This window comes from Gymnogyps californianus, chromosome 17 (genome assembly GCF_018139145.2).
Source record: "Gymnogyps californianus isolate 813 chromosome 17, ASM1813914v2, whole genome shotgun sequence".
Lineage (NCBI taxonomy): Eukaryota > Metazoa > Chordata > Aves > Accipitriformes > Cathartidae > Gymnogyps > Gymnogyps californianus.
In genome coordinates, this window is record NC_059487.1 from 17,399,312 (window position 1) to 17,521,207 (window position 121,896).

At 54.3% G+C, this 121,896-nt stretch overlaps 1 protein-coding gene across 4 annotated transcripts; it reads right to left on the reverse strand.

Annotated features, from left to right (window-relative positions):
• Positions 1-16,940: 16,940 nt before the first annotated feature.
• On the reverse strand, positions 16,941-106,872 carry CDH22 (cadherin 22). Of its 4 annotated transcripts, none has more exons than XM_050907195.1 (12): positions 98,938-98,996; positions 76,090-77,055; positions 70,767-71,061; positions 59,617-59,736; positions 49,582-49,749; positions 48,323-48,510; positions 47,224-47,477; positions 39,642-39,778; positions 31,309-31,430; positions 30,876-30,993; positions 21,571-21,822; positions 16,941-17,781 (listed from the first exon to the last, which is right to left on the reverse strand). In XM_050907195.1, the coding sequence occupies exons 2-12, from the start codon at positions 76,312-76,314 to the stop codon at positions 17,372-17,374; spliced, it is 2,289 nt and encodes a 762-aa protein (XP_050763152.1). In that variant the 5' UTR covers positions 76,315-77,055; positions 98,938-98,996; the 3' UTR covers positions 16,941-17,371. The 4 variants fall into 4 exon arrangements, with proteins under 4 accessions (XP_050763152.1, XP_050763150.1, XP_050763149.1 ...); XM_050907193.1 differs by lacking the exons at positions 16,941-17,781; positions 98,938-98,996 and adding exons at positions 19,554-20,132; positions 106,754-106,872; XM_050907192.1 differs by lacking the exon at positions 16,941-17,781 and adding an exon at positions 19,554-20,132.
• Positions 106,873-121,896: the final 15,024 nt, after the last annotated feature.

Consider the following 121,896-nt stretch of genomic DNA (forward strand, 5'->3'; position numbering starts at 1 on the left):
CAAGGAGTGATGAAGGCAGGGCGAGGAAATTCAAGCAGCTATGAGAGCAGAGGAAGGAGGGAGCCAGCACATCACTGTGTGCTGCACTACATGCGCACCTGTAGGTGTGGCCCGAAGAGGTGGCAGCAACCAAAATTAATTCCCCATCCCCTCCTGCTGCTGCTATGAAATTGCTCTAAGCACAGGCTAGAGCCAGAGCCAAGCTCAGCTCTTCCAGGAGAGTTTGGCCAGCAAGTTGCCCTCTGCTTGATGATCAGAGAAGTACCTAACGGAGGAAGAAGAGTTTGGCACTGGGCTGGGCTGCAGAGAACTGGCCCTGCTGGAAGCTGCTGCGATCACGCAGACCATGCAGAAGACAGGCGCAAGCTGTTGACAACAGACAACAGTAATGAAGAGGAGTCAGCTCTGCAAAGCTATGAGGTGCTGCAGACAGCCGGGGTGCGTTTGGGGTGCTCTGCGAACACGCTGGCTCCTGGGGAGTCATTGGTTTAGGCTGCAGCGCTGCTGCAGAGTACTTGCAAGGTTGGAGCTGGTGGGAAGGGCTGGTACCACTGGCTTTTACTTTACTTCAGCATTAATCATTGACTGTCTATCATGGTCCTGGCAGAGAAGAGGCAGCGGTAGGAAGGGGCTGCAGTTCTGCCCCTGGCAGCAGAGCCAGGTCCAGCAGGCTTGGCAGTGCGCTCCCCGTCCCGCCTCCCAACCCGAGATGCCCCCACGGGGTCTGGCTCTCCCCAGGCCAGGCTGGGGGAAGGCTGGCCAGGTTGTCAGCATTGCCTTGCCAGGGCAGGGTGCTGCACTGTGCAGGAGGTGACAGCCCTGCAAGATGGGGCAGTCCCTGCACAGCGCAGCCCACCCCAGGGGGCCACGTGGGCAGCCCAGCTGGCAGCTCTGCACGGCAAGGGTGCGCCCTGGCCTGTGCCGGGGAGGAGGCAGAGACTACTGCCCTCCTTCATCGGTCCGCAGCACGGGGGCTGCCCGCTCGGCGAGGTCTCCTTGTAGCATGCCATGAGCAGGGGCTGGTGGAGGTCAGCTGCCACAGTTACACAGAGAACGCAGCCAACCTCACGGGAAGGCTGCTCAGCACCAAGCAGCAGAAGAAGCTTGAACCCAGCCCGCTGAGGATGAGGACAGGTCTGTGTCCTGCCCAGACTGAGCTGGCACCCAGGCAAAGGCCAGCTGGGGCTGGCTAGGCTGTGTCACAGCCAGCACTGACCACGGTGGTGCAGACTCTCCTGTGCCCTGCGCCTGCCCTGCCAGCAAGTGCAGTCCTGCCTGGTTGGGGTCACTCGTTGCACCAGACTTTGGCGGCCGCACTGGTGGTGTGTGTCCCCCCTGGGGCTGCACGAGCCCCGTGCACCATTGTCCTGGTTTCGGCTAGGACAGAGTTAATTTTCTTCCTAGTAGCTGGTATAGTGCTGGGTTTTGGATTTAGTAGGAAAAGAATGTTGATAACACACCGATGTTTTTAGTTGTTGCTAAGTAGTGTTTATACTAAGTCAAGGATTTTTCAGCTTCTCGTGCCCAGCCAGCAAGAAGCTGGAGGGCACAAGAAGCTGGGAGGGGACACCATCAGGACAGCTGACCCAAACTGGCCAAAGAGCTATTCCATACCATATGACATCATGCCCAGTATATAAACTGGGGGAGTTAAGTGGGAGGGGGGATCGCGGCTCGGGAACTAACTGGGCATCGGTCAACGAGTGGTGAGCAATTGCATTGTGCACCACTTACTTTGTATAGTTTAATTCTTTTAGTATTGCTATTGTCATATTATTATTATTATCATTATCATTGTTTTTCATTCCTTTCTGTCCTATTAAACTGTCTTTATCTCAACTCACGAGTTTTTTTTCCTGATTCTCTCCCCCATCCCAGGGGTGGGGGGGCAGTGAGCAAGCGGCTGCGTGGTGCTTAGCTGTCGGCTGGGGTTAAACCACGACAACCATGGACCTGCCTGCAGCAGAGGAGGGCCGGGGAGAGCGTGCCACCCGCCCCTGCTCATCTCCCCCAGCCAGGCTGTGCCATGCAGGCACCTCTGTGCACAGGGTAGACGTGAGCACCGGAGGAGGACTCGCACCGTTAGCAAAGTTTGATGAGAATACGTGTGGTCGGCAGTGCCCTGCAGTCAGGGCCTCCACCTGATGAGCTGCAGCACGAGGACAACCGAGCCAATCAAGCCGGCATGAGCAAGAGCTCTCTGCTAGGCAGCAGGCACACAGGACGCAGAGTGAATAATACATCGCCTGCCCTCAAAGGCCAGCGTGTTCATTAGTGCATTGACCTCGCTGCCTCCCTCCTCTACTGGCATCTATAGCACAGCCATAGCCACGCATCTCCCCAGGGAGGGGAAGCCCCACATCCCTCGCATCAACCAGGGCCCACACTCTGTCCTGGCTCTTCTCCTCCTGCAACAGGAGACGTTTTCCCTGGCTTGTGTGTCCCTCTGCAGGGCTACGTCCTTCCCCGCACCCTGCAAGGACCCCAGCTGGACACAAAGCAGTCTTTGCACGACAGTGTGTGCTGCTGGGCTCTCCTAAGCTTGTGGGAGAAGTGGCTGGTGACTGCTCCCCCATAACCATCAGTGGAATCAGGGCTGCTGCCAGCAGCTCTGGAAAGAGAATGTCTCTTGACAGCCTGCTCCTCACTGCCCCTTGAGCAGCCCTGCCAACTGCTGCACAGCACCACGGTAGCGCCAGCTCCTGCCTTAATGCTGTGGCCACTGTGAATTTGCAGAGCATCTGTGTGTGCCCTGACAAGTCGCCAGGTTCCCTGTCCGGAGGCACATCTCTCTGGAGGGCGGCTCTGCCGGCTGCGCCATGCTGCATCTCTCTTCCCTGCTGACTGGGCTACTCTGCACGCCCAGCTGAGCCCACGGCTGGCTCTGCCCACACCCCCAGCACCGCTGGCCTCCCCGGGCCCCTCGTTCCTCTGGGCCCAGGAGCCTTGCTGGACCTCTCCTCGGGACACGGCTGCCACGGCCATCACCAAAGGGCTGGGGTGTGCCAACCCCCTGCGCGGAGCCGGCGAGAGCCCCCAGCGCCCTCGAGACACACCCAGGCCCGGCTGGTGCTCACAAAGTGCGGCAGCCACGGGAAGCACGGGTGCTGCACAGATGCTCCAGCCCCCAGGCTCGCAGGGAGCAGCCAGGGGCAGACCAGGCAAAACGCCGGCCTCATGCCTGCACAGCCACCAGGCCACCAGCAATGGGGAGCACAGAGAGGCCTGGCCAAGCGCGGTGCAGTCCCAGGCTGCACTGTCCCCAGCCACTGCCTCAAGGTGCCAGGGTTTGTCCTGCTGTGCTCCCCCTCCCAGGGGGCCAGGAGATCTTACCGAGATGTACAGAAATTCTGCCTACTGCCATGAGCTGTCACCTCCGATTCTGCTGAATATTTAAAAACCGCCTGAATCTGAAGTGACAAATCCATCATTGACCATCTGCCACTCTGCACGGTCACCCTGCAGCAGTCCCTGACATTTCCAGCTCTGCCCTGACACGAGCCAGTAACTCGGAGATGAAAGGCATCAGCCTCAGCAGGCTGACAGGCGCTGCCCCCCGCCAGCCCCAGGCCCCTCCGCATCCCACGCAGAAGGGACAGCCGGGGTACAGGAGCCCCTCCTGACCCTCCCCGGCACAGACTTGGTGACTGTCTGCTGACTGCTGCCGAGCACACGGCTCCATGCGTGCCGGCTCCACTGCTGGCACAATCTGTGGGACAGAACCCATGGGACACCCCGCTGAGGGCACAGCCGTCCCCAGAGCTGGCTGGGAGCAGCACCCCGGCCATCCCTGAGAGGGGTGCCGTCCCCAGGGACGGGGGCTGCCGCAAGCCCCGTGGGCAGTGCTGTGCCCTCCTGCACCTATGCCATGGGTTCCCCCCGGCACAGCAGAGTGCGGGGGGCTCCAGCGCAGGGTCCCCAGAAGCCTCCCCCTCCCCAGGGCTGCACAGGAACCCTGCCACATCCCCACCGTGGGACGGAGCACTCGGGCTGACGTGTTCTGCACAAGGATCTGGGTGGACGCCTGCTTGTGCACAAAGGACAACCCTCCCCGGGGCCCTCTCCCTGTCACCTGGCCGTGGCTGTCCTGTTTACTCCAGGCAGATCAGCATTGGCACCTTGCAGACCCACAGCTCCCTGGGATGGTGGCAGGGAACGGGCTCCTTTGAGGCAGGGTCATTCCCAGGAAAAGAGCAAGCGTTAATTGCCACTCGTCCCCTTGGCAGCAAAACACTCGCGCTGCTCTGCTCGGCTGTGGCAGCTCCTGCAAAGCGAGCCCACGCTCAGCCCCGTCGCTCCCTGCCTCCACAGGGAACAGGCAGAGGGGGTCCCCTCACTGCGAGGTGCTCTCCCCCCCAGCTGCTCCCCACACTGGGTGCAGGAGAGCGTTACAACTACCAGCTTCCCAGCAAGGCTGCCGCACCCCCAAACCTGGTTTGGGGCTCTGTGACAGAGGCAGTCGGTGGCACTACTCATCCCAGGCCCTGAGCCAGCAGCAGTCCTGGCGCCATGGGCCCTGCCCCAGCACCCTGGCAGGGAGCGGGGGCTGCCCAGGAGTGCTGTCCAGGGCCCAGGATGCTCCCGGGCAGGCAGCGTGGCTCCTGTCCCCCGGGAGCCCCAGGAAGGGCCGACAACGCCCGCCACAGTGGCTGCGCCAGGTTCCTGCGGAGCCGCTCCTGGCAGCCCCCCTCAGAGGAACTGCGCTGCAGCAAGCCCATGGGGCTCCTCACCACCTCTCCTGTGTCCACAGCAGCCCGACGAGGTGGGGGAGTGGGGCTGGGTGCCAGGAGACCCCACGGGGGATGCTGGGGGCCATAGCCCTACACCTCCAGCTTGGCTCAGGCCCCGAGCAGAGACAGCAGGGCTGCGGGAGAGCTCCTGCCTGCCGTTCGCTCTGTACTTGTAGCTGGCGCAGAGCTGCAATTTACAATCAACCTGCTGTTTGAGCTAATTGTGCTGTAATTGCTGAGCTGTGCTCCCTCCTGTTTCACCAGAGAACGGCGGTTCTTACACTCCTCTTGGCAAGCCGGCACATCCCGCGGTCAGCCCCATTGCTCAGCCCACTTGCTCCCACCCCAGCCGTGCCCCCGGCAGCGGCAGTTTTCCTTTCACTCCCTCTGCCAGCAAACACCATCTCCCATGCCTGGAAGCTGCTGGTCCCTCTAGAAGCCCCCACTGGAAGTGGTTGCCGGAGGGCACAGGGTGACCAGGCACCGCCACTACACGGATGTGTGGATGGGCGGGCACAGGGCACTTCTCCAAGAGACGCCTCTGCCTCCTTGAAAGGCAGCTTGCCAGTGTTCCATTTTGGTTAGATAAAATTTGTGCAAAGGGAGAAGCAGAGCAGACCGTGCCTGAGTCCGGGGGACTGGCAGGATGGGGCCTGGGGTGCCCGCTGTCCCACTGCAAGTTGATGAGCTAGTGAGCACTAAGGGAGGGAGATGCCAGGTTATCAACTGTAATTAAAGGACACTGTCACTGGAGGAGCTGGGCTGGTTCCCAGCAGCTCCCTGTCACTCCCCCGTGCTGACACTGCAAAACTTGTACATCCTCCATGCTATTTAAAAATCCCATCTTTAATAACTCAGAGACGTCAGGGACCTGCAGGACAGGCACAGGGGGACATCAGGCACAAAGGGGACAAGCACAAGGGGAAGCCGGTCCCTGGAGAGCGGGGGGGGGGGGGCTGCAGGCGGCCCGGGGGCTCAGTGCCCCCCGGGCTCGGTGCTCTCCGGGATTGGTGTCCCCCGGGCTCGGTGCCCCCCGCTGCGCCCTGGGGTCGCCCCCGGGGCCGGTGCTGGGCCGCGGCGGGGCAGAGCCGGCAGCACCGCAGGCAGCACCGCAGGCAGCGCCGGGCCCGCGGGCTCGGGGGGCGGGGGGGGCTCCCGCCGCTGCGGGGCGGCGGGGCGCGCAATCAGCACTAATCAGGTAGCTCACTAATTGCTGGGCCTCCTGCAGGGCGGTGATGGCTGGAGGGCGCCCGGCGGCGCTGCCGCAGCGGGCGGGCGGCTCCGGGGCGGCTCCGGCTCCGGCTGCGCCGCGGCTGCCGCCCTTCCCTGCGCCTCCCGGCCGCTTCTCGTCCAGGGCAGATGCCGTGTCTTCTGTCTACAAGCATTTACGAAGAATGAGCGTTAAAAACTCACGAGGACGCTGCAACTCTTTCAGGCGAAAATGGTTTTAAAAGGCAATTTTTCTGAGAAAACGGGCGCCTCTTCCACGTCCCAAGAGTTTTTCTCCGAGGGCCGCGTTTCCCGCAAAGTGTCGCTGCGCGGTTCCAGCGGTGAGCGTGCATGGGGCCGCATCCTCGCTGCCCGGTGTCCCCGCTGGATGCCTGGGGCGGGAGGCAGCGCAGGTCGGGCGGGTGCTGCCGGGCAGCTGCCCGCACTGAGAGGCAGCTGCCCGCACTGAGGGGCATCGCGCCACTGCGAGGAGCGTGCTGTCCTGGCAGAGGGTCCTGCCCCGCACACGCCGCTTGGCAGGACGTCCGCAGCCCGTCCTCAGCGTGAGCTTGTTCCTCCACACGCTTCTCCACCTGACAGGCTGGGCCCTATGTAAATTCCCACCATAATCACACAGAGAGCTATCAAACTATCTAATTTAATTTCTTTGTGAAAATAAATAGCTAAAGTGGCCCTAGGTACATGCATAAATACTTCAGCTTTATGTTGGGCCTGTTATTACTTCTCCCAGCTTGTGTAGTTGTAATGCACACTTAATAAGTACATATTTATTGCACGTCTCGTCCTGGTGGAATAGTGAGGATTTTTTTGCTGAATAAGCAGGAAAACAGCTTAGTGTGTAATAAAAAAGGGAGGGAGTTAAAAGAAAATATGCTGGGTAATTAATGATTGGGCTTTGAACAGCCATAATTTTTTATTAAGCAAGTATGCAAATATGGCGTAAGTGGCTGTGTTAGTATTCGACGGCTTTTTTTAAACATCGATGGCTGATCTCTGGTAAGACTATCTCTCTTTTTCTTTATGCCTGTGTGCACAGAGACATGATGGTGAGCAGACATGAGCATTTCTGCGTGTCCGTGCAGGTATTTGGGAGTGTGTACACACGCAGCACACATTGCTCGTGTGCAGCCCTGGCCAGCGAGTGCACATGTGGCTTCATACTGCTCCCCAGGTCTGCACAATAGACTGCCTTATCTTCCTCCTCGCTTGCTGTCATCCATTGTCTCTATCTTTCTGCTGCTTGCTTTGCCTCGCCTATACATTTGTTGCATGCTTCATTAATCCTGATAAATATGTGGATTAGTGCTACAAAGGGCTGGGGAGACTGGGCTGGGAGAAGAAGCTCCAGGAATGCTGCCACCACTGAGCTTCCAGTGCCCTGCTCCCGCTGGCCAGCGCTGGCAGCCGTCAGGCTGCCCGTCCACCAACTGCCCGACGGCGCTGCCAGGTCCCTGCTACAGCCCCTGGGGCAAGGTCTTGCTGCGTACCCCGCACTTGCGGCTGTAGAGAGGGGACAGCAGGCAGCCCTGGAGCACGGGACGGGCAGGGAGAGGGACAATGAGCCCCTGGGGTTGCTTCCAGAGCTCCATCCTTCCTGTGAAGACTACAGCAGCCCTGCAAAGCAGAATTTCCCATGCAGAGCTGCTCCACCCCTGAGCACCAGCACCACAGCCATGCAAGCCGGGACAGGCACGCAGGTGACAAAAAGTTACTGAGCCATGGCCAAACCAGCCAGGGCTATCACTCCTCTGGTTACCAGGGACCACTGTGCCCCGTGCAGACCCCGAGGCACGGTGGGGCAGTACGAGGCGCTGACACAGGCTGCACGAGCATTCAGCTGGCCCCTTCTCTGTGAGGAGGGTCCCAAGCGTGCGGCTGTCCTGGGGCTCCAGGGGCAGGAGGGACCATGCCAGCACCGCGGGTGTTCCAGCCACAGCATCTGATCAGGGCTCTTGGGGCTGTTGATGCTGCGATACAGGGGAGCCCTAGAGACCACGGGGGCTGTCCACAAACAGCACAAGGAGGCTTAACTCCCCGAATGAGTCCTGCTGCTCCATGGTCAGAGAAGATGGCTCAGTGGAGCAGTTTTTGACATGCCGAGCTGGAGCTCGCTCCCTGGGGAGCAGACCCCGCGTCCCCCTCCCCACTGGAGCAGCAAGGCAGGGAAAGGCACCAGGAAGCAAGTGCAGACAGGTTGCAGGAGTGACAGGGCCATGGCAAAGCACACAGCGACACTGGCAAACAGCAAGCTGATCTCCCCATTAGCCCTCATTAGCACGTGGCTGAAAGACAACACGAGTTTAAATTAAGAAGACATCACAATGGTCCCAACTGTGTTACCGCTGTGCTCAGAAAGAGCCCAACAGCTGCTATTTAATATACCTTCATGATCTGTCAGGGCATATGCATGCTGCACAGCGTAGCATCTGTGCCTCAGCACACACATGCTTCTGCATGGCTGCACGCCTCCACATGCAGACAACAGCACCTGCCTCTGCACGTGCCCGCCGCTGTGCAGGCATGACCGCTGTGCAGGCATGTGTGCGGGGCGGCGGGGAGGCAGGACAACCGTGCTCAGCCCTGCTTCCCGGTGCTGCCAGCCTGGCTCAGGACATGGTGGCACAGGTCTGCTGCTAGGGCAGAAGGGTGTTCCTCCATCACCAGAACACCTTGCTATGGCTCCGTGCGTGCCTTTGTGCTGGGCAATGGGGGTGTGCCCCATGCACGCCTCCGCGTGCGGCCATGACACAGCCCTCTCGCACGTGCGCTCACCTGAACCCCAGGGAGCCCTGAGACAGCTGGAAGAAGCCTGGCTGCAGGCTGGCAGAGCCGAGGGGTGGCAGGGCGTGGGCTGCTGGGGCGGAGACGGCGTCACTCCGGGATTACTGCTGCCAGCACCATGAAGCGGTGATATTTGCACTCGGTATTTATACTGCATGTTCCCAACGTGATGCTTGCTAATGACTCCCACTGACACGGGGGAGCTGGTGGCTGTCAGGAGAAGGGAGAAAAGAAGCAAGTTGCTCGTGGGCACAGAGGGAGCCAGCACCTGCATGATGGGAGGCGTGGGGATGCTGATGCTGAAGGCGTGAGCTCGCCCCTGTCACCAGAGGCAGGCCCCTGCTCGCAGGGGCTGAGCAGTCTGCAGGTGTCCCACGCTGGTGTCCCACGCTGCTGCCTTGCCTGCAAACTCATCTGCCAGCCCACGGTCCGGCCGAGCGCAGATGAAGGATGGCACTTGCCCTTTGTGCCAGGACATGCAGAAGGGCCGGGGCGGTCCGTCCCGTGAACGGGACGGGTGGCAGGCACTGCACTGTCCCACGGTGCCAGCAGCCTGGTGTGTCTTGCACAGAGATGGGATGCTCCCACCAGCCTTGGCCAGGCAAGGAAAGCTGTGCTCACAGACTGATTGCTTTGTATCAGGCACTGCCAAGGCCACAGCAGCGACAAACATTCTCAGCCATGGATTTCCCTGCCAGGCTTGTGAATTTCCCACATATTTAGTGACAGTATTGGAAATGCATCCGAGTGCCTTAAGGTATTTCAGATGGTATTTACTATGCACCAACACCAGTGCAGGTCACGCTTCGGTGCAGCGAGACTTGCAGGCGCTGCCCTGGGCAGCTCTGGGAACCCTGTGCAGATGCGGGAGCGGTGAGCATCAGCAGTCGGGAACCACAGGCTGTGACGGCGCAGGGGCTGGGGCTGGCAACCCCAGGAGGCCTGGGTCTCTGAGACCACCGGACCCCGCTGCCTGGGTGCCAGGCACTCCCCACCCATCCACACGTGGCAGTGCCCGGGGCAGGAGCCAGGCACCACTTACAGCTTTCTGCACCACCCTCCATGTGGCTGCCCTTAAGGGCAAGGTCTGGAGCCCGACCAGTCTGCACTCACCTCACTGCAGAGAGCACACCAGACCCCCAAGCCCTGGGAGCATCCTGCACGGCCTGGGGGATACAGCAGAGAAATGAGCGTGGGGACAAAGTGCCAGGCACCCCTTCATTTCAAAGATGGTAAATGGGAGAAGGAAAGGTCATCTTCCTGGGCCCCCTCACTGGAGGAGCAGAAAGCTGCAGCACAGAGCTTAGTGCAGACCTGCTGCCTCAATTATTTATAGGTACCATGGGTAGAACATGTTTTAATGACATTTGTGCTGGAGCTCAGCAGTGCGGATCTGCACCGAGCCAAAAGGAATATGTCAGAGGCTTTACGGATGGTAAAACCAGCATGTCAATCACAGTGGCATGCTCACCTTAGTCCCTATATCGTGCTCCTGCCCTGCGGAGAGCCCGCCCATAGCCCCTGTGATGGATTGATGGGCAAACCCACAGGCACACAGTCATAAGTCACCAGGCTTTTTTATGGGTAAATCACAAGTAATAAGCTTTCCCACTAGAATTAGAATGACATCCTGGAAAATTATGCTCTGGTTTTACAGCAGATGACAGAAAAGCAATGGACTCCTTGGAACGGGGTACCTGTCCTCCCGTCAGGCAGCCACGGCTCGAGGCTGGGCAGGACCTCAGCACCCCGTGTTGGGCAGCCTTGGGGAAGCTCTGCCCTGCTGGGGACATCTGCCCGTCCACCCAGCCGCCCGTCTGCCTCCCTGTCCGCCCTACGCCAGCCCTCCTTGGCCCTGGGGTGGTGCAGACCGGGAGCCGGTTGTGTGGGCATGTGCTAGCAGGCCGGGCAAGGATGGGGCAAACCCGGCAAATGCAAACCTAAGCAGGAGATGAAGGGGATAGGACAGACCTGGGGATCTGACCTGCAGCTGGGCTACATCGGCTCTGCACAGAGGGGCCCATCCTGGACCACAGCGGCCCCAGGGTGATGGGAGAGTGTTGCTGTGCAGAGGCAGTGCTGGGTCTGTGCAGCCCTGGACAGGACAGCCTGGCAGGGGAGCACGGCTGCCTCCGGGTCCCAGTAATGTCTGTTGCTGTGGTGGCAGGGAAGGGATGTGTCTCTGCCTAACCTTGTAATCCTGCAGCCACCTTCTCTCTGCAGCTGGCGGGCTGGGGGTCCACAGGCCAGGGTCCTGGCAGCCAGACCTGGAAGCAGCAGAGGCTCCTGACGAAGCCGGCTGGACATAACACACTCCAGCACCTCCAGCGGCTTCCTGGAGAGGAACCCAGGACAGTGAGCTGTGATGCTGCAGCATCTCCAGCTCGCCTGTGCACCCGACAGCATGCCTTGTTCTGGGATTTAAAGCTAATTGGTCCTAGTGTCTCTTTGCATTTCTGCTTGCAGAACGTCATTTTCTTCAGAAAATGCTCTTTTGCAATTACTGTGAATTACACATGAAAAGGAAGCGACCACATATTGATTGGAGCCCAGGAAAAGCACCAGAGCCATTTAGAGTAGATTAACTTTTTCTGGAAAATGGTTTCACAGTTATTTAAAGAGATTAATCAGTTCATTTCAGGTCATTTACCATTGTTTCTACGGCCTAGCCTCCCCCCAGCGCATGGCCTGGAATATCCCCCTCTCTGTTGCGGGAAGAGCTGAGGCCTTCCCGGGAGGAGGTGTGCCAGGAGGAGGGAAGGAGCCCGTGTCCCCATGGTGTGTGCACAGGGTGCTGCTCTCCTGGTCCCCGCCAGCAAAGCAGGCGCTGCACCACGGCTGCCCAGGGCGTGCACAGCGGACGCATCCTCAGCTAATGAAAGTACAAGTGCGCTTCGCACCAGGTGCAGCAAAGGAATTGGAGAGCAGCGTTTCTGGGAAGCAGCCCCTGCCGCAGGCCAGGGCTGGGCAGCAGCTCTGGGAGCTGAACCTCCAAAGCAAGCCGTGCCTGGACTTGATGCGCATGGACTGAGAGGCCTTGCAGAGCTGCACGGAAGGGCTCCGGAGAAAGCTGCAAGCAGCAGAGTGCAGCTTTCCGCCACCTGACAGCCGCCTCGGAACAGGGCCTGCCCTCTGTGCCGACAGCATGCGCCGGGGTCCCTCCTGCTCATGATCATCGCACCCCTGCCCCTCACCCTCCTCCTGCTCACCACGACGGCAGGGTGGCAAGGCCATCCAGCAGCCTGCAGGCAGAGCAGGCTCCCTCCCTGAAATATTTCAAAGCATTTTCTTCTTTGGGAAGAAAGTATTGAAGTCAAACGGCTCCTGTGGTAGAATACTTCCCAAATGTCAACACAATCTGTGCTGCATTACGGCTAAATGTGATAATCTTAACGCCTGGCTTCTTAATGTCAGTGGCACTGAAGTCTGATGGATTGACAGACAGCCAGAATGACATGCAGTCATAGCTGATAAGGGCTCTCTCCAGGGAAATCACAGCTTTTTAAAGATGTTGGCAGCTACTAGCAAGTACCTTTTTATTTAAAAGGATTACAAGCATTGATTGCACTTCCTGTTTTCTTTTTATCACATTTTTGCACCAAGTGAAGCTTGTGCTGTGAGCTGAGCCTTTCAGACAATTATTCTGGAATAATGAAGGCGTGTCATGTTGGCTGTAATGAGTATTTTCAATGCCTAATTTGCGTGCAATGTGAAGGGATTTCAACAGCTGCCTAGTTCCTGGCTAAAGGTGAGTGACTTCTGACCGCGGAGGAAGCTGCTGTAGGCTGACTCAGCTGGGGATAAGTCGGGGTGGATCGTTTCTGTTAGCAATGCGTGCTTCCCCCAGCAGAAGAGGGATTAAAACTTCTCCAATTACCGTGGTTAAAACACTAGCTAAGGGGATGCATTCTGCTTAGAAATGGCTGGTGTCTGCTCCTCTCAGCGAACAGCTGGACTAATTCATGCTCACCTGAGCAGCTCCTCTGCAGCAGCGATGGAGACAGATGAAAAATGTATGTCCATAAAACTGCAGTGTAGCTGGACAGGGCAGTTAACAATCCCCAAGCCACAAACACTCGCTGTCGCTGGCAATAGATGAGGGATGTCTAAGAACAACCGCTTGGCATCCTAACCACAAATGACTGGCAAACGCACTAGCAGAAGAGGCGGATGGGCAGCATGCCATGCTGCACAACCCAGGAGAGGCAAATGCTGAGGCATTCGGCTCTGGCTCCCATTTTTACCCTTCCTTGCTGCCCAGTGTCGTGACATTAAATGCCAGATGCTGACCCCCTGCACCTAGGTTCCAGCATCGGTGAGGGCAACGGCGAGGGCAGGCTGGACTGAGGCCCTTTGTAACGCTGGGGCTGTGCGATTACTGCGCAGGGGCCCCTGGTTTTGCTTTGCTGTGTTGGTACAACGGCTGCGTATCCCAACTGCTTCAGACTCTGCCCACCTGTGTTGGATCCAGCTTTGCAAAGCCCAAGGTCTTTCCCTAAGAATTTGAAGAACAGTCATTAAATCCACGCTCATCCGGAAAAGGATCACGAGGCCGGGAGAAAGCGCAGGCTGGGATGTGCGAGTAGCTGATAGCCAGCCTGGCCGCTGCGCACAGCACCGACATCCTCAGCGGGAAGCAGTCCTGGCAGGCAGCAGGAACGCCCATTCTCCACCGCACTGCCCTGGCGTGCTCAGCAAGACGAGGAGATTTCAGCCCCACTGACTGACTGCCCAGGAGCAAGGTTCCAAGGCCAAGTAAAATTCCGTGATTTTGTTTCTCTCTAACTTCTCTGGCTGTGGCAACACATAGCTGTGACAGCTGCCTGGAAACTCAGCTCCCGTCCCCACCAGTGAGTGGGGAGGAATACCTGCTGCTGCAGACCACAAGCCTAGGTCACCTCTGGGATGCTGGAAACACTCCTGGGATGGACTGGGAGGCAGTGGAGTCACAGCAGGGAGAGAGCACAAACTGGAGCACCGTGGCACAGCAAGAAACCCCTAACAAGACACAGCTGCTGTCTTTGCACTGAGCACAAAGAGCAGAGATGCAAAATTGAGATTATGCTGAGCAGCGAGAGTCTGATACCAACCCTAAAGGAAGCTCAAGGGTTTGGTAAATGAAAGGATGCAGGGAGCTGTGATATTAGCTGTGGCAGAGGTGGTTAAAGGAGTCAGCTTTTTGGTGACAGAGCAGCTTCCTCAGAGGATATGGGGGGAGAAGTGATCACCTTGAGCAGCGTATTACCAACGCGAGCGGGAGGTGGAGGCTTACACGGCCTTGCTTGCACTCAGTTACCAGAGATGTATTTTTCTCCTGGGGGTGCAGATATCACTGCCCTTTTTTCATTTCCCCTTAATGATCCCAGCGGATCACATCCATCTTTTGTAAATAACTCTCTGGAGGAGGCTTGGACACCTTGCCTTCTGGAGCTTGCCGTGGCTCGTGCGAAGGCGTTAGAGGTGACCGCTGCAGCGTCTCTGTGCTGGGGCTGGGAGCGGAGCTGCAGCATCCAGCTGCCGTCGTAGCACAGGAGCACCAGCCTCGTTCAGAACGTGATAGTGGCAAATGCCACTGTCCTCCGCCAGCAGACAGCCGCAGGCTGCATCCCATGTGGCGAGGGTCACGCCTCAGCCTCAGAGGGGGGTGGTGAGGGGATGACTCGCGCGCAGGTGCCAGGAGCCCTGTGGAAGGACGTGGAGCGCTGCGGGAGCCAGGGCACCCGGGGAGCAGCCACACTTTGGCAAAAATGCCGGACACAGCAGCACCACCGGAGCTGCTGCACTCTGCTCCTGCAAAGCAGCTGGCCACAGCAGACTTCCTTCAGGCAAAGAAACACCTGAAGCTGCAGGCATCGGCATGCAGGGCACAGCACAGCCAGGTTCCAGCTGCTGCCATCACCTACCAAACACGCAGCAGTCACCTCTGCACACACCTGCTTTGCTCCTACAGGAGCCCGCTCTGCCCAGCAACTGCCTATTCCATGCACCCACTGCCCCGCTCCACGCGGACAAATGCGGGTGTCGTTAATGAGCTGAGAGCCCTTGGCCCATGGTGCTGCGTGCTCCACACCCCCAGGGCTGCCTCTGATGTGAGAAAACTGACCTGGAAGAAGCATCTTCACTACACACTCGCCGGCAGAGCAGCCCCTGGCTTTGCCCAGCTGGCCAGCTCAGCCCCTGAATCTGAGACAGTCCTGTCACTGGACACCAGCGTGCAGAGCAGGACTGGCTTCCTCTCCTGCAGAAGCAAGGAGGAGCTCAACCTGCCCTTGCCCTGCCCTGCAAGGAGCCAGAGGCTGCTGTGCAACTGCTGAAGAGAGAGAAGTTGCTATAGAAAAATTTCCTCAAAAGGGGCTGTGTTGAAGGGGCATGGAGCTCTTAAAACATCTTCACAGATGCTTCGGCAATCAGAGCTCTCAATAATCCTCCTCTTTTGTAGTTAAGGGTCTGGTTCTGGCTGGCAATTTGTTGCTTTGAGCTCTCTCCATTCTGCCACGATATCAAGAAGCAAATCCTTCTGCATGGCCCAGGCTCATCACACTCAATGCTAGGCACTTTCTACCTCCTTTGTTAGGAGCACACAAACTGCAGGTGCCTCCTTTGTCAATGGGGAGTTCCTAGGACAATCCAGCCCACCTGATCCCCAGAGTCCCAAGATAACTAGGCTGCTTGTTTGGGTGCCTGAAGTTGGACAGCAGGATTCAAAGAAAGCACATCTCTCTGCTGGCTGCAGCTGGAACATGAGAGCTCTTGTTTCTAAGGACCTGGGCTGAAAACCCGGGGTGCAAACACACAGCAACCATCACTAGCTCTCTGCAAACAGCAACTGGCCGATGTGTCCAGAACTGCTGGAGCATATAGCTGTGAGTGCACTGCTGACACACTTGCTGTGTGTGGGCAATTAACAATGATGCTTGCCAAAAGGCCTCCTCAAGGCAGGCAGCTATAGAGGCACTCGCTGCAACCGTGAAAAGAAAAATAGTGTGTACATTGAGGTCTGGCAGCACACCTTGCGTGACTGAAAAACCCTCCGGCCTCAAGACTCCTCCCTTCTGTTAAAGCATCCCACTAACTGCTGTCGTCAAAGGTCACCAGATGCTTCTTCCATAACATTTAGTGAATAATCAAGGGAGCAGGATGGGAGTGGAGGCACGGGGATGGTGAAGGATACAGAAATGCTTAAAGACCTCAGGGATCAATAAGCCTGTTTTGGAGTGAAGACTGCAAGATGCTATTTGAATGACTGTCACTTTATGGAGAGGTTTAAATTCTGCCTGTGCTATCTGTTGACCTACATTGATGCCACCAGAGTTCAGCACGTCCCCCTCTCTCTGTGCCGGCCAGCTGCTGTGTGCCGCATCCAGCCCTCTGCAGCGTGCCGTCACCACCGACGGGTGCCGGAGCATTCGCAGCTGCGCACCTTGACGAGGCTTCCTGGGCCCAGGGAGGTTCATGCTTGTTTGCCATTAGCACGTTGATCATTCTCCAGTCCCTTGCCATCAAGAAAACCACCAGCAATTGATTTATCTGTGGTCAGGCTAGAGCGTCATTTATTTGCATCATTTCAGTATTGAAACTGACTATGAAGGAGATTTTTTTGCTGTAGCCAGTAACTGAGCACTGCCATAATACACGCCATTACCAACATGAGAACGGGTCATGGTAACAAAACCCGCTGACAATGCTCAGCTGTATTGAAGCTGGGAAGAAGTACATGACCAGGATCCGTGCTTGTGAGTGATCGGCTGGTCAGCTACAAGGCTGCCCATGACTTCAAGAGAACACTACACTTTTTAAAGAACATTAAGGAACTCTCTTGGCTGAGAAAGGAAGATCGTGAGGATGGCTCATCAGACTTTCTTTTGTCGCTTGGTGTGCAGTTTGCCTCATTTTTTTCATCGTTGCCTTCAAATTCAGACAGAAAAACTGACCCTTCTCTTGAAGAAGCTTTTTCTGATGAGCATTTCAATGAAAAACAGGAAGAAGCCAGAGAAGCAGCATCCTGCCAGTGGGAACATGCTGCAGGAGGCAGGCGGTTTGGCTGCCGGCTCACAGCAGGGAATGCGCCGGGCTGTGCTGCAGCCTGTCCTGCCGGCAGGGCAGCCAGCCTGGTCCCTCTGGGAAGGCGCTGATGGGACCATGTTGACAGTGCAACGCGAGGAAATGAAACAAGACAAAATAAGCAAATAAGACTCAGGCTAGACGACAAGGAAAGAATTTATTTCCAGGTCCTAGATAGACCTTGAAAAAATAACAAGGGTGAGGAAATCAACCTCCTAATTTCATTTGAATAGAGAAAGAAAACCAAAGTGACTCCGTCAGACATTGTGACAGCTGCCAGCTCCTCCTGCCGGGTGCGGGTGGGCAGGGAGTGCGGGGCAGCGCCGCACGGCATGGCCAGCTCGCTCGGCACTGCGCTCCTCCATATTTACATGTAGGATAGAAATTAAAACGCAAGCGTGCGTGCATGCGTGCTGGGGAGGACTGGCTGGTCGGGGATGGGGAACCCCGTGGGAGGGTTGCTAAACACGTACCCTGTCAGACCCCATCTCCTGCGGACAGAGCCCTGCTATTGCACAACACTTTTGCTAGAGGAAGGGCCAGGTCCGGAGGGGCTCGGGCACAGCTCTTCAGCCCGGAGGGAAAACGCGAACACGTTCCTGAGGAAAGAGAGGGCTTTCTCCATTCTCCTGCTCCGGGATGCCGGGCATCACCTGCCTGAGGCGGCATGGCCAGGGCCGGCACTCGAGGGCCAGTGTGAAGCAGCCCGTTGGCCCCGCTGCCTCCCCAGCATCATCACAGTGAATCAGCAGCACGCCAGGGCGCGGGTGCCAGCAGTGGGTGCCTGCTGCCTCCTTCGGAGGGGACCAGAGAGACCCTGAGAAGCGAGCAGCTCCTGGTCCCAGCGTGAAAGCCAAGCTGCGGCTCCCGTGTGGGCGGACGTGGCGGCAGCAGGCGGCAGCAGCCGGGGGCAGGAGCAGCCGAGGGCAGGCGCCGTGGCAAAGACGTGTCCTGCCCCTCTCCGCTGTCAGGTCTCGCGCTGCAGCCAAAGGACCAACACCAGCAGCCGGAAAGCAAAACACAGTAAAAAATGAACACGCATGTACATTTACAGTTAAACCTTCTCCAAGGAGAGAAAACACTGTCTGTGGCTAAACTAAAAGGACAAACCCAATGACAAGCCCAGGATGCGTCAGGCCTTGGGAGACCTTATCAGTTACCTATCAATGATATAATTGACTTTTTTTTCCAACATGAACAGATAAGGAGCTGCACTAGCCAGCATGGCCTGAGAAGCTGCCTGAGGGTGTTGCTCAATGTGCTGCTCAATTTACCCTGGGGGAAGTCAGCAGGCTGGAAAGGTGCAGGGCACTGAGCACTTTCCTCCAGCATCATCTGCAGCCTGAGGAGCAATGGCACATGCCACCAGCCTCCTCCTGACCTGCCTCCCGAAACCAGAGATTTTGCGCGAAGGTGGCCCCACTGCAGAAGCTCATGCTGGTTTCTTGCAGGGCACTGTGCTGGGGTGGGGACACCCCGGGTACCCCGAGGTGTCACAGACCCACTGCCCAGCCTGCAGCAACCAGCTCGGCCGCACAGCAGCACCAGCAGGATCTGGCCTTATGCACATGTCCTGGGGATGGCTTTTCTATCGCCAATGGTGATGCTTTGCTGTCAGCTGGGTGTAAGTAGGAATTATGCCTCCAAACCAGGGGGCTGGGGTTCTCTTGCGCCCTACAGCACGGTCCTCTAGTTGGGACACAGCTCTCCCCCACCACTGAAGGCCAGGGTGCACCAACGTCCTGCCTTCTGCCCTGCGCACCCCACGCCATTTGGTAGAAAGCTAGCGCTTGGCTGAGCGCCCTGCAGACCTGGGCCCAGCCTGCCCTGAGGGGCTGGCAGAGCCGACCCAGGGAGTGCCGCTCCGTGCCCCTCCGACGGCGCTCCCCAGCACCGTGGCTGCTCTGCGGCTCAGGCCACAGCACCGTGCCTCGGCGGCGGGCAGGACGTCCCTGTCTGTCACCAGGGCCGTGGGGCACATCAGGACCTCGCAGACAACCTCCGCTGTGCAGGGAGGGAGAGAGCCCCTTCAAATCACAAGCGTCTTTGATAACCACAAGAAAGGTCTAAGAACTGAGAGACGAAGCAATTGCAGCTTAGAGGCGAAGCGTTTTGAAGTGAACTCTACTGCAGCGGTTGCTCCATGCAGGACATGACCTTGGAGCCCGCATCCGGCACACGCATCCCCAGCACGGCACGCTCCCTCCGACGCCGCACCAGCAGCTGCTGAGGGGCCCATGCGCAGAGAGAAGGAAGACTCCACAAAGCGAGCGAACTTAAGGGGGAAAAAGCTGAACAGAAGTTAAAAGCTTGTTTCCCTGTGCAAGGAAAGCTCTTAAAGAAATCAAAGCACTTCAAATGCTCTGACTCAAGTGACAAAAACAATTTAGACAACAAAAGGCTCCCGGTTTGCTCTTCCTCTCCTGAACTGGGCTCACTGAACAGATCTATTTAAATGATAATTTGTGGGGGAGAAACCCCCTCCAAACTCTCTTGAATTAGATTTTCTCTTTCTTAAATTAATGAGTAGTGCTTTAATAGAGACTGGTATTAAGGAGATGACGACGGCCACAGCAGCTCCTTTGGGCACTCCAGCCTCGCCGTACAGGTGCAGAGGTGCCCTGAACAGGAGGCAGCTGCCGAGGAGCACGTCGCCCGGTGCTCCCCGGCCCTGCGGCACAGCCCCTCTCCGGCAGCTGCAGAGCCCGGCCGGAGGCGCACGCTGTCCCTGTGCGGCACGGAGCCCCGGGCCAGGAGGTGCCGGGAGCCTTGCGGGGGGTTGGCGGGACGGCTAGGAGTCCTCGCTGTCCTCCTCGCCCCTGCGCCCAGCATACAGCGCTGCCAGCTGCCGGAAACGCGGCCCCCAGCCCCCCAGGTAGGAGAAGTCCTGCTCCGAGCCACTGGACCAGGTGTTGATGGAGCTCAGGGAGGGCACGGGGGAGTCCGAGCCCTCGAAGGCGTACGTCTGGAACGAGTCGTAGGGTGGCACAGAGAGGTCCTCGTCCGCCTGCTCCACCTTCCTGCAGATATAGTCCCTGAACACGGAGAAGTCCAGGTCCGGGCTCTGCACCCACTGCGGGAGGGCATGGAGCTCGGAGGCCGGGTTTCCGCTCGGACCCCCCTCTCCTGGCCCCCCGCCTCCGTCGCCACCTTTGATCTCACTGAAGTCGTAGAGACTGCGCAGGGCTGACATGTCATAGGCCTCTGTGTCCTGCTCGCCACCCCCTTCGTCGTTGTATTTGATGACATTGTCCCTCATGTCCTCGTCATCCTCGGACGTCAGATGGCTTTTGTGGTGTCGCTTCAGCGTGAGGATCAGAAGGACCAGCACTGGGAAAGGAAGAGACGGTCAGACGGGCGCAGGGGCTTGTGCAAGCTGCGCTCCCATGGGGGCGAGGACGGCCCGTGCTCGGTGGCAGGGTGCAGAGGCACAGCACCCTCTGGCACGGGGAGCCCCGCAGCCGAGACCGCTGGCACGCCAGCCGGTTCCTATCAGCCAGGCTCATCAAGTAGCAGCTGTGCTGTCACTGCCTTGGAGAGAGGTTTGCCCAGGCTCCAGTGCAGACCGGGAGCTTCCTTTCCCATGCAGCGCGACCGCTGAGACAGGAGGGACAGATGGATGAACGCACGGCTGGACAGACAAACGGATGGATTCTGCAGAAGATGAGTAGGAAAAGGGGGTGCATGAATCACAGCAGCAGCCAAATGTTGGGAGGGTGGATGTGGAGCAGATGGCACAGAGCCTGAGCAATGAGCCGCAGCTGTGTCCTGGATCATCATCCATTCATCCCATCACCTTTAAAGCACCGATGTGCACTTTATTCGTTTGGGCAATTAGGCAGAAATTTGTTTGCGCTGCGTTGGAAAATGAAACCAGTGTAAAGTGCACCCTGTGGGAAAGGGTTTTCTAAACGGAGACACAGCAGGAGACGGGGAGCAGAGATGTGCCAAGGAGAGGAGACTTCACTGAACAACGTGCTGGTTCCTGCAGATGTCCGGACAGCCCTCAGGAGCCAGCACCGATGCTGGAAGGCTTTCAGCAGCAGCGTCCATCAACTGCCCTATGCTAAACCTGCAACACCCCTCTCTCAGAGCCCCTTCCCACAGGCACGCAAGCCCATGCTTCCCCTGCACCTTCACACCGTGCCGTGGCGGCCCAGCACAAGCTTGTGCCAGTCTGTCAGCGGCAGCCAGCAGCATTCCCACGGTGCAGGTCCCGACCCAGGCAACGCTCTGGTTTGCGTGCACCCCAGCTCCGCGTCCTGCCCACACGCTCATGCACGCTCTAACGCTGACCCTCCCAGCGCTCTGAGGTAAGAGCACAACCGCGCGCTCCACACGTGCCACTCTTGGCCACCACACTGGGACGCACACGTGCCCCATCTGCTGCAAGATGCCTGCTGTGGGCACAGCACGGCAGCTGGCGAGCAGCTCTCGGCTCCTGCCCATCAAGGCGGGGAGCAAGCCAGCAGCTCTCCAGCCTCTGCCGGGCAGCAGCATGCCTGCCTGTGACACAGGGAGCCCTGCTCTGGCTGCCCTGCTGAGCCCAGCGCGCAGGAGCTGGGGCAAACATGGGAGCTTCCCCGATGGTCCCCCACTGGCAGGGGCCGGGCTTCCTGCCCCCCACGCTGCAGCCACCCGCAAGGAGACAGGTGACAGAGGAGCCTGCACCATGCCCACAGCAACCGCCTGCGCTCGTCTGTGTGATGCTGGATGGAGAGGAGATGGGACAGGACAGGAGGAGGCCAGGGGACAGGCAGGCACTCACCAACCAGAATGAGGACGCACACCAGCAGCGCGATGAGGGCGCCGGGGCTCAGCGTAGCTGACACGACGTAGGCTGTGCTGTTGCAGGACTGGATGGCCCCGTTGCTGTCACAGCCGCAGACGCGGATGGTCAGAGTCCCCGTGCTGCTGAGGGCCGGGGGGCCGCTGTCCACCACCAAAATGGGGAGCAAGTACACATCCTGCTCCTGGCGATTGAAGCCCATTCTCTGTGTGTGCACCGCAGCCGTGTTGTCTGCAGGGAACAAGTAAACCCACAGCAAAGTCACTCCCATAGCACAGCCAGCAGGACTCACCATCAGCTCCTCCACGGTCAAGACGAACAGTGGTTGTGCGTGCACCAACTCCAGCAACCACCCAAAGAGGGGATGGGGCCTCCCTCCTCTCCATCATAGGGGAGCAGGGAGCCAGCTCACGGCTCCCCTGCACCACAGCCGCTCAGCAGCCCGAGCGCCTGGAGGTGGCCAGCTCTGCTCCAGCACATGCCCCTTCACTGGACACCTCGGGGACAGCCCAGCGTCTTACCCACCAGCGTGCCCAGGGCACGGCGAACCCGACACAGGAGCAACAGCATGCAGGTGTCCGAGCCGTGCTGACAAACAATGCAGCCGGAGCAGAGAGAAGCAAAAACCTACCAGAAGACCCTCCGAGAGTGGCACAGAGCAGGAATCAGGATAAAAATCAGTTGCTGACATGGAGACCAGAGTGGACAGGGGTCTGCAGGTGGCACTGAACCTGCCAGAGCAGTTACTGCTTCCAAACCCGAGAGCCATGGGTGAAGGGTGCTGCCTCAGCCAGAGGGTCAGATACCCCTAGGATCCTTTGTAACTTCTGAAGGAGCAGGCAGAGCTCCTTCCAAGCCTCCCAGCCAAACCAGCCGTCCTCCTCCCCATCTGCTCAAACCCTGCTGTTTCAGAGGCTCAGCCGGCACAGCATCACCCATTACGATCCCATTAACACGGCCACTTCATGGGACCCTCCAGGGCCCTGGTGCCAGAGATGAACCAAGCAGCAGCTGCACCCAGACAACCTGGAGCAGGGAGGGTAGGAACAGGGACTGAAAATCAGCTCGGCTCCCTGCTCACGTGTGCTACGTGCTACCAGCCAGCAGCAGAGCAGGCAGGCAGGGATTGAATAGTAGCTGAACAATTGCGGCCAGATGTCAGAAACCGCTGCCGACTGTCTGCAGTCTTTATCTAATAAAACGTAGATTGGCCTGCTCACAGCAAGGTGCTGCTGTCTACAGACTCTCTCCTCACTGTACCTGATTTATGCTGGACTGGCCCCTTTCTGTATCAATCAGCTCTTCGATCGGAAAAGACATCTATTCTAATTCTGGCTGTTGGGCTGCCTGCCACCACGGAAATTGCCATATGGATTGGGTGCTGCATGGGAGCACACGGGGCACGGCGGGGACAGGAGGCAAGCCAAGAGCAGAGCAGAGGGGGAGGCACACACCGAGCCACGGGACAGTGAAGATCCACCGGCCAGGCAGACAGCGGCGTGGATCCCAGAGGCGCCGCGCAGCAGCCGGGGCAGAGCAGAGCACAGAGCCCGTCTCCTCCCCGGCTGCTCAGGGCTGGGGGCAATGCAGTTTGGGCAGAGTCTGCCTGGATCCCAGTGCTGAGCCCTCACCCAGCTCTGCCAGTACAAACGGCAGAGGCACAGACGACTTGCCCACAGGACTGCTGCAATCAACCCCAGCAAAGGCCAAGCGAGGGCAAGGCTGGTCTCTGCTTCAGGGCAGTCTGGAAAAGGAGGAGCTGGGGCAGTCTGTACCCCCCTGTGCTGACATGCAGGTGCAGAGGCGAAGCCCACCCAGCGTGTGCTGGAGCCAAGCATGGCTAGGTGCAGAGAACGCGAGGAAGATGGGCTGTCTGTGCCCAGAGGGGAGGCAGCAGTGCACGGGCTTGTGCCCAGAACAGCGCTCAGCTGTCATGGTGCTAAATACCAGATTGCTGCTTCCTATCGTCAGGTTCCTGGACTCAGCCCACCAGAGTTTTCTGTGTTGCCAGAATACAGCCGTGTCGCTGGAGAAAGTGGAGACTTGGGCACCCTAGCTGGGGAGAGCTGGCATTCCAGCATAAAGGAGACAGGGAGAAAGTCATCTCTTCCAGTTCACCCGAGAATACAGCTCTGCCTTGAAGAGCTCCACGCGGGAAGGGCAAGGACACCAGAGAGAAGACCACACCAGCCAACTTTTGGAGGCTGCACTGAATGCCATAAGGGCAATATTCAAAACCAGATCTTATTCATGCACACAGAACTGTGCTGCAGGTCACTAGAAAAAACTCTTCCTTTGGATGTAGCATCTATTATCCATTAAGGGAATTTTCCAGGTAACTTCACTCATCCCTGCTCACAGCAGCAGACTTCAGGCAGGCAACATCCTCAGGAGCACAGAGCAGAAGACAGCAATAAGGCAAATGCTTGTACGAGTCAATCTGGGGACAGTTTGCCTCAGAAGGAAGAGACTGCATGCAATGTCAGCACTCTGCCTGCAAGGCTGCAGCGCCCAGCACCGACCCATGCTTCGAGTCAGACGTGATCCAAGTGCTGCAGCGTCACCAGCCCGTGGAGGGGATTGCCCACAGTGGAGAGCACGATCTTTCTGCACCACACATATTGCCTGGCTTCTCTGTACACAAGGCAGGGACCACTGACCCTCTGCCTGGGCAGCCACCTGGTCCTGCAGGACATCTGCCACTGCAGCTGAGACTCCTGGAGCAGCACGTGGCACCAGCACAGAGGCAACTCGGCAGAGCTGTCAGGAGGAGCAGGGGAGCACCAGCCTCCTGGGCGGCAGGGAAGCTGAAGCAAGTGTGGCAGCCTGCCGGCAGTGGAGTCTGCTGAGAAGCTGCCTATTGCCTACGAAGGATGAGCTAGGAAAAAAAATTATTGTTATGCTAATCATTTGCACAAAGGTAACAAGATCTCATTTGGTGCTGCTCCCTCAGCTTGCTGCAGCATTGCAGGGAGATATAAATAACGTTAATGGCACCATCTGAGCAAGAGGCCAGGACTAACTCCTAGCTAGCCCAGCTAAACATAAGCCTCGGGCATCTGGATCAGTGGAGATGAAGCCACAGGATAAATGGGACAGACCAACTTGCTGTGAGCGAGCAAGGCTCTGGCCCTCAGCCCAGGAAGGTCGCCTTTGCTGGCACCATCACACCAGTCAAGTAACCAGCCTGAGCTCATGGTCAGATCCTGGCTTGGAGGATCCCTGTGCACACAGCCCTGTACCTCCACGTGCTGCTCAGCCCATCTCTGGCCCAGGTCTGATGAAACACGGTGCTTGGGAGCTCTCCCAGCTGACCAGGTGAGCACCCCTTTAGACCTGCATAAATGCAGGCGTAGCACCAGCTCCTCACCTCTCTGGAAATGCAGCAGAAGGCTGGCAACTCCCCTTCTGTTTACAGCCAGCTCCAGCTCCTGTTAGGGACCCGACACAAGGCACACCGTATTTTTAGAAACAGTCTCTAGATATCAAGGGGAAATACATGTGCAAGTCGCAGAGAGGCAGCCACTAACCTCAGCTAAGCTGAGGCTGCTCAGACAGCGTGTTGCACTGCTGAGCCCCCTCACCTCCCAGTATGGGAAGGAGAAATATTTTCACTGCTGAACCCATAAAGTCAAAATAAAGCAGCCAGTACTTAAATACATCAGCAGCATGACAGACTGCTCTGCTTTGAGAAACCTCAGCTCAGGAAGGGGCTGAGGTCTTGCTCTGTAACCCAAAACTCGGTGCTAGGGAGAGAGACAAAAATCACAACTACAAAACGCTATTTCAAACATCATGAAACTACATTTTCCCTCTTGAACAGGGTGACATGAGCACTTTCTACAGGAGGGAGATCCACGGAAATTTCACTTCTACACCTATGACATTGCTCACCAAGGCTGGACAGCCAGACCCCAGTCTGGCAGAGACCAGCGCCCTCCAGGCACTGAGACGGCTCCAGCCGCCTCCCTGCTGCCCACCCGCTGCGCCCACGGCTCCCCAGGCACCCTGGACAACTGTTTTCTCCGTCGGGTGTTTATACCCCTGTTACCTGCTAACTTCTTCTGTGTTCCCTTCTGACATACTCCAGAAAAAGCAGTGCTTCTGCCATGCAATGTAGTCTATTTGACCACAGAAGTGAAGAAAATTTTGCCCAGATCTGGGAAAATGTATCCTGGAAAATGCATCCAAAGCAACCTCCTACAAAACAATGTAATTTCTCTCGGTACAGTTGTTTCCTTACACGCAGCTGACCCTAGGCAGTTGCTGCAGGATGTGTGTCTTGGCGCAGATTTGTTTGTATCGGCACAGCCCGAGTCATTGCAAAGAAAAGCCAGGCAGGCCTGGCCCTGCAGCCTCTCGTGTCTCTTCCTCTGTAGCAGCTTTCTGCTAAGTCCATTTCTGGGGTCATGAGGTTGAGGAGCAGTGTTTCCCAGGAGGTGGTACTGAAACTTGAGCAGACGTTAATCCACAGCTTTCCTGCACAGACAAGTTTGGATCTCCACACTTATGTTTTCCTGTCCGGTCCTCACAAGGTTGCACTTTGTGCTACGGTCACACCACTCTAAAGGTTGTGCCATGTGTTCTCCGAAGCCCCAAGCCAAAGCATTTACTATCACTGCTGTCTTGCTACACAAACTGACATTTCCTCCACAGGTTTCCTATGCCACCCCCTCCCTGACCACACTGTGATGTCACCCCGTGTCGCATCGTATCACCCTGTGCGACGGACAGGAGACGGCACCTCTGCCTGCTTGAGGAGCAAGTCACCAGACAAGGCAGAAACCAACATGAGTTGAGTCTGCAGGGACCCGTCAATACTGCTGTAAGAGGAAAGTTTAGGAACACAATATACTCTGGTGGTAGCGTAACATCACTAGGAATAATATAATAATTAAGTCTCTCAGATTCCCTCTCCAAAGAGGCTCTTGGCAGCTTCAAAGTCAGAACTAATAAATCCTTCTCATAACTCAATCTCAAACAGCGCTAGGAGAGCAGAAGGGAGCAAGCTACCTCCAGTCTGGATTTCGATATCCCTTCCCTCTCCCACACTCCCGGGGCCCCATGAGCGTCTGCTTTCCCCTTCTCCGGCAGCTGTTCTCCAGCTCCGGTGCCCAGGCACACCAGCTCCGGGGAGGTGCACACAGCTCCTGGCCAGGCCCGCGGCCACGCTGCTGCTGGAGCTGCCGAAAAGGAGCAGACAGCCTCCAGTCCCAGGCAGGTGCAGCTGGTAGGAGAAGAATCCGATTTTTCCCTTTTGCCTCTTCCTTTTCCCAAGTTCTCTGGGTGCCAGGCCACAGCACTGCTGCTGCTCGTTTGCCTTTTGCTCAGCCCCTGCAGAGATTTGATGCTCTTTTTCACCCCCCCGTCAGATCAGCATCTGCGCTGCTCATGCTGAGAACGGCATCCCTGCGGGGCTGGAGGAGGCTTCCTCTATCCTGAGGCAATCCTTGAATCCTAACATTTTGCTTTTGATTGTTATGATTTTCAGATCTTCTATCACCCATTACACGCTCTTAATGAGACCTGCAGAGAGTTCAGACATCTGCTTGCCTAGCCCTTGAGCTCTGGAGTCAGTAGCTCCATGTGTCACTCCATATTATCTAGCACCCCTTCCAGGTTGCTGGGCTTGGATGCTTGCTACCATCCCTTCCAACACAATTAGCATTTCTTGGAGAACATGATTTCAGGCTTTAATTGCCTTTGATCCTTCTGTAATCAATTTTCTCAGGCCAGAAAGACCCAGCAAAAGGCGAGTTAGGAGGCAGAGGATGGTGAATGCCTTTGGAATGGTACCAATTGGACCTGGCTGAGATCAACTTTTCCAATTCTATCTCTTCCTTTACGCCCTTCATTTGCTGGGCATCCTCCTTTTGGATCGCGGCCGTTGTTACCACACACGACATTTATTCCTTGTCTGATGAATTAGGAAGTGCTTGAGCACTCCCTTCAACAGAGCAAAAGCAGGGAAAGAGAGATGCCAGTAGGAAATGGCAGTTTCTAAAGCCTGATGCCTGCAAACCAGCTATAATTCAGCTAACGCAGTCTCCTGCAGGGTCACCTTTTGCTCTTGTATCTCTGACTCGGAGCATCAGAGCCAAGGCAGCTCTGCGTGCTGCTGGCAGCCGAGGAGCGGGGCTGCAGGTGTTAACTGCAGGCACTTTGCAAGGGCCATCCCCACTCCGTGCAGTTTTGGCTGCAGTGGGCCCTGACCCAGCAGGGTGTGGGCAAGCAGCAGTGTCGTGACTGTATCGTGACAGTATCAGGCTGCAGCAGAGCTGCCCTGTGACCACTGCCGTACGCCTACTTACTAGCAGTTACTCCACAAGCTCTTCATCTGATGGACAGGCTGCCCCATCAGTCACCCTGGGCTTTCCCTAAAACCCTTGCAGGTCCCCTCCACGCTGCCCACAAGGAGCCCTAGAAGAGCCCAGGCAGCGTTCAGAGTCCTCTCCTGCCCCCCTGCGCTACCCCACCTGGCTCTGCTCCCACCTCTGCGGCGGGGCTCTGCACTTTAACGTTTAACTGACTCACTTTCTCTGCTTCCCCAGCCTCCTGCAGGGTCAGTTTTGCCGGCGAGGGGCCTGCCTGCGCAGCCGCCCCCCGCACTCCCCCTGCCTGCTGGGGTGCACCCAGCAGCCCCCCCCGAGGGAGCCCCTCCACGCTGCAGCAGCCAGCACGGAGCCTTGGACACCTCTCCAGCAGCTCGCAGCTAACTTGCTGCTGGTGGTAGCCACCCAGGCTCCCTGCCTACCAGCCCTGCCGTGGCCGGGTGCTCTTGCCCTGCCTGATGAACTGTAACAGGAACGTTCCTGGGCAGATGCTGGTCCTTGCCGTGCTGAGGACAAGTCACGCTCCCGAGGTGGCTTTCTGCTGCCTTGCAGGAGCCGAGGGAAGTAGGTGCAAAGCAAAAGAGAGAAGGATTTAAGCAAGAGCTTAGCAAATCCATCTGTGCTGACATCCATCAGTGTCACTCCTTGGCTGCAAAAGCAATATTTATAAATCACGTTTCAAAACTGGCTACAAATTTGTACAAAGAAACAGATGGGCTGGTGGTAGCAGTTTGTCACCACTGATATTTATATGGAGGAGTAGAGACAAGTGCAAGAGGGGTGAACACATGAGAGGGAGGCAAGGGGGGGGGACAAAGGAGGATGCAGCAAGGGAACCCATGAGAGCAGGGGGCGAAGGTGAGCGCACCCAGGGCGCTCAATAGACTGGAGAAAGGGCAGGGGGGAGAAGTCAAAGGAAGGGAGATGGCACTAAAACACACACACGTTAGAAACGAGGGGTGCCTCCATCTGCACAGGCAGCCGCCTCCTCTTACTGTGGAAGACAGCATTGCTTGGCAATTGGGAGGGTCTCCAAACACCCTGGGAATAACCCTGCAGCAACAGCATTTGTTTTCCCGAGAGCAGAAGGCGGGAGGTGATGCCAGCTTTTACTCATTTTATGCAGTGTTGCACCACATGCAAAGTTTGTGGGATCGTTTAGCACAAAAGATTACCCCGTGCAACGAGAGCCTCATCCCACACAAGAGAGCAGCAGCTCTGGAGGAGACAGCGGCGCACGAGCCTGTGTCCTGCACCCTCTTGCAATGCCAGCTCTCGAGTCGCTGCTGGTGAACCCCAGCTGCACAAATGGGGGGCGATCCCCACACAGAGCCGGGCAGCGAAGCAGCCCCCGCTGAGCTCCAGCCAGCCCTGGCCAGGTCCCTCCTGCCAGACAGGCGGAGCAGCAGTGGTGGCTCTGGGATCGCAACCCAGCCACGGCAAACATCCCGGCTCAGAACAGGGAGTGGGGCCCCAGGCCTCTTGGAGCTTCCGGAGGGGTCTGGGTAGGGATGGACACCGGGGTGTAACTCAGCATGCTCAAGCACATTTTCATAAGGTCCTTCAGGGAAAGTGAAGGAAGTTAATCACTGGGCGTGGGGCAAAATCTTGCAGAGGATTAAAGCTTGCTTACATGATAAGAAGCAAAGGTCTTGTGAACAGCTGCCCCATGAGTGCAGGGATTCGGGTCAGGGACAGCTGCACTTTTTAGGACACAAAGCAATACCAGTCCTTCTGTGACTATGTCTGAAGCTTTTTGCTGCAAGTTCTATTTTGACTATCCCTAATAATGCTGAACCAAACTGAGCAAGCAGGATCTTACATCAGCAGAAGGCTCCTCTGATAAGCTCAGAACAAACTAAATCAGACTTTTGACAGATGAAGCTACAAAAAACAGAGAAAAATGGTTTAAAAAAAAAAAAAACAACAACGAAGCGTTTCAATGTGGTCTGCTGGCTTCCATCTGGGCTGGCCCCTTTGACAAGTAAGTGCACATCTGGCTGGAGAAGATCCCAGTATCTGCAAGGGTCCCTGCTGTACTTCACCGCTGTAATCAGCGCCTAAATTCACCCAAAACACCAGTGAAAAATAGGAAGCAGCCTGATAACTACCTTTCTGGATTGTTATCGTCCACACAAATGCAGCCTGACCTTGCAGTCCGCAAAACCAAATAGCAGCCAGGGCTCAGCCAGCAAAACCTGCGTTGTACCCCGTCAGCTACAGCAGCAGGCAAGGATCGAGTCATCGGGAGCCGCTTAGCCCAGACGTGCAAAGAACCCCAGAGCTTCCCAGAGGAACAGATGGGTCCTACCCGGCTGTGTTTCCCAAAGGACAGGATGAGCCTCAGGAAACGCAGAGGAACCGCGATCCTGAGCCACCACCTAACAGGGAATCCGGCTCTTCTGGCCGCATCCCAGATAACCTGCAACGGCCAAGGGCTGGCTGCTGCACAGCCCCTCTGCCTCCCAGGACTCCTGAGCTGCTCCCGTTTGTCAGGGGCACAGGGGCTGCCCACCCGCACGGCGGCGCCGGGATGACCCACGCTCCAGGATTTACCTTGGAGAGGGATAAATCATAATGCTCAAAACGGAAGCGTGCTCATCTGTAAATCCACATCATCTCCTTGCCTGCAGGCAGGTTGGAGACTTCCCATCAAGAAAGGGACCGAGAGCCCTGAAAACACTGAAGGCTAACCAGACAGCACAAGAGGAGCTTTGGACCTGCCTGCAGCAGAGAAGAAAGCTGGCAGAACCTCCTTGAGGAAATCCAAACTGCTAGCTGACCAGTCCCACCATTTCAGGTTGGCAAGGAGCCTTGCGGAGTGCCCAAAGCACCCTGAGCCCCATCCGGCACAGATGGACCATAAGCCCACAGCCCTGTCTCCCTCCCCACCGCCAGCTGTGCTGCTCAGCCTGGAGGCTGCAGGACTGGGAAGGGTGCAGCAGGGCTTACCCTTAATATCCAGCAGAGAAAAATGGTGGTTGTTGGTGGCTTCAGGTGCCAGCGTGAAGTAGAAACGATGGCCGCTCTGAGGCTCATCACGGTCCACAACACTTATTGTCTGGATCAGCTGCAGGGAGAAAGTAGAGGTGAGAAGCAGTGCTGCCTCCGCAGCCCCTCCCACGGGCACCGCTCGCAGGGTCCGGCCCAGCAGAGCATCACCGGCTTCTGCCACAGTGAGGGATGAGTCTTTGCCCCTGTAGATGGGCTTAGCTGTAGGACACCAGCAAAGTGGTTCCCAGTGTGACAGCAGCTGCACGGGAAGACGTTCAGGCAGAAGGGGAAGGACGGGCAGGCTGGCACTGGTCCAGAGTGCTGCTCGCAGCACAAGACCGCTGCAGGCGCTGATGGAGACCCGGGAGAAGGGCTGGGGGACACCCGCTACCTGGCCTGGCTTGGCATCCTCACACACAGCAGCTTCATAGGGGGTGGCGAGCTCGGGCGGATTGTCATTCACGTCCAGGATACGGATACGGAGAGAGGCTCTTGACACCTGTGAGTGATTATCTGAAACAAAAAAAGCAGCAGAGCTTCAGCAGGAGGTGCCATCTGCTGCTAGCAGGGAGCAAACCCTCCTCATCTCTGTCCGTCCAGAGGCTGCCACGGCCGCGCAGCTGCTGCCAGCGCAGAGGGTTGCACAGCACCGCACCTCTGCCCGCCCGTGGCACAGACTGTCTCTGTGGGCTGGCGGTGCCCACAGTGCATCGCTCAGCCTCACCATACCCTTTTTCCAGTAAAGAAACCCAACCACCGGGCTGCGTACCAAGGACTCCCGAAATGCTGCTGTTGGCCTGATCCACCCCTGGAAAAGCTGAGCAGCCCCGAGCAAGTCCCCACGATAAGGATCAGTCACCACTGACGAGTATCTGCACTGCAGCCAGACAGCACCAAGAGGGGACAAGCAAATTCAGATGTGAGAACATCACACCCTGGCTTGGATGCTGACCCTTACACCCCAGGGGCTAGCAGCAATGGATGAGAGGCGAGCGAGCAGAGCCGGGACATGAAACAGCTGGGATCAACTAAGAGCACAGGCAGTGATGAAATCTGCACCTCCGCTGCACCCGGGTGATCCGGGGTTGAACACTCCCTGTCAAGGCTCCTGCCCTGGGACCCGGGCCTTGCACACTGATATTGCATTGCCATGAGCAGCTTGAACTTGAACCTAGCACCATCTGCCAGCTGCCACAGGGGGGTCATGTGGTAAGATCTAGGGCAGTCCCTTCACCCCCGCACTCACCGGCCCGTGCCTCGCACAAGCAGCGGTCCTGGGGGGCTCGCAGCCTGCTCCCCCCCTCCCTTGGGGCACACAGAGCCGCTGGCTGGGCCAGGGTTGCACCCACTGGTGCTGCTCCGGGCTCGCTCCACACATGGACGGGATTACAGCTCCATTGCAGTGCTGCTCTGCTCCACACATGGGACGGGGATTACAGCTCCATTGCAGTGCTGCTCTACCCCATGCGCACACCGCAAAGGTACATTGAGCCCTCGCTATAAGATTATAAATCACTCTGGAGGGCTTAATGTTTTCTGAAGCACCTCATGCGCTTTCAGAAACGAGAACTCCCTCATACTCCATCTCCTTCGTTTTACCCAGAGGTTGCAACTGTGACAGACCCGATGCCTCTCTCCTCACTCGGGCAGGAGCTCTGCTGCTTGTTTGTCTATAAAATTAATGCTGGCCCCCACAGACCAGGTGGGGGAGGACCCAGGGGAGAGGAGATTTAGCACTGCTCCATAATTAGCCAGGAACCTAAGCCCCCTCCCCAAAGCTGCCTTCACCCTGTTCTCGCGTTATCACTCCCTCTCACCCAGACCAGCTGCTCTGGTGATTAGATGGTTGTTTTCAGGGGAGGGAGGCAGAAGTCGTGACTAAAAGCCTGGAACTGTGTGTTATTTTAAAAGGCATGTTGGTGCAGTGAAATAAACTGCAATTGCTTTCGGGGAGAGAGGAAGGGGGGAGGCGGAGGGGGCGGGAAGGGAGCCCGGGGGAGGCGGAGGGGTGTGCCTGATGCCCACCAAGGCCACAGATGAACAAGAGGAAAAAGGGTTCAATCCCTGCAAGAAGAAGGACGACAGCATCTCATCACCCGCTCCTCAGCCCACAGGAAGATGGATAACTGTCCCTGCTGTTCAGCTCTGAAGCAGGCTGGCATTGCCCTGGAGGCACTGCTGAGAGAAAGATGAGGAAAGGCAGCCCGGGAGGAGGAAGAGCCCAGGACCCCATCTCTTCCCCTTCCTAACTGTGACCCAGAGGCGTGGTTCCTCCCCCAACGCCCCACAGTGCCCGAGCCAGCTGCGAGCAGGAGCCGATCCCAGCGCTGCTGAACTCTCCCCTGGACCTCTCGGCACGGCGCGTGCCATGGAGGCTCTGCGGGGCCAGGTCAGGACACGTGGGTGAGCCTGAGCATGGCAGCTTCCCTTCGAGATCACCTCTCTCATCCTCATCAGGAGGGACACGATCAGCATATTTAGAGCTGGGCATAACCATAGGTCTGTCCTCTTCCACAGCATCAGCGAGCAGCTGCCAGGAGTGTTTTATGCCATGCACGTGAGTGGGGTCATCCATGCGCCACGGCACAGTGCCGAGGACCCACGCCAACCCCTCTGCCAGAGCCATAACTAACATCCCGCTCCCCTGAGCACAGCTCAAAGCACAGTTGTCCTTTCTAAATGCACCCTGTCATAAAAAAGCTCTCCTTTTGCCCCTTCCGAAATTGCTGAAGCCCGAGGCTCACGCTTACTCCTGGCTCAGTGACAGGGTTAAAATTTGACGTCTCCAGGAACATCAAGGTTAGAAATGCAACCATTGCATCGTTGTCTACTGTTCCAGTGAAGCACACATCGGCTTCTTTTTATTTTGACTGTACTGTGATCTATTTGAAGGTTCCTCAAACGCTTGCTTTATCAACCTCCCTCTTCCTTTGAGCCAGTACCTGGACTTATGGGTGGAAAATATGAAAAATGGTTGGATGTATTTGAAAAAAGTTATCTCTAAAACATCTCCGAAATATGTTTTCTGTAACTGTGCGGCATAAACTGAATTTATGATGGTCAGAAGTGCGATGAAGATTGTTGGAGTACATCTGTGATGAAAGGCATGATGTGCCTAACCAACGCAGACTTCATATCTGCAAGGCCAAAAGCTCTGACCTGCGCTTCCTCTACATGCACAGAAACGTATGCACGCACCCCTACACATGCTCCAGCACACAGAAGCAAATGCTCAGCAGGCACGTACCCCACCAGGAAGAACAGCAGCCTGGGTGGACGAGGGCTGCGGGAAGGCACAGACACATGCCCTTGAGGGCTCTGCCAAGCAGCACCTGGCCAGCAGACCGGGCGGAGGGCTGCACGTGCCAGCCTGAGTGCGACTGGAGAGGAAAAAAGTCATCTTCCATTGCAGTGTCTCTCCTCGGTATTCCAGCTCAGCTGACTGACATGCAAATTAGTTTAATTATTTCTTCTTCTAAAATAAATTATATTTTGCAGTGGCTGCAATATGTTGTGTCAGGCAAAATTACATTCAATATTTTTAAACTAATTGATGTCAGCCTTGAGAAAACCTGATTGACAGCAGCGAGGAAACTAGGCTGCTACCTAAACGCTTTCCTAAATTAAAATTAAACATGCCATTTTTCTGCATTTCCTTCAGGAGCTGGAATGCTATTAATCTGAAAAGACTGAGGAAAGAGACATGGAAAATACACAGAACAAGGGGGAGATGCTGGAAACACAGCAGTGCAGTACGGGAGCTCCAGGCTGATAACTGGCAGCTGCCTTTGCCAACACGGGCTGAATTATTTTGGAGCCACTGCAGCCTGCCGGGGGTCGGGGACAGAGTTCTGCCCATCGCTTCCACGCTGCGGTGTCTGCACTTTCCTCAATGCTACAAACAGCGCAGCTCAGGACGAGCAGCAAGTGCGGGCCGGACCCCCCGTGCTGAGCTGCTGCTCGGCAGGCAGCGCAGCGCAGGGATGGGCAGTGCCCTGGCTTTGGAGCAGGAGAAAGCCACAGTCCTAGTGCACGGCAACACTGAGGCCAAGACTCAAATGCTCCAGCTGAATCTTCAGCCACATCCCAAAGTATTTTTTCTTCATTTAATTAATCATGAAAGTAATCTGAACAGGACAATATTCTTGTCTTAAACATTCAGATGCAAAATGCCAACAACTTGCCCTCTCCCCGGGTTCCGGACAGCCGACTGCCTGCAGGACTGACGCCGAGCAGCTCTGGGCAACTGCTCTCAAAAGCTGGAAGCTTTGCAGCAGGTCACAGTGATGGGAAGGGATTGCAGAGATGCTCGGCCACCCCTGCTGCGGCAGGAAAGGAGGGGATCCGTGGTTACTGCTGCGCTGGGATCCAGTCCTTACCCCTCCAGCCTCTCACACAAACTCACAATAAAGGACTTTGCATTTTTACACCCAAACCTCTACTGTGAAGCTCCAAATCCAACCATTGCTGAAGCACACATATCATTTGCGCTCCTGCCTGCACACGTAGCCATGTAGCGATATCACACAGAGAAGGGCACTCTGCAGCTTTCCTGGGCTCTGAAGCACAGTTTGAGGAAAGCCCAGAGGACCATGGGCTGCTGTTTGTGGCTGCAGCACCTGGGGAAACAGCTCACAGATGCTGTTGGGCATGGGGTAGGACCCGCTCTCTTCTGTGTAAAGACCAAATTGGTACAATACTGAATTCAGAATTTTTACATTAGTAGGGAAGCCAGAAGAGGCAGTGGTGGAATTTATTCCTCGCTATCTCAGCAAATTGGGAGAACAAAATGCACAACAGAAGACCAGGATGGGCCACTCTGCTTTCCAGCACTCACGCCACGGCTGTGAAGCACAGGGTGGTTTTGTAGATGTCAGCGCAGCTGCCTGACTGCAAAGCGGAGGGCAAGGACAAAGCAGAGGCATGCCAGGGGTACGGTTCATCGGACACAGGCGGCTACGTCAGAGGCCGGAGCTGAAAACGTGGCTCCCAGCTGAGGGGAAGCAAAGCAGAAGCAGCAGTTAAGCCAAGTAACATATAAATGGCTCTCACCTCTCCTGAGTCCTGCCCAAACTCAGCAGCATGAGAGTCATTAAATCGCATCCAAACACAATGCTCTGATTAAAGCCAGTCTCCAGCAGCAAGATTTATCATCTCAATTACCAGCAGTGGACACAGCAGTCAAGGCCTCATCATTTTACATGAGCAAAGAGGAAAACAGGAAGAGAATCACTAATATTAGCCCAAGGAAGGTAAACAGCTTGCGAGTGAGATGAAGATTTATCTCTGGAAACGCTTGGCCTGGTCCCAGGCCAGACTTGCTGAACAGCCCCCATGCTTCCTGCTGGCTGCCACGTTGCAGGGCCAAATACTCTGCTGGTCACCAGTCGGCCGAGGCAGCTCACGCTGGGGAGTGCCTGTTCAGCGGGGGGAGACCTGCCCCTCCTCTCCTCCCGCCAGCAGCAGGCAGCCCAGCCAGCCTCACAGGTGCAGCCAGGCGCCTTCTGCAGCTTTGCCTACTGCTGCTCAGATGCAAATACACTCTCTTTGGTTATCTGTAGGTGGGGCACGCACCCCCGGACACAGTCTCTGCTGCAGCAGCACCGGGTCCCAGACAGGGCTCTCAAAGGTGGGGGGACAGCTCTTGTAGCGAGCTGCTCAAACCTAACAGACAGGCTGCCTGTGGGAACAAGTGCTGTCAGCGGGCAAGCTTTCCATCAGCTGCCGTTTGTTAAACCCTTCTCAGGACAGTCCTGCCAGCAGGCAGGGAGGGCAGCTCGAGGAGGCTGCAGGGAGGCAAGACCTTGGTGCCATGCGCTCCAGGCCGCGTGCCCGTGCGCCGTGGGAATTGAGCGGGCACGGTGCCATGGGAATCGAGCAGGCATGACTTCCCACCAGGCCCAACGAGCTGGAGTGCCAGGCACGAGCCCGGGCAGTAGGATGCCTGGTGAGCTTGCTCCTTTCGTTCTGCAAAGTTTACATCTCACTGAGGAAAGAGGAAGAATAATTTACCACTTGCCTCCGCCAGAGTTGATAATGTCCTACCTGGCTGTGCAGCAGACCCTGCGGCAGCCAGCTGCAACCTGCATGCCTGCAGCGAACACCGCGGGGCCCTGCCAGCTCCCCCCGGTCCCAGACACCTGCGTGCCGGGAACTGCCACGTGCTGGGAACTGCCGTGCCAGATGCGCCAACGCCAGCACAGAGGCTCCCAGCTTCCCCGTGCTCCGTGCTCACGCTGCCACGGCTGATGCCGCTGCGCTGGGCATGGCCGGACAGTTGCTGCATGGCCCCGCTCTGAAACCCCTCTATCACTTGGAAGGCTGTACTTTTACAACTGCCCTTTCCGCCAGAGGATTCAGACACAAATTGTACTTTAAATTCAATATCAGTCATTAATATTTCATGATTACAAAACGTTAAGGATAATGTCACTGGGAGGAATGTCTGGGCAGTTAAAACGGATGAGTCAGAGCTCACCACGGGAGAAGTCAGAATGCTGAAGAGTCTCCCCGGCTTTTGAAGCGATCCAGCCTGACAGGCTTTCCTGCCGGAGGGGAGCCGCAGCATTTACTGACTTGTTCTGAAATCCTAGCCGCTGCGTGTAAATATTGTCCTTCTGATTCTTGTCACCTCACGTTTTCTCTGGATGCTGAGTTGTGCTGCAACACTGCGATCCCCTCCTCCCCAGCTACTGCTGGCAGAGCCCCCAGGATGTGCCACGGCTCTGCAGCGGGCTACCCTCCCTCCCGTGTGGCCGGGCAGCGCCGGCACGCCTGCCCATCGCTGCCTGATGCTGGGCAGGGCTCATGACAGCACCGCAGCCAGACAGTGCGGAGGTCACCTCGGCCGGCAGGCACAAAGCATCAGCGCCGATTGGGGCTTGGGACATGCAGCAGAGCCAGAGACATCCTCCCGGGGCAGCGGGGGTCTGGCCAGGGCCACTGCCCCCTCCTCTCCTGGGGCAGGGGGGCCTGCGCCCTTGCCTGGCCAGAGCGGATGGCTGCCGCCGCAGCAGGGTGGCCCCGCAGCAGGAACCGATCCCTGGGGCCCAAGTCAGGCCCCAGCTCTGCTCTTGAATGTGAACGGCATCTTCCTGCTCAAGAACGAGCAAAGAAATGAGAACCAGAACTCCTGAGGGGGTCTCTGGGAGTAAAGCCTGGGGAATGGCTCCTGCCCACAGACTGACAGGTCTTGGCAAATGTCTGCAGATGTCAGAAGGTGCTTTGCAGCCAAAGCAGCTCCCTGGTACGAGCTGCCATGGGGTGGCAGAGTGCAGCAGGTCCCAGGCTGCCCTGGCAACTTGTGCATCCAAAATGTGGAAAACTTCGAAGAATACTGCAATGCTTTTCTGCTTCCCAGCATGGTGCCTGGGATTGAAGCCCCTTCTCCACCTTCAGGCTCGGAAAAAGGAGGAACACAGAGCACTCCCTGGGGCCCAGGGCGCCAGATCCACCATCGTGCACAGGACCTGCAAAGGCCATGAGCCAAGGCACTGTGCAAGCACGACGGAGGGCAGCAGGATGCCCAGGGCAGCTTCCTACCCGCAGCTGAACACCGGCGGGGAACGAAAGCCTGCCCTTTACTGCTTTTGTTTTCTTTTCATTCCTCAAGAGGAGTTTATTCAGAGCTCCTTTGAGCAGCAGGACCCAGGTTTGTTCTTTTCTTTCTTAACTGGAGAAGAAAAGACAAACAGAACTTCTGCTGGAAGCGTCCACGCCAGGCTCCACCGCCCCCATCAAGCAGAGGGAAGATAAGCTAACAAAACCTGCAGAGCCACTAAGCTGTTCCCTCCCGGCTCTCCCAGCTGGGTGTGAGCAGATTTGGCAGTTACTGTAAATACAGGCTAAAGGATAGCACAGCCATAAGGGAAGGAAGAGTCCATCACCACGGCTCTTGTGGGAGGATCAGAAGGGAGCTAATTGCAGAAGAGGACAAGAGAGCTTCACTTCATCCTCTGCCTGAGACTTTTCCTGGGGGGCTGCAGGGTGAGGCCAAGCACTGCGGCCAGAGCTGAAGCAGCCTGGCAGCACCAACCCTGGCAGCACCGCTGCTCCTCATCCCCAGCACGGCGGCTCAGGGACACACTGCCCCCGCAGCCCCTTCCCACTGCTGCAGTGCTGGGACCTCCCATCCACTCCTTGCTGTGCCTTGCCAAGCCTGCAGCCATACCAAGGGCAGGGAGACCAAGGAGTAAGGGCATGGGAGGCATCCAGAGCCACAAACCCATTGTGCAGGTACAGCCTGCAAATCCCAACCACGATGAGCCCCCAGCAGAAGCGAGTGCTGGCAGCCATCTGTGCCACAGGGCTCCAGTTGATGGGGCATCCACCCACAGCACATGGCTGAACCGGGGGGATGCAGGTGATGTGAACACAGCCCCCCTGGGAGCCCCCAGAGCTGCTCAGCAAGTGTGAATGCAGGGAGCAAGCTGCACAGGGATGACTGGCAGAGCTGGTGCATAGATAACACAAATTTGATTAGTGTTCATCAAATATACTATTCGACCATGCTCCCTTATTAATGCTCGAGTCAGGAAGAGTATTTTTAGGTTGTCTAGGGAGATGTCAGATTCAGTGCTGCTGCATTTTTTTTTTTTTTAACTTCAGTGTTAATTAACACTTGCATCTTGGTCACCTCTGCAGTGAACGCATCCATATTTCCCCCTCTGCCCCACTCCAGTCCAGCACAGACTGTCTGCTCCACACAGCACTCCTCCATCTCACCTGCTTCCATCGCCAGGACAGTGATGTTGTGCCACCCTGCCGCCTCCCGGTCCAGGACCTTTCCTGTCACAATGGCACCTGTGTTGGCATCGATGTCAAAGATCCTCTCTGCATCTGTGCTGCGGTCGATGGCGTACCTGAGACCAGGCAAAAGGGGAAACTGTGAACAGCTGGATGTGCCAAGCCCAACCTTGCCATCAGCCCCAGGAGTATAGCGATCTAACGCAACAGGCCGTGTATCACCGCTCTCACTTTTCCTCTGCTGCAGCATGGTACACAAAGGCCATGTTTCTACCAGGCTGCAAGCCCAGAGCCCTCAAGTAAAATTGAAGTGTGGCTTTCGGTGCATGAAGTGGAACTAAGCACAGACTGTGGACAAGGGGAAAAACCTGCTCTGATGGGAACCTTATGCTCAGGATAGACAGAGCAATATCAAAATCATGGGCTGTAACTCCGCTCATGACTCTGGGAAACTTCTGAGCTACAGGTTCAGGAAAAACACCAACCCAAACTGAAGGCAGGCATGCCTGCTCGAGGAGCCCACCTCACCTACCACCCCCTACTCTCCTGATCCTGCCACAGCACCCACCCAAGTGAGAGACCTGGAGGACAGCACAGCAGCACATGGGCAAACTGTGAGCTAGACCTGCAGATAACCTGAACTGCAGCTACAGGAGTTACAAATGGCAAGGTGTCCTCTGAATCCAGACTGAACCTGTGCAACTGGACCAAGAACCCTGGCAGCAAAGAGGTGGGCAACGGCCAGCATGCTCACAATCAACACAGCATATCATCCCCAGCAGCCCTGAGATTTGCCCTAGTTTGGGCTTCCCAGCTTCATAGGAGCAGGCTGAAGAGCTCCTCAAGCTCTGACCAGCTCCAGCTGCTCAGCAGAGACCCTTCACACACAGCTCTCATTCTTCTCCTTCAGCTGCTCCAGTGCTGCCCCGAACAGCCCCCTCCCTGGGCACCCTATCAACAGCCCACCCGTTCCCTGTGCCACCTCTGGAGAGCATGATTCCCACCTCTTCCCAAAGGACAACCCCACAGCTCACAAGAAGAGTGAGACACCTGGGGTTTAGCCCTGCACCTTAGCCATGATCCCACGAGCCCACGCAATCAGTCCCAGTGGCATGTCCTGCATTTCCAACCATTACACACATTACACACGGAATAAAGCAAGCTAACATTAAATCAGGGCACAATTAGATGCGTGCTCCCTGGGGAAGGAACTGGAAGGGAAGCCCGATCCAGCTGAGGCCCTCGAGCACAGCCGCAACACAAATAACAAACACCACAACTGCAATCAGAATTAGAAATCCAGAAGGCCTACGAATCATGAACAATACAGCATAATGTTATTGTGTACAGCATCTTTCATACACACTGCATCCCAGAGTGCTTTACAGAATTAAATAATACAAGACAGCAAAGAGTACAAAGGATAAATTACCAAAAGGAGGGCTGTGAATAAATTAAAGCCTTCAGTCACATGTCCAACAGCAGAAGGAAGATAAATGTAGGGACAAAGCAAGCTGGAAAGCTGACGAGACAGGACAGTACTGAGAGGCCATGTCAGACAAGAGGAGCAGAGCAGGACAGGCTCTAGGCTAGAAGCACGTTCAGGATGGTGGAGGCACTCCACACGCTGCGGGGCGGCTTTCCCAAGTGCTTGCGTCTCGCCTGGCACAGTCCAGCTGTGGTCCATGGGTCCATCATCCACATGGCTCACAGCCGAGGAACAGCAGCTCACCTCTGCACGCAAGGACAACCACTCTACACAGAGGCACTAATGGCCTCCACACCTTTGGGTCCCCTGCCCTGGGGGAGGGAACCAGCTGCAGATGAGAGTGCCTCCGGAGCGGCACCTATCCACACGGCCGGGCAGCTCTATCGCTGATGGAGGCGCGCACAAAGGCACATCTACGCTGTTTAAAGTGTTACGCAGTACCAGATTACGTTCCCTGGCTCCCTCCCTTTCAGACAGATAGGGGGATGAGAGAGAAAATACAACAGCACTTGCTCGTAGTTAAGGAAAAGTGTTCAAAAATCACTATCTAAATTGCATCTGCGCACATGCACAATCTAGCATGTTCTGCACCTGTGTGGCTGGCTTCCTCCCCCCTCCTTGCATCTAGAGGCGATGGGGATCCGCCACACAAAGCCAGGTACAAGCCTAGGCATCTCTGAACCAACTGCCAGGGACTTACTAGCCATCCTGCATTTTCTGCCCCAACTCCCAGCTGGAAACAGAGCCTCTACAGGCATGTAGCCAGCTCCAGAAGGGACAGTGACACTGTCTTGGCACGTACTGCAGCCTCTCATCCACTCTGTGCTTGCTCACTGCAAAGGGAAAGGAGAGGTCTGGCCACTCTGACTTGTACACATCAGTCCAATGTACTGCTGGAAGGAGGAACAGAAACCGGGATGACAACACCTAATATCTTTCCAATAGCAGAATTGGTGCATTTGCATAACTGCTTCCATTGTTCTCCCACATCACCTGACCTTGAACACATCCTGTCTTCCATTCCACTTTTTAATATTGTTAGAGTTCAAGATGGTACTTCACTCTCCATATGCCTTCCCTGCTTCTTGGGTAAGCACGTGCCTGTTTTGTTCACACTCATGTCATTGCTGCATAAACAGAGATGTCTGCAAAAAATAGCTACACAGAAAAACCCAGTTAGTGATAGGAGACAACACTGAGCCTGGAAACATCTGACACCGGCTGCCTGCATGGCCAGAGGGCAGGAGGCTGGTAGGGGAGTGCTCTGTGTCATGCCACTGGTAACCTTTCCTTATGCTTCTAATTGTTTTGCTGCTAAGGTTGTCTTCTGTCACTTCCAAATTGTCTGCTGAGGACTGACTGCCCATACCCTACGGCAGGACACAAACCAAACCAGAAATCTGATCCCTTTGTCACCACCGCTACTCAGAGAGCTGCCACCTTCTCAACACTGCGCCAGGGGAAGGAGACAGAGCTCTGAGCATTGCCTGCATTTGCCACGAAAGCAGGGCTGAGCCTGCTCCTACGCACTGTGATTTTGGAGGTGGCCAGTCCAGGTGGGTCTGCAGCTCTCCATCTGCGCAAAGTGCTGTGGAGGCTCTGGAGCACTAGGCTGGCATTGGAGCTGGGGACTGAGGGGGCACAGGGATGTCCATCCGCCTCCCCAAAGCCACAGCCATAACCTGCTCAGAGCTGCGGATCAGCCCGCTCCACACTGCTCTACACAGCGACAGACCTCCATTCCAAGAGCTTACTGCTAACCCTGTGCTAGAGCAGCTAGAACAAGAAGCTATCCGCTGCACTCAGTTTACATCATTTCGTGCAATACGACCTTTACCAACCAAAGCCTGTGCTGACCATCACAAGCCTCTCCACCTCTAGTAGTCCAGCTTCATGTTCATCCGTCCCGCTGAAGTCAAACGGCGCTTCTCACCTGGGAAGAGGCAGCAATTAATCCCTGGGTCCTCCAGGTACTCAGAGATAGAACATACACTCATTCCTCCTAGAGCTGGCTGGTGCTCCATATCTGGAACTGCAGTCCCCAGCTCTGATTGGGATGCGTACCCTGTAATCCATTTGCCTCTCTTCCTGCTGGCACTGCCTGTTGGTTTGGATGTTACAAGTGACTGTTTAATTTAGACAGCTTTCTTGGTGCTCATCTTTCTCGTGAATGCGTTTCTCAAGCAGTTTGTTTCACTTCTCCCCCTGAATGCAACAAGGAGCACATTTTATTCCATGTGTTTTGTTAATAGGGAGCTTTTCAAACACTGTGAAAAGCTTTTTGTTGTGTTTGTTTTTTCCTCCTCTCCCTTTTGTGTTGAAGCAGGTTGTCGTTCTTGCTGTGCTGTTGGAGTCTATAAAATGCCCATGTCCAACACGTGTCTCCAGATTTGGTGAATGCCAAACAAGAATATCTCTGAGAACCTTAAATCCCAAGCAACATCTCCCCAGTGCTGATAAAGCCTGGAATGCACACAATCAGAGCACAGGCTCCCACTGCAGAGAGAAAAACAAAAGGCTCCCATACAAACAGCCTCACATACACAGACAGTCTATCACTGTATTACCTCATACAATGGCTCAGCTGAGAAAAATTGCACTACACCCAGGAAATGTACAGCTAAAGCCAAAAAGCCAACTGGAAACTAAATTCTTTCTGAAAGAGCGGTTCTAGCTTTTGTTAGGCAACAGACAAGGATGGAATAAAATAAAAAGCACTGGTCCTTTAGAAAGACATTTCCTGCCTGTACCACGGTGGGTTTTCTTGTTCCCCCCGAGGATGCGCGCTGCCCCTCTGCCATGCTGAACTTCAGCGTGACTCCCTGCTTCACAGCATCGGCACCGGAGGGAGGGTGTCCCTCTGAGCAGCCACGAGCTGGGGCTACTCACCCAGAGAGATTGGGTGCTCTTCAGGCACCCTAAGCCCCAGCTTTCCTCCCACCCAGGCAAGTGGCTGCCAGGGGCTCTACATCCCTATGCAGCTGGGAGAGGGGCAGCGAGCAGTGCCTCAGGGACACCTCCCAAGAACAGGGGAGTCAGATGCCCCTTCAACCCTCATGTCTTCGTAACAGGTCACTTTGCAACCCAGCCCAGCTCGTCTGGAAGGGATTTGTTCTCACACCAAGTGGCCACATCCTTGTGGGACAAGCGGATCACCAGGAGGGCAGGGGAGCGCCAGGCTGAAATGTGCCTCCAGCAGCTGCTTCAGGCTGGATGGTGCAGCAGGAGCCACACAGCCCTGTTTGTGCTGGCCTGGGGATGAAAACAAAGAGCCAAGGGCACCTCCTTTCCCATTTGGCTAAAAATACTTCCAAACCTCGTTATTGGCAGCCTGGTGTCAGCAGGACCTGGAAACGCTGACAGAGCTGATTCTGGCTCTGCTGTCTCTGGCAATCCTTGTTCTTTCCTGCCTCAAGGGGAGAGTGCATCTCGTCATGACAGAAGGTTGTGGCTCTCCCCTATTTACAGGGCAGAGCCAACACACAGACCAGAGTCCAGGAGACAGCAGCCGCTGCGGAAACATAGCCACATCTTTGCTTCCACCTCTACCAGACAAGGATCAGGAAGTTAAAGGGATCCACAATGAACTGCAGCAACTTGAAAGGGTTCATACCAACTTCAAGGAGCTGAGGATCAAATCCTGGTCATGCTGTCAGGACCAGCTGCTCTCTAATGTATCAGAGGTGAAGCACAAGTGCTGGCTTCTTGTGACTGTACTTTGGAGTAGCACACTTGAAATGTGAGGTGACTTACTGCCGTCTCCTGCTGATGGGTTAGCATCACATCCTGGCAGGGTGCTGCAGGATGCTTGCATCAATGTTTGTGCACCATTTTGAAGCTATGAACAGCTGCCTATGTGGCAAAGTATTTTATTAAATTACCTGGCTAGCCAGAGGACAGGAAAGCAGGAGAGATCCAACAGCACCTTCCTCCTGCATTGGTGCCACGTCAGCATGACCAATATAAACCTGCATCTCCACTTGGTACATGTTAAAATGGCAAGGAAGGCTCACCTGCCCGCACTCCGCAGGCAAACACCAAGTGAGCATCACAAGGGTACGGAGCTGCCACTGCTCATGACAGCAGGCACTGCAAGAACAGAGGGGACTGAAGAGATGGATGGATAGAGACCAACTGCCACAGGGGAGCATGGGGGACGCAGGATGAGCTACCTGCCTGGGGATAGCTGGAGGGAGGACACACATTTGAATGCATCAAGCCTGACAAGGGAAAACACACTGCAGTTCCCAAGCTGCAGCAGATGCCTGGGAGTCCTGTTGGCTGGGCCCTCGTGCCTGAGCATGAGGCATTGCCTTGTCTGGCACTAAGCTCGCTATAAGAGAGACACTCGCATAGCAAAGTCTGGGCTCTAACCCTCTTGCTCCTGCAGAGTACTTGAATCTGCTTCTCTCTGCTCCAAGTCCCCATCACCTTCTGCACAGCAGTAGAAAGCCTCCTTCCACTGCTTTCTTTTGTTCTGTCTGCAAACAATGCAACAAGCTCCACAGGGAAGCAGCACAAAGAACAAGAAAAAACAAGAATAAGAATAGTTCTGTCCCCAAGGCCTCTTTCCTACAATTACAGATCAGAAAATAAAATCTATGTTTTGTAGCACTGCTAGAAACAGACAAGTGAAAAAGCAGATGCACACATGTACATACACACAGATGTGTAGAAAGACTGCACACATCTGAAGAGTGCAAGCTAACAGCCACGTGCTCAGGGCGGGCCACAAAGAAAGAAATCAGACGTGTAGCCTGAATGGAGAGGGTAGCCACATGACAAGGTGAGCAGGGGTACTTTGAGAACATGTCCAACAGACAGCATGGACTAGTGCAAGTGGTGCAACGCTCACATACATAGTTCCTGGCACACCAATGCTGATTTCATTCACATTCATCCCAAAGACAACTTTCAGCATCCAGCTTTGTGACACAATACTCTCTGCTAGCTGCCAGGCATCTGTAAATGGCAGCTTTCCATGTGTAAATTCTTTTCTGAGCTTTCTAAACATCTCAATCTTCATCTCCATGAAGATCAGGAGATATCCCTCACCCCACCTTGAACCAGTGCATTCCCCACGGCTGCACAGCACTGGAGCTCAGCACCCCAAGCAGGCAAGCGGGGACATCCATCAAATGGGATCAGTACTGTAACTGAGCCCTCCCTGGCCACGTCCTCCTCCATCCCGCGTCCCCGTCCCTGCTGCGTTCCAGTTTATCGCTGCCTGGGATGGGCTCCCTACAGAGCTCTCAAATGCAAAGCCACCGCTGCTCATTTGAAGCGAGCGACTGTGCACAAGGTGCCTGCAGCCCTGCCGTCACCTGGCACGAGAACACACATTTCAAGGAAATTTTCCACACATTGAGGATGTTTTCTGAACACCAGCTTTCCAACCCAACTGCTCGTGACTCAGGCCAGTTGGCAGAGCCAGAAGGCTGCTTTGTGCCTTAGGTAATAACAATTTAACAAGGTAACAATCTCTTTAGCCACAAATTAAATGGAAATGGGAAATGTCCTGTGCAGATAAGCTGTTGCCTGGATTATGTCCCCTGCTCAAATATAAACTCCTCTGATCTTTGATCCCTGTGCACACACGCACGCACACACAGCCAAGCTGTGGCTCTGCACCTCCCAAGCCTCACCTCGTTTGTCATCCTTCACCACTGCCCTCCTGTCATTTCTGGTCAGGCACCACTGCAGAAGCCTCACTGTCAGCAGCAGGGACATGCAAGCATCACCCAGCCACCTTCCCCGACACTCCCTTGCCACTCACGAACCCATCACTTGCCAGTGACTTATCTGTGACCTGTGAGATGGCTGCTCCTGCTTGCCTGTTGCTTGTGCACAGGCTGCCACTCACCTGCCAGCTGCCTGTCCCACAGCACACACTCACACGCTTGGCCACGTGTGCAGCACTTGCCACCTTCATCTGCACTGCCCCTCCTCCTCTGCATCACCTCGTCTCTGCCCCAGCCATGGCCACAAGTCCCCCCAGGCCACGTATGCCCCTTGCAGGGGACCCCACACCCACTGCTGGAAGGAAGATGCGAGATTAGGCAGCTGCTTTACCGGACAGGATGGTTCGCTGTGTCCGGGTCAAGGGCGGTGACCACCCCCACGACAGAGCCAACGTGTGCATCCTCCTGGACCTCCATCAGGTTGGAGGGGGGCCGGAACTCGGGGGGCTCGTCGACATCCAGCACTGAGACCCGCACGATGGTCTGGTCCCGGAAGGTGCCCAGGTCCACAAACCGCGGGTCCACGAACTTGTTGAGGGCCTCCACCACGACAGTGTGCACTTTTTTCGACTCGTAGTCAAGAGGCTGGGACAACAGGAGAGGGTTAGCCGTACCCAGCCCGAGGAGACCCTCTGCTGCCCCCTCCTTCACCAGAGACATCGGGGGCAGCACTAAAGCCACCTGCTCCCCAGGCAGTGCCTCCACGGGAGGCTGGGAGCTTGTGCTCTGCCCTCCCGCCGGCAGCACCCACACCAAGGGGGGCAGGAGGAAGGGGAAGCCTCCAGCCCGCTCCCCCCAGGGCCCCCAACAGGGCCCCCAGGCTGTGGGCAGCCAGGATTCACTGGGAAGACAGCATACTCTGTGCTGCAAGTGAGCGGGTTTTGATCATTAATCACCCTGCTGTTATTTCTACAGGGGAGGCGAGCTGAACGCAGTGGCCTTGGTGAACAATCATTGTTTCTTGCCTGCATCGAGTGTTTGCTTGATTGTTTTTGCCACCAAAACCAGACACAGTCAAAGTGCTGTTGGTCAGGTATAAGAATTAGGTGGGCATATTTCTCCCCTAACATGTGCTATCAATAACAGCTGTAAGCACTCATCTCCATAGCCCTGTGCATGGCTTCACCTATGCACGGCTCGCTGCTTCGCTGCCACCCAGGGAGCTGCCCTGTGCAGGCTCCAGCAAGCACTGTGCTGCTGCTCCTTTTCAGCCTTTCCTCCCAGACACAGGTCTGCGTTTTGCCATCCAGGCAGAACAGAGGCAGGTCTCTCCCTGCACCTGCAAGCACAAAAATGCAACTGCTACTGCTAGAGCAGCGCTCAGGAGAGCATTTATTTCAACTCAAATGCAGCAGCAGGACTCCCCAAAGGAAAGGGCCCTCCTAGAGATCTATGCCCTCCCTACCCAACCAGCTTTCCTCATCTCTCACCTTCTGTACTGTGATGACAGCCTCTTGGGTATTGCTGTCCGTGGTGACTTTGAACATCTCCACCCCTTCCTCATCCTTCACCTGATACATCATGTCCGTGTTCTCCCCGACGTCGGAGTCCTCTGCCTTCACCCTCCCGATGGCAGTGCCCACAGGGGCAGTTTCAACAATGCTGAACTGATACATCTCTGGAGGAGAAAAAACGTACTAAGGTCACTGCTTCTGCCTTTGAACCCCCTCCAGCCTGATATGGCCCTTCGCATACCTCCCTGGGGGGCACCCATGGACTATGAGGGCTGCCCAAACTCTACTAGTGTCTATAGTCCAGAATGCCCTACCAGGAGAAACATACCCCAGCCAAAAACAAGGGCTGAGGGAAGATAATTGGGGAGCACTGATGTTTCGAGGTGCCGGGTGAAGTAAGGGCTGATTTCTCTGTATGGACACTGCCCTGCAATCAGTGTTCTCCGATTATTTGCAAACTTTACCATTTCTAATTTCTAGGAGATGCAGCCAAAGAGCTGAGCCTCCTCCAGCTGCAGCACCTTTTCTGGTCTGCCAGCCACGTGCTGCCGGTCTCTGCAGCTGGTGTGCTCTGCAGAGATTGCACAGCCCACTCTTTGCAGCAGGATCACCCACCCTCCTCATTGGGGGAGAATCCCAGATTAGACACAAGCATGAGCCACAGGCCACTAGCAGTCACTTGGAAAACAGAGCTGTCCTGTGACAAGGCTGCCGTCTGTGAGCTGAGCAGTGTCACCGTGCCTCACGCTGGGGCAGAGCACGCCAAGCTCTGACGCAGCAGCCAGGAGGGGCCAGGCCAGCAGCTGACAGCTGAGTCCCTGCCCAAGCTCCCAGGAGACAGCAGCGTGACAGACCAGGCTGCCTTCTCCCCCAGCACTGCTCAGAGAGGGGGTCAGGAAAGGGCCAGCTCTGCTCTCCCCACCACACAGCCCTGCTCACTCCCAGGACTAGCACCAGGAGCAGGGGTCTCGTGCGAGGCCCTGGACAGGCTCAGCCAAGGCAGCTGCCCCTCCATCACACTGCCAGGCAGGGACGCATTCAGACCCAGGCAAGGAGCTGTGCGTGCTATGGCACCTCGGTGCTGCCACCCTGCAAGCAGCATGAGCAGCCGGGCTGGCTCACCCTGCAGACATGTGCCAGGCTGTGCTGGGAGCTGAGCTCCTGTCCCACCACCCGCAAGGGGCCAGGACCACGACAAGGGCCAGAGCTCACTTCCCACTGCTGTCAGGACTTACTCTGAGGGAAGCGTGGTGGGTTGTCATTGACATCGGTGACTACGATGGTGACTGTGGTGGATCCAGACAGGCCACCCAGCTGTCCTGCCATGTCCGTTGCGCGGATCACCACCTCATACCGGTCCTGCGTCTCACGGTCCAGGTCAGCCACGGCTGTCCGGATCACACCTGGAAACCAGCAGGACAGCGTGAGCACAGGCAGGTCACAGAGCATCCACAGAGTCACAGACGGGGTGAGACTGGAAGGGGCCGCTGGAGATTGTCTCTCCCAAGCCCCAGCTCTAAACAGGATCAGCTAGATCTCCCAGACTCTCTACATATGGCAGATGCTCCAATACTTCACCAATCTTTATGGTCCTTCCCCGGACTTGCTCCGGTATGCCCATGTCTCTCTCATATTTGGCAGCCCAGAACCAGACACAGCACTTACATCATCTCACCAGTGCTGAGCAGAAGGGACGGGTCACCTCCCTCGACTGCTGGTGATGCTCTTCCTAACACAGCCCTAGGTGCTGTTGGCCGCCTTTGCCATAGGAGCACGTTGCTGGCAACAACAAACATCTGCTGGGCCCCAGTGCAAAGGGGAGCAAACCCTTTTGCAGCCTTCACAGAGATCATGTCAGCAAAAGCTGACTGAGGGGACAAAAGGGCTCTGGAGACAAGAACAAGCCCACGGGGTTGTCAGCCAGGCAGAAACATCCTGAAAATCCCCCTGGAGCCCAGGAATGGCCACACACCCGACCTGATCCCAGCAAGTCTCTGCAGCTGATTCGCAGGCGTGTTGCACGAAAGGTTCCTCACTGCTGCTTCTACTGCGGGCTGCCAGTAGCTCTGACAGGGTTAAACTCCAGCTCGGAGGAGGTTTGTACTTCTCTCCAGGGAGGCCAGGAGCCGGGTGAAGGATTGGTGGGGGCCAGAGGCACAGGAGCGAGAGGACTCGCCCAGATGCGGGGGCTGCACTGGGGCCAGCCTCAAGGTTTGCACAGAAAGGCTTCGTAAAAGCCCAGGCTGAGTCATGAAACCCCTTTGGCAGAAATCTGCAACAGCCTACTTACCCTTATCTGCTCAAGCAGGAGCCAGGCTTGCCGCAGCATCCCTAACAGAACCTCGGAGCCCAAGCATGCCTGGAGGGCCCCCCTGTTCGATTTGGAGAACAAGGGGGAGCACTGTATTTCCAAAAGTCTGTCTGCACGAACCCCCTCTAAGTTAAGGAGACCAGAGATAATATACATGCTCTGTGTCAGGGGCTGAGAATGCACTAGACACCATAAAGCTTAACAAAATGTACGGCATGTTAGTACTTTTTATGAAATGAAAGTCTCTTAAAAAAAAGTGTTTATAGGTCTTCAGTAGTCACCTGGGCTTGGGGGAAATGACCAGGACTAAAATATAAAGGAATGTAAAACAAGAAACAAAGAGCAGTAAAACCCAGAAAACACTGTGAATGGCAGAAGTTATGACTTCCTATGTCACCCAGGAGTGCTTCATTTACATGGAAACAAAGCAGAGAAGAAATATTTTGAGAATGAAAGAAAGAAATTACTCTGCCCTGAGCTGGCACCAGGGCCACGCATGAGTGCATACATGGATACAAGGTCATTAGCGGCACATTCCCAGTCCCACTATACCAGCAACACCCCAGAACAGCTAGGAATCAGATGAAAACCCCTCCAGCTCAGTTTCTTAACATTCCCACAGATTTAGACATTGTTTTATGTTTTTGTAATTGCTCTCTCTTCCAGGCTTTTCTGTTTAACTATTAGCTTTACCTCCTCCTACTGTGAACTGCAAAATCCATCTTTGCTTTGTTTCACCAGTAATCCTGCCTGGTGTTTGGGAAGATGCTGGAGGGGGGTTGCCTGGCTGTGTGGTGTGGGTCTCCAGTGAGGGGGTCCGACCTGGAGGGAACAAGGAGCTCCTCCCTTGCCAAGCAAACAGCAGAGAATCATCCAGTTGCTCTCAGCAACTTGCAAGACATTTGCTGACATGCAACAAAGCGAGCAATGGCAGAGCATCACAGCCGTCCAAGCCACCTGACTTAAGGCAGACACTTCTGGGAAGCCTTCAGCACAACCTGAGCACAGTGGAGGGGAGAGCTGGGTGCCAGTAGGCTGCAAGGAGACAAGATGTGGCTTCAGGGACATACCCCAAGGCTTCCAGACATCAGCCCTCCACAGCCAGCGAGTTGCCACAGTATCCCCGTTCATGTGTCTGGTGTGACCTTGTGCACCTCCTGACAAAGGCTGTGGGTGGACGGCTCACACCAAGGAGCCACTGGTGCTGTGGCCCAAAGGCAGTCAGAAATGCCACTGAGCTGGGAGGATGAAATCCCTCCCCACCCCTTTGCATGACATTACAGGTGCAGCAGGAGCTGGCAACACTGTTCTGGAGACATTTATCTCTCCTTGCTTTCTGAAACCAGCAATTATTCCAACGATTATCATTGTTAGGATTTATTAGAAAGACATAACCACTGTTTCAGATCCTTGCAGTTCCCCAGCTCTCATGGATAGGCACAATTTCACCCAGCTTCCCTTGTCCCTCTGTCATTTCAGTTCTGTAATTACCTGGACTCCCACATCCTTCAGCCCCATGAATCGAGAGGAGGCTCTCTCTCACCAACCATCTCTCGAGCACTTCCAGCATCTGCCTGTTTACACACTCGAGTAACTCTCAGCCCTTCTATCGCTCGATCACCGAGGTCCACGCTCCCAGCTAGCATGCAGGTGAGATGCAGCACAGAGCACTGCAGAATTTCTGCTAGGGAGCATCCCAACCCCTCCACAGGAAGACGGAGGGTGTTTACCCTGTGATGGGGTCCAGGGTCTGCACCAGCTCCCTCGTTCATCCTGGGTCTGTTCAGAGGAAGCCATTTCACCAGGAGTCCCACCCCACCTCATCCAACGGGGCTGAGGGAGCACCGACAAGGGAGCGATGAACGCGCCTCCAGGCACACGTCCCAGCGAGAACTGCAACCTCCCTCCCACCCGAGGGCATGCAGGACTGGCCTTGAACAAGCACCCAGGGCTGCACAGGACTGGCCTCAGCTGGTCGTGCTTATAGGCCTCTTCTGCCACTTCACTATGAATACAAAACCGTTATTTCTGGGCAAGCACTATCATCTCATAGAAATTTAAGCAATTCTGTTAATTAACGGGGTCTGAAGCATTTTATAATGAAAATGATTCATGTCAGCACAATAGTGATGAATCGGGATGAGAGGGAAAAAGCTCATGCATTCACCAAGGCTGTAATGACTTAACTGAGCTGCTCGTAATGATATAGCTCATAATACACCATGCAAGATGGGAGGAAAGTGCTCAGGCGCTTCCCAGAACACCTCCAAGGTCACTCGTCCCAGTGGGGAGCAAGTCCAGGCCATTTGGCACATGCAGAGCCGGGCAGACAAACGGCCCCAGCCGGCTCGGGTTCTCTAGTGGCACGAGGCAGACAAAATCCTTGTCTTTGGCGGGGGTGCACACTGAGAGCCAAAACCACCTCCTGCCGAGATGCTGTTTGTCCAAGTCCATCCTGGAAAAGTGAGGGTCTGATGCAGATGAACTGCCCCATGCCCCAGGCCTCCAAGAGCCCCAGCAGGACTGTCACCAAGAAAGCTGTTCCCCCTAAAGTTGCATGGGCCACACCAGGCTACTACCCCAAGTGTCAGGCTGGTTTTGTCTTTTAGGCTGAGGTACCACTTACCATTTGCTAGTGGCCTTGACAAATCAGGGTCTCCAAACATACTCCACACCAATTCCTTGAATATGGCACTAGGAGTGCTGCCATAAACACCCACCAGCAGCAAACTTGCATGGTCCCATCTCTTAGAGCCAGGACAGCCCCTGCTCCCAAAACCTGACCCCCAGGGACTCTGCAAAAGCAGCAGCAAGTGATGGTGGCAGACCTGTTCTCAGGGCGCAGAGACAGAAGAGGCAGGGACCTCAGCTGCTGTACGCAGAACATGGAAAAGTCCTCACTATCATCATCACCCAAGATTCACCTTCTTTCCAGCCAGAAAAACTGCCAAGCTTTGTCCTTCCCAGACACTGCTAACAAAGCAAGAACAACCTCCAGCTCAGACTCATCTCCCTAGTTCTTGTCAGCATCTGTTATAGTTGAATAATACAGATGTATGGTGGCATACCCTCTGGTACAAGGCACATGTGGCTTTCCAGCATGCTCCAGATTAATCAGTATAATTACCAGGCAAAGGGACACTTACAGCATCACAAATACCATCAAATCTGCTCAAACAGCAGTCTGAGTGATCAAGACAAAGCAGGACAAAGTACTCAGCAGGTAACTGCCTTCCAGGAATCCCATCATTATGGGCTTAGTTCTGCTTCTAGCTCAGATCTCCACATCCTCGGAGACCCTCTGGACAAGGCACCTTCCAGCTGAGGGCAGTCAGGAGCAACACGCTCCCTGTCACAAAGTGCAAAGCCAGAAAGTCGTGGAGTAATGGACATGGATGTATCCTCAGGAGGTCCCTGGTCCAACTACAGCTCAAAGCAGGCAGTCTTCAAAGGCAGACGAGATTACTCAGTGCCATGTCCAGTCAGGTTTTGAGTACCTCCAAGGATGGAAATGCCACCTTCACGGTGACATGTTTTCTCTTCCTGCCATTTGTGTCTTTTTACTGTGTATGCCTGAGAAGAGTCTGGATCTGTCTTCTCTATCCCCTCCTATTTAGCTGGATAAAACAGATTCACTCCTCCCAGCAGCTTGGTCAGTTAAAGCAAACAGATCTCTGCCTCAGCCCAGGGGTGGCAAGGCACCTGCCAAATAGACTGCACGTTCCTCACCTGTGCCCACACCTGCCTGCAGGGATATGGAAATACCAATATATCTGCCAAGACACAAGTGCTGCTTGAGGCATACATCCTGGAGGAGGTCAGCCCACTGCAGATGGGGTCTTAGCCCCAAGAACCAGCACTGCATCCGCCCTACATGCACAGCCCCCCTTCCTGTCCTTCAGCTCAGGACATTCCGGGAGGCAGAAGCTACAGACGATCTGAGCAAGGTACTAGGCACAAGGTTCAGGAAGTTCATGGCTCTTCAGCAAATAAGGTACAGAACTGAGATCCAGAAGTGGAAACACTATGGTTGCATCAGCATAACCCAGCAAAGTTAATTGGAAGGGTGCAGAATCACACAACTATTGTGGCTGAGGGATGCTGCAGCCTGCAGATTTCTAACATGGTACCTTTCATAGCAGGTGGCCAAGTCCTTTTCAAACCAGTGTGCCCCATAGCTCCTAGGGCAGCACCCGCAGAGACAGAGTGACTGCCACTGCTCAGAGAGGAGCACCTAGCAGGGGCTTGTTCCTGGCTGGAATCAGCCTTGCCCATGCCAGCGCAGAGGCAGCAGTGCCCTGGAGGGAGGCACCCGCAGTGAGCTCCAACAGATGGGCCAGCACACTTACCCTTCCTTTGTGTCCCTTCTTTTAGCAGCTAAATCCCTCATCATTTAATATTAATTCCCACTGCACATTAGCAGATACACCCTAATTTCCTCAAGACGACCAAACACACAATTTGGTCCCAAACCAACTGAAGTTCCTGCACCAGCCTCTGAAAAGGACTGTTAACATTCAGTCTTGCTAATAAGAGCAATCACCTTAAATAAGTGTGGCTTCTCTGCAAACCCTCATCACCCATGCTCAGAGTCCCTTGTCCCTGTGCACAGCTCTGGTGAATAAGCTTCTGGGATGGGGCACAGACCTGCATAAACCCATGAGCGCACACAAACACGCACATACCGATATCTGTGTTTCTAGGCGCCGAGGAGCATTTTTAACAAACTGGCAAGAGCAGCAGAGAAACACGTTCTGCCTCCCACCACCGCATCACACAAATCCAACAGTTCATCAGCCCAATTCAGCATGCAGCATGTTCCCAGCAACAACTCCTCTCCCAGTCTATCCTTACTACCCTGGGACTAGGGCTGTGGTCAATCTCCAAACAGGGCAAGGCCGACAGGTAAGGATGAAACAACTAATGACTGCACACAAATAGCCATCAACTTCATCCCAGCAGGCCAGTATTTCTCATCCTGCTCTCCCTGGCACAAGTACCTCTAAGCCCTCACCGGCTAAGTCTCCAAATCAGGAGACAGGCTCGAGAACTCAGGAGCTGTTTTAAGTAATCATAAATGCCAGACTGCATTTCAATTAGCCTTCTGAGTCCTCCTGCCTTTTCCCTGCATACAGCAGAATGACAGATTTTAAGAACAACCTCTTCCTTTTCAGTAAAAAGCAAGATTCCCATGCACTCTCCTGAACTGACAAGCTGGGCTTTTAAGGAAAGCACCGAATATCATGAGGCCTGTGATGTTACCTGCTGTGATTGTTCTGTAGCAGTCAATATCCCTGCAAAGGGATGAACAAGACTGCTGGAGCCAAGGGCACCAGGTTGTGCCCCCCGTTCTGGGTGTCGAGGATTTTCAGGTTTCCTCCTGAGGCTGTGGGCAGGCATTGCAGGCAGCAGCGAGTCTCCAGCCATGCCGGCCAGAGATGAGAAAGGGCATTGCAAAGAACACGGGAACAGACGTGAGCAGGCAGGCACAGCTGCCTGCCAAAGAAGAGATTTGCCCCTATGAAGGTGAATAATCTGCAGAGGTACAGACAGTGCAGGGTGATATAAAGCAACATGAAAATTTGGCCTGCAAATTTAAATGCACACTGATTTCTCCTCTCACGTAAATGCACTGAGAGTCACATACTCTCTGTGCCCATCTCAGCATCTGAAAAGTGTAAGTTAGAAGGATCTTGGTGAGGACGGGCTTCCTGGAGCTAGAATAGGAACTAGCCCTACACCTCCCGAGCCACGTCCTGCTGGGCAAAGCTGGGGCTCACGGCCCCCGCAGTCGCGAGCCTGCCCCGCAGCCAGTCAGCAGCTTGCTGCAGGGTGAGAGAGGGGCTCTCTGCAGTCAGACTGAAGTGCTCTCACTCAGAACCAACAGCAGAAGTGGCTGTTGCCCAACAGAAGCAGCAAAGCACACATACGTGCCGACTACTGTAAAAGCCCAGCCTCCTCCAGCAGGAACAGGGCAGCCACAACACAGTGCAATGCAGCTCACCTGTTACGAAGAGCAGACAAAGATCAGCTGCACCCTCTCTGCAAACTGAGAATGAATGAGGAAGGCAGCACAAAGCCTAAATATGACTAATGCCTGCAGGCTCTTGCAAGAAGCCTAAAGGATATTCTCATAGCTGGCACAGAAAATCATGCCTCCAAAGTTTGTGCATACAAAGCTCCCCACTCATACACCAAAAAAGCCAGCCTAGACCTTCAACACGTGCAGAGTAAGTTCTGGGACCTGATCTGGGGTACACAACACAAACCCACACACATTTTAAGCGTCTGAAACTTAGTTCTCAAAGCACAAGAGGTAGTGGCTGGTATATATAAAGAAAGAAAAGCTCATGTGCATCAGCTGTGCTTTTTCTTCACCATCATTCAACACTGCAGAAACTGGAATCATTCTCCACAGCTTTGTGGACACCGGCAAAGTGCCATGCTGCAGCTCCCACTATTCCAGTGGGGCCATTTAGTTGCTCGTCTCCCTCCAAAAAGACATCCGAGACGTTACGGGAATTCAGGGCTTATTGAGTGGCAGGACTTAGCATAGCATGCCATCCAGACGGTTTGGGTCTGCTTTGAAAGGACCTTTGAAAGGACCTTTGAAAGGTCCACTGAATCCAAAATCCCAGCTGAATACTACAGCTAGTAACATCCAAGAACAGGAGACAAACTAAGCAACCTATACACGGTCCATATATCCTGTACTCAAGTGTGCAAACCACACTTGTACTTGCAACACCTATGCTATGAAGGACAGTGCGGAAAGAGCTGGTTGTAAAGGCAAGGAAGAGAGAACCCGCGCTGGAAGGAGTCACGGGCTTAGGCAGCGTGCAAGGGAGCACGTGCATGTATGGACCTGCAAGAAAAGGCGGAGAAGGAGGTCAAAACCAAAAAGGGAAAACAAATTGTTCTTCATTACCATATATTATAAGAAATGTAACATGCCAGGTTTTTATGGTTCTTTTTATGGCCATTAATAACAATGGTGGCTCTGAGAGTTATGCTGCTGCTATGGATAATTAAATCTTATGCTCAGGGCAGAAGCTGGGCCACCCAGAGCAGTCAGACCAGGATTCCCATGGGCAGCACTAAAAACCTATTCAAGTGCAGAGTGGGAGCGGGATGGGATTTGCTTGGGTGGATGTGCTGGCCCCTGGCCAGTACCAAAGAGACACGATGAAATAACGTCCCCCCTCGGCACTGCCAGTCCTGTACCTGCTGCCCGCAGCAGCGTGTCCACGCAGGCTAGCGCTGACGGCAGGACACGCAGCTCACGCCAGGCACGAGGCCACAGGCGGTGCAGGACAGACTGCAGCTGCATCTTAAGCAGCTGACGTGCAGAGCTGCACACGGCATTCCTGGAGCCCGGGTGAGGCAGCTACGAAAGGCTATTCGCAGCTCAGACATCACCAAAGAGTCAGCCCTGGTACCTCCTTTAGCGGTCAGATATTCTGGAAACAGAAATGCTCAAGAGGGGCCGAGGACTCTTCTGCAGACTGTCAGCAGTTTTGCTTTTATGAATCACAAGCAAGTAGAACAGTAAATCAACCCCCCCAGTGTATGAAACAGCCAGCTTGAGAATTAAGATACAAAAAGTCAAGGAATCAAGAAGCTTGGATTCCCAGAGTGACATTAATTCTCACCACAGTCCCACAGGGCACATTTTAGTTTATGCCTTAATACAGAGCATTAATGTTGTTGCAGGAAGCTGAGCCTCTGCACGTCCTGGCTTGTGCATTTTGCTCCCAGTGGTCCCTCTTCATTCTAGCAGCCAGGCTTCCGCTCACACAAAACTGTCTCAGATTAACAGGATCTCACAGGCCCCTGAATTTTCAGTGTTTAGCCCATTGTTCATGCATCTCCCCCCTCCCATAAAACAAAGCAAACCTGGGAGAGAAGAAAGCCCAGGTGCAGAGGCTCAGGCACACATACCTTCCTTACACTCTCCTTACGCCAGAGCCTCTGAACAAATTTCACTCTGACTTACATAAAAACAGCCTTAGAAAATATCTATTAGCACAGACACAGGTCAGCCTGACAGAGACTTGGCACTTCAGTCCAGGGGTCGATCTCAGCCTGTGTCACCGTGGTTCAGCAATGGGGCGGGGGGGACAGACGGACACGACTTGCTGTCCAGCTTTCCAACAAGAGCTGCAGCTACCCAGCGTGCTTGTCCTTTGACAATTTTTCATTAAACTGTGGGCACTTTACTGCATGCTTTGTGCCTTAAATACCTCTTATTAGCATTTGAGTGTGTTCCCTCCTTAGAAAGCTTGCAAGGCTCCCATTAAGGGTAATGAGAGTCACACTCCTGGGAGGCAAGGAGAATATATACCCCAACATCTCCTGGTTATGGTCTGCTCTAACCAGTATGTCAGAGCATCATCTGCTAGGGATTTATTACAGAGGCTTTTTACAACAGGCTCTATTATAAGTTATTAAGGAATGGAGCAGCTTCTACTGTTCTTTCATTAAATATTAATAGAACATTTATAAACCGATCCTTAATTTAAAGTGTTACCTTTAATCAAAGCCCTGGTGATAACAATGCAGCCTTTTGTAAGGCCCCTCTGGTAGTACTTAAACCTTTCACAGTGAGGTTTTATGTGCCTGCGGGTGCACTCCTGCTCTGGGCATAGAGCACACAGAGGAGCTCTGGCTGGTGCAGGCGCAGGCAGGGCACTCTGGGCTGGCAGCTGCAGGTCTTGCTCCACAGTGCTGCCTGCTGCAGGCACTGCACAGAGCTGGGCAGCAGCCTGCAGGGCTGTCGAGCTTCCTCTCCAGCACCCAGTAATGCCCATGGCATGGGTACCCCAGCATCAAGGGCCAGCACGGAGGTGCAGGCCTGCTGGCACACAGCCGTGCACTGAACAGATGCAGGACGCGTGGCCAGGGTCTGATCTCCTGACGCCCCACACGGACTGCCCCAGCCCAGCTGGGTGCTGCTCACCTGTTTTACTGTCCACAGTAAAGTGCTGCTCGCCCTCCAGCACACTGTAGACTACCCGGGCACTGCTCCCGTATGTGGGGTCATCAGCATCAGATGCCATCACCTGCATCACAGAGGTGCCTGCAGCAGGGACAAGGAGGAAAACAAAAAGTCAGGGAGGAGGCGAGAAGAGCAACGCAAACCTCAGGGGCGGGGGCTGGCAGAACAGGAGAGCAGGGGCCAACACTGATCACTCGTACATGCTGATGGAAACGAGAACAGTTGGGTGCAAATGCAGCATTGCCTCCCCCCAAAAGCCTGCGAGCCAGGACTCCAGACACTGCTGCAAACGCCCCTTTTGTCCTGCAGAGTGACAGGAGGGACCGGACCTTGGGCCACCTCAGGGCTGCTGTCTAGGCAGGACCTACTCTCCAGGAGATCACTGGTCTGAACAACTGGGAGCTCTTCTCCCAGCAGACTTCTGCTGGACCATCTGGGAAGGAGCTGGGGACGAGATGTTATCACCACAGCTGCCCCTTTCCTGTCAGCACTGAGCAACATGGTCACCTCCAGCCCACAGAGGGACCTCCCAGCCAGGGCCTGATCCACATCGCAGCACCACATCTCTGCAGCAGACAGACCTGCAAAGGGACAACAGCCATGGGAGAGGAAAGGCTTTCGCTTGCCCAGAGCCAGACACAGCACCACGTTCTCATGCTCTACACGTAGCAGGGCAGGAGGACTATAAATTGGATAAAAGTCCATCAAACATCTGCAATTAAGTTATTGATTTTCAACGCTGCCTCATTAAACTGGGTGCTTCACTCCAACTGTCCCTGTGATGGCTTTAATTTGACATCATGTTCAATTTGACAAAAGCAGGACCCAGGACATGAGAATGGGGCCAGGAGCAAAGGGGCTGAGATCTACAGAGACAACAGAAGGGAGGAAGGAGGGGAAGCCTAATCCTACCTACAGACACCTATGAGAAAGAAGATGGGGTGACCAAAGACCTGAGAGGACAGGCTACCCAGTTCCACCTCTAGCACCAGACTCAGAGCATCCCTGCCCCAGAGGTCAAGCACTGGCACCAGTCACCTCTGGTGGGATGAGGTGCAGGATGGGGAGAAGAGCCCTGAGCTGCTCATAGGAAAGATCAAACCAACTGGGAAACTCCCTGCTGCAAGATACTGCCAGGGCCAAGAGCTGATGAGGCTGGCAGAGGAGCCGGTACTTCATAATGGACAAGATCCCCCAGCAACGATTGCAGTTAAAAGGTAGGTTTTGCTTCAGAGATGACTCCAGGGCACAAGACCAGCCCAAACTGAAGGGGCGAGGAGAGAGCATTTCACAGCTCATACTGCTGCATCCAGCAGCTCTGCTCTGCCTCACGCACCTCTTAGGGCTGCTGTGCCACCAGCTGAGGACCAGAGGTACCACACTCTGGTCCAGAAACCCTTCTGTTCTGCAGTGCATCCATCCATATGCTGCAAAGAATCTCACAGGCTGGTCTTGGCTAGACCCATGTCATGAATAACCCAGAGCCAAGCTTACTACTAGTTGTCAGCATCTGAGTCTAGACCTATTACATTCCCAAACACCAGAGGTATACACAAAGTCAGAAGCAGCCTCTGTTCCCACGTCACAGTGGGCAGAAATGGAGCTGGAACCATCCAGATGGACGATGAGGAGCTCCAGTCCCTGGTGCCTTCCTCTTCCCCTGTCAGAAGACCACGAACCCACAGCTTGCAGGCAAGCCAGGCAGCCAGGGTGCTTCTGCACCAGCCCAGCCTGGACTTGGGTAAGAGACAAGACAGCAGAGATAGCAATGCTGCTGTGAGCAGCTGGGATGCACATGCTCTCCCCAGTCCAGTTTGCTTCTGATCTCCTGGAAAGGGCATTCACTGAAGAAAATGAGCAGTTACCATGGTTGCTTTTCATTCTCCCTGGCCATCTTCTCAGAGCTGCAGCTCTGCTGATAACATGAGAATCCCCCTCATCAGTCTTCAGCAACAAGCTAGTTCGAGTCGACTTATTTATGCTTTGCTATCTCCAGTGAAGTTATGATGCATCCCTGCCAGGCACATCCAGATTACACCACAGCAACACCAGCTCCCTGCCTTGCAAACAACTGTTTAAGAAATACTATTGCTGCGTTTCCTTGAAAGGGTCTGTCCTGCCTCCTCCTCCCCCTGCCTGCCATCACACAACTCTTTCACCAGGTACGAGCCAAGGCAGATCACCTCCACACCAGTACCTGCACTGCACATCCCCTTGGGCACCCTGGCCTGTTCCCTTGGGAAGCTTCTGATCAGAAAGCTGAGAAGGAAGGGATCAGAGAACAGAAAGGACATGGCACCAGGGTCCCCAAGCACCCCCTCTCCCAGCTGCAGCAGAGAAGCCCTGCTAGGGATGCTGGAGGTGCCAAAGTCTGAGAATCACAAAAAGCAGCACCTGCCCCTGGCAACAGGTAGGGCTCCTTCTGTGCCCAGCCTGGCAGCAACCAGCTGAGAGTCCATGCCCAGCATCCACAGCAGCACTCACTCCTGCACCTGCACCCATCATCACCACAGGCAGAACCTGTTGACCTTGCACAGACATCCCACACTCCACGAACCACTTGCTCTTGCCTAGGCACTTCAGAGGCAAAGGGTTAGGAGATCCAAAACTCACCCACACGTACAGAAGCCCATCAGAGTTATTTGCCTGCACTTGCCCTGTATACAGCACAACCTACATCAGGACTGCATGCATGCAGACGGAGCAGGTGCCCCAAGGACTATGCCACAACCCTCTATCCCAGCCATCTCAGTGCTGTCACCCACAGGTGCCAGCCCATTGATCATTAAAGAGGGGGGCTAGCCACTAAAAGTTTGCATCAGGCTCTGCATCTCATGCTGCTTCTCCCCAGATGCATTCACTCACTTGCATAATTCACCTACTGATCCATCCCTGTCAGACAAACAGCTATACTCCTCGTGTTCCAGTACTTACCTGAACATTGCCAAACTGTGTCAGCGGCAGTGTCCAATGCGAAGGCAGGATCCATGCCCACCCAGAGGTGGGCTTTGTTTCTCCATTTTAAGCGATGCCCTGGACAAGCCAGGTGGGTTGCTGCTCTCAGTTTTCCAGTGCCAGCACAGAAGGCTCCCGGTCCACAGGGCTGCCTCTGGCTGCTGGGTGCTTCCCAGCACCGGAGCAACAGGGCTTTGGGGTGGCAGATCCAGGCTGCTGGGTCCCAGGTGTGAGCCCCATGTTTGGGACCAGCGCTTTCCACTCTAGTGCGAGAGGAAACCAAGCAGCATGAGGAGCACTGCAGCAAGGCACCTTCAGCTGAGAGGTAGCAGGATCATGGCATACTACCCTTAGGCTGAAGCCAGCAACCCTGAAGCTGATGAAGGCTCTGCCCTTCCCCACCTGCTCTCATAGCATCTCATTAACAGATGAGCAACAACAGGCAGGCAGGGAACATTAACCCCACTTTATGCCTCGACTTCTAGTCTGCGAAGATGCAATGCAGCCTGCTCAAGGTCACCTATAGGATATCAGGGGTCTAGGAGTCCAACTTTCCAGGATCCTCTCTTAACCCCCACTTACCCCTTTTCTACCCCTCCCTCCCCCTCTCTTTCAACGTGAAGAACAAAGGTCTTGAATTCCAGTTTAACCTGATCCCCTCCTTCCTGCGGGAGACAAGCCTAGGAACACTGGCTCACACCCCTGCTCTGACATCAGTCCCTGCTCTCCAAGCATAGCACTGCCCATAGCAAGTACAGCATATACGACACTTATTCAGTTTTCTGGCATGCGCCTTAGCCATAAAAGATATGATAAATAAAATGTAAACATCCATCATGTACTGTATAACCCACCTCCCATAACCAGGAAGCCTGAACTCATATCCAGAGAGATAATTAGACACGTAAAACGAGATAAAGACCTCAGTTCCTTCCCTGGCCGGCTCACCCCACAGAACCAGAGGAAACCAACAATTTCACATAAAAATTAATGAGTCAGAGTCCATCTCTTACTCTCCCACTGCAAAGGTACGATCTGGCACAGCAGATCAAACAAGCTGCGTTTCCTCCCAGAGGAAAGGGGGGCCAAGACCCTCACTTCCAGAGCAATCCTCCCCCACAGCCCACGCTGGGGCCGCAGAGCACCCAGCTGACCCAGTGCCCGCACAGCTTGGTGCGGGAGGGGACACAGACCCTGGCCACCAGCCATTCTCTGGCTCCATGGGCCCTGCTGGGCTATCCCCGTTCTGCACCCTGAGCCGTCCTGGAGACCTGCCAGGGACATCAGCCAGCCCTTGACTCCACAGGCCAGAGAGATTAATCCCGTCTCTGCTGTGCCCAGCATGGAGCCGGGATCAGCAGCGCAGAGAGGGTCTGCCAGCACCCAGCAGCAAAAGGCGCCTGGCAATGCCCCCGGCAGCTGGCGGGATCAAGGAGCTGTTTCTCCGCAATGCCCTTTCCCGCTGTGGCTGTGAGCGCAGAGATCAGCCCCGCTCAGCTGCCCCCGCTGCAGCATGCTGCCACGCAGAGCGGTCCTCAAGGCTGGCCTGGCAAACAGCAGCTCAGCCCTGAGTGCCTCAGCTTGGATGGACAGGGCTCTGCAGAGCACCTTTGAAATACTAATGCAGATCTGTCCTAGCATCCATCACCACCTTCCCCGCAGGACCCAGAGCCTCCGGGGCCAGTTTCAGTAATCCTGGGAGGTGCCACCCGCCTGCACACAGAAGGCTAATGGCTCCAGACCACTTACTATGCCACTCGCTCCAAACATACTTAGCTAAAAGAAATGTCAACAACAAACTCGAAACACATCCAAGAGCAAAAAGGCCCTGCACTGAATCCACAAGCAAGCCAACAGGACCTGTCACCTCCCCAGGGACAGAAGCACAGCCAGGCTCCAGGCCTGCAGAGGCAAACAGTAGCAGGAACAGCCAACACTTGCTAAATTTGACCGCCCCCCCTCATGGCAGCCTTCACCCCTTCCCTGGTGGAGGTAGGAGCCTCCAGCCACTCCCCAGACCAGCTCTGGGGCTGCAGCCTGCACCTCCAGCTCAGACTGAGCCCAAAGGACAACTCTCTACCCATGCTTAGAGCACCCTTCTGTGCAGATCCGACTAGCTCCAGGACAGCACATGGTCATTTCAGCCCGGCAGAATATAAAGGACCCTGAGAAGAGTGCTTTGTCATGCAAAGCCACATGCCCTGGACTGATGCCAGAGTGCAGCACTCCCATCTCAGGGACCTGGTTGCTGTGGGGGCGGGGGGGCAGCTGAGATTTTATAAACAATGCAGTTTACGGCTTTCATCTTGCCCCAACACACGCAGTGGTTGATGCACCCCAGAAACAAGCAGGCAGGACATCAGGGAAGAACATAAACCAGAGCTTAAAAATTACTGGAGCAGAAGTGAGTTTCTTGCAATCTCAGGAACATCCTGACTTGGTAGAAAGCCAAATCCGACCCAGAGGAGATTCACTGCAGAGCCCTCACGCCCCACAGGAGAAGCCGAGGGAGCTAACCTGGCTGTGGTGGAATTGCTCAAACAAACAACTATGAAAACATTCTTTGAGGTGTCTGGCCAGAGAAACCCATTGCACAAGGCACCACAGCCCCTGGCACCAGGCAGGTAAACGTGGTGTCTCGGGGAACAAACCAAAGCATCAAATTAAGGCGGCACAGGTTCCCTGAGGGGCTTAGCACATGCAGACTGGGTGAGAGGGTGTAGCAGGTGCTCAGATGTGCAGGGCAGAGGGCTCAGAGCTTGCACCATGACCAAGAGTGCAGTCCAGAAGGGGAAGGGGTAGTCTCACTGAGGACCAACAGGCAGGACAAGCCCCAGCTCCCAGCTACTTGCTGCCCCAGCAGCTTCCAGATGCACACAAGTGTTTTGAGCGCTTTCTATCAAGGAAAAGAAAAGATCAGACTGCCTGCAAGTGTTCTGGCTGAATGTTAAACAAAGTATTTTTCTCTGCTTCCAGCGTGGAGATTAAACAATTTCTCTTCACAATAATCACTTCTGCATTCAGCCAGCTTTGTGCTAGAGTCAGGGCTTGACCTCAAGTTTCTGTCTGTACAGCCAAATCGTCTCTAATCTGGACTTGGTGCTACTCAGAGAAATAAGGAGAGCAAAATGCACCAAGGGAGGAGTGATGTTCTGATGAAAGGATGCACATTTCCTAGCATGTCCAGGCTCTGCATGCTCCCCAAACAGCCCAGAAGTGAGCTCTGGGCTGCAACACCCACTCTGTGCAACCAACAGAGTTGTCTTGCAGGAGACACTCTGCTGGATTTGGGCTCATGCCTGTGTGCAGCAGACAGCTGTTAAGCAGACCCCAGGGAGCTCAGGAAGGGAGCCCAAAATACAGCTAATTTTAGCATCTCCTGTTACAAGGTGAAGCTCCTGCAGTTCCCAGGCAGTTGGCTGGGTCCCATCCCACCTCCTTCTGCAGCTGCAGGTCTCTTCCTTCGGTACGAGACTCTGCTCAACTCAGGCATTCTGGAATGATCTGCACTGGGGTACCCACGCAGAGACCCAGCCTCAGGTGCCAGCACAGAGCAGCCTGCAAGCTCTTAGCCCACAGTTTCTTCTTGAGGTGACAGGACAGCAGTGGGGCTGCAACATGGTTTGCAGCTCAGGCCCCATCCTGCAGACATACACTGCTCCTTGGCTAGCTCGTGTGCATGCATGGCAGCTGGCTTGTCCTGATCTGGCAGCGGGCACAGGGGGAGTTAGCAAAAATGCTCCCACGCAGCACCACCAGCCCCTGCCTTCCTCAGCCCAGGTGGACCCAGTGCATTGCTTCCAGCAACTGCTGCCAGCCCTGAGGCAGGACAAGGGGCTGGCAGGGGGCCTCTGGGGGGCTGAGCAGGGAAAGCCCTCTGCCCCGCTGCAGCTCCAGCTGCCTTCCCTGCCAGCCTCTCACAGCACCAGGTCAAACCTGCCTCCTCTGCACCCCGACAGCAGCATTCGATGGCTCTGTGCCCTGCTGTCTGCAAAACGGTCCTCAGCAGCTGCACTGTTTCTCCTGATGCTCCAGCAGCCCCAGACCAGATGAGGTTTCTAGAGATAAGTCATTCGAAGCCTGCTCTTGCAGGTGGTCCTGCCATGCCAAGGGAGCCTAGGTAAAACTGTTGGGTCAGCTTCCATTTTGGATGTGCTTCCTCCAAGTGCAGGAGCTCAGTGCCAGCCTCAGGTCTGTGCTCCGCGTGTAGAAAACACTGACTTCTCCAGGGGCACATGCTCAGCCTGGCTCCATGGGCTGGGGTTAGCTCCAAGCACCCCCTCTGCCCCTTACAAATCCCAGACTCTGGCCTTACCTTCCTGACCATCTTGCATCTACCATTTTTGATTCATCAGATAGCCATAGAAAACCCTTTTCCTTTCCCTTTGCAAAGGTTTACAGTGAGTCTGGATGAGTTCATGGAAGACGGACACTGAAGTTGACTAAACCCACAGAAACCACCCACAGCTGAAGAAATCCCCAGGCTGAAACTGGTTGCTGGCTGGGAGAGTATTAAGAGGAGCATCACACATGCTGTGTGTGCTGTTCCTCCTCCTCCGCAAGCATCTACTTTGGCCACTGTCAAGACAAGATCCTGGAACAAAGAAGTCTTTAGTCCACCCTGACTTAAGTCTTATAGTCTCAAGCAGCATGTATGCTGTCACTACCAAAATGTGCTGCCCTGGCCCCAGCACAGAGCAAGGGGCAGGTCTATTGCAAAGCACTCCCAGCTACTCTGTGAGAGTTTGTGCAGTTCTTTCATTTGTTATTCCCTCTTAGACACTAGGAAATCAAATGACTTTCCCTCCCAATTAGTACTCCTTCATTATGCAAATAATGTCCTTTGATCTGCTCCTGCTGTCACAGAGCGGATCTGACCGTATTTGTTTTATTCCTCTTTATGCCCCAGGAAGGTACCCACCTCTGGGAGCTGGGACTACGCTTTTGGCAGGGAACGGAGAGCTGCAGCTGATAGCTGCCATGAGTGAGAAGAAAAACCACCCACTTGGGCAGCCCCAAGCACAAACCCCAGCGAGGTCTGGGAAGGCAGGGGCATGAGAGGAGGAAGAAGGGGGTCACCCTTCACTTTTCAGGCTGGGCTGCAGAGCAAAGGCTGTCAGAGCAGCAGAGACAGGGCATGAACAGCTCCCTACAAACATGCTCCAAGCTGGAGAGTAGCCCTGCCCCCGGGGTGGCCCCATCCCAGCCCCTTCCCCAGCAGAGAGCACAGCTGAACCAGAAACACTGGTGGTCCGGGAAAACATCTGCACCCAAATGGAGCCAAGACCAGACATGTTCACCAGCAGGTGCCCAGGCTTTGACCTTGATCTTGATGCATTAATAGCCAATCCAAGCTCTCCCCAAGCTGACCAGCCTTCCTACCCCTGCTTGGCCAGTACAGAGGATCACCTCCATCCACATTCAGGAAGGCAGCAAGGCATGCTCCCCATTCACTCTTATGAAAATACCCCTCAGGTCTAGGGGAGATTATCTGTCCAGCTCAGAGACAGCAAACATCACTACTGATACCAACTGCAAAAAAAGCCATGATCACAGCTGCACCTGGCCTTGATGCCACAAAAGCAGCGCTCCCACACAAACAGGGCCTGGCAGGGTATTTCCCATAAGAAAGTCCTGAACTTTACCTCCTTGGTCCAGGCAGCATCCCATGTCCTGCATCCTCAGCCCTTCCTACAGCGCCTGGAGCTGAACTTCACACACCAGGTCCATGACCAGCCCCATCTCCCTCTGTGTCCACACCAGGGCCACAGTGGAGGAGCAGGGCAGCTGCTGAACCCCAGAGAGTTGAGGAGAAAGCTACTTCTCAGGCTTGCTTTATGCTTTCACAGGATGTGTCCATCTTGTCCTTTGTGCTACCTGTTCCTGGGCAAAGCACTGGTAAGCCCAGGGAGAACCAGGAGGGAGCTGGGGACTTGCAGCAGCAGCATGTGGGTACCCTCCAGCTCTGCATTCATACTGCAGGGGACCCTGCAGCAGCATCACTTGAAGATGCTGTGTGAAGCTTTCCCTGCCCTGTTAGCTGGGCCATCTCCAGGGCTAGGCTGCTACAGAGGAGCCCTTACGCTCCCTGGGATGGCCAGGCTACAGAAAGCTCCAAGGTTGTCGCAGGCAGACAGACATTAGCCTGGTAAGCAGAACAGGCTCTTGGCTCCAGCTCCCCTCTCTGAGCATGCAGCTTGGAAGCACAGCCCACGCCGTTCACAGCACTTCTCTTTACTTTTAACTTCTGAGTATTTTAATTTGCAGGAATCGCCTCCTTTCATGTTGTGAAACAGTGTTTCTTTCTCCCTCTGATCTCCAATTTCGCATAGAAACTGTCTCCTTTGATATGTCTTGTTCACATCAGTCTGATCAGGCAGCTCCATAATTGTTAGTGATTTTCAAAGAACTGGGATCCTTGTCTAATACTCAGAGTTGAGAATTCCTTCCTTTTTAAATGTTGTTCAAGCAAAATAGATTAATTTAATTTCTTTCTTCCCTTTGGGAACAGGATGCCTCCTGCTTTGCTGCCCACATGCTGTCTTTCATTTCTTCAGGAGCACGTGGCTGTAGTTCAAGGGGTCACTCTCTGACTCGGGAAAGGATTTGTGCAGGTAAATGGAAGAGGAAAGAGAGCTTGGATGCCTCAGGAGAGCTTGTTCTTCATCCATCAACAGACATCCAGGCAGCAGCAGCTCCTCTGGCGTGGGCAATTCCTGCACATCTGTACCTGCTGGAGGCCATGCACCAGCCTCACAATGTGCTGCACATTAACCACGGAGCCAGAGCTCTGTCGTGAGGCAGCACAGACCTGAGCACCATCCCCTGCACTCCGCTTCCAGGACGCCTCTTCAGCCAGACCTTCCGGCACAAGCACAGCAGGACCCGGCGGTTCGTCTGACCTGCCGAGCCCCTCATGCGGCTCAGCCCGGCTCCCCCAGCCCTGGCCCCCCCAGGTGCTCTCCCTCCCGGAGCTCACTGCCTTCCTGGCACTGTCACTCTCCCCCTTGCTGACTCATCCCTTGCTGACAGTGTTGGGGACCTGCCTTATCTTTGATGTCAGTCAGTCTTTCGCAGGCTGTCTTCTACCTTGATGCAGCCTTTGGAGCAGTGATTTGTAGTTCCCTGCCTGCAGCACATGCTGGCACACACAGTCTGCTACACACTCTGGCTAGTCAATGGGGGATAACAGCCCGACGTCGATGGGCAACGGTGTGACATCCTGGGCAGTGCAGCAAGCCAGGCACTCCCCCTGGACTTGAGCTGTGCTCAGCAGCATGGGAACCCAGCACTGGGCTGGCACAGGGAGCAAGGGCAGCAATACTGCAGCTCATGCATCACCTCCTGTACCCCTCCTGACGCTCAGGTGAGCACAAAGCTCACTGCCCCACTCCGCCATCCCTGGGGGCATGGAGTCATGCAGCCTCACGGCACACGTCCCAACCTGGCCCTCAGCACTTCAGCGAGGCTGATCACCAATGGACTTCAAAGATGCCTGGTGGCAAGGGGATGGGCAGGCTAATGGTAACACAGGGCAGCCATACTTCTGTCACAGGGGACGTGAATTCCCCAATCTCAGCCAACAACGCCTGGCCCCTCGGAGGAAGGCCAGAAGCCAGGTGAGAGGGGCTCGGCAGTGCTGCATGGGGATGCACAAGGGGATGGCTGGGCAGCCACGGGACTCTGGAGAGCAGCAAAGCAGCACACAGAGGATGGCCTGAAGAGGGGCTGGGGCACAGGCAGCCAGAGGGAGAAACGCCACTAAGGCTAATCTGAACCATAGGCAGCCATGAGCCCCTCGGCATGCAAGGGCTCAGTCTGTCCCCACCGCCCTCCCCAGCGTTCGGGAGCGAGGGGGCTGTGCAAAACCAGGGTAAATGCACAGCGGGCAGCTGGCACCGCCATGACCTGTCTCCAGGGCACAGCTTAGGGCTGAGACTGAGCGCTCAGCCACAGGCTGGCAATCAGCTCAGAGGATTTATTCACTTGTTTTCCTTAAGCCACCTTATTTATTTTTCCCTTTTGGCTCTCTAGCTCTGGTCTCAGCTGGAATCCCTGGGATTTGCAGGCGGTTTTGTGGGGTACAGCAGGCTCAAGGTTTGACAGGAGAGAGGCACAGGTTTCCCAACCCACCTCCTCCCACGCAGGAGACCTACCGATGGGGGACAGCTCAGCCACACTGCCGATGTAGGGCCCCTCCAGGAAGCGTGGCTCGCTGTCGTTGATGTCCTGCACCTTGATGATGAACTCTGACTCAGGCTCCAGCAGCTGGTCCGTCTGCCGGTCGCGGGCCTGAGCCCGCAGAGTGTAGAAGGTTTTCTGCTCCCGGTCCAGGCGCTCGGTAGCATGGATGTCACCTGTGATCTCATCGATGAGGAAGATAGTCCCTGCGCCCTCCCCGGAGATAGTGTACTTGATGGAGCCGTCCCCCTCATCCGAGTCCGAGTGGATCTGCCAGGGAAAGAGGGAGAGGGTGGGAGCAGGCTGGGGCCATCCTTGTGCCCCCATGGCTGAGATCGCATGGGTGTGGAGCCCCTGCACAAGGTGCCCATGGACCCTGCATGACGCCCATCTGCTCCCTCTGCTACTGCTGGACCACCAAACAATGCCTGTGCATGGAGCAAGGCCCAATAAACTGGAACTTCAGTCCTGCCTAAGCCACCATACGCCCAGCCTATCACAAATCCTGCCAGTACCCACCCACACCACAAACCAAGTTACAAACCCCACCACTACAAGGTTAGGAGATGATGGAAAAGGGAAGGACAACTCAACAGCACTCCAAAGAAAGAGGCTTCCCTGTGGGCAGGGACCCAGGACCCTGACAGTGTCGGATCACCTCTCCCAAGCTGCACAGCAGACAGTGAGACTGGCAGCTCACCACCAGTATCTGTCCCCATCTACCCGCCAGCTGCCCAAAGCCCATCCTTGTCTGCCTGCTCTGCCCCAGCCACAGCCACCCTCCGTCTTCTGGGCAGTCGGTGCTGACAAGTCTCCCTGCCTGAGAGCTCACGCACTCGCTGCACATCTGTATTGGGCTTACGTGGCAAGGTAACAGGGGGGGGTCAACCCATCACAACATCACACACAGAGCCCCCACCTGAGCAAAGCCTGCAGGAGAATGTGGCAAATCAGGCCCGTGTTCAGGATGAAAAACAGACCCTGTGGAAGATGCTTTTGCAGCCAGTCTCCGCTTCATTTTCTAATTAAGACAACGTTTGAAATTAGGAAAAGAAAGGGTAAACAGCAGCTCCCCACAGACCAGGAGCTAACTGGAATCCAGGCCAGACGTCCAGAGATAATTTTATTGGTGGCATTAAACTGAGTTATGAGGTTTTTACAAGCCAGCCACTTATGAGAAATCTATTAACAGTAACTGGACAGGCAGAATGCATCTTGACAGAGAGCAGCATGGGCATTAATTGGGACAATCCATAAGGGGACAGGCCCCCGGAAAGGTTTCATCAGCTGCCTTCATTTGCTTCCCACAATTTCTGCTTAGAATCAGCAAAGTCATGCCCCCCCCCCCAAAAAAAAAAAGAAAAAAGCCGTCCATTAATCGGCTAATGAAATATGAAAATGTTTATGGGCCATTCAATCTTCCAAACTGCAGTTCTATAATCCACCTTTCAGACATACAGCTCTACCAGCAAGAATTTATACCAGAGCTGCCTCTTTTTTATGACGCCTTCATTATATTTGTCTTGTTAGATACAGTTTATATATTTATTTCATGAGTGAGGGGCCCATGCGTTAGACAATTCAATGCATTTTACACAACATTCACATATTACTGCCCATGTTAAAACATCTCCCAAGCCTTGCCTGGGAAGGAGACCTTCGCTCAGCTAGCAAACAGGGCTGTGAGCCCAGCAGTGCTCTGGGACCACTGCAGTGGCTTGACCACAGACCTGCTGGGGCAGCGCCTCTCAGAAAGTGCCTGCAGGGATGGTCTGCCCTGGTCTGTAGGAGCATCCTGCCCTGGTGATCCTGCCCCAGCCCTCCCCACTGGCTGCTGGAGAGCTTGCTGCCCCCTCCACTTTATAATCCTCTCCCTAATGTTCACTACTGCTCTGCTAGAGATGAAGCTTTTCAGAGCAAAAAAGGTGCACCTGGTCTGTACAGCACAGGTAACAGAAACCTGCATTTTTCTGCTGAACACCAGGCTCATGATTAATAATTACGCCAGAGATAAACTACCCATCACCTCTTCCCAGAACCACACTGAGCTCTCAGCACATCCTCTTTACATATTTGCTCATCGCTGACTGCTCGGAGCAGACACCAGCATCCCTGCAAACTGGAATGCTAGGAAGAAAAATGGAGCCTGGGCTCAAGGAGCTGTAGAGATTGATTTACAAGGGAAGATTAAAAGAGCTAAATCTGTGCTGCTTGGCTAAACAACAACTAATGGGGGAGGGCCGGATAACAGACTACAGACATCTGAGAGGAGATGCCACAGGCCCAGACCACATCCCAGGGATGCTCTCTCCTGCCTGGCCTCGTCATTACAGCAGGCAGGCTCAGGCTTGGGGACCCCCGTCGCCACCGGGCACGGCAGGTGAGCGAAGCTGGGCAGCCCTGGCACGGCGCAGACCCGTGCTGGCCCTGGGGCCCCGTTGCGCCTTCCCCCGAGCTCCCTCCGGCCCCGGGGCCGCCCGCAGTGCTGTGCCCCAGGAGCAGAGGGAATCCCCCGCCTGTGGCTCAGCTCCTCCGGCCAAGGACAAGAACGTCCGCAGCAGCCAGGGCCATCCGGAACGTGGACAAAAGGCTCATCTGTTCAGTTTGTTCAACAGGAAAATAGTCTCCTTGTCCTAAAAGGCTACAACCAGGTATTTTACGAAGCCATTAATTACTTACTAATAATTAAACGAAAATTAAATGTGAACAGAGGTGCACATTCCTTATTAAAAGCGATTAAACAGAAAGCACAGATACACAAATAAAAAAGACTCTGGGGCTGGAAAAGAAAGAAAATCAAATAAAAACTAGCCCGTAATAAAGGCGCACTCTGTTTGCTCCAACTCATAAAGCCCGAGTTCATCAATTTTCTTTAAATATTAGCAACTTAATTAAATCTGCTTTTTTCCCTTTAATCCTCTCCTCTATCTAAAATAGATCTGTCCACATGCAGAAGTTTGTAACTAGTGCTGACCCCATAATTCTATTTAAAAAACCCAAAGAAATCCACATCAAACTGACAGCAGCCTCAGGGGAAATTACAGTTCAGAAGAAGGATTAGCTAGAGAACCCAGATTTTATGGAAATGGTATCGGCCCTTCAAAAAGCACACATAGGTGCGCAAGAGGCATCCACAAAGGGCAAGCCCCAGCTACACCGCAGGGAGCCGCGGGTCCCCTGTGCAGGAAGGCTCCCGGACCCACAGGCTGTGCCAGGAGGGCTGGCACACTGCCCTGGGAAGCCACGGGCCACCCCAGCCCTGGCCACTCCAGGCAGGCACCCCAGCTTCTCCCAGCCCCAGGGAAAAGCCCGGCCCCAGGTTGCTTTCAACCCTCAGGAGCAATATTCACAGGGAATGGATTTCAGTGCAGGCTAGCTGTTTATTCTGAGCAGGGTGGGTGATGCGGTGAATGATGTGGAAAGGGGCTGTAAAATGGGTTAGTTGTAGGTTCCTGGGTTCGTTTTGGAGATGAGGCGGTTGCTAGGCTACCTCTGGAGTTTGACAGGGCCTGATGCTTCGAGTCACTTCCCAGGGGAGCTGTGAATTAGCTGTAACTGCATTGAGCGTCGTGGCAGAGGAGTGCGGCTTTCGAGTGTCTGCTGAAATGGACACAAATCACCACTGAAATCCCAGCTGGCCCCTAGCCAAGAAGCCCATTTTCAAGCCTCCTCCAGACTCATGACCAGACGGCTGAGGCCATCAGACAGCCCTGCTGCATGAGCTCCTGGGCATTCTCCTTTGGGGAGAGCCCATGCCCCCACAGGGGCAGCTCTAGCTGGCTTGCAGCACGCTCCTCTGACTGGTCCCAACAGCTAGCACTGTCTTCATCAGTATACAAACAACACATCCTCCCGACTCGTGGGAGCCACAGGGCAGCTTCTCCACAGCTCCCAGAAAAGGACAAAGCCCAGCAATCCCAAGGCAAAATGCTCCTTCAGCCTCAGGACACCAGGAGAGGAGGGAGCAGAGGTCCATGTCCAGCCTCCCCATGCCCCAGGAGGTCACACACCGGGGAAGCAGCAAGTTCTCAAGGACGGACCCAGTCCTGCCCAGCAAGGCACTGTTATCTGCCAGCAGCTCCAGGTTTGCCAGCACTCCTCTCCGCAGGGCACGCAAACAACAGCAAGAACCAGGACAGCACAAATAGCCACCCCCCTGCAGAGAAGGGAGGCTGACAGAGAGAGATCAGGGCTTTTCCAGCACGGGGAGACCAGCGTGCTCCAGTGACCACTATCACACCTTCTCACAGCAGAGCAGGATGCACTGCTTACAAGAAGTCCGAAACCTCCCAGTGCCTCTCTCTGGAAGTTCATCGGTGCCACTGCCTGTGCAAAGCCCAACAAGAATGTGGCCCTGGGAGCAGCATAGTAACACAGTGCAGCTCCCAGCTGGCACCCAGGAGCGCCCGCAGTACAGGCCTGATGGGCATAGCTCCTGGCAAGCCCCAGGAAAGCTCTATCACCAGTGCTGGCCCTCAGGGTTCCTCCAAGCCCTGCACACCCACACCAAGCACCTTCCACACCACGCTGTGCAGGATAGCCTAAGATACGTAAGTCGTGCAACAACCTTGCTCTGGCCACAAACAAGAGCAGGATTTCCGTGCCACAACTACAGTGGGACATCTCCTCTGCCAGCCCCAGTCTGCAGAGATAATTAGCTAGGAAACAGCCGCTGTAGCCTGCAGGTCCAACAGAGCACAGTCCTTCCAGGACCAGGAGGGAGCCACAGCAAGGGGCCAACATTTATCCCCATGCTGAAAGGGCTACAGGACCAGGGATGGACCATCTTCAGGAAGCCAGGGTTGCACCTATGGCAGCAACTGCTGGGGCAGGAAGGCCCTTGGTGCTACAGCAGCACTTTGGCTCCCAAGACATGGCAGGGACCGGCATGAGCAGATGCCCACCCTGCCGGCCCAGCCCAGTCTGCACATCTGCTCCAGCCGAGCAGGTCCTCCCACAGAGATGGGAGCCTTCCCCACTGCCCTCACAACACCCAGAGCTGCATCTCTTCTTGTACCCACCCCAAACACCACGGGAACCCAGCACATGACTGGAAGAACATAGATGTGAATTTTTGTGTGCTCCTGCCCTAGAGTCTCTGGGAGCACATTAACCTCAATAGCCCACAGCAGGGACCAGGCTCCTGCCATCTCAGTCTATAGAGCACTTCTCTAACCAGGCCCCCATGAGCAACCTTCATGCAGGCCCTGTCTCCCCCGCCAGGCTCGACCGTGCTTCCAGCATGCCCTGCTCTGCCGCTGGCTTGGTCAGCCCCATGGAGACATAGGGTTGCCTTACCTTCCCCACATACAGTGGCTCCGTGCCCGTGTACTCCTCCACCACAAAGAATTGATTCCAGACCCAGCCACGCTTCACTCGCCCGCCGGCCAGCAGCGCAGGGTCCCCCGGCTGCCCTAGCCCAGGGCCCTCCACCGCAGTGTGCATGGCCCAGGCCCCCAGCTCCTGGATGGCGCAGAACAGCAGCAGCATTGTCCACGAGAAGCCCTGCAGACCCTTCGCCATTGTACTCTAGGACGCCGCATGAGCAGTAGCTTTCGGACAGGCAACTAGCATCCTTTAGGGAAGACAAGGAGGAAAGTCCACACTAGCAGCGTGGGGCTCACCGGTCAATGCAGAGCATCCCCATCCCTGCCGCATGCCATGTCCTGCAGCTGGAGCACTCCTGTCCCAGCAGGCTGGAGTCACATCTGTGACAACAGGCGTCCTGGACCACCCGCTGCTAGCGTGGGAGCAGTCAGTGCTGGTGCCTCGCAGGCTGCTCCTAGGTCTCCAGAGAAGAATCTGGCAGCTGGCATTTGTCCCTGGGGACAGAGCTGCACGGCTCTGTGCCTGGCTGCCGCCGGTCTCACTGGGGAGCAGGGTCACGCACAGCCTGCTGCCCACCCCATCAGCGGGCAGGGAGCTCCGCAGTGGTGTGCAGGGCACGGGCACTCGCAACCGTCATTCACAGGAAGCGAAGGGAAGCTTTTCCACGTATGGTTTCACAGAGGAGTTAACAGGATAAGCTGCTGTGGCCAACGTCTGCCTGTCCTGCAGTGGCCCTGGACTACTGCGCAAGGGGTCTGGCAGCGCAGGTGCCTGTGCCGCACGTGCAGTTCACAAGCCCATTTGTAACTCCCATCTTCAGGGGGATGACATCCCAGCATCTGGCGAAGCGTCCTTTGCCCAGCTGATGCCGGTCACTTCCATCCTCTGCTGGCTCACGCAGGGAGGTGCAGGGCAGCCGGCAGCATTCCTAGGAGCCTGGAAAAGGCGAAGGTGTCAGTGCTGGTGTGAAAGCGGGGCTCTGTGTCCCCCTGTGCTGCCCCTGCAGCCTTGGTCAGTATCTCCCACCCTGCCCTGCCCCGGGTGCCCCACAGCAGAGCCCAGCCCCGCAGGTCCTGCTAGAGCAGGTACCCCAGAAGGGAGGGCAGCAAGCTGCAGAGCTCTCATCACTACGGACATGTGCTCCAGCAGGGACTGCAAGACCAAGGAGCCCCACTGTCAAGGGCACCTCCTCACCACGCTGCCCTGGTTGCCGAGAGGAGTGAGGTCTGCTGCCGGCAGAGGGTCACCGCTGCCCGTGCTGGTGGGAGACGTGTAGGCAGCACCCCCGGCACTGCACAGCTGCTGCTGCCTGCACAGGGCCAGACCACACCAGTCCTGCATGCACAGACAAGGCGCATGCCAGGGGATGCCAGCGCCTGACAGTGGGAGGTGCTGGCTGTCCAGCCACTGCTGCTAGTCTTCCCGGCAGAAGTTTTCCTGGCATCTCACTTCTGCAGCCATGGGCTAGGAGAAAAGCATCTGTTCAAGGACTTGCCACCTGGCTAACTTTAAAGCTAACAGTTTAAGAAAGGGCTCTGGAGTAAACTTCAAGCCACCTGCAAGGCACTAAGGGCAAAGATATGAGACCTGTGGCCAAGGGTAGACTGCATTTCGCGAGTATCTGGGGAGAAGAGGCCTGATCAGGAGATGGGGATGGGTATGCAGCATCCATCTCTCCCTGCACCAACACCCTGAGCTTCCACCAGAGCTCTGCAACACCAGCCACTGCCAGAACTACTCATGAAACATGCACATCTTCACTGGTTTGCAGAATTAATCTCCTGTCATCTGTTACTCTAAACAGGAGGGAGAAAGAGGATGAATGGAAAGGGGGACAATCCTGGACTAGATATCCACCTATTCCCCATAGAAGGAGAACTGGACTGTGCTCCGTACAGCCCTCTGCATGATTCTAAACAGCCCCAGCAGTTCAGAGCAGGGGCAGCTCACAAGTATTTCCCTAGCTCTTCCTTGCACTTGCCATTTCCCTAGTGTGACCGCACCAACATGGCAGTTTCCCAAAGCATCCAGTGAGCTGCACCGCCATTTCCGCATTTGCCTGTCTGGACAAACACTTATTGAGAAACACAGGGCATTAGTGCCAGGCATCATTCTGCACTGCCTATTCATGGTTCACAAGTAGCGTGTCATGCAATGTGCACAAATCTATTCACACACAAGGGCTCACACGCATGTTCCACCCCATGCACAGCTAAGAGCACTCACACACTGGTGCTCTCTTTTGTCCATATTTGTGCCTCATTTGGATGTACACGTTTTCCCCTCTATGTACACACGCTATATTCCACGCACACATGCATGTCAGCTGTCACATGTGCAAGTCCTGTGCACTTCATGCTCCAAGGACCACAGGGTCTCCAGTGTATTTTTATGTTAGCAATCATGGTACAGAATCACTAACATTCCTCCCCACCCCTCTTCCCTGCCAGACCGTTTGTTATTAAGACATCTCCACACCAGCCACATAAGGTTGTTGGCAATGGCATGACTCCCTCTTGCAGTCAGGCCTCCCCATGCAGAAGCCATTCCTGCCACTGCTCCTGAAGCGCCAGCTACTCTTGCCAATCCAGTGAGAACTCCTATCATCAAACATCAAAATATTTAACATCAGAGACTATACCTAGGGGAGCGAGATGACCTGTAGATGGGTGACAGACTGAGTCACTCCTTCCCACTGTTAGAAGTCTCACAGGGTAAAGTAACTGCAGCCTTGCTCAACTGAACACAGATATAAAGGTCCCTGCTCTGGAGCAACAGAGCTGAGGCTGCCCCACCTGCAGCAGACTTCAGAGCAAGACACTCACGATGACAACAACAGGACACAAACAAACCTGTTTTATCACACTTACATGGATATACAGAATGATATATATGACATGGATATATAACAAGATATAGCACACCACTGTCACAAACAGCATCTCTTCAGTTTCTCATGTCTGGGAAATTTGTGGCTATTTTGGAGTAAGTTCCCCAGACAACGAGAGATGTCAATAAACTGAACAGCACAAGCTGTGCCAGAGCAAGAGCTTCAGGCCAGCACCCAGGGCAAACACTAAGTGCAGGAAGAACACCCTATCCAGCACCTCTGCCCTTGCCACTCTGCAGCACTTTTGCGGGCAACACCTCCAGATGTGCCCAAAGCCCAAGTACAAATGGGTTGTACCTGGTAAATGCAACTGCCAGAAAGAGAACTTAACAGATAGTCCGTTTGCACATGTTCTCAAGGACTACTATGTAAGCAGAGCCTTGGGGAGAGGCAGTCACCAGCTGCTGAAGTCTCCCACTCTGCCCACCCTAACACCATCTCCTCGCCATCCAGGCTACTCCATGCTGGTTTATAAAGCCCTGCCAGAAGCCTGACAAGGCAGCAATGCCACTGCCAGAGAGCAGTTCTGCAACAACTGAAGACCTCCTGAACACACAGGGAGGCTGAAAGAAAGCCAGCCCAATGGTGCAAATCCAGGTACTATGAGTAACGTCAGCATCCGAGGGCCCCGATCGAGCTGGCAGGAAGGCAGCGTGTTGTCCTGGCTGTCTCCAGCATGCAGTGCTCAGGGCACACAGCTGGCAGACAGCATCAACGCTGGCTCCGTGAGGGCAGTAGGAGCCATCCTCGTTCCTCTCATCGCACCATTTCACACCTGAGTGGCAGCTGCAAGCTGCTGATTTCCTCCATGACCTGACTACCCGAGCCACATACTGGAGCCAGCCCTGTATGCACACAGGGATGGCACTGCTACTCATTCCGAAACAGGCACTGTGCCTTTTCTTTCAGCCTTGCCAGAGTTACAGCATATAAATGGAAGTAGCTAAATCCTAAACAGTATCAATAAACCAGTAAAAGCAACAATTTAAATGCATACACTAAAGCAAGGTAGAGAAGAGGAAGCGAGGGCAAAAGATGCCACAGTGGGCGAGCACAGCTCCAGCAGAGCTGCTCCCCGGCTGGCGGACAAGCTGGCCCACAGTTCCCAAGGCAACTTGCTCAGCCCTGTTGCATCTGAGCACTCCACAGAGCAGCTACTGCCACAGAGAGGAGAGTCCCGCTGAGCACGCATGGGCTGGGCTGCCGTTGCTGTGGGAACCACAACCTTGTGTTTAGAGTCTCAGCCATTACGCTGCTTTTTACATGTAACAGATTTCTCATCTTACTGCTACGTCTGAACTAATGTGGTTTGCTGGTGGCTCTCAGGCATCCAAAGTTCAGCGACACTCAGCTGAGCTGTTTGCATGCTCTTCCTGTGGGCAGCAATGGAGGCGGCGTAACCCAAGCTGCCTCGATGCACCTCTAAGACACTCAGGTCCCGGACTGCAAAGCCCATCTATACAACCTATTGTGAGCTCCAGCCCTTAGTACCCAGAGCCACCCAGAAACACCGATGCAGACACATCTGTGGCAAGGCTCATTGCCACAAACTGGATTCTTCTTCTCCACCCATAAATTCTCAGCCTGTTTCTCTTCTGTCACAGCTTCAGGCCACGGCTAGGGTCAGTGTCTCTTCTCAGTGTGCACACCTTTCTTTCTGGCTGTCACATCACAGACCTCTTCCAGCGGCAGTGGACCCAAGAGCCCCAAGTCCTGCTTGTGCCCTTGCAGCAGCCTGCACATGCTGCAGCAGGATTCAAAGTACCCCAGGGCTGCAAAGCATCACAGAAGGTCCCGTGCACAGGAACCAAGACTAGCACAACGTTTATTTCCCCGTGTTATTGAAGACCTTTCAGCAACAGCTGGAAGTGCCACTTCTCTCTGCCACACATGAGCAGCGGAGCCATAAATAACTAGTGGGAGCTGCTGCTGTTGCAGCCAGAACTAGCCCGCAGCACAGCATCCCAAGCAGGCAGCAGCATGCGGCTGCAGGTGCACAGCACGCATGCACCCACATGGCAGCATGCCCAGGCACTTGCTGTGCCAGGCAGGCTTTCGCACATGCAATGAAGCTGCAATGAAGCACCAGACTCTCACACTGTCCCGGGCCCAGGGTGATGCTCTCTCTCCTGCTGCTCTGTCATCCCCGCTTCCCAATTATCAGAACGACTCCCCCCCTTCCCTCCCCACAAGAGTTTGTGCAGTTTGTCGGTGTGTATTTGGCACAGCTGTACTGTACATCATGTTGACAGTAGAAATTACATCCTGAGCTTATGTTTTACACTGTGCTCTGTCAGAACTCACCGCAGCCCAGTGATCAGGACAAATTGAATAGCATCCTGTCCATGTCAATATTTATTTCATTTTACAAATGCAGGCTGATGCAGGGGAAAGCAGGCAGGGGGAGGGGGAAGACACAGGCAGGCAACAGCACACAAAGATAGCACTGCCCAATACATCACAGTCCTACACCTCCAAACTGCACTATTGCCCAACACGGCTGCAGTCCCAGAGCTAGGACAGCAGTGCCCCAGGAGCCCAGGGAGGGGTGATCCCAACCAGAGGCCAGGTGAGCGCCCTGGGAGCTCATGCAGTGCTCCCCGTGCCTGCAGCTCTGTTGGAAGGACTGTCACACCAGTACTGTTCCTCTGAGAGAAGCCCTTATAATCAGCAGAAAATGCAGAGCTCCCCATCAGCTACAAAAGATGCAACAGAGCGGAAGGAAAGCCCTCCCTCCTCGACCCCAGCTTGCTGCCTGAGCTAACGCAAGCCTGGAAGCACTGCCTTGGCTCCTCAGCACCTCCCAGCAGAGTTGCAGGAACTGCCTGCACGAGCATCAGGACTGCTCAGTCTGTTTGGAATGGCCACAAGGATGCTACAAAACTGCTGAGGAGTAAGGCAAGAGTAAGGCACTGCTTGTGCCACCCTTGGGAAGGCAGAGCCACAGAACGAATACCAAGCACAAGACGGAAGCTCCCTAAAGCTTGGGCCTTCTCCTGCTTTTCCATGGCATACCCACACACCAAAGCAGACAAGGAAATGGAGGCTGCAGCAGGAAGGCCACTGGTCAGAGACAATAGCTCAGTCCTGACCCCCATGGTCCTGGGCATGGCCCTCATTGCTCAGTTAGCTACCTGCAGAATGAGTTCAAACTGGGAGTATCCGTTACCCAGCTCCAGCCCCATTACCCAACAAAGACAAGGAAGGAGCAGACAGCAGCATGGCAGGGACTGTTTGCAGGGAGGGGCTAGCAGTTGCTTCCAGCACTTGCATGCAGAAGCCCAACCTCACAACTGAAAACTGGGAGCTTGTGGACTCTTGTGCTGCTGGACAGTTGCTCCTCACACTGAGCTCTCCACTGGCTTCCCAAGGGCAGACGATTCAATGACAAAGGGGGCTGGGGAAAAGCTGTGGCACGCCTGCATCCCAAGGTCTGCCTTGTTGGTCTGGAGCTGATATCTCTCACCATAGTCATGAGGAAGCCACATTGGCCCAGCACTGTTCTGTCAGCTTTGGCACCAAGCATAGCTACTACACAGGGAGGGTGGAGAGAAGAGCACGGGGAGATGCAAGAGGCAGGTTGGAGACGTATGTAGAGCACAGACACAGCCTGGTCAGCGGTTTGCAGTGCTGCTTCCAACAGGCAGGGCTACAGCATCTTTGGAGACGACCCAGGACAGGAGTCAGATGGACAAAAGCTCCTGCTAGGCTCCCCAGTGAGCAGCCAGACGTGCCTCGCTGTTGGAGGGGCAAGAGCAGCACTGGTTCACACCAGCTACTTCCCCAAACATGCAAGTCTATCTGGAGACCCTCTCCAAATAGCCAGGCAGACCTCTAGCACCAACCAGGCCCCTCCATTCTCTGCCCAGCAACTCCTGACCCCAATGTGCCTTTACCTGAGAGCTCAGAGGGTGAGCACCGGGTCCAGCACCATCCACACGTGCCAGCTGTGTCAGCCATAAGGAACAGCTCAGGCCATGTGCAAGCACAACAGCAGCTCTGGGGACCACACCAGTGCCAGCTCAGAGTCTGCATCCATAGGGAGCCCGCCTGCCTCAGACCCGAGAGCACAGGCAGCATGACAGCCCAGCATCAGACAGCCCTTGCTGGGAGACGGGGCAGCAAAAAGCCTGCAATTACTTCAACAACAATTCTTCTGTAGTACTGCCTACACTGCAGCACGCAGTGCATAACCATGTCTCCTCCTGTTAAACAGAATTCAAATCCACTCAATGCTCCCCTTCCCGGGAAAAGGAACAGGCTGGCTAGAGCATGCTTCCAGTATCTGTTGTACGGAGGTAATACAAGCATGGCAAGGCTTCTGCAAAGCTTTAAGATGGTTCATAATCTCCAGGCCTAGGGCTAAGACATGAACTCAGGCTCTCTGGAGCTCACTTTCTCTACTGGATATTGTAAGACAAGATGAGGCAAAGATATTTTTTTTTTCTTTTACGAACTTCTCCTCAAAATCTAGAGACGAGGGAGGAGGCAATCTTGCCAGATGTAAGATACTATCAACTCCAGACTAGGCCACATGGCAAGCATATCATATGCAAGCATCCAACATCCCACACGCTGCGTCTGGCAACGCACCTCAGTACCACACCAACCCTGGACTACTGCACTATGGCCAAGCACCCACCTATATCCCCATAACTTCCCACAGCTCCTTCCTAGCATCCAAGAGGCATTTTACGATTATCCCTTTGGGCTGGACAATGGAATAGTCAGGGCATCCAGCCCTCAGCCCTACAGAGTGCTCTGCAGATTTAAAACACTAGGGACCAACAGCACAACCTGGCTGCTGCTCCAATTACCTCTGCACCACTGCAATACCCACAGCCACCACAAACAAGTGTCTTTGGCTGGAATACATTAACACGCATTGCTAATTCTGTAAGGGACATCAGCACTAGTGACAGCAAAGGTGTGGGATGCCCACTCACGTCAAGATGGATTATGATCATAGCCACTGCACTGCAAGCTCCCGTTCCACAGCAGATCCCATCAGTGATGTGGCATTTAAGGCCCAATGTTCAGATGAAACAAAGCTGGACAATGTGTCAGAATACCGTGGTGCAACAGAGAGCAACTGCAAGCTAGACAGGTTTTTGCCACTGCAAGCTCTGGAACCCCCATAGCATCCCTCTGCTGAAATACATTCTGCAGAAGGCATACTCTAATTCAGTGTCCTTTCCAGAATCTCAACGCATTTTGCCAATCAAGTGAGAGATGGCTAGAGATATTGGTCTGGATGGCACATAGCATCACAGTGTGTACAAATGCTGGAGATAAGTGGCCAAGGGATTCAAAACTGTAGAAGCTTTTGAAAGAGGATATTTAAATTACTTTTATTTCTACTTATGCAGTGAAAGGCTTGTGTAACCACAGTTACTGGATGAACATATCCCAAGTGCAGATCCAGACTGTGCAAAGCAATGTTTGATAGCAATCTGCCTTTCAGCAAGTCTTCAGCCCTGATACAGAGCACAGAAGACAGGCATATAATGATAAAATCAAGTTTTCTCACTAATGTCACCCTAGCCTCAGCTTTGACAACAGGGCAGAAAGCCCATTATACTTAGTAAAAGTTTGGTCATGCTGTTCTTGAAGTAAATCTCTGGGTTTCCTCTTTCTGCTTCCTTGGAATTATTCTCCCAGCAGGGGACTTCTTCCTCTGCTTTTCTTCTCAGATAAACTTGCACATGGTCCAGGTAAAGTTGTTTTTCCAGAGGAATTTCTACCTACACAATGCTCAGGACTGTATGACTAAACATCCATTTTCTCCCTTCTTTTTAAGTTGCTTTAAGTTTAATTATTGCCCCCTTTGATGCTGCCTTGAGAAATTCTAATGGGAGAGTGCAGCAACTGTCAGAGCAGGAGCTATTCACAACCTTTTGACTTCTCATGTTCAGTCACTTTCTGCTATCAGACACACTGGGAGGAAAAGTATTTGTTAAAGCTCTCACACAAGCATTGTTTGGAAAAAAGTATTTTCAAAGTTCAGGAGATTTTTTCCTCCAAATCTTCTTTGGTCCAAGTTTCAAAGAAATTTTAATTGCAAAGAAAATCTCAAAGTCTGCCTTAGGGAAGAGGGTTTCACAGCCATAACGGTCTCGCTCTGCAGCAATTCTTTTCCAAATATGGAATTTTCATGCCTTGTCTACGTGAACACAATACTTTTAATTCACCTTTAAAAACAATCTCTGAGAGGAGGTGGAAGCAAAGGCGTCTTCCTGTGGCCCTGAATACATACATGATTCCCTCTGCCCAGGCCTGGGAGAAACCACCTCCAAGCCAAGAAGGAACAGAAAGCACGGAGCTGCTCTGCGCCTAACACATCTGCAGGCTGGAGCACAGCTAGCCACACCGGGCAGAGCAAGCTGCACCGGCAGAGCCAGCACATCTGCACCAATCCCCAGACAAGGAGCCAGCTGACCACAGCTCTCAGGAGGCTCTGACTAACCAGGCAGAGCAGTCGGCCTCCAGGACAAACTGCTGTCCCAGCTGAGCATGCAAAAGCTCTGCCTTTGAGTGCCAAGGAGGCAAGTAAGATAGACGGGAGAAACCACAGCCCCAAAGAGGATTGCTGTCCATGTCCAGAGCCTAGCAACTGCTTGACCCCAGTGACAGCAGCCCCTGCTCTGCTGTGCCATCTGTGGTTTCCCCTTTCTGAATTTCACCCTCCGAGCCCTTGAGCACACCAGGTCCCTTCCTGCCATTCAGCACAGGGACTGCAGGTGCTTGCACGGCCCATCCGTTACACACCAGCTCTGCTAGCCCCACGCCAGTCCCTCCTGCTCCTTGGACATTCCCATTGCTCCCCTCAGGATCCTGCTTGCTGCAGTTATGCATGCAACACCCAGCACAGCTTCAAAGGAGCCGCAGCAGAAGGTGTTTCCCTCCTGCTTCCCAGAGGGGAGGTCTCCCTCGCCTCACAAATCCCCAGTCAGGTCCAGAGGCAGAAGCCTCTGACACGAGTGACAACACAGCACCAGCAGGCACTGGCCTCTTCATCCCTCTCTGCTGATTCGATGCAGTGCTAAAGCCTGGGTATCCAAGCAGCTCAGGCTACACCCATCAGCACTTGCACAGCTGGACACACAGACATTGGCATAGAGCAAAACACCTGCAGCACTAACTCCTGCTGCCACCCCACCTAGCCCCATGCATCAAGAGTGCTGGCATCTCTGACCCAATGGGAGAGAGAAGGCTGATCCCAAGGGACGATTCAAGGGATCGCAGGTGAGTCACTCTTTCCCGTGAACCTGACAAACTGCCTGAAGTGCTAGCAAAAAAGCAAAACAAAGCACTTGAGCACTCAGATCTGACAGGGCATGGCTAGTCTTTCCTTTGCACAGGAAAGCTGTATGCTGCTAAGCACTGTGCGTGCTAGGACCCACCAATTACTTCAGCAGAGAAAGGAAACGTGACTTATCTGCCCGGCTTCTCAAAGGCTTGTGAACAGAATCGTTAACAGAGGCAGAAGAATCAGAGTTCTAAACAGCTGAGGGGAGACAAAAAAAAAAAAACAAGAGGGGAGACACAAAAAACCCCAACCAAACAAAAAAGAGAAGCCCCATTGCCACGAGCCCAAACCTGATATAAAAACTGAAAGGGAAAAAACAAGCAATGAGTTCACTCGTGACCTGGCAGAAAATGGCAAGGGACCCCATGTAGGAAGCAAAATCCACAAATTACAGGAAATTATCTTAGTCAAGGCTATGGCAAGAAACTTCTGGAGAACTGGACTGAGCCAGGGGACTGGCCAAACAGGAACTGAAAGTCAGTGCCAAACTGGCATTAACACCCAGGTGAAGCTGAAAGAGAGCACCTGAGGGAGACCCTGTCTCTAGCTGGGCAGGAGGACAAGGTGACATTGCTGCTCCTCCAATGCCTGCCTGCAGCAATGGACGTTGACCCAGCCACCACGCTTCCTGCACATCCTTGCCCTAGGCTTGACACCACCGGCACCATCAGAGATCCTTTGCCCCCACAGGCCAAGGGTGAGCAGTGCTGGTTATGGGGCAGATGTCTGCAGCCATCGCAGCATCTCTCTCACAACTGCTGGGGTGGACAGAGCTCTCCTGCTGTGGAGAGAAAGCTCCAGAGCTCAGAGCAGGTCTTTAATTTCAGGATCTGGATAGACAGCCACATCTGAAAGTCATCCCCTTACAAATGCCCTGTGCAGTCAGAAGTTGCACTCCCAACAGGCTTGCATCTTTTATGCCCCACTACCTCATGAGGAGCCAGAAATGCTCCCATACAGCAGGGCAGAGAAACCCCACAAGCCTCCACCACCAGAGCTGATCCCCGTGGCACAGCCCAAGGACACACAGGAACCACCATCACTCCCCTCCTTGCCTCTTGCTGCCACTTCTTTGGGCCCCAGAGGCCAGCAGAAGTGACAAGAAAGGAAAGGCATGAGCACCGGACTGCCCAAAACAGGGCAAGTGGAATCAAAGCTGATAGCCCAGACAAGTGGGCATCTGGATAGGAGTTAAAGGACAGATTAAAATAAAAAACCACAGAATGGAATTCTTACACTTTGACAAGTGTGGAGGGAATTGGGTTCTTTTAAGCAAATGTTTGGCAGATGCATGAATTATTTATCATTCAATATTGCGTGATTAAATGGAAAATTGAAGATGTTCACAGCTTTCTTGTCTGCAACTTTCCACCTCTCGTGAAAGTCTCCCCAGATTCCTACAGAGAATAACAAGTGGGTATTACACTGAGCCAAAAGAGTTCAAAGAAACTTCCTTCAATTTGCTGCTCAGGGTTCAAGGTCAGGCTCAGGCTCAGATTCAGTCCTCTGGTTAAATAAATACTATGGCAGGCACACGTCGCTTTCAGGAAGGTGTCGCTGCTGCTCACTCTTCTTCCCTACACATTTTAGTCCTCTCGGCAATTTTGTCCCTGGAAATCTCTCAGTCCTCCTGGTACGAGACATGTGACCCCTCTTTACAGAACGCATGAGACCAAGGAAGTCTCTTCCTGTGGCAGCACGCTGTCATTTTGAGACTAAGACCAAGTCAGCATAGGATCACCCACACTGAAGCGGAGAGGTCACGACGTAGGATGAGAGCAGTGAAAAGCAGGACAAGACCTGGGCGAGCTGCACCACAAGTCTCACACCTGCAGCTTTAGCAGTACTTTTTTCCGGTGTAGCAGGACGTTCAAGTTGTGCACAGCCCAGATTAGAAACAGGCACCAACTTTCTGTTGCAGGTACCTTAGGCCGAAAGCAGCCTAAAGAGGCAAGTGGCTCCCTCAGCACCTCAGGACAAGGTCTGCAGCAATAAACAGCTGTCAGAAAGGCGGAAGAATGAGAGTAATTAGTCTCTTCAATGCCAATTTCAGCCTGATCTTTCACACTTAAGAAAACTGTTACAATAACTTTCTTATTTTCAGAGGAGCTCATTAAGTAAGAATTAGAAACAACATAGTATAACGGATAAGAAAATTATTTCTGCAACAATATCCTGCCAAAATGCACTGCTCTGCTTCTGCGCTCCTCAGCCACCCAGGCTACCAGACTTGTCCCTGTAGCACCCGTGCGGCAGCCAGAGCACCATGCCAGCACACGTCACTCCCAAATGCACCATCACCATCAACCACCACCACCACCTGAGCAATACTGTCCTGCCTAAATACAGGCTTTTCTGGCATGTGGAAGAAGAGGCTCCAGCCTCAAACCTTCCTGCTCTCCAGAAATTCCTGAGCAAACACACTGGGGAGAAAGGAAGGAATCTTGATACCACAGAAATTCAGGAACCTGAAGCTGAATGTTACACAGTCTCATCCCCCAAACAGGAAGCAAATATGCTTTGCTAAGATGCAGCATTGCTCAGAAAAATCCACCGCAGTTGGCAGAAATCCCTGGTAGCTGAGTCTCCTACACAGGTAGCACATTTTGGCCAAGTCTATTTGAAAGTCTGCATCTCCAAGAGGAGCACAGCAAGAACTGAGCCACCGCGCACCCCTCAGGGCTGCCCCAGGTCATCAGAGCCCTGCTAGGTCCCTCCTTGGGTCCCTACGGCTGCACTTTGAGCAGAAACAGGCAAGTAACGAGCAGGTGTTCTTGAGAAAGGGCACCAGACCTTCACAGACCCAAAGGGGCCTCTGGATGGTCACCCAGACCTAGAGACTCATTCAAAGCAAAGCCCACCTCCCCCTCACAAAACACAACCAGGAGGAATTTGACCCTCTTGCTGGGCCAGGGACCTACACACTGGAGCAGATGGGTCAGGTCTCCAAGCGAGCGATCCTCACAGCACACCGTTCACCAATGAGCTGTAGATAAAGGCTTTCTCCAGCCCACAACAGACTAAAAGATTATGACCTCCTTGTAGGCAACTTGCAGACAACAGCAATAGGCTAAATTTTGCATTCGATCATTAATGATAGATGCATTATTTATTTGGAATCATTTGCTTCATTCTACTAATTACATCACCACTACCAGCTTCTGATGATGTACAGCACTTGGAGTCACGTCCCAGGAGTCAGACCCTGTCCAGAGCAACACAAACCACAGCTTGGCGGCGTAAGTGCTATTTCACTTCACCAGGAAAAACAGGCAGGTTTTGCCAAAAGCTGCTCACTGCCTTGCAGATACCACAAAGTCATGTATACTCTGGATGGCCAACATTTGGCACTCCTTCTGCACACTGCCAGAGGTCCAGAGGGAGCTGGTGAAACCAAGTATTGTCCCCCAAGGGCTCGCTTGGCAGATTCAGAAGAAACTGGCACAGCTCTCTCGCATTCCTCCTGCCCCAAACCCTTCTTGCACTTGCAACCCAACCTCCCTGCCGCAGGAAGAGGTAAACATCACAAGTTTGTGCCAAATCCATCAGCCAGGTCCGTGCTGGCCCAGCACTCATGGCCCCACCAAGCAGTCCTCACCGACACTGCCAGGGCGAGCAGCCCCGTGAAGAGAATCTGCATGGACACTGGCCGCCCGCCAGAGCACAGTGGCCCCTTCTTCCCATCCTTGCCACAGCACTCAACATTTCACCTCTACCCCTCCAGGCACACAGCTGAGGGCAGAGGTGCCCTGACACCACAGCTGTGCAAGCAAAAACCAAGCAACGGACAGAAGGCGGCAGAAACCCCTTTCCCCGGAGGGACCAGTCCCTCAGGAACAGGGCTGAGTCAGGATGGGAACCCCTGGAGACAAGGACGTGGAGGCTGTCTTCCCTGGGGCCTTGCATGGCAGAACAGCTACACATGGCTGCACTACAGACAAAACTTCACTTGAATGCAAAACCAGAAGCTTTTAGCATCCTGTCTGGTAGAACAAATTTTTATATCCTTCCATGCCTGGTAAATTCTGTTCACAAAGAACAAGAAAAAAGGAAGTAAAAGCCTTAATAAATGCTGGAAGAGCAGGGAGCTCACACCAACTCCCAGCCCAGCACAGCTCCTGGATAATCTAGGCAATAGTTTATTTTTCTCTCTAGTATCATTTTCCCAGCTTGATCTCTACTGTCGCAGTATGATGGTTTCACCCCATTAGCCTTGCTTAAAAAAGTGATCCCAGGACTGTGAGTGTTATTGCCCACATAAATCAGGAGGCTTTGAATACGGAGCACCTTTAAATAAACAGCTGATGGAAGTGAAGTTCCGGGATCATTATTAATAGCTTTTCATTTCTGTGTCCGCTGTGCTGTGACATTCTTTCCCAGCAGAAAGCCTCTGCTTCCTATCCCCAGTACATCTGATCCCATGAGTCCTCCAGTCAGAATGAATGACTGTACCTTTGTGTTAATTGCATAGCCCGTTCCACAAACTGAATACTAATATTAAGTAGCAAGAGGAGGAGAGTTTGCAGACCAGGAGCGATGGGACAGTTTGAAGAGAGGCACGCCAGCCCCGCTGCCTTCCCCTGTGCATAGAGGTGAGGAGTGCCGGTCCTCTCGCCTCCCCTTAAAGAAGGGCAGATCCTGGCTCTTCCGACACACACCAGTAAATGCTACAACAGGAGACAAGGCCCTGCTCCGTTTCTGTCCTGTCTGCCAGGGAGCGTGCCCTGCACTGGCCAGGCAGACACAGGCTTCCCCTACTCTGCCAGCTCCATCACACTTCTCACATACCCCCCCGTCCCCACAAGCAGAATGATGCCTGCCGCTCTCCGCATTGCAAACAACTCCTGGCTGAGTCCAAAGCGACACAGACCTTTGGAGAGGCAGCCATCACAGAGCAGCCCTGTCTACTTACAGGTGCTGTTCAAAGACTTTACCTGGCCAGATCCAGTTTATTTTTCACTAGCATGCCTTGTCCAGGGAGGACTCACTCTCCTCCTCCACCTTCAGCTATCAGGGTCTTTCCTGAGAGCTGCACGCACGTGCATAGCAGCCCAGAGCAGATGAGAGCTCTAAATGCCATGGGCAGATCTAAGGGCAGCAACAGCTAACACCGGAGAAAGGCAAACCACCCATTCCCCTCTCCCAGGGTGATGAGCCTGGGATGGGACTAGACACCTCATCAAGAGGCACCTTGGCCACCTGCTCTGGGAGCCCCCTGCTTTGCTGTCGGCTGCCAGCACTGACATACAGCCGCTTCCAGTCTGGATTCCCAAAATCTTCATGCCTAGGACCCAAGCAGAATTGCCAATGTTGCTGCTGTGTCAGCAAATGACATCATCCCCCAGGTCTGTGGCTCAGAAGAGAGACCAAGTTTCTCCCTGGAAAGGGTGTTCAGGCTCTCTGAGCCACTTTGCCCAAAGAAAGGAGGAAATGGTCCTGCTGGCAGCCAGTCCCAATACAGCTACCGATGTAAGTGCAAGCAAAAAGGCTCTACAGTGGCCAACAGTGCCCAGGAAGAGGCTGGCATGGGCTTTATGGCCTCCCTGCTCTTTCTGCCCTTTACTGCAGAGAGACAAGAACTGAGGGTCCTGCTGCTAGACCCCACCTCCAGTTTCATTTTACTGTTCTTGAGTAATGACACCACATACAGGTCATGCTGCTCTAAGACAATACACAGGGTAAGAAAATATGCCAAAACGGCCTGTTGCTTCAGTGACCTTTGCTGTGCATAAATCAAAAGGGCTGCAGACAGCAGCAAACTCCAGGAACAGGTGATGGCTTTTGGTTTTACTGCCTGCTGCTTGCTCCTTCCCAAATCCAGTTCTCAGCAAGGAGATTCAGGACACAAGCACCATCGCAGGCATAACAAAAGGTTCACCTATGAGAGAGTCAAAGTGGAAGCAAGCATCAGAAAACTGTGGAGTGTGGCTGAACAAAGCTGAAAGAGACCACTACAGACAGGATGCACATTTCTTGGAAGACCTTAAGAGGAAAAAAATTAAAGTGTTAAATCTGTCTCCTGATTTCAGAGTCCTTTCCTGGCTAGAGTCTGAATCGTTGATACCATGATGGACTAGCACAGCAGAGCCATGTCCTTATCACAAATCAACAAGAACACCCTAGGTTTCTGGATATGATTCTGCAAGCCAGATACAGTACTAGCCTTCCCTCTGCAAGAAACTCCGACCACTTTGTCAGGTGAAACAAAAATTTTTATTCCTCCTCCACCTCCTCCAGCATTGTATTTGCAGACTGTGGACCAGCATCCAGCAGCCACATAGGACCTTTAAGCAAAGGAAATGTAGTGGGCACCACATATGCAAAACAAGACAGCCTCAGTGTGTCACTAGAAACGCTGCTTTCTAACCACCAGCCTTCAGCATCCCATTGAAGCATCAGCTCTCAGCAGAGGCCAAATGTGCAAATTGCTGTTGAAAAGGAGAACATTTCTGAAAGCTCGAAGCATGTGAACACAGCAGACTAGAACAGAATCTGCAAGTAGCTTCACTTTAATGTCACTACCAAACCAATGGCACAATGAGGAAGGGACAGACTGGGAGCTCTGGGAACAACCACTCTGCTCAGCACAAGCGATAAAGGGAGATTCATCAGCCAATTCCTCAATAAGGCATAAGGGTTCAGGCCTTTGGTGTAAAACTCCATCAAACAAGTCCGGCATCTTCACTTCTGACATTCCAGGACGGACACGGGACACAGTGTGGGGTTTTGTACAGGTCATGTTTCACAATAAAGCCCTTTGCCTCTGCCAGTACTGGCAATAGTGAGACTATGAGAATCTTCTCTCTCCAGCACACAGGCTTTGAAGGGTCTTTCCTGATGTATCTGCACAAAGCAGGGACCTTGGGGCCTTGTATGTAGGTTCTAATGTTATTATTATCAAAAGGAATAAAGAGGGACATGGTGAAGTAAGAGGCAGCAAAGCAGCCCAGGGAACAAAGGGAGAAAGAGAGAGAGAGATTACAGTAGCAGCAGGGAGGACAGAAAAGCAAATGGACAAAGTGCATGTGAAAGAATAGAGCCAGGGAGAGATATGCATACACTTGAGCAAGTAGGATCGTGCTCGAACACGTGAGTATGCGTGCACACAGGAGGGGGCACAGAAACCCACACGGGCAGGTGCAGTCATTTGCAGCTCTGAGTCCTTCAGACCCAATGCACGTCTGCAGCCTTGCACTGCTTCAGCAAGTGGCCTCCCCTCGGATGCCCCAGTGCACACACAGGGCTCCTCTGACCTAATTCTCTCCATCCAGCACATAGCCCAACAGCCACTTGGTACTGGTGACAGTGAAAGATCTTAACAACCAAAAAAATGGAAAGAAGCTGGCTCTGAGTACCCTCACCAGAAGCACCCTCCCCTTCCCCAAAGCAGTTCCATGCTTCAGAGGGTGAGAACTGGCAGCACACATACACAGACACACTCCCACTTTCCCACATGCAAACATGGCTTTCTCTGGCTTTGTCATCCCCTCACACCTTGTCCATTTGCATCCTACTCTGTCACTACATTGCAGACCCTTGCTGTCTCTCCCCTTATTCCCTAGGCCGTTTCACTTCCTCCTCCCCCTCCACATTCCTCTCTAGCTCGTTTGATGACAATCACATCAGAACTCACGCACGTAGCCCCAAAGTCCCTGGTGTGTGCCCAAGCAGGAACAGGTCCATCCAGAGCCCACCACCCCAACCCAAGCAGCCAGCCATGCTGTGCTAGTCCTCTGCATGCTGCCACACCAGTCTCCAGGCCCCCATCGCTCCTAACACCACAGGAGGAAAACGTTGGACTGGCTAAAGCCAACTAGGCTGAAGTCAACTGGAAGCACTGCAATGCAGACAAACGTGCTCCTTCGTGTCCTCCCCTCCAAATAACCACCCTTCTCAGGCTCCTGGGCTGGCAGCAGCCTCAGGCAGAGTTTGGGCATCCAAAGCCAAGCGGTGCCCAGCCAAAAAGCCATCCTCCTCCACGCTGGACTCAGAGTTGTATGCAGGTCTTCCTACTCACCTCTCCCATCAGACCTCACAGTGAATTGACACCAAAACTCACACCTGAACGTGCAGTCACTGTGATTCAAAAACAGACTAACAAGACACAGCTGCCCTGAGCAGGGCTGATACTAAACTTCTGAGAGGTTCAGGACTGAGCCAGACACAAGCACTGCGTCTGTACAGTCCTCAGCCCCCCATGGTGGGGCACACCAAAAGCACGAGCTCATGAGACGGCTTTCCTCATCTTGGCGCACAGAGGCACAGACAGACCTCACACACAAAAACATACAAACCACATAAACTTATCAAACACTTCACACACCGGCTAGAAAAGGAGAAAGAAAAACTGTCATTGCTATTTCTAAATATACTTGGGAGGCACCAGATAGCACAGTGATCGACTAGATATAAAAAAGATAGAGATGAATCTCAGTAGCAGCCTTTGATCGCTCACAAGGGAAACGCACGTGCCGCCTTGTGGAAGCCAGGACCAGACATTGTGTCCTACCTCCGCCTAAGCCCAGCTCAGCTGTGGCTTAAAGAAAAGGCCTTCCAGCCTGGTGCTTTATGGTCCCTCCCTCTCATTTCTATTTCACAGCAGCTTTTCACAACCAGGACAGTGCTTGGTATAAGCAACACAGACTCAGCTGCAGGATTTTCTGGTTCTGGGACAGCCTAAGGTTTGGAAAAGGCTTCCCCAGAAGCACCAAATCTGACTGGAGCCTGTGCCCAGGAACGGAAGGGAGACACTCGGCAGCAGCCACAGCCCCTGCGTGGTCACAGGTCAGATCGTGTCCTGCCAGCTCCACCACTGTGATGGACTGAGGCTAATTTACACCAGCTGAGCTAGCAGCTCACTGCATGCATGCAGCCCTGCTCCATGAGGCTTGCTTTCTGGCACTCAGTTGTCTCTCTAGCTTCTCACAACAAAAACCGTGCCTGGCAGCATCACAGGCAGTGGCATGCCTCTGCCCAGGGCAGTTTGAGTGCGCTTTTGCCATCAGATCCACAGGACAGAGGCCACATGTCCCACTGCACTGCCCAGGTCTAACAACGGCTCTTTTGCAAAGGGCACCAGGCACCTTCCTACAGCGCAGGCACCCCAAAGGGGTATGCAAGAAAAGGTGTTTAACGGTGCCTGTACTGGGTCTGACTGGGATGGAGTTAATTTTCTTCATAGCAGCTCATACGGTGCTGTGTTTTAGATTTGCGACCAAAACACCACTGACAACACACTAATGTTTTAGCTATTGCTGAACAGTGTTTGCACAGTATCAAGGCCTTCTCTGTTTCTCACTATGCCCCCCAGTAAAGAGATTGGGGGTGCACAAGAGGTTGGGAGGGGACACAACCAGGCAGATGACCCAAACTAACCAAAGAGACATCCCATGCCATGTAACGTCATGCTCAGCAATAAAAAGGCAGAGGAGGGAGCTCAGGGGGGTTAGCCACCTTTTGCTCAGGAACTGGCGGGGCATCAGTCGACCCCTGGAAGGCGGTGAGTGTTTGCCTTTGCATCCCTTGTTTCGTTTTCTTTCTCTCTTCCACTTCTCCTTCACTTATTAAACCATTTTTATCTCGACCCACAAGTTTTCTTGCTTTTACTCTTCCTTTCCTCTTCCTCTGTCCCACTTGGGAGTGAGGGAGTGAGCAAGCGGCTGTGTGGTGCTTAGCTGCTTACCAGGGTTAACCCACAACAGTCCCAAAACACATGGCAGCTCCACTGCTGGCCGCGTTCACTGCCAGAGCAGAGGAAGTCAGACTGACCCTGTTCCGAATGCATTAACCAGAAAGCAGCAGCCATGGCACAGTGAGAAGCTGCCACTCTCCTTGCACAAAGCTTTGAGCCTCTCAGTCCTGTGATGTGAGCTCACATCTCCTGTTCTGGAGCAGCCCAGCACCACCAGCTCATCCAGCTGCCATCACCTCCTAGTGAAGCACCCCCCCACCCCCAAACTCTAATTCACCAAAGCACTTCGGCACTCTAGGTGCAAAACCAATTCAAGCCTGAACCGATGGTTCCAGCATCCTTCCCAGTCAGACATGAGTCTCCCATTGCACAAAAATGTAAACAGCTTTTTCAGACAAAATCCATAAATGCTCACCTGTGGTTGCTACTCCAGCTGGGGAAGGTTCAGTGCTTGCATTTCACTTCATGCCTGAATCGCTTTGTGGTACCAAGGAAGGGAGCAGCATCATCTGCCAGCACAACAGTCAGTCCTCTAGGCAGGACTAATGATGTCAGACTTCACAACCCCAGCTTCAGCTCACAAGCTCTTGTCTGCCTTAGCTAATCCATTGCCAAGTCCTGGCAAAGCAAGGCAAAGCAAGGCCATGTCTACATCTGCAGGGTCAGCCACAGTCCCTGGTCACTCATCCCACAGTCCGTGGAGGCTCACAGTTGCAGTCCTGGTCCACTGTGTGCCTGTGGCTTGCCCACTGCCCACACACACCCAGCTGACCGAGGCGCTGGCATCAACCTCCGCCATACCTGCCACGGAGGCTGTTCATGTCTTGCATGGCCACCAGAAGCTGGGCCAGATCAAACCCACCCAAGGGTTCACCTGAGAGATGAACTTGGGTGGCGACGCAGAGAGGATGGATTTGGGAAGGGCATGGTCACTTCTCAGCCTCAGTGAGACTAGCTGAGCCATTGCCCAGTGGAGGATCCTGGTTCTAATCTCATCTCTCACAGCACCTTTCAAATTAATTCGTTAATTGGCATGTCAGGCTGTGCATATGAAACGAGGATGCATGGCTCCCTCTGCCGGCACGCGGCCCGAGGAGGAGCCCCACGCCCTCTCTCCTCTCCAAAAGTCAGGAAAAAGCCAGACCGCTGCCTGCTCGCTGCCAGCCTGCAGCTGCTTCAGGCACCGAGGGCTCGGGGCCAGGCTCGGGGTGCCGGGCCAGGCTCGGGGTGCCAGCCCGGGCACGCACCAGCCGGCGGGCAGAGCTGACCTCGCACCTCAGCGGTGGGCACCGCCACAGCAAGTCCAAGATCTGGCACGGGAAGATTCCCCTTCTCCTGTGTTACGGTGCAGGTGAGGATGCCCAGCAAAGGTGCACCCTGCCTTTGGACAGTATTACTGGAGCAGGAGTTTTATTGCAAAAAATGTCATGCTATTGGGGAACAGCCCAGGAGGGCTGTAGCAAATGGGTGTTCAGCTGACTTTTAAAAGTTTAAGCAGGGATGCAATTTCTTAAGGACTCTGCTGATGCTCAGCTATTCCTACCCGCCTGCTATCAAAAGGTTCAGCTGTATTTCATAAGTGGGAAGGCAGCCAAGCTCTGAAAGCTGGTTAAGTCCAGCTCCTGAAGGAACCCCTCACCTGTACATCTTCAACCTTCTAGACTCCAGTGACAGGGCAAACAATTCCCTCTCCCACACATGCACAACACTGTCACCAACAGCCACATGCCTTGTCAGGGCCATAACAACAGGTGAGAAAACATGTTTTCACACTGTTAAAAAATGGAATAGTGAAAATCCAGAAGGAGCTAAGGCCAAGGGTGAGTCTGGAGTCTGGTAGCAGGTTGGGGGGACAGCATCCTGTCCCAGGTTAACAAGCTCATTTGCTCACTTTTAGTATGTGCCCATCTCAAACCACTCCTCTCTAGAGAGGGTGACAGGGTGCTAGTTGTGGAGAGGAGGGGGTGGTGTTCTGCGCTTAGGAGCCACTTTTAATGACAAGGATTACTGGAGAAACAGCAATTGGGGGATTTGGGATTCCGGGAAGCAGCTGCAGTAGGAGCAGAGGGAGATAATCCCAGTGTGGCAGACAGAGATGCAAGGAAGCAGGACTGGAGAAGGGAGTGCAGCATCCCCAGGCACACACAGAAGCTACCGTCTTGCACAGGGCATCCCACACAGGGGGAACAGCCATCCCACAGCAGAAAGAGGCTGCCAGAACAAGGGCCTGGCCCAGGGCTCCCAGCACCCTTCTGTCCTGGGATGGCCAGACCACGAGGGTTTCTAAGCCTCTGGAGCAGCCAAACCTTTATCTGCCCTTCCTGACTCTGGCCCATGTGGGGACTCAGATGCAGAGGAGCAATCTGCCCCACAGCTTGTGATCAGGAAACCCAGGCTCGCCAGCCAGCTTGCAGCCCCCAAGCGACCTGCGAGTGAACAGCCAGAAAGGAGAATCCAGGCTCTGCCAGGGAAGGCAGCAGGGGACACTGAGGGGAGCAGACCCAGGACAGGGCCTGGGGGCAGAGGATGCATGCCCCAGGGTACCCAACTCCAGTGCCTCTCAGGTGGACATGGGGCCTCAGACCCTCCATAAGCTGGGGTCTGCCTGCACACAGGTCCTGAGTGCCAAACCATAGGGAAGGGCAGCAGTGGTCAAGAAAGAGGATCAGACACAGATGGGTGCCACCCGCAGAGGCTGTGCTGAGTTCCCAGGTGCTGCTGTGCACAGTGCTGGGGAACAAGGCTTCCCTAGCTGCCCCCACAAGCCTGTGGCTGCAGCGCGCAGGAAGGGCTGCATGCTGTAAGGTACTGGATACAGCTCATCTGCAAGAATGAGCTCTCTCCTGCCAGACCAGTATCAGGATAATATCACACACTCCTGCTCCGACTCAGTTTTGCAATCAAAACCTCAGGGAAACGCTAGCTTACCAAAGCAGTGTTTAAATCCTGTGCTTGCTCCTGCAGCTGCTGTTTCCAGATGCCTCACATCCTTGCTCTGCTGGGTGTACACACCTTTCCCCATCCATGTGCACACCACTACCTGCCTGTACCCACATTCACACATAGGCTTCTGCTAAAAGGAGTTCAAAGCTTTTGAGGCTCCATTTATTGCCCAAGATGTTTCTATGGCGACTCCCTTCACATCCCATCATTGGCTGCAGAAAGCTTCTGGCCATCAACAGCTTCAGGTGAGTTGAGGGCCTCAAGCTTCAAGTCACCTGCAGTTGTTAATGCCACCAGCTACAGCTAATTAGGAAGAGATTGACAAAAGCCCACCTGAAGTGGCAATGGTGAGTGAGGCAATGTCAGCAAGTAAAGAGGAGTGATCCCATGTCTCCCTTCCCTTGGTGTTCTCTGGAGTACTGTAGCAGGGAGGAGCAAAAAAGAGGGGTAGGGTGTATCTGCAAAAGGGTGCTGGACAAACAGTTCTGCTTTCATGATTCCCTGGAAGGACTTCCCAGTCAGCAAGGCTCACACAACTGCTGTAGCCAGAGCACAGGACCACTTCACCCTATGCAGTGGCTGGCCCTGACACACCGCTTCCCAAACCAGGAGCAGGATGCTCTCAGCTCTGCTTGGTAAGCACCTGGCTCAATGCTTCTACAGGCAGCCGTGGATCTGTGGCTGTTGCTGACAAACACCAGGCCCAGCATCACCTCCATCGCACCCACAGCTTCCACCATCAGCTAGTCAGGGCCAAATTCAACACAGGTGACAGCAGTGACAGAGCGTGTGAGACAGGCAAGGTTGCTCTCTGTTTGTGGAGCAGACGCTGCACACAACAGTTTGATAGTAGTGTTAATAGGCACTTTGCCCAGAGTGTCAGTCCTGCAGTGTGTAAGCTAAGGCATAGCTCTCTCACAAGAGATCCAAAATTAGGAAGCGTAGCACTGAGTAGAGTCAAAACTGAATGAGCTCTATTGGGCTTATTTTTCCAGGCTCATTGATGGCACTGCCAGAGCCAGAGTGAGGGGCAAGGAAGTGAGTAAAAGCAGGGCAGCAGAATGGGGCACAGCACGCAGAGAGGAAGCAAGTGCAGATTTCCCACAGACAAGAGAAGCAGGGCAGGACTGGGAATGCAGAGAAGTGCTGCCATTTGCTGAAAAAATGTCATTAGGTTGCAATGAGTATTATAACCTTCACTTGTGTTTAGTGAGCTATCTTGAGATGGGGCACCCAGCAGAAAGGAGACGCTTTCTGCAAAGCACCTTGATTTTCAGCGCTGCTTGTAGGTTTAGCAGCAGTGAATGATCCAGTCCAAACCCGGCCCTTGGGCTGGAGCATAGATGGACCAGCTTTGGGCTGGCTGCCTTTCCTATGCCCGAGGGCACAACTACCCCCGCTCTCAAGAAGAATGCAGGGGCCTCAGCTTAGCAGGGTCTGTCCTCCACCTTTTGCTCAAAGAGGCTTTATAGGACCTCTGGGGAGAACTGCCTGACAGCACCAGGGCTGCATCTATCCCCAGCTGGTACCAGTGCGCACACTCACCACCACAGCGTTTCCCCACGCTGGAGCAGGGGCAGCAGGGCACCGGCAGAGAGGCTGGGTCAGCTCAGCGGGGAGGCAGCAGAGCAGGCAGGCTGAAGCCCAAAGTTTGAAGATAAAAGCCATGCCCAGCCCACTGAGGTACAGGCAGCCCCAGACCAACCCATGCACTGTGAACAGTCCCTCCTCATGCTCCCACCTCCTAGTAGTGTCGTGTATCCCCATTTGCCTTACGTGCACCAGGTAATGTTAACAGCAAAGGGAGCTCCGCAGCTGCAGCACGCTCCACACCCGGCTGCCAGCTACCACAATGCCCACAGTGTCCCACAGGCCCTCAAAGGAAAAAAGAGAAGGTGCCGTAATGCTGTCAAGGAGCCGGAGACATCCATTTGCAGGGAGAACTCAAACCACACCGCAAGAGGATCAGAGGAACAGCATCACCAAGAAGAAGACCCACAGCTTCCGCAGGAAAAGAAAGAACCTACACCCTCTGCAGGTATCCCGGCCGCCTTGTGGGATTAGGGAAGGCAGAGATTGCTGAAGAAGACATCCACTTTTGCTACCCAGACATTGCACTGTAGAACCAGCACTAAAGTGCCATCCAACAACCCTTTCCCAACAGTATAACACAGAACTATCTCCTCTCAGCTGCAGCACAAAAGACAATGAAAAGAAAGAAAAATGAAGGAGACACAGAGCCAGACTAAAGTAAAGTCTGGACTAGTCTCTGAAAACTGGGTTGTTGCAAAGGATAAGACTGAAAATTAGTGTAATGTGCTGTATTCCTTTTAGAGACTTTGCAAATAATAAAAAGTGATGATTAAATGAAAAAGAAATTGTGAACTGGGAGGATGGGTCTCTGCAGTGGCTACCGGCAGGAACAGAGAGCCCCGCCACTGACCCCTCCACAGCTCCCTGAAGCAGAAACTAACCCACAAACTGGATGCAACTGCAGATACAGATGCTCCACAGGGCTGAGCAGGTAGTGGGCACCCAACCCGTGCTAGGTGAACGGGTGAGCCCCAGTCCAAACCCCTGAAATGAGCTCCCCATACACCAGGTCTGCACGGGAGCAGGGAAGGCTGATACAGGCAGCAATTTGCTGTCCAAACCCAGCCACAAAGACCCAGCTTTTCTGCTGGGGTGGAGCAGGGACTGTGCTTCACAAGAAACATAGCTCACAGGGACATGCAAGCATGAGCCCTGCAAATGCTAGGGTAGCCAAATCCAAGGGGCAGAGCTCTGCACCCTCACCTGCAGCCCAGGGCACAGCCACACACAGACATCACCCAAGGACAAGGTAAAATGGGGGGAGCCCTGCTAGCTGGAGAGCAAACGGCTGGCAGGTTCCAAGGGTGCAGGGCAACACGCTCTCAGGGCTACCAACGGTCCGAGGCAAAGCTGGTTACATCCCTCCCCATCGGCCGCCCTTCCCTGCAAAGAAATGCCATGGAATAAACTGGTGGTAGAGACAAAAGAGATCCAGCGAACAGCAAGGCGGTGTACACCATGTCCACCTACCACCTCAGGCAAGGAATCTTGTTGGGACTCACACCCACCTAATCTTTACATGTAATTTTTCAAAAAAGCAGATCACTCAAAATGGCCCATGCCTCAGGATATGTAAGGACTTATCTGCAGAGAAGTGTCATTGCTTGTAAACCCAAACACAGTTGCATAACCACATGGTTAAAAGATAACGACACAAATTCATACATGGTTGTATTCTTATGTACAAATACTGTTTAGCGACGTGATGTTGAAAGAACACAAGTATCACCACGCTAGTTCTTCTTCAATCTGTTTTTCTTTACTTTTCAAATATGAGCTTTCAAAATATAAAGTCCAGTTTTGTTTCAAAGCTTCCATGAACAATCTAATCCTTCTAACGAAATAAAGTCCGTGGGTAGCAAAAGGGGTTTCAAACAAACATTCTCCCCACAAGATTTGCAACCAAATTTTACTACTATGGGCTAGTGATTAGGAGCACGAAAGTAAAATTTGCTAGGAAAAAAGCCTGCTAGCTCAATATCATTTTCAAAGTGCAAAAAACCCAAAAAGCTGATCACACAATATACACAACAAACAGTAAATTATGACCCTATTCTGAGAATCCTTACACACAAGCAAGGAACTATGGATTTTTCAAATATGATATTGCATTTTAAATCATGAAAATATCATATTATTTGATACAGAGCTAGGAAAAATAGGATTTTAACTGTTATTTTTAACCCACTGACAGCCTTTTCTTTTTTTTTTTTCCTCTGGAGACCTGCTAGCTTCTTTTGAAAAAGAGTTTTAAAATTGACCTTGTTTCAGTAGCCACTTCTCTGTCCTAGGTATGAAATCACCATATCCTATTATAAAGTGTCAATGCACCAAAAAGCAAAGGGCATTTTTTTTTTTTTAAGGCAGGAACAAAGCTGGCTCTTTTTACCTATGAAACAGCACATACTTTTTCTTTCAGAAGCCCATCCATTTCAACATTGTATTATTCAGCAACCAGCATTTCATACAGAGACCAAGCCTCACTTGCTCTGACCCCCACCTCACTGGAGCAGAGAGATGTATGTGATATAAAAGTCAGTCCAGAATCTGGGCCAGCTTATTCAGATTTCAGTGGGCTCTACCCTGTGCTACACTCAGGGTGCTGTCAACATTTTCAGGGATTTCATCAATGAGCAGCAGAACCACCCTTTGGCCTTGAACACAAACAAACACAACATCAGTACAGGAAAACTGTTTCAGATTCTTGTTTCCATTTCCCCCTGCTATGTGATACCCAAGGCCAGAGAAGCAATTTATTTTCAGCATTTGAAAACTGATGTACCAGGATCATGACCTCCAACCCTGATAATTGTTTGCTGCAAATACTCCTTACCCAGTGCCCATGAAAGAGGTGGAGAGCATCCACCAGTCTCAGAAGGGAAAACCTGGCAAAGCCCGGGCTCTGTCTGAGCTGGGCACAAGATCTACAAGTACAGAGACTGCAGGCTTCAGCCATTCTCTGAACATTAGGTACTCTGAAGAGATAGAAACAGGTCCCAAAGAAACGGTCATCATCTGAGATTTCCTTGGTGGCATGCAAGACTATGGTATTGGCCGTCATTGGAACACATGGTATTTTAACAGCATAGTACCAGCCTAGTAGCAGAGACAGAGAGGCACATCTCCCTGTTTACTTCCTCAGGCCATGCAAGCAAGCTCTGGAAAACCAGAGCTCTGGTGGAGCCATCCTTCTTAGCCCTCTCAGGTCCAAAGGCTTCCCTGAGATGCACTGCACTGTCTTATGAAGTTATGTCTGAACTCTTGAGCCTGCCTCTCCTTGCTGCTATCTACACCATCATCCCTGTAACTGGTCCTGTTCATGCATAAAATGAGGTTAGAAGAAAAGACAACACAGATCTCCCCAGATTGTAGGGGATGTTACAACTGTCAGAAATCAAACAAAAAAGCGAACAGAGGCACCTATTGCATCCCTCCTTCCCCTGCCTGCACCGCGAGCGACCGCAGGAGCCTGGCTGCCATAGGATGTGATCCCAGGACGCTCAGCAAGATGCACTTGCCATGGCAGCTCTGGGCCTGGACGACCTGCTGTAGGTGGGCATGCAGGAGGAGCAAACGTGGCTGCAGCACTTGCTCCCAGAAGGCCTGTGCACAGCCATTTGGGAACCACATTTTAAATGAGGAAAGCGCTAGTTTTAGCACAGTTATTTTTAGTTTGTTGTTAGAAAAATGTGGCTCTGTAAAGAGAGATGTTACCCTGCCTGCTAAAAGGACTCAGGCAGGACTCCTCAGGCATCTCAGCTGCACGTTCACACACATCCCCGAGCAAAGCCCCTGTGGTAACTAGCATGAAGGGCTCTGGTCTCAGTAAGAAAAATGGGGAGATAGCTCTTGGGTAGGAAGGAGCCCGAAGAGGATGTTTTAAGATACCACCGGTTTAAAAAAGAGCTGCAGCTCTTTAAGCATCCGAGCGCCTTAATTGAAGGGTATGCTGAAACCCTGCTGCTGGCAGAGCCGCTGCTGAAGCCCTGGCTACCACACGCTAAGCACCCTGGCAGCGATGCCCAAAGGGGCATAAAATCTCCGGCCTCACCTGCCCTCCAGCGCCGAAGCGACCCGGCGCTCTCGCCCCGGCGCCAATTCCGGGGCGCCCCGGTGTGCCGGGGCTGTGCGGCCCGAGGTGGCGGCGACCCCGGCCGCAGCCCGCGGTCCCGGGGCAAGGCCGAGCCCGCCCCCGTCTGCGGGGAGCGCCAGCCGCAGCCCCGCCGAGCGGCAGCAAAGTTTGCGGCGCGGCGAGGGACGCAGAAGTTGGGCTCCCCCGCCGCGCCCGCCCCGCCGCCCGCCGAGCCCGCCGCCCGCGCCGGCTCTTACCTGGGGCGGCGGCCGCGGCGGCCACCCCGCGCCGGGCGCTCGGCCTCCCGCGGCATCCTGCGCGGCACCCGGGCGGCGCGGCGCCCCGGCACGGAGCGGAGCGCCCCGGCAGCCCGGCCCGGAGCGGCGCCCCGGCAGCCGAGCACGGAGCGGAGCGCCCCGGCAGCCGGGCACGGAGCGGAGCGCCCCGGCAGCCGGGTCCAGAGCGGCGCCCCGGCAGCCCGGCCCGGAGCGGATCGCAGCCTCGGCGCCCCGGCCCGGAGCGGATCGCAGCCTCGCCGCGGCGGGCAGTGCGGCGCCCCGACCGGCGGCGGCGGCGGCGGCGAGCGGAGCCGGCTGCTGGCACCGGGCGGGCACGGCGCGAGGCGGGGCGCGGGCGGCGGGGTGTGTGGCTGGGGATGCATGTGCGGCGAGAGCCGCCTTCCTCCCCCTCGCTTCCTTCGCTCCCTTCCTTCCCTCCTTCCCCGCCAGCCCTGCCCAGCCCAGCCCAGCCCAGCCTCTGCTGGAGACTCTGAGAATGCAGCGCCGGGTCCCCGCCCGGGACCGGCCCCGGGGACCTCCCCCAGAGACCGGCCGCGGGGACCGGCCCTGGGGACCCCGCCGCGGGGACCGGCCCGCTCCGCGCCTCGGGACCCGGCCCCAGGGCCTGCCCCACCCCTGCCCTCGGGACCCGCCCGGCCCCGGCCCTGGCGGCAGCTGCCGCCCGCCGGCTGCCGCGGCCCCCCGGGAGGGCGGAGAGGCGCTTCCCGCGACGCGGGCCCTCTCCCCCGCCCTGCGGTGCCAGCAGCCCTGCGGTGCCCCCGCCCCGGGCACCCGCGTCGCCTCCGCTGACCCTGGTACCGTGCCTGCCCGGGGACCGCCGGGAGCGGCCAGGGCCACGCTGGAGGCGGGGAGCGAGCCGCGGTGCTGGGGGCGGGGGGCAGACCTTGCCTCCCCAGGCTCAGGCCCGGCCCCTCCCAGCACCAACGCCGGGCGGCCCCCCGGGGCTGAGAACGCACAAACTCCGTGCATGGGAGCGCAGCACTGGGCCGGGGTGCCCGGGCATCCAGCAGGTCAGGGAGACCCCAGCCCCCCCTTCCCCAGCCCTTGAATGGGGCCAGATCCCGATGGCCCAGTGGCAACTTGGCAGGAGCTCCAGTAGGGGCTCTGGGCATGACGGGTAGGCTCTGGGCACCGCTGGGGCTGGGGCTGGGGCTGGCAGACCCCCTCCTGATGTGCACCTGGGCAGCCATGGCATCCTCAGCACCCACCTCAGGTCTCAGGAGCCTCCTCCAGAGCCCTGCTTGAAGCATGGCGGGCACCATCCAGGCTCAGCAGCACTCGGGGGTCGCAGGGGCAGGAACAGCTGCACAGCTTGCTGCCTGCAGTAGAGAGTCACGTACCAGCAGGATCCACAGCAGAGTGGCAAGTTTACAGACCGCTCTGGGCACAATCAGGACAGGTGGAAGGTGGAAGCAGGGAAGAAGCTCAAGGCTGGTGAGGCTGCAATATCATTTTGGGTCAGATAAATCTGATCATGCAAGTCAGGGTTTAGCCACAACTCAGGCAAACAGCCCCCAGTGGGACATTTTCCAGTCTCCACTGTCCAGAGTCTCACATCTTACCTGGAGAAAATGCTCTCCTGCTTCCACAGCAATCTCTAGTATTGGGCCTTGGAGTTTGGCCCTGGAAGGAACACGAGGGAACACCAGAGAAGGGAATGCCCTGTTGCTCCATGTGTGCAGCACCTTGCACAAGGCAAACAAATCCTCTGCTTGGCTAATATGGTGGTAACCCAGCAGCAGGTTATCCACAAACCACCTGGGACTGGTGCTTCCTGCACAGGCAGTGGCCTGCAGGTCAGGGAGAGGTGGATGGAAAGCAAAAGAGAGTGACTTACAACCACAGCATGAATCCAGGAGGAGTGACTCCTTTCCAGGACTAAGAGACGAGCAGGGCACAGATCCAGCAGCAGGCTCAGGCAGCTGTCCTCCCCTCCTTTGCACTGGCTGGCAGAAAGCTTCCCATCCTCATACTACTGCATGACTCCCACCCTCAAAGGCCAATGGGGCCCTGAAGAAGACCTAGGAAATGCTCCATACCAGCCCCTCCAGACATGGAAGCATCTAGAAACGTCGTCAATCCCAGTGTGAGAGCGAGAAACCTCTCAGCTGCAAGCACTGCTGCCAAAGTAGATCCCACTTGTGCCTGATGCTCTTGTAGAGAAAGAAGCAGAGCCTGGAGCACAGCTGCTCCACTGCTAACGCTGTCTGCAAACAGAGACCTTGCTCAATGCCGGTCTAGCCCTAGGACAGCTGCTAGGCTCTTGTGCCAACATTGACACAGGCACTGGGAACACCCAGATCCTTTCCCTGGGACAGCCAAGAGGCTGCCTCTCACAGTGCGGTGGCAGCGCAGATGGAGCTGAGCCCACTTGGCAGAAAGCATCCAGTAAGCTGGTGCGACACTGGGTGGAGATTGTTCCAGCACTTGTCTGTAGTTGTGGTGCCCTTTTCCAAACTGTTTTTGCTAAGACCCCCTTACCCTGGAGCCAGGGAAGGTTTGTCCCTCCTGCCATCACCCCCTTCCTCGTGTCACAGCTGCTCCATGCCTGATCTAGTTGATGTCCCTGCTCATTGCAGGGGGGATTGGACTAGATGACCTTTAAAGGTCCCTTCCAACCCAAACGATTCTATGCCCTCTTGCTGCTGCCCTGCAGGGTGCTGATAAGGCCAGCCAGGCCTGCCCCAGCCCAGCTCCCAAACGAGCCCCAGAGAGCACTGTAACAAGGCACGTTATGACAGTCCTTCCGTGAGACCTGAAATCAGCAATGCTTCAGAGTATGCCCAGGTCACACAGTAGCACAAGCCAGGAGCCGCCCCACGCACTGTGGGGAAGGGATGACGGAGGATGCAAAGCAGGAGAACAAGGACCACCCGTGACATGATCTCTCGCTTTGTCAGTGTGGCTCCCCACACGCGTGAACACTGAACGCAGCCTCCACAGCTCCGTCTCGCAGCCTCTCTCAAAAGTCGACATGTCACTTTCATGTCATGTCTTGTATTCTCAGTGACAGAAGGATGGATGGGTTATCCTTTGACTTTGCTGCCAACCCCTTTATCTCCATGGGAATTTAGTCCTCATCTGGCTTCTTTCCTCTTATTCCCATCATTGCTTTATCCCAGCATTCAAATAGCTCTTTTGTGTTTCTTAGCTCTCGTCTACCTGCAACACTCTTCCCTTATTCTGATATACTCTCCCCATCTCATTGAGCTCCAGGCCCCTTTGCTTTGTTGTCTCCCTCTCTCTCCCTTTCTTTCTGCTAGTGACTTGTTCCTTTTCTTGTTGTGATTTGTCTTCTCTGCTCTGTCCCTTTCACTCATCTATTCTCCTTATCTCTTTTTGCTCCTTCCTCTTCCTTTTCCCAGTCTTTGCACTCCCCCCCCCCCCGTGCCTTTGTCTGTACCGAGTTGAAAGTTAAAAGCTTTTCCAACTTCATCCTGAGCAGCTTTCCCTGGTGCTTTCATCTCCACAACACATTTGTAAAATGGCTCAGACTGAAGAGCCATGACATGAACAACTAAAAGAAGTATCAGAAACAAACAGGACTCCCAACATGGCATGGAAATTTGCCTTCAAGAAAATCTCCCTGGTTCACTAGCACCGAGGTTCTCTCTCCACAGTTCCTGTAAACACAACATAAAAACTGTTTACCAAGATCTCCTCTTCCTGGCCTCATCCTCCTCTCTGGTGAGTTCGGTGCTGGGAGGGGTAGACACAGGGGTGCCCGAGAGCTCCCCATCACCTCCTGCCAAAAAGTAGCCGTGACCAACCTGCTCTCCCTCCCCTCTCGCTAGCAGCTCCCACCAGGTTTGTCATTCCTGCTGTATCACAAACTGCTAGCCAGAGGGAAGAGTTGATCACACCAGGAAAGATGCTCTGGCTCTTGTCCAGTCCTGTTCCCTGCTCCTCCTTCATGCAAAGATGGCAGAGACCTGGCAAACTCTCCCGGCTGATGTGTCACCAACACCTCTCAGCTACCAAAAGGAGTTCTTTCTTACCACTTTCTCATGTGTTCTGCGCAGGGTCCAGCATTGTTTGGGGTAGAGCAGCTGCAGACAACTTCAGGAAAATTCAGGGAAGAAGTGCTTTCAAGCCATTGCTTTCTTGGTGCTTCTGTGCAGCCTGTGCTTTGCAGGGTTCATGTGTGAGCACGGAAGTATGGTCGATCTTACCTGAGACCAGTGGCGGGGAATTCCAGAGTTACCAGTACAGATCTGTGCTGTGTCACATGGAGCAAGTCAAAGTGCTGTCTGCTTACTTGGAAATTTGTTGCTGAGAAGCCCATGAATCCTGGCTATTCTCACAACTCTACGAGAGATTAATCTCGCTAAATCCTCCTACTTCTTTCCTATTGGAGAAACAGATTCAGCACAGGACAAGCTCTGTGACTCACCTCTCTGTTGGCAGAGCCAGCTCCCATTAATCTAACTCCCTGTCTAATGTCCACATTTGGCTGGCAGGCAATCCATCTCCAGTCCAGCTCTCTGTCCAGGATTCAGCTCCCCCGTCAGTCAGAGCCTACCTAACGCTGGGTGCCCTGCAGGCCTTCTCCCTGCTGGGACAGGGGCAGTCTGCAGCCCACTGCCCAGGATGACAGCAGGGGACAGAATCTGGGATGGATGGGTACTTGCTAGGCAAAGCAATATCTGGCTGCAGTGGCAGCTGGGCTCAGCATCTGCCCAGCAGACCTGTTTTCATTCTCTGACCTCACCCTGCCTCATCTCAGCAGAACAGAGATTCACATAGCTCAGTCCCACCAGTCTCACTCTTCATGGGGTGCAGGATTCAGTCTGCTGCCCTCCAAGTGCACCCTGAAAGGAGCTGAACACTGGGTGTTAGGACTGGCAGAGAGGGCTATGCTCCTAGAGCTGCAGCTCAGGATGCCATGAAGGCTGCGTGGAAGCAAGTCCCCCTGCCAAACTCCCTGCAGAGGGTCCCTGGGTGGTCACATTTGCTCCTGCTGTGCCCAGCAGCCACCTCTTGCAAGCTGCATGTCCTTGCCTCACACTGCCTGTCTCCTGGGGGCTGCAATGTGGGATGTCACATTACACGCCCAGATTGCCTCCTTTTTTTTCCTGGATGCTGCTTTTGCACAGGTCTAGAAAGATGGACCCCACACGCTGGTTGCACCACATGACTTTCTTCATACCCCACGGCTAGGGAGAGGCCTCTGCACCCCCTAAAAGGCCCGGCACTGTGATTCCTGCTGGAGATAGGTGCAAGAGCTGAAGGCAGCAATTCTGTGCTCATACAGCTCCTGCAGAGTTGGAGACACTCCTTAACACACCACAGAGCGTGCCCACACGAAGCCGGAGCTGACACAACATGGTTGGGAGGGGCACAGCCCAGCGCTGCCCTAAGTTTGCTGGGCACACATGGGCCAAAACCTCCTATCTATTGCCCAGAGCCATTTCTCACGTGCCACCCCACTCACTCCTGCCAGCCAAACGGCCCTGCCTTGCTGAGGCTCCTTGGTGCGGCTTCGCGGCTTCTCCTGCGAGCATTCCCACCGTCCCACACATTTAGGCACTGCCTGTCACCAGAGCCTGGCAGCTCCCCGCCATCTTTATTCTCCCCAAGTACTGTGTCATTTGCAGACTCCACCGTGTCAGCCTTGTGATTAGATTCCAATGCCTTTATGAATAATTTGTTGTGCAATTATAAAGCAAATATTTAATTGAACTTTATGTAAAATTGCTTTTTCCTCTGAGCACTGAACCACTGGTTTGGGATAGGGCGTCGTGTGACCACATCAGGCCCCAGGAGCCCCATGAAGAGGCGAGCAGCAAACTGTCAGGCCCGCTCCCCAGCAGCCTGTGGCCTGCATGCACAGCTGGCCCTGGCCACTGCCAGCTGAGCCTATGGAGGGGAGGGCTAGGGGATGGCTCTGCACTGGCCCCAGAGACTGCCGCTGCAGTGCAGCTCCCTTCCCTTGGGAGCGTGTCCTTGGGCACTAGCAGGAGAACGTGTCTTCCTCAGCTGAGCAGCAGAACGAACCAGCTGGAGCATTCCCACAGTGTGACAGTGCTACATTGGAAGAGCCCAGCATGAAGTATGTCACTGTAGAAAACATCTTTGTGACAAGTTGTTGGCAGTCAGGTTTCAGCACAAGGATAAGGACAGATGCAAAGACACTGACTTTCCTTCTTCCCAGTCCTTTTCCTTCCAGGACAAGACTGGAGTATGCAGATGGGAAACTTGCACTGCAGCTGACTCTTTAAGGGAGGGAATGCCTTTGCTCACTGGCCGTGTCTCAACAACGCGGGGCACCAGTCTGAATTGATAACAGGAGCTTTGGCACCAGGGTGCCCATCCCAGGAGAGGCTGCTCAGCACACACTAGGGCCAGCGGTCTGTGCAGAAATACTCTATGTACCATGACATCACCTGCAGGCTCAGCTGGAAGAGTTTGAATGGAGGGGGTCTGGACATACCTCAGATTGGCCATGGCATCGCCTCTGTAGGGAAAAACATCTGTATCAGCAAAACCAACAGAACTGGACGAAATCCTAATTTACCATGGTCTGTAAAAGAGGCTGAAGTGCCTATTTCCAGTGAGGTGAATTTGAAATTGAAAGAGGAAAACGAGTGCATTGAAGAGATCAGAAGCTTCTTTCCAAGCGTGTATCTGGTGCAGGTAATTGCTAACTGACCTGGAGGGGCTCTTGAAATCGACCTAATGCAGCAGATTCTGCTGCTCGGGGCTGGGGACAGGCATGCGCATGCAGTACCCCAGCTGAGAGGCTGGCATGACAGGACAGGCTGCTGTGCAGTCAGGGGGCTAGCAAGGGAAAATGCAAGGCCAGAGGCCAGGGAGGTGTTGTGGAAGAAGGTAACAGTGGCCTGTGTGGTGCTCACCCCCCTAAGTATCCTAAGCCTAGCCAGAGTATGTACAGCTGGAAGAAAGGGCCTGGTTAGCTGTTGGAAGCTGGAAACTTGTCCTTGCATGGGGCAGGCCTATTTGCAGTGATGGGGGAAGGAAGGCTTAGAGCCTGGCCTGGAGCGGCTGTGCTGACACACTGGGAAGGGATGGATGAGGAGTCTGCTCAGATGAGCTCAGCAGCTGAGGCACTGGATCTGGACCATGAGGAGGGAGCTGGAGTCCCTGCTGCAGTGCTGAAGGGTGCAGAAGTGCAACATACCCTGCTGACAGGAGTGCATGGTTATTAGTTTCTCTGCACAGACCATAGTAAAGAACAGCAGTTCCCTGTGGGAGCCTGAGGATATCCCCTCCCCCAGCAGCACTTTCTTGCCTCTCAGCTCAGCTTGGGCAGCCCCTTCACTCAGCTCTTGCTTTTATGGCTACAGATGAAGCGGTGCAACTTACCCTTTGGCTCCCAGCCACACGCTCCCTGCTGCCAGCTCACCCCAGGACCAGGTCCATTAGCTGTTGCCTCTGGCAGCTCTCCTTGCTTTCCAGCCCTTGTTACTTTTCACTCACAGGCGTTAAAGGTTCCTTTCAAGATGCACCTTTCTGCTTCCTCTGCAATCCAGGCATTTCTTTAATAAATAGCATTTGTACTGGCTCTGTGATGTCTGTTTGGCTTCGAACTTTCATCTCCACTGCTGGTTGTGTCCAGCATGAAATGCTGCCACTCAGCCTATAAAAATTAATGGTTGGGGCAGTTATTTAGAATCATAGAATCAAAGAATCATTTAGGTTGGAAAAGACCTTTAAGATCATCAAGTCCAACCGCTAACCTAGGACTGCCAAGTCCACCACTGAACCATGTCCCTAAGTGCCACATCTACACGTCTTTTAAATACCTCCTGGGATGGTGACTCAACCACTTCCCTGGGCAGCCTGTTCCAATGCTTGATAACCCTTTCAGTGAATAAATTTTTCCTAATATCCAATCTAAACCTCCCCTGGCGCAACTTGAGGCCATTGCCTCTTGTCCTGTTGCTTGTTACTTGGGAAAAGAGACCGACACCCACCTTGCTACAACCTCCTTTCAGGTAGTTGTAGAGAGCAATAAAGTCTCCCCTGACCCTTGTTTTCTCCAGGCTAAACAACCCCAGTTCCCTCAGCTGTTCCTCATAAGACTTGTTCTCTGGACCCTTCACCAGCTTTGTTGCTCTTCTCTGGACACGCTCCAGCACCTCAATGTCTTTCTTGTAGTGAGGGGCCCAAAACTGAACACAGTATTCAAGGTGCAGCCTCACCAGTGCCAAGTACAGGGGGACAATCAGTTTCCTAGTGCTGCTGGCCACACTATTTCTGATACAAGCCAGGATGCTATTGGCCTTCTTGGCCACCTGGGCACACTGCCGGCTCATATTCAGACGGCTGTCGACAACACCCCCAGGTCCTTTTCCGCCGGGCAGCTTTCCAGCCACTCTTCCCCAAGCCTGTGGTGTTCCATGGGGTTGTTATGACCCAAGTGCAGGACCCAGCACTGAGCCTTGTTGAACCTCATACATTTGGCCTTGGCCCATCGCTCCAGCCTATCCAGATCCCTCTGCAGAGCCTTCCTACCCTCAAGCAGATCAACACTCCTGCCCAACTTGGTGTTGTCTGCAAACTTACTGAGGGTGCACTCGATCCCCTCATCCAGATCACTAATAAAGATATTAAACAGAACTGGCCCCAATACTGAGCCCTGGGGAACACCACTTGTGACCGGCCGCCAACTGGATTTAACTCCATTCACCACAACTCTTTGGGCTCGGCCATCCAGCCAGGTTTTTACCCAGTGAAGAGTACACCTGTCCAAGCCATGAGCAGCCAGTTTCTCCAGGAGAATGCTGTGGGAAACGATGTCAAAGGCTTTACTAAAGTCTAGGTAGACAACATCCACAGCCTTTCCCTCATCCACTAAGTGGGTCACCTTGTCATAGAAGGAGACCAGGTTAGTAAAGCAGGACCTGCCTTTCATAAACCCATGCTGACTGGGCCTGATCGCCTGGTTGTCCTGTACGTGCCACGTGATGGCACTCAAGATGATCTGCTCCATAACCTTCCCTGCTGCCAAGGTCAGACTGACAGGCCTGTAGTTCCCCAGATCCTCCTTCTGGCCCTTCTTGCTAACTTCCAGTTGGCTGGGACCTCCCCAGTTAGCCAGGACTGCTGATAAATGATTGAAAGTGGCTTGGTGAGCCAGCTCCCTTTGTACCCTTGGGTGGATCCCATCCAGCCCCATAGACTTGTGTGTGTCTAAGTGGTGTAGCAGGTTGCTAATCATTTCCTCTTGGATTATGGGGGCTTCATTCTGCTCCCCGTCCCTGTAGCATTTGCCTTGCTAGTCCAGTCCCAGACTATGGCCTGAAGAAAGCCCAATGGCAAGTGTTTGGCTCTGCTAGTGGGCAGGCAGACAGTGTCCCTGCTGTGGGACGTGTTCACACAACGCCCTTCCGTCGGTGGCACAGGCACTCATTCCAAGTTCCTCCAAAATGGAGGAAAGGCAGAGGTTCGGGCTATCAGGTCTGGGCTGCATCCAAGGGTCCCAGCTAGATGGAAAGCTTAGGACAGGGCTAACTGGCAGGAGGAGCATGATACAGCCTCCTTTTGTCATTCTCTCCCTAGTAAACACATATGCATGCACACTCACTCACACACACACACACACTCTTCTGTGGCCCTGACACCAGCCAAGAGCAGAGAGAAACAGGGCTCAGAGCAATCGTAATCTTCCCGTAACAATGGTAGGAGAACTGTGGTGCAGTGAAAGCCTCAATCTGGCTGCAAAAGGCTTGGAGAGGATGTAAGCTGGAAAATAGTTGTTTATTTCTGGTACTAGGATGGTCTTTGGACTCACATCCCAGAAAGGCAGACTGATCTGACCACTTCTGGAGTACACTAGTGCCGAGTCCAGCACTCTGAAGGATATGCACTCTGGATTGGGAAGACCACCATAATGTGATTGGGAGGGACCAGCAAAGCCCTCCTACACCGAAGGAAAAGGAAGCCCTATCCAGTGCCAGCTCTGCTTATCTTTCATCATGCCCCATCCCCTCTGACTCAAATCCTGCTCAGCTACCACCACTATTAGATCCACTGCTTTTAACAGACAATATATGTGCATATCCAGTCAATCCCGCAGCTTCCTTCATCCCCCTGGCAGCCCCTGTTGTACTGCGTTCTCTTTAAAGTTATGCTTTCCTTGTGCCATTTATTGTTCTGCTGTTGCCAGTAGCAGGCTTCTCTGCGTATATGATAAGCTTCTACAGCTTTTCCAAAGTGCAACTGCAGGAATCTGAACCTCCCAAAAGACGTGTTGTAAGTGCATCATGTTGAGCTCCTCTGCTCACTCAATTACCAGGATCCAGAGAATGATCCTAACTTTCTAAAAATGCTAGTATTTCCAAACTGTGCAATTGTGTCTTCCCTACTGCTTTTCAAATGGCCCAGTATAGGTATTTTTAGAATAGATTCAAACATAGTCCATCATGCCCTTTGTGCACATAACTAAGTATTCACCTGTTTAGCTGTTGTACGCCTGCCTTTCCTTTTTCCAGGGATACCGTCCTACTAACCTACCTTGAAATTGTCTTTGTCTTGAAGTTAGCTGTGGCACAGAATCACAGAATGGCATCTCTTGACTGTTTTCACCATTTCACAGGGTAAAGTCTATGAGATGCTCTTACTGGCCCAAAGTCCTCCAGAGCCATGGCTATGGCTGCAGCTTTTATGAACACACATTCTGAATCACATTTTGCAGGCTGTTACAAGGATATGGTTTAGGGCCACATTTGTTGTTACTTGGAGTTTTCTGGGAAATACTACTACTTTCTGTAGGTGCTCCATATCCATTGCCACTGATGGTTTCTCCTTTCCAATGGGTGCTCCTCTGGGTGGGCAGAGGAGTCCTCTTGCCCAGCAGACTTCTGTTGTTGCAGCTTCTGGCTCTTGTACATACACTTGCCTTACCTTTTATGCTGTATGCAGAATTCCGCAGATTAGTCTGTGTTCACAGTTCTCACAGATCCTCAGCTCCAAGGTTTTACTGCAGGTCTTTAATTGTCACATATTGATCGACTGTTTCTGCTTGCATGAAAAGGATTGGAAATGTTAAAATGATTCATTGTTTTGTGGGATACACAGCCACATTTTGTCATGTTTACATTTTCTCTTACACATTCCTTTCCTCCTCCCACCTGAAGCGCAGAGACTGGGGCTTTCACGTTAGTGCTTCTTTCATCTGCACTAATTGCTGTTAAGTGGATCTCAAACTGCCTGACAGTTTCTGTTCTCTACTGCATCCCAGCAGGGAAGGATTTAATGCCGGACCCTGTGATATGCTTGTTAGTTCTTCCAAGAGCTCCTGGAAACCACTAAAGTTCATACTTAAATTTTCTCAGAGCCACCTTGCAAAGAGAAGTATATGTACGAGGAAAAGATTGCCTCCATTGGGGCTGCTACTGAACCAGCCCTGACAAAAGTGACTTAGCTTTCTGAACAGTGAATTGCAGGGGGTTAAAAATAATTTCCCAGAGCAACTAGCAACACTTGACATTGTGCAAGCACAGACCACAGAGACCACTGATGGCAGCACACACCCCCTGGGACACTGGGAAGGAAGTCTCATCTGCTTCTGCACCCTGTGTAGTTCAATGCATCCTGGGAGAGTCAAGCAGTGGTGTGCTCTGCACTCAGCAAGGATGAGCAAGCCAGCCAAAAGCTCTGCATTGCCATTGCTCAGCACACTGCAAGTCCTTCCTGCCTCCACCAGTATCTGGAGACAACAGGCTGGTGACCCTAGAGGCACCTCCTTTTGCCCAGCAGCAGCTAGCCCGTAAGTCAGCTCTCCAGCAGGTCATGTTTGCCCATTGCCTTCTTCACTATGCTTCAGAGCTGCCAAGAACACACACACTGGTTTGGCATTTAACCCCTCCTGGCCCTGCCCTGGCAAGCAAGGCCCCGAGTCCCTCACACAGGCATGGTGCTGTAGTTCAGTCCATGGGGCACACAGCGATCCTCCAGTGCTGGTGCTGGGGAGCTGCCTCACTGCAGAGCAGCAGCCTGTAAGGGCAGCTAGGTGAAAACGAGCCCGTTGCCCCTGTGGTGCCCTGGGAGCCTTGGCCTCCAGGCTGCCAGGATCTGGAAGGCCATGCCTGAGTAGGGCCATGCAGTGTTCAGAGTGTGGCTCCTTAGGGAATCCTTGAAATTGCCTTTGGAGAAACAAAGGCAAAGGCATCCCTCCCTGGGGCAGGGATGAGGAGCAGGCTACACATGCCACTTCCTTCTCTTAAACTTCAAACACACCGTCAGACCTAAATTATTCACTTGTAATCCCTGGAGCTGGCAGTAGCTCAGAGAGGATCCAGCGCAGGTGATAAGAAGGAAGAAAGAAAAAAGAGAACCCATTAAACTTAAAAACCTCTGAGAGTCATAAAATGTAAAAATATGTTCAGGACAGGAGCCAGGCCAGGATGGGGAACCTGGGTGCAAGCAGGGTCTGACACTGGCAGCTCTCTGAGCATGCGGGGGGTACCACAAAAGAGGAGGGAACATGAGGCTGAGAAGGCTGGTGGGGCTTGGTGGTCCTGGGTGCTCAGCTCTGTTACCTCTTCTAACTCCTCACAGTCCTTTGTCCTCTCTCTGTGGTGTAGATGGAGTGAGAAAAGAGCAGGAAACACACGCAGAGGGAGTAGAGCTGTGCTAAGAGTGTTCAACCCAGACTGAGAGCAGAGTCCTGCTCTCCAAGGTGGCAGTCAGGGGACTGTCCTCTCCCTCTCCGCAGCCAGACCCCTGGCTTAGTCTCCCCAGAGAAGGTGTTGGGGATCCCCAAAGCCAAGTTGTGCAGCAGCTGTGTCATGGTGCCAGCAGCACCCAGCAGCCCTATCCCCAGGGACACGACCAAGATGCCCAGAGCTGCCTTGGCTCCTGCAACATACTTGGAAAGCTCTTGTTTACTGGGACCTAACGCAGTTACAAAGCTAACTGAAAACAGAGAGCAGCTCCTGGCAAGGCACGGGCTGCAGAGAGCTGGAATGAAAGCATTTAAAATGTCTTGCTTCACCAGCCTGGCTGCCCCTGTGCCCACCAGCTTCAGTCTGCTCCTGCAGTGAGTGCTCCATCACCTCTGAAACAAACTGCATCGATCAGGGAGAAACACTCCCATCTCAGACCTGGAAACATGTCCTGGCTCAGCTCCCCAGGAGACAGCACCCCTCCCCATCTGCCAGGGATGGAGAAAGCAGCAAGCACCTGAGGGTACCGCTGCTTTACCCTGTGCCATACAGAAGCGTCTGCAGCCAGTGGCACAGCTGCAGCCCAGCTCAATCTCCACAGCACAGCGAGCCCAAGCCCCACATCTCCGCCTCAGGTCAGGCTACGCAAAAGCAAGAGGGTCTAACAGCAGGGTGGTGGGCACCCACTAGCTCAGCCCTTCCCAGAAGCTCTGGGGATAGCTTCAGGAGACACAGGAGAGATGACAATGTCCTGGCTTAGTCTCAGTGGCTCTGCAGTCACAGAGCTTGACAACACCACAGGGAAGGTCTTCAGTCTGAGCTCCGTCCAGGCAGGTGGGCAGCTCTCCCTTCACCTTCACCTGCTGCCAGTGGCACATTGCAAATGGCTGCGGGGAGGACAGGCAGAGAGCAGCAATGCAGACACTGATCATGTCTGCCAGCAGACCGCTGATCCTAGGTGTTCAGTGCCCTGGCAGACCTCCGCAGGGCAGAGGGGAGGACTCAGAGAGGACTGCGCCTCACAGCAGTTGGGAGAAGCGGTGGCTTTAGAGTCTCAAAGGCCTTGTGCATCCTCTTGTTGCAGCCCACCGGCTCTCCCTCCCCAATGCTCTGGACACAGACCCAGGCTGAGTTTTGTGTTTCCAGCCCCTTGCAACATAGCTCAAGCTGCCTGAGCCGACTCAAATCCCGGGGTCCATATCAGCTCCCATCTGCATATCTGAGATGAGAAAAGGGGCTGCAGGCACTGCTGGGGTTGCACCAGCCTGGCTTGGAGAGGCAGGCTGAGACTGTTACTCACCAAGACTCTGCAGACAGAGCAGCTGCACCTCCCGCCTTGGCTGCACCTCCCAGTGAAGGCTGCCCGGCACCTGCAGGGAGCATGGATCCCTCCTCAGAAGAGCAGCCAGATGGGAGGGTCTGTGTGAGCCTGATAACAGCTGCTGCTTGGCTCCTCTCCCTGGCAGGCCTGCATGGGGCACACAAGTGCCAGTGTCTGGGGCTCCAGGAAAAGGGGGGGCAACGTGGCCCAAGGCCAGGCTGGCATCTCTGTCCTTGAGAGCCCCCCCCAGCTCCTCCTGCTAGAATCTCCCCAGGGAGTGCAGAGTGAATGCTCACCCCCACAGGGTAAGGGTAGGTGGGAAGTGCGTACCCTTGGTGCGGTCAGACACTTTGCAGATGCTGAGCCAGGCTCCTCGTGCCTACGGCAAGCACAGAACTGGGTGCTGTGGCGCAGAGTGAGAAGCCAGCACCTTTTCCCTACCAGGGCTCAAGGAATTTGTCCCTGCCCTCAGGTGGACTGAAGGACATGGAGTGGCTGGCTCTGGACCACCAGCAAGGGTGGCTGGCTCTGGACCACCCAGGGCAGGACAGAAGCCCAAGGCCAGGCAAGTGCTTCGCTTGCACTGAGATGCCAGCAGAGAAGCTGTGGATGCAAGGGGTAAAGCCAGGTGAGCGAGAAGAGCAAGGCCTGGCTGTTAGTGGCAGAAGAGCTGAAATTCACTATTAAACTACACTCTAAACTGATTTTTAAAGTTCTCTTTCCTCTGGAGATGGTGAAAACACAGTGCCAAGTAAGCTGCCCCCACTTTTCTGTACAGCAATCAATAACCCATCATTGCATCAAACCAGATGGAAATGGGCACCTTCACCCAGCAGACACCTATTCCAATTCATTCACCCTCCACCAAAGGCATCTCAACAAGCAAAGCAGCTCTACGCTTCTTCGCTTGCTGAACCAACGTAGCACCAGAGCAAGGCCAGGGTGCTGAGCAGGCTGGGGCAAGTAAGCAAGGATGGAAGATGTTTCCTGGGTGTGGAAAGGAAAGGAGGGCCTGGGAAAGGTCTCCTGATGCCTGGGGACCATGGAAGCCACAGGCAACAGGACAAACAGGAGAGTCACTAGTTTAGCAAAAGTTTATGCATGCTTCTGCACCAGAACTTGCTGCCTCAGTCCTGGCAGTCTTGGAATTTAGATGGAGGATAGAAGTGACGACAAAGACAAAACCTGGGCTTTTCAACCCATTTTCACACTCAGTGCTTGTGAGATGGGCTTGACTTGTTAGGTAGGTGAAGAGACCACAATGATTGTACCGGGGAAGGAGGTAGAAAACAAGGCAGAGAGAGGGAAGATTGTGATCAGCCACAAAACAATCAAAACAAAAACTAAAGGCCAAGGTCCAGCACTTGGCTTTTTCTCATGCAAACCTCTCTGCATCCTTGTTATCAGCAAATCTGGAATCAACCTCCATCCCCTGCAGGTAAGGAAGGAGGTGAGAGGGATCAGCAAGGCATTGCAAAATTGGTCCTATTTTTACATGCATAGGAGGCCTTTGAAGGAACAAGGGTCTGCCCATCACCTCTATTTCCACCTGACAAAGGTACTAGCACTTCCTGGGCCAGCAGTGCCCAAACTCTTGGGAGGTACTGTCCTTGGCTGTAGAGGCAGTACAGGCCTTTCTTTGGGCATCTTGGCACTTTAGGGCCATGAATGTCCCAGGCTGGCTCCCCCCTACCTGCTGGGACCCTCCCCACCTCTTCCTGGATTTTCCAGGAGATCTGGGCAACAGGGCTGCAGCTCCTGGCCTGGCTCCATAGCAGAGGCTGTGCTCAACTCCTGCCCCACAGCACCAGGGAAGGGCAGGGGCAGCAGCAAGGAGTGCATGATGCTGAGGCAGGCAGCACCCTTATCCCGAAGATGGCTGCAGGTGCCACTTCTGCACCAGTCGGAAAGACTTTTCTTCCTGCACAAGGCCAGTGACTCAGTTCAGCAGCAGCCCTATGCTGACACCCAGACCCTAGCAGAGCTGCAAAGAACAGCCTCCCCACTGGCGTTACAGCCCACTGACCCCATCCTTTTCCAGTTCTTTGTGGCCTGAGGGTGCGCAGATCCCAGCACCCCATCCCACCCCAGCTGCTCGCTGCCGCAGAGCAGAGCCAGGCAAACAGCTCGTCAGGAACAAAGCCCTTTCCTGAGTGGGCTGGGTTGCCTTGCCTGCAACTAAATATTCAGAGGCACTGTGCACTAGCCCTTTGATCAGCAATTTATCTCTCCATGCCACAAGTTTCCCGGAGCCTGGCGTTTCCGCCCCATGCTCAGCCTAGGTCCCAGGAGCCTGGGAGACAGGTGTGAGGAATTAGCTGTAGGGACTAATGCTTTGACAGGAACTAGCACCAAAAGCAGGGGACAGAGCGTAATGTTTATTACATTTGAAGCAAAGCAAACATATGGCCTACTTATGTATCTAGAGAGAATTAATTGGGGAGCTCCACAAAGCAGCAGATTATAAATTAGAATCATTTTCACCAACTTCAGCCCATTCATCTTATTTCACACCAGGCCTGTCAGCTCAGCCTGACATGGCTGCGTGCAGCCCCAGACCCACAGGCTGCTGTCTGGTGGCACAGGGGGACTGTCAGCAGCCAGCCCCATGGGCACGGCATGCCTAAACCCACGGGAAGCGTGTGGGGTCAAGCCGAGGCACACACCTTGAATGGAAAGCAAACTCAGAGCCTTGAGGATGGCTCCAGAGGTGCTGAGTGCCACCAGCTGTCATCTGCAGGGGTATCCAGAGTGCTCTGCTCCAGGGACTGGCCCCAGAGACAGTAGAGATGCCGGGTGCCTGCCCTGTGCTCCTCCATCCTCCTTCACTCGCTGGCAGCCAGCAGAGTGGTGGGGGCCAGTAGGGCTGTGCAGGTACCTCCTTACCCTCCCCACCCTGGACAGGATCCCAGGTTAGGGACCAGGCTTTGCTGATGTGACGTAACAGGCAACCTCAGGCCAAGGTCAGGTGGAGACTCCCTTTGCACAGCTTAGAGGTCACTCCTGGGGACACTGCCCATGAGGTGC

Bases quoted from the DNA above. Each gene is read 5' to 3' on its own strand.
- CDH22 (XM_050907193.1), bottom strand. From the start codon at position 76,314: ATGGCGAAGGGTCTGCAGGGCTTCTCGTGGACAATGCTGCTGCTGTTC. The intron at 59,737-70,766 runs GTAGGTCTCCTG...TCCCTGCTGCAG, and splicing joins GGCTGAGCTGTCCCCCATCG to GCACCTCTGTGATGCAGGTG. The intron at 21,823-30,875 runs GTAAGCCCTGCT...TGTTCCCTGCAG, and splicing joins TTCTCTGCTGGATATTAAGG to ACAACACGGCTGCGGTGCAC.